Raw genomic sequence first — 140,312 nt, 5'->3', positions numbered from 1 at the left:
ATGTTACTTTACTGAAACATTATAATTTATATTAAATATAATCGCCTAATAATATTAAATTTTTCATCATAATACTTATTATTTTTGTTTCGTTATATTTATTCATTTACTCGAAATAGATGAAGCATATATTTATTTGTTAATTTTTATTACTTATAACAATGTATATCTTTATTTACTTTATATGTTTTCATTTAAATTAGAAAATACTCCCATAAGAAAAGTAACGTAATCATGCCAAAAAATTATTCATAGCAATGTTTTTATTTATTTATATTTTGACGAAAATAATACTAATTTATTAACCAGATGTAGCATAACATTTTAAATATAATTAGAATTATTATGATTAAAAGGCAGTTCAATTTTTGATAGAATATTTTTTATATATTCTTTTAGTATTTATAACTAATAGATGCAAAATGTATTATAATTTTTCATTTTCTGAAAAATCTATGTAGAATCTCGCCACTTGACTTTCGACTTATAAGTAAGTAATGTTCATTAGTATACTTAATAAGAAGATTATCACGCATAGGAAGAAAACAAAACATGAAAGCTGGGAATAGATAATGGAGATAATAAGTAGTAAAAGGAAAATTCAGTAAAATAATTACAAGCGAAGTAAGTTTCCACGTGTTACCACTGGTGGGAGTATGTACAAAGAATGAAGAAAACATGAAAGTGAAGGAATATGAAAGAAAAAGCGCGAGTTAAGCGGTAGGCGCTAAGGGTGTGGAGGCCATACAGCGTGGCAAGGGTGAGGTGGGACGATTTGACGACTCGAGCTTGTGTAAATGTTCATGCCCAATGCTCGGTATGATGCCCAGGCCGTACGCGTTGTCGAGTCATTATTGAATAACAATGGCCAATTACAAGCAATATATTAATTCTTGCAACGCACTCGTGCGATAGGGTCGAGATCAGGCTCGGCCGTTTGGTCGTTCAGTTAGCGTAGCGATAAAAAGACGACAGTAGGTCGGTACCGACGGCGACACTCACGAACGGAGAAGAGAACAACCGCGATAGCAGTTACTCGAGCTGCTCCAACTACTTGGGGCGTTCATCTACAACACAATCGCACACTCACGCTAAGTGATATCCCCTTATCGCTTGTGCAATTCGCACTTTTACGTTTCTTCGTCACTTTTTCGCTTTCTTTAATCTACTTATTCCACAAAATAAACTCGAAGACTAACAAAATCGAAAATAGCAAGCGGAGGCTCTCCTTTGTTATTTCCGTAAGTATGTCTGTTTTCCTGTTTTTCTCTCTTTTATCAATCCACGATTACACTGCCCGCTAAAACTATTCCATTCATATAATTTTTAAATTTTGTTAATCCTATTTACGAAAATCCTCTGCATTTATAATCAACTGCAACGAACTGTTTTGGCTTTATTTTTCATAACCGACGATCGCTTTGCAGTGGTAATCATACAGATCGTAAAAGTGTTACACTCGTCTTCATCGACACCACGCCGAACTTAGTATCCGAAAGCTATAAGTCGAGCTTCTTCTGAGTTTTCGTTAAATACCTGCTTCGGCTTCTTTTCAACTCTTCTCGGCAGGTGCTAAACATAAATGACATTGATTTTCCTCATTTAAAATCGGGGAGAGAAGCAATAATGTAAATAACAACTTGGCGTGATATTACGCCGATCAGGAGCAAAAATCCCGAGAATTAAAATTAATTCCAGCGATTTAATTGTCGGCTAATTTATATTTGCACCGGAAGTTTCACGTTGCAGCATGCATCAATTACCCTTCATCTTGTGCTTGATGATGATTTCGCTCGCCGCGGCCAATGGACCCACGGCCGCCAACAGGTGCGTTCAACCGTGTTTTCTTTATCTTTTCATTCTGACCACGTTTCCTATTTCCGAATAACGTTTATCTTAAAAATTCTGATTTTCATTTCGTTCATACGCTTCAATGATACTACGAATTAATTGCTTATCAAAATAACATTTATTATTTTCTATCTTCGTTCGCAATGTACGTGCACAGAACAAAGTTCAGTTTTCAAATTTTCCAATCGATTATCATATGCCTGAATGATTAATTGCATTCGCTCACATAATTCCAGATTCAATGTTTAGTCTTTTTTGTTTTTTTTTTTTATTTATATTGTACATTTTTATTTTTCTTCAAACATTTATATTATAAATGTGTAATTGAGAAATGCAAATATGAAAACAACGTAAAATTACGATACAAATTGATTTACAAGTAATAAAAGTATATTTGTTAATGATAATGCCAATGTTATGGCATTTATATTATAATGTAATTCAATCAATTTGTATGAGCTATTATAGGCTAATTTAAATATATATCAAAAATCATTCGGCAAATATTATATTATCGCATACTTTCTTTAATATCGATTTTATTTCCGTATTTTATGTGTTTTTAAGTATAATAAATAGAATTTCAATATAAAAGGAAATAAAAATTTAATAGTGTATAAATCAATAAAATAAATTATACAAGTTAATTTTTCTTTAAAAGACGCGTTAAAAATACATTCTGGATTTTAAAATATGAAATTAATTTACAGTTTAATTTGTAGCAAAACCGAACGTTAGATAAATATGTTAATAAATGTTTACATAACATTAACTATCTTCTTATATAAAGAAAGTAAAAAATAATAAGAAAAATAGATAATTCTTAATACAAATTTTTATATTTACTCACTGTTTAAATTTAACACATGATAATGTTGACAATTTTATTCAGACCAATATAAAGACGTTTTACAATATAAAAATGATTTTCATTTATATGGATAAATAAGCTTTATTTCCCGTGAAGATAAGTGTCATTGTTGTAAATATCCCTATTATTTTTCATACTCTAACGATCATAATATATCAATTAATTAAATAAATATAATAATTCTTAAAATATATTAAAATAATGGCAATTTTAGTTGTTCATTCTCCCTTTTAATTAAAAAATACCTAGATGAGAACTAATTAGCAACTAAGGAAAAAATAAATGTGTACAGAAATAGAGGCTACATTTTTACGGCACCGAAACGGCTAATCGCAGGAGAGACAGAAAAGGTATGTCTTTCTCTCCATAATTTGGAAGCACCAGTTCATATAAAAGTTGATTTATTGTCTTCGTCGAGTTTACCAAGTAGCGTCACGCCATCAACCAACGTCGAGGATGACATTCTCGGCAGCACCGAGACGACTCTTAAAACCGGTGTGTTCAAATACAAAAATATTACAGCCGCTTATCTCTTCCAAATATTCGAATATCTTGGCCCTATTTTACTAAATTTATCTGAATGCTGTCTATCTAGCTAAATTTTATACTTTTTTCATTTATTTAATTGTCTATTTAATTAACTATTATTAATAATTCTTTAAAAAATGTAGAAAGGCATGAAAATGTAAGAGAAAGGAGCAGGTAAACGAGATAACGAACGATAGAAATTGATGAAATAAATACAGTTCTTGCAAGAAATTTTATTTTATAGGCTAATAATTCTTATAACTTTTTAATAAATTATATAGTCAAATTAATCTATTAATTTCCAATAACCTGATGAATCTTTGTTAAAAAATTCCGTCAAATATTAAATAAGATTTTATTTAAGCTGCTACTATGAAGTATCTATTTTATTTGCTTATATTATACCATAATAGGATCGGTCCAGCAATCTTAAGTAATTGTAGTTTTATTATATTAAGACAATGAAATACGTTGGAAAAAGTAATCAACTTTATTGTTTTAAAATTGGTTTTATTGATACAGATTGCATTCATATTTAACATCAATAAGAATTTATTCTTCTAAATTAATAGAAGTATTTTATTTGGATTTCTATGTATTGTATAATATGAACAGAATATTTTGTTAAAATAACTTTTTTCAATATTCTAAATACACATGATTTATATTTATGTGGCATTGTGATTATTTAATAATTTCTCATAATTACTATGAAATATATACGTACATTTGTGTATATAAACACATATATCATTTATTGAAAATATAATTATCGTAAAATTAAAGTTCATTCATTTTTAAATTAGCAGATTAAAAAAAAATCGGTAATAATTTTTCTGTAAAAACTTTCGATTGGTTTATATATCGTAAAGTAAGAAAAAAAGGACCTTTGTATGATAGGTGCCTGCGCGCGCGTGTGTGTGAGTGCGTAAGTGCACAAGTGAGTGAGCGAGCGAGTGTAAATGGTAAATTGAAATTACTACGATTTCCGGCGGGGAATCAGTAACGGACTAATTGAAAGTTTCTGTGCTCTATCCTCGCAAGTACGTATACTGAACTATAATACATTGACGCCAATTGCTGCTTTAGCCATTTATTTTATATCGCTTCAAAAACTTTAACGAACAAGACTTACTGAAGTATATTATCGTTAAAATAAGTACTACAGAGAATTCTTTCTCTATTTATATGCACGCATACAAATACAGTAATGTATATATCCAGATGAAATTGTTATTACAAAAATGCAACAAACCAATGATCTATACCTACAATATTTTTTAAACTGTATAATATTTTATTACTTTTTCAATAACTAATACATTATGTATTTTTTTTTTTATTTCCAGCCCATGATTTGATTTACATGATTCTAAAACTATTTTGCTATATTATATATGTTATTACAAAATTTTTAAATATACGTTATTGCCACTAATGGTTTTTAATCCTTTAAAAGCCATTATAAACTTTTAATTACATTTTGCTTCATAAAAATACGATTATTTAATCAAAATAATTTCTTCTTTTCATTCAGAAAAAAAATATATATATATACATATATAATAATTTCAAATAATATAGATTATTATATTGAGTTTTTCAATGTTTATCATCATGATCATTATTATTATTGCTGCTACTATAAAGACTAAGATATTAATTTCATTATTATTATTATTATTATTATTATTATTATTATTATTATTATTATTATTATTATTTATACTAACGAAATATTTGTTGTCATTGTTTTATTATAACAAATATAGTTAATCAATTTTCATAATTATTAAATATATTGAAATTCTCATTAAAATTGTAGAAATGACAAATTCAAACTAATTATAGGAATTGAAACTTGTTTGGAATTACGAGTGACAAGTAGTACAAAATATCGCGTTGGAAGATTGAAATTGCGTATGAAATTTGATAAGCACTCGGATTATATTGTGGATACAGAAAAAAAAGTTTTCATCGAATATGATGCCTTGATCACTTTCGTAGAAACAGATAAGGCCATTTATAAACCTGGCCAAGATGTCAATATTAGGGTGTTAACGCTTAAGCACGATCTGAGGCCTTGGATAAAGCCGGTTAGTGAAATTTTACATTTCGGTACACTTCTTTATAAACAATAAAGGTAATATGTCCTTAAATAAAACAAAATATTCTTCTTATTGAATAAATGTAAATATATATTTTAATGGTTTATGATTTTACTTATTATTACTACTGTATATCCTTGTTATTGTTCTTGCTAATATAATAATTTCTTTAATTATATTATAATTATAATTTTAATGTCGATTTTAATATTGATGTCGGTGATGGTATTGCTTTCTAATAAAGCTACATGAATAAATTATATTTTTGATAATTAATTTAAATGTTTCTTTAAAATTCATAATTATTTTCAAGTAATGTTGACAATCGAAACTTATTTCGTTACGATTATTTATGAATATGAATATAATAAAGATTACGAATAAAAATTTATCCTTACAAAATATATTTTACAATACTATTTTTTCTATTAGATATCTAAAGTATGGATCGAAAATCCATCAGAAGTACGCATAGCTCAATGGACAAATGTATCTACAGAAAATGGAATGGCCCAACTTTCATTTCCCTTATCATCGGAACCAATCTCCGTACGCAAATTAGAAACAATAAAGATATTATTAACAAATCATTTCTTACTATATAGTGAAATGCTCATAATGATATATATATATATATATATATATATATATATATATATATATATATATATATATATATATTTATTATTTTTTTTTTTTTAAAGGGAATATGGAGAATTAAAGTCGAAAAAATGCGATCCCAATTAATTCATACTTCAACTTTTGAAGTAAGAAAATATGTTCTTCCACGATTTCAAGTAACGATTAATGCTCCGAATTATATTCTTGCAGATGCCAAAAATGCCACTTGGAAAGTTTGTGTCAGGTTTGTTTAGAATTAAATTATATCATATATTAGCAATTTGAAGAATGTCTATAAAATAATTCATTTCATTGACAAAAATAGTAGGTTCACGCATAATTATTAGTATAGTTATATCAATTAAGATTATCTTCCTTCGGATAATTAGTAATATTTACAAATATTTACAAGAATATAAATTTCATTGTGTGTTGTAGATACAGTTATGGCGAACCAGTGAAAGGAACACTTTTACTGAGCTTACGCCCACAAACATCGATATGGAAAAGAAAACAGACCATTGCCGAAATTAAGTTTGAAGAAAAGGTGAGATTAAGTAAAAATATAAGTAAATATACTTATTTAATGATACAATAATAATAACTGTTCCTCGCTTCGTTCATTAATAGTTTGATGCCTCATCAGACGGATGTATGAATTATACGGTAAGCGCTCAAGTTCTTGGACTACCGCACTGGAAGGTCGCACCTAATAATGTAATCTTGCTGGTTAATTTCACGGAAGCCAAAAGCGGAGTTGTTGAAACGGCTAGTAGTCGTACTCTTGTTATGCATCAGCCTCTTAAACTTGAGTTTGCCCCGCACACTCCGAAATATTTTAAACCTGGCCTCCCTTATCACGGCAAGGTAAATAAATTATGTGCAAACAAGTATTCATATTTAGACATTTAATGAAAATTTTTAATTTTCCAGTTACGAGTTTTACATCCTGATGCTTCGAATCCCGCGCCAAATGAAAAAATTCAATTGTGTTTAAGAATTCGTCGTAAGGATGAGTGGCAACGTTCAGTTGTTGAATGTCGTAATTACACCTCCTCGAACATTGATGGATATTTAGATTTTATTGTGCCACCGCAGCATAAAAATATTGTCCTTCTGAGTTTCGTAGCTACAGCGGTTGATTATCCCACCAAGTATTATTCACCTGATAAACGCTGGCGGGTAAAAACAAATAATTTTAATCATTAAAAAAATAATTATATAGAAGTAGGAGAAATAAGTAAGTTGTTGCAAATAAGGAAAAAATAATAGAAAGGAGAAAAGCAAAAATATAAATTCAAATGTTTAAAGGTATTTCTGGATCAGCCATCGGCCTATATAGACGTAGAGCCATGGTACTCACCATCCTCGAGCTATTTGTCAGTAACACGGACCTATCAGCCGATTGTTTGTGGAGAAAAATACTCCTTTAATGTCATGTACACTAATGGTAATATGAATTCCGAAGATACAGATCCCATAACTTTTCACTATTCCATAAACTCCAAGGGTGATCTCTTGGTTTTTGGTCATATCAAGTACAAGCCACACAAAGACACGATTCTCGATTATTCTGAATTTCGTAATCTTCTTGGTGCAACCAATCAGTCGAATGTCGGCAGTATGAATCCTACGGTACACAGGTATAAATGTTAATTTATAATCTGTAAATACGTAAAATTTACTTTTTTTTGTTTAGATGAAAAACTATCAAACGCAAACTATTCGTTTTTAAAAGAAGTACAAGCCTTAACTTATTGTTTTTATTTGTTTAATTAAACCTTGAATTATTATTAACCATATTTATTTAATGCTTGAATATTGAAATTTTAATTTTCTTTAATTTTCAAACATAATACTTGATTTTATATATAGTGTATACAAATTAGACACTCGAATTAGCGTATAGAAACTATGTCAGAAAGATTAAAGACTTCTACTAAATTATTAATCTACTAAAATATTAATCAAATTTTTCATAAAAATGTTTATTAATTTATAGTACAAATTATGAGATTTCACTTAATATTTTTTTACTCATATCGACCAGTTTCCTACATTCATTAGGAAGCACAGAACTTCTTTTATTTGATTACTTCTTAGTAGTGTAATAATTTTCAAAAAAAATGTATACATAAAATATACTAAATTATGTTGCAATTCATAGCAACGTATAATTAAAAATATATTTTCAATATTTCAATAAAGACGAGGCTTGATTCAATATCGTGAAATTTTACATGTTTGTATGTAAAATTTTACTCAACTAATAAAGTATAGTTTAATTAATCCTTGTGGCTAATAAATCGTCTTTTGATAAAAATTAATCATTAATTAATTTCATTTAACATCTCACAAATTAATACAAGTATATCAAGTTATTTCTTTATAAATTAAACAATTAAATTTTTCATGATAAGAAAATATTAAAAAAATATATATAAAATTAAAAAAAAAACAGATAAAAGTTAAATCTTATTATTATAGGCTATTCAAAAAATGAATAATCAAAATTCAATAATTATAAATTCATATGAAAATAAGAAATTAAATTGACGTAGTACTAATAGCTTGAGCTTGAAATTGCATTATCAAGTCTTAATATAGGAACTATTAAAGATGGAAATAAAAAATATTTAGTGAGGCTTCTCTTCAAATGATATTGGATCACTTTTGAGGTGGATTGGGATGATCGCAGGTTTCCCTTGAGTGTAAAGATAACGGCAAGTATGGCTCCCATCTCGGAACTCTTGCTTTACTACGTACGTCTGGACGGCGAGGTAGTGACTGCGAGTCAGGGTATCCAAATTGGCCAGTGTTTTGAGAACAAAGTGAGGATGGCGTGGAACATGGACAGTCAAAGTCCCGGTTCGCTAGCTCATTTGCAGTTAGAAGCAGCCCCCCGATCTCTTTGTGGTCTCTCCGCTGTGGATAAGTCCACGAAATTCCTCGGGACAGGCCAAGCCGCTCTCTCGGAGTCCAATAAACTCAATCCCGAGAACGCTTTCGCTAGGCTCGTACCTTTTCACCTACCACCCGAGGCTCTCCCCGTTCAGAGTACCTGGACTCATTGCGATAGTTAGTTTTATTATTATTTTGTTCTGCTTATTATTAGTTACGGAGTTATTTTTAAAAAGTTGCTTTAAGAAACCAATATTTTCAAAGAATTTCAAAGTCCGGAGGAGGGTATCGAGAGAATCGAGGAACCTGAGGAAGAGATGGATCATTTACCAGGACCCGAGGCTTCTGCGATGCGCAACAAACGTCACTCAGTTACCTATAATGCTTGTGCCAATTACGTTGATGCTATCCAAGCTTTCGATGTAGGTTGATTGGGACTGAAAAAGATCAAATTCGAAATTACCGACACTAACTTATATCGATCTTTTATTGTTTTCAGGACTTTGGTACTATTGTAATGAGTGATCTGACACTGGAGTCTCGTCCATGTCCACCTTGGCGCTCGAGCTTCGGTCGACATTCTCTGAGTCCGATCTCCCAGGAGGACATCGATGAGCCAGGTAAGAGATAGAAGCTTCACTGTTTCACCGGCCATACTCGTTACTTTCATCACTCTCATGAGCACCCACTTCTTCTCGCAGACAGAATGCTCAAGGCCGTGAAGGCCATGCCCTTAGCTTTCCAGTTCACCGCACCTGGAGGTACCGTTGCTGAGAGCTCCGCAATCGGTCAGGACGTGAGCTACATAGATCCAGCCATGCTTGAACTACAAACTACTAACGTCGTTAGGTCTTATTTTCCGGAGACGTGGATATGGGAGCTCGTATCAATCGGGTAGGTTTCGCTACCTTCCCTCATTTCGCTTCTCTTGCAAACGTGTGACTTTTGGCGACTAACATTGGATATTCCTAGACAGAGAGGACGGCAGAGCTAACCTCGAGCGCCAACTACCACACGCAGTGACAGAGTGGGTGACCGGAGCCGTTTGTCTCTCAACTGGGCACGGACTTGGTATTGCACCTCCGGCCAAACTTACAGCCTTTCAACCATTTTTTCTTGATTTTGGCTTGCCCCTGAGTATCAAGCGCGGCGAGCAACTGCATCTCAAAGTTTTACTCTTCAGCTACGTGGATCATAGCTTGCCAGTATTATTGCGACTGCAAGCGCCGGATGGCCTCGAGCTTGATCTCGATCGCTCGCCAGAAATTCAACTTTGTCTCGGGCCTAAGGATAGTGCTGTGCATGAATATCCGTTACTGCCGAGGCGTCTCGGCCAGCTGAACATCAGTGTTATTGCAGAACTTAACCCGGGCGCGGAAGACTGCGGTCCTCAAACGCTTCTCTACACAAGGCAAGTTTAAATTCATAAATATTTTTAAACTCTGCCTCATCCAATTAAAAGAAAAATCTTTCATTCCCTTATCTCCGGACACAGGGACGAAGTTTTAAAGCCAATACTGGTAAAGGCTGAGGGCTTTCCGATCGAGATTAGCAGGTCGGCCTTCTTATGCCCGATGGACTTTGGTGAGGACTCCTCCCTGGTCTGGGAGCTCGAATTACCGAACGCTGAGTCTGAAGAAGAACAGCTCGTTGAAGGCAGTATCAGGGCACATGTGTCCCTCATCGGTGATGTTCTGGGTCCAGCGATCGACAATTTGGACCGGCTCGTTCGATTGCCAATGGGCTGTGGTGAACAAAATATGATACTCTTCGTACCCAACATCCATGCAATTGCTTACCTTGATGCAATCAATCGCCACACTGCCTCTGAGATGAGAACAAGGGCTCTTAAAAATATGCAGAAAGGTTGATACTACTAACTTTGCTCTCTCTCTCTCTCTCTCTCTCTCTTATCTTTATCCTTGCTTTTCTCATTTTTCCTCTTTGTTAAAGAAGAGATAAATTATATAATTTTAATGAATAAATATATAATAAATTATATAAAATTAATTGCAATAATACAGTTAAAAAATGATGTTGCACTAATGCGTAAATAACTTATTTACAAGATGAATGATCTAAACAAAATGTTTGTAAAATAAAACGCTTTCAATTAAAAAATTATTTAATTAAATAAAATGTTGATAAATATTTTACTATGTACTTACTGTAGATGTGATCAAATTTTTAAATAAAAATATTTTACATTTGTACACATATCATGTACATAAGTACATTATGGAAGTTAAATTTTGCACATTTTGTAGATTATAGGATTTTTTTTATAATACTTTTATTATTTTAAAATAAAATTATTTTATTACTAATACGCACGTATACAATATATTCATATCCACTTGAAAAATAAATGTATATTCATATAAAATTAAAAAATTCTTATACTTATTATTAATTCAAAGTTTAAAAAGAAACGTCTTAACGAGTACATTAGATGTTTTCAATTTCAAAAATTATTGTTGAATATTGATTATTGAATAATAACATTGGAATATGTAATGTAATAAAATAATGAAGGGAAAAGTATATTTAAGAAAAATAATAGATTAGGGAAATCAATGAGCTGAAAAGTTTTATGAGGGAATGCGCACAGGCTACGAAAGAGAACTGAACTATCGACATCCAGACGGCTCGTACTCGGCTTTCGGAGTGGCAGACGAGACCGGAAGTGGTTCCATGTGGCTCACTGCCTTTGTCGTGAAATCTTTCGCTCAAGCTCGGTCGATGATCCAAATCGATGAACGCGACCTGAAACTTTCGGTGAAGTGGATTGTGCGGCGGCAATTGGAAAATGGCTGCTTTCCCGTAATCGGACAGGTTTTCCACAAGGACATGAAGGTAGGAGTAACTTCAACATCGACCGAATAAATCTGAGTTTAACTCTTTATACAGGGCGGCTTACGCGAGGAAGATGGCTCATCCTCAGCGTTAACAGCCTATGTACTCGTGGCCCTCCTAGAATCCGGTGTTCCATTAAGCGCCGCCCTTGTCAACAACGCTCTCTACTGTCTAGAGAAAGCCAGCGCCTCGGATCAGCTGGCCGATAGTCCCTATGCAGGCGCCCTTACGACTTACGCTCTTGCGCTTCTCGAGCACCCGCGAGCCAACGAAAGTTTACGCAGTCTTTTGAACCGCGCCTCGCGTCTCAATGTAAGTCTTCAAAACTTGGGATCTTCGCGGGATATTTTATTAATGGATTATAATTGTCGAAAGGATGCGATCTGGTGGGAAGATCGCAGTAGGCCAGATTCACTTGCCCTCAATATTGAGACGACGGCCTATGCGGTGTTGTCGCTGGTGAAGCTCGGTGGTGAAGCAAACATAATGGAAGCCCTCCGAGCCGTCCGCTGGATGTCCAAGAAGCGCAATGCCCAAGGCGGTTTCAGTTCGACCCAAGATACAGTCGTCGGATTAGAAGCACTGGCCAAGTACGCACTCGCAGTTGTCAATGCAACGACAACAAATCTCTTTGTTCTCGTGACAGCGACGGACTTTGATCGCGTGCTCAACATTGGCGAAGATAATCGCACCTTGCTGAGTCGCTTTGAGCTTCCAAGTTTGCCTACCACCCTCGAGCTCTTTGCTGGTGGCGTAGGCTGCCTTTTGGTGCAGGTGACTCTCTTCGACCCTGAACTTCAATAGTACCCTTGCCCACCCAATCCTAAACTTAATCCAAATAATGCCCTTAAACTAACGCTTGACTGGCTAATTGTACGCAGAGCAACCTTAGGTACAATAAAGTAAAGGCCTCGGGATCGGAGGCATTCGACCTCTTAACGAGTTCGGAGAGCATTTCGACACAAGAGCTGGAAACACTTAATGATACCTGTTCAGTACAGCGATTGAATATCTGTGCTCGTTACAAACTGGCAGACGAAGAGAGCAACATGGCCGTGCTGGAAATCGGCATGATCAGCGGTTTCGTTCCAGATCGAATATCTTTGCACAACTTGTTGTATGAACCCTCGACCGGTGAGCCACGATCTTTAGAATTTGTTTTTTTTTTTTTTTCATTCTCTAATCAAATGAGAGTGACTTGTCAAAGTCCGGAAATCCTCTTTCATATTCACGGAATGCTCAGCAGGCTTTCTTTCATGCTCTTACGAATCAAATATGCACTTTCATTTGAATTAGACTTTATTAGTTGTTTCTCCTTCCCATTTTCTATCTCCCTGCTTAATTCTACTCTAATGCTTAACAGTATTTCAAAATATTTTTGAAATATGTTTCAATATAATCATATTATTTATTTTTCGACGAATTATTTTAATGGTCTATGCAAAATCAAACCTAATACAATATAAAATAAGGCTACATTTAATTGTATTTCTATATTTGTATTACTGCAAATATAAAGAAAATATATATTTCATACATTTTTTTTTTGTAGTCCAGAAAACAATAAAATGCATCATTTATATAGATTTTCTTCTACATTAATCATTTTTCGTTTTACATATTTACATTAATGTGTAATTGAAATTTAGGTGTGAAACGATTTGAAGAAAATGATGACACGGTAGCCATTTATTTTGACAAACTTACCACGCAAAAGACATGTATTTCTTTCCAGGCAAATCGTGAAAATATCGTTGATAACATCGAACCTGGATATATTAAACTTTATGATTATTATCAACAAGAACTTACAGTTTCCACGGTATGTAATTAACATTTTTATTAAAATTATTATTTATGAATTGTAACGCGATCAGTTATATTTTTATATTTATAGAAGTAAGGCAGAATAGAATCTATTTTTATAATTATATTTTATTGGCAGAGTTATACATTCATGAACGTATGTGATTATAAGAACGAAAAATCTGATATTAATGGATTGTTGACAAAAAAAATGCAACAGAAAGACAATCGTCAGCCGAACGATCGGATATCTATTGATGAAAACCCACCACAAATTGAGAATATAACAAGAGAAAAAAAAATTGATTCCTCCATTTTTAAACAACTGTCAATAAATATTACTGTAGAACCTACCATTATAGATTGTAAGTCTCTTTTCTTTTACTCAATAATTCAATTTAATGACCTAATTGTCAACTGGATCATTGAATAGAAGATCAAAATATTATAATAATTGTAATAATGATATTAGAATAATTCAAATAATTAGAATAATAATATCCGGACAATTGCGAACAAATTTTTTTGTTATTTTCAAATTAATAGATTATAAAAAAAAAATTTTGTTAAATTATTTATTTTTATTTTTTCATTTTAATTATGTAAATGATGTTACTTAATATATTATCTCTTGTAGTAGTTTTATACTAAATATACTAAATATCTCATAATAATTACATATGTATATAGTTTAAACTTTTGAAATTTATATAATAATTTTATAAAGAATATATTTTTGATTATTTTTAATCCAGATAGAAAATAATTACCAAAATTTTCGTTTAATACATACAAAGTGTTATCATTCACAATTTAATAATAATTATGAAAACACCGGTAGCTTTTAAACAACAGATAAGTTAGATTCAATAGTTAATGAAATATATTATCATATTAATAAAAATGTGATATAAATTTTACAACAAAACATACGAAAAAATTATAATATATTTTAAAAATCTACACTTAATATAATACATTTCTTTAAGAATTAAACAACCATTAATAATCAAAATATGTATATTTTTAAATAAACTTGTTACTTTTTAATTTTGATAATTTTTATTCTAAAGATAATTAAAAATTCAGTAAATGAAATATATATACATATGTGTGTGTGTGTGTGTGTGTGTGTGTGTATGTGTGTGTGCGTGCGTGCGTGCATAAATTGATATACGCAACCAATTTTTGCACTATTATAAAATTGACGTCTTTCTGAAGTAAAGAAAAATTGTTCAAAAATTAAAAAGTTACAAAAATATATTTACTTAATTGCAATTGTCCTAGATATAGAGGAAAGTAGCGGCGAATCGGAAAGTAAACTTATCTTGCCCGAAACGATTTTACCAAATTTTGATGTGCTTGAATCAACATTTGTGAACATCGACCACGAACTTGAAACTCCAAATGGAATCGAAGGTCCTGTTCCAGCCTACATCGATATATCTTCTCCGACAACTGAAATAAATGACAAATCCCTATCACATATCATATCAAGTATTAATAATTTTTCAATAACACAGGTACATCTTTCAGTTATTGCAGTAGATACGTATTTTTGTATCTTATTGATTGAAATTTTTATTTTTTCAAGCTTGTTTGATTATATTGCAGTTACATACGATCTTATCAAAGCGATTATAAAAATTGAATTGTCAAATTTATAGCACCGTTGAATAACATCACTGTGCAAATGATGTTTTAACTGATTTAAAATTGATTTTATCTTTTCCTTATCTTCCTTTAAAATACTTTAAAATATCTCGTCAAAAAGATTACGAAGCCATTTGTAGACAGCATCAGTACTATCGTAGAACTTCAATAATTCATTATGCCCGTCTAATTAATGCGCATTTCTTTTTTTTTGTTCTTTGTTTTTTGTTTTTTGTTTTGTTTATATATAAATATATATATATATATATATATATATTGTTGTATAGCTATTATATTTATAATATAACAAAGACAATGAGTAAAATAAAAAGTGTTCTATATGTTTATATTGTGTAGGATGTACCGGATGAAGCAAAGAGTCAGTCGAGGTGCCCAAGATGCAAGGAAGAACTGCCATTCGACATTAAAGAGCTCTTCTGCTCTTCGAAAAGTGCTGTCAAGGCAGTTATTAGGCAGTCGCGAAAGGCTCGCTTAATTTTAGATTTAAGCTCATCTAATGAGGCAAGAAGACTTCGCTCTACAATTGAACTGAACATCAGACCCGAATGCTCGTGTGTACTGCTCGACAGACGTAAGTTATAAAAGCCGTCTACAGTTAAATATCAATTTATAATAATATTCATTTACAAAAATAAAATGAGCACAGAAAATTTATTGAAAGCGTTTTTTTTTTTGCAGCGGGAATTATGGTCTTATTGCTGAGCTCCGACGAGAATCGCGATTTCTCGAAAACAGTCTATAAGGCTAAAGCATATCTGGACAACAGTAACTCCTTGTTTTTGCTTATGCCTGTTGTTGGAACCCCACGTGAGATTAAGGAAGCTCGACTCTCATGTCCAATAACATTAAAGACGTAAAAATTATCTAAGAAAGAGACTGGCACTATAGTAACATTTATATCGTTAATTGATTATCAACCCGAATTATGGAGCACAATCATTTGTAACCACCATTTTTATTTATACACTTTTAAACTGTTAATTTTTCTACATCTCTATCATCAACTTCTAAAGAGCAATCAACTGACAAGTATCTGCTAATGCCGAATAGCATATAGTAAATAATTCATAAACCTATGAACATTTTATATTCTTATTGTGTATATTAATTATTTTAACAATTAAACTTAATGATTATATGACTGCTGTTTATTGGGTTGATATTTTAGCAGACAAAATAAGTAATGCAATTTTTTGTAACAATGTTATTAACAAATGAAAAAATTAAAAATAATAAAAAAACATATAATCACAATAAAATCTGATCTGAATGTGAAAAACAAAAACAAAAATTTACTCAGATATTTTTTTATTTCTTATTTGTTAACCTTGCATATTTTTTTTTTTTTTTTGCCGATATACAAGTAATTAATATTACAAATTAACAACATTCTTTAGACAGTAGCTACATTAAATATAGTTTATTTTCTTACAGCAGATTCACGCGTCAAGCGTCGCGATGGCACTCCATCGTCCAGCGAATCAGCGATTACTTCTAAAACATTTTTCTTTATTTTAATAGCAGCAGTTATCATTAACATACTTTATATTTTAATTTATTTATTATTTATCATTTAATTATTTTTATTTATCCTATTTAATTGGCAGTTTTAATTAAATTTCAATCGCCGATCCGCAAGACGCTGTACGGCCTTTTAATAATCTCTTTTGCACTTTATTATAAACCTGCTCATATAATTCGAACATCGTAATTACGAACTGCTAATCAGAATAATCGCAACAGGAAGAAACTGGCACGTCCCAAACATTTAAGGGAGTGCACTTGAAAAAATATAAAATAGGAGCTGCTATTGTAGCGATTAATATTTTCTTGGTAATATTTTTGAAATTTTATGAGTATTGAAAAAACAATTGCACAGTGACTATTGAATTTATTTGTGATATTTATTGTTTCAACGGGGAAACATTATGCGTGTAACTTGTTGACTGCATTTTGATATTTACAATAGTTCTTTTAAATTAGCAACTAATTATTTAAACAATCATTTCATTTTATATCTTCTACGTATATTTTGTTTTACTTCTAAATATAAAATTAATCTTAAAACACGAGTTGTGTCTAATAAAATATTTGTATATTTTTCACAAAATCTTTTATATTAAGCCACTGATTCGATATTTATCAATAAACATAATTTCAAAAATTTGATGAAAATAATTACAATTATTTATATGTGTATATACGAATTCACGCGAAAAAATTGGAATTTCTAGTAGAAATTAATTTTAGGAGGCATCATTTTGATAACTCACTGAAATTATACAAAAATAAGGGATATTCGCAAAATATTTATGAGCCTATACATGTGTCAAATATGTCCCTGTTTCTACGTATTTTTTTTTTCTTTCTTTAGCTTCGGTGCGCTGATAATACATAACGACAAAATAGAAATTTTCGTACATTTTCAGATGTATTCCAGTGCAACTGATCAGACCATAATATCAAAATCTATATATTATAATATAATATATTTAAACAATGTAATGGACTAAATGAACTAAAATTATAATATCGTAATTTATGGTAAGAAGTTAAAGTGGTCTAGATTCCCGGAGATGGCCTTGTCTTAGAGTTCACTAATCTTGTACTTTCTACCACAATGTGTTATGAACTTGCGCACACTCTACTTTCGTCGCTCCCGTCATTAATCCTCCCTAAGCATGCCTGCTCCCGTATTGAAGACAACATGTCCATGTAAGGGACACTGTTCGAGGAAAGGATGTTTCGGGTATTACTCGTGACCAAAAAAACAAAAGCATGTCACCGAGCTGACTTTAGCTTATAATTTAGCCGAACACGATTTAATAGGAGTAAATCCTACAATGTTGATAATAATTATACTCGATTCAATTTGTACTTTGCATAATACTTAAATTTGATATGCTCATCAGTTCAATATCATATCCTGCTTTAGAATTTTCAAATACATATGAAATAATTATTTTTCTTATAATTCAAAACCCATCTTTGCGTTTATATAAAATCTATAAACTAAAAATTATTTGGTTAATATCACGCCCCCATGCACGAAATATATTATCGCACGAGGTGACCCTGGCTAAAATCCTTACATCCTTCGAACAGTATTATTTCGTAATTTCGCATTACTCAAAGGATAATGTATACCAGGGATACACAAATAAAAAAAAAATGTAAATAATCGTAAGATTAATACTGGGACGCTTAAGCATTCGAGTCTACAATTTAGAGAAGAAAAAATTCATTTTACTCGCTAAAATCGTTGATTCGTACGCACTCAGTCTTTCGTTTCAAATATATTGATTGAAAAAGAAAAACATGAATGTTTTAGAAATATTAATAATAAAAATGAATATTAAGAAAGTAAAAAATGAAGGTACGTGTAAATCCTGTTATAAACAGGTTAGCGATCGAGGAATGCTCCGTTGTTATAATTCAACTAGACGCATATTCCCCTCGCATAGATATGGACGTTTTTATCTCTCTTGTAGAGTAGATATTTAATTTCAAAATATTATTTTATTGAAGTAGATCGAACGCAGTATTAATTATTTGCAGAAAAAATGATAATGCCTTTTCAATATATTTTGCATAAATTCTTTATGTCATAGTTGTCAATGTTTACTCAAAGCAATAATAATATATTTATTAAATCATAACTTTTTGACCTAATCTTAATATCATAATACATGTAAAATTTCATTGGAAAATACAAAAATTAAAAAGTATTTATTTTTATTATTTTACTTTATTTTATTGGATCACTTTAATACCTCATACTATATAATAGAATCAAAAATAAATCATCAACTCCTGTTATTTATAAATAGTTCTTATTATATAAAAATTAAATATCCATATAAAATTTTTAATAATTAAAAAACTGTGCATTTGTCGAGATTTTTCTAGTCAGGAAAAAATACAATTTTGTAGAAGCGAGGCATTATCATTGTGCTTATAAGCTGAATTGATCATAATGATCGCATCAAACAATTTGTTTAATATGAACCGTCATCGGCATTTATTAGTAGATCTTAGGCGCCGATCTGTCATTGATTGGACCGGCGGTTTTGCGCAGCGAAGTACCCCTACGAATTTGATCCATAAGAGAATCTCTCACTTGTAATGGATCTAAAATAGGTACTCGATTAGCCATAATACGTCTAACACTAGCCGATCTAATGCTTGCGCCACCTTGACTAATAACACGTTGCTGCTGAGCTAATCTAGCATTAAGAGTTTCAAGAAACTCATTGGATGTCTTGGAATTTCGATTATGTTGTTGTTGTTGTTGTTGTTGTTGTTGTTGTTGTTGTTGCTGTTGTTGCTGCTGCTGCTGATGATGATGATGTTGTTGTTGCTGATGTTGCTGGTGTTGGTGTTGATGATGGTATTGTTGCTGCTGTGGCTGATGGTCTATAAAGTTTTTCCTTATTGGTTTAGGGCTGTTACCCGCTGAAGCTCCCATACTAACATTACAGCTTGAAGAGCCCAATGTTACACTATTAGTAAGTTTGGCACTAAGTACTGCCATGAAACTCTGAGCAACTCCGCCTGGTCCTTGACTTCCATAACCATCAATTGTTCCAATATTCGAGTGCCGATCTTGAGATCCACTACTACCGCCATTGCCACCACTATTTCATTTAATAATTTTTAAATATAATATATGAGATACTCATATTTTTATGATTTTAATAACCTTTATATATTTTAAAACACTAATGATCTAGCCCAAGTTATTTCTTATTAATATTTCTTGTGAAAAATTTAAGAATTTATAAATTAATAATATATTTAAAAAATATGATTTGACAAAATTATTTAAAAAAATACCTGATAGCCATACTAGCGCGCTCCATTGCACAACAAGCTATTTGCATAACTGTCGAAGCAGCGCTACTGCTAGGTCGAGTTAAACTTTTCTCATCACCCGAAGTCGACGTCCGAGCATGTGCTTGGCCCTGGGCTTGGGCTTGGGCTTGCGCTTGTGCTTGAGCTTGTGCCGCAATTTTACGTCTTAAGAGCGACGGACTAGCTGGTGTATGCCGTAATTCTGTTAAGGTTCTTACTGTTTCCGAAACGGACATCGATCTAAAGAAAAAAATATAGAAAGTAACGAAAACTTATCACAAAGTTACGTTACTATCAGCACTTCGAATAAAATTTATTTTATGTTTTTTTGCTTTAATACAAGCTATATATCTTGATGTTATAATAATATTGATGTCGTAAAAAAAAATAACTGAATCCTAATACTCTTTTTCCATGATGCAATTCTCGAAAATATCTGTTTTATGCATTATAAAAACATTGTATTTTAAAAATAATAATGATATGGCTATGGCTAATGTTTCTTTAACAAATATTGTCAATTTATATTTATATAGAGACAGAAACTTTTTTATAACAATAATATTGCTTATATTAATATTAACATTGATATTTATTTAAATTTTAAAAAAGTATTTTAATTGTAAAAAACGAAATTCAAAATGAATATTATCTGTATATTGATGTTATTAAAATAAAATTATAAATTCTTAAATAACAGTGTAATAAAAAATACATTATTTTACAATATACCGTCGTTGAGTAGCAGGGCTGCCAGCAGCACTTGGTGGAGACGATCCTTCTAATAAGAAAGCTGGAGGAGGCGGAAGATTTTCTAAATCTTCATTTTGGCTGCCTCCACGCTCATCATAATTTTCAGTAATGATTGCCGAAGCTCGACGTGTAGGCGGCATTGGCTTATTAGTTTGAAGCAACGAACCTCTACGTTGTACAATAGAATTTGCACTAACTCGCTCACTGATACATTCTGTATTTGATTCTGTTACAGCACTCTTATTCTTTATTGTTTCTGAAGTCTATCAATAATAACATTAACATCGTTATAAATTAGTTTATCGTTATAATTATAATACTTTTAATAAACAAAAAATTCGACCTTCCATTAATGATCACTAAAAAATGTACACTCGAAGTATTCTATACCTTTGGCTCTAAAGTTTTTTCAATCGTTGCAGCAATGCTGGTCGTTGCTGGCAGTGGAGGTGGTGGAGGAAGCATCTCTTGAGCTCGACTAGCCGCTAAACTTGCTAATTCATGCATATTCACATACATTGGTTGTTGAAATAATAACGGCTGTTGCGATACCAAATCTATAACACATTTGTTAAATAATAAATCTGTTTTTATTAAATATTTAAAAAATTAAAATTGCAACAATTTAGTTCTATCAACATTATGTAACTTAATAATTTTATTATACAAAAGGCCGTCGATATATTTATTTTAAGGGCATTTTCGGCAAACTTATCAAAATTCTTTTACTAATATTATATACAAAGCAATACGATATAATATATACGCACGAGCACACACGCGCGCACTCACGCACACACACGCGCTCACGCACAGAGAGACACACGCATATATTTGTAAATAAAAAATATACTTGAAATAAAAGGTATGATTCTCTTTGTAATAAGTTAAAAAAATATAATTAAGTGACTTAAACATATTTTGTGCTTAAAATAGTTATATATATAATACATGTTCAACAAGGTGTATACTCATAATAAAATATAGTAATGGAAATGTAGATTAAATAATAAAATATTCAAATTATAAAAAATAAAAGTAATTAATTTTAAAAATTTTAATAACTACAATACCATAAGCATAATGAATATTACATAAAGATAAAAATGTAAACATTAACTTTTTAAGAGTGAAAATTGTATGAGAAATAAAGTAAAACGTGCAATTTTAGAAAATGCTGTAACCTTTTTAAATTAACTAAATACATTTGATACTCGTACTGTATAAACCAAATCTATAAGTCAAAATATTTTATTTTTCAATAACAGTAAAAATGATTCTTCGAGTGTACAATATTCTCGTCGAGTGTACAACTTATAAAAAAACTTTTAATTTATAATTTTTATATATTTTAATTTTGTATTAAAAAATAATTTAATAAAAAACAGAATTTTTTACCCTTACTAAGATGAGCAGGTATAGGTATTTTAATTTTTCCTTTGGGACTGTCTGGGCCATATTGTTGATTGGAAGTTTCTGCCGAATCAATTCTAGTTGGAACCAAAGGTCTTTCTAAACTAGAACACCTATTTGGAATAGGTGGTCTTTCACGACCTATACTTCCACTGCTGTTTTTTCTTTGTTGCGATCTCGTTACATTTTTTTGATTATTAACAACAGAAATAGAAACTGGAGAAGCAGGTTGACTATGAGAAGAGCTACTTTGATCTGGTGCTTGAAATGTATAAACCGTAAGGGCTGGTCTTTGATGTCCTTTCTCATAAGCTAATAAATAAAATATGTCATTTTAAAAAGCTATTGATTTTCAGAAAGATTAAAAGTTAAATAGATAAATTTGAACTCGTGATATATTAAATATATATATATATATATATTTATATACCTGAAGAAATCGTATGAGGTCTTTCGTTTGTGGAACATTGATCCTTTGAATCAAACTGAGTATTTGCAGTTTCTTGCTGAAGATCAGGACAAGTCAATGTAGTATCTGACTTTGGATTTCGCTCATTCTGCAATAATGTACAGGATACCTAAAAACAATAACCAACTATGAAATAGAGTTAAATATGTCAACTCGGCAAATGTTTTATTAAAAATATTTCCTTAATAATTTTATTTAAAGAAAATATATTAGATGTCTAATAATAATTTACTGGGCTTGGTTGAATTCATGTGCATAAAAATCAATTATCTACACTGCCAATGTATCATTACTATAATGAAAAATGATTACATTAAAAACAGATATTGTTAAATTGTAAATAAAAATTGAGGAAGAATTATTTTACTTGGATAGTAAAAATGAAGATTTTTAAAAACGCTAGGGATAATGTGCATGCAAATAAGAAATGAAAATAAAAGAGTAATGCTACATTGTACCTGTTTACGGTGCATAGGTTGAGAATAGAGGGTTTCCTGAAGAGAAGTGAATCCAGAATCGCGAGAGCCACTGTTGATTGAACGACGGTAACGCAGAGTCACCATACCGTTGAAAGGCTACAAAGAGTAGATACAACATTGACCACTACATTAAAAATGATGCTAAGCAGTTGTGTTGTGCACCACCACCTGTTTCAATTGATCTGTTTTTAGTCCATCTTTCCAACTATCACTGCTGAGACGATGAACAAACGGCTATGAAAAAATGGAGCAACTACCAAAGCCGTATATCAACATGCTTTACATCATGTCCAACTAACATCTAACAACAACAACTAACGTACCTCATGTCCCCAGAAAACTATTGCAGTAACTTATATAATTGCGTGTTAAATATCGATCATTATAAATGGAAGATATTATGCTCAATAATAAGTCACGACAATCATTAACTGGTAGTGCGATCATTTTAAGCTTTTATAAATTATAGTTTATTACAAGCCTTACCTGATGTGAAATTGATCGATGCCAAGCTGAGGATGGATGTCCGGCTGAAGGACTCGGGTGACTTTTACATGAGCCACTGCTGCTGCTTGTCAATGAACTAATTGAGCACACAGAACTTTTCCGAGATCCAAGAGACAGTGATGGACTTGAGGGTGGAGAAGCCAAAGACCAATGAGCAGGATCACGACTTTTCACATCCATTATCACCTGCTCTGAAGCTGGTGGTAGGTAATGAGGTGATGCTGCATGCTTTTGCAATTGCTCTGCAACCTCTTCTAGATGGGTAAGTTCCATTAGCATTGCAATTTCTTCATCCTAATGAAAAGTTTTGTACAAATAATACAAAATATAAAATTATGTTTTTGTAATTTGAATTAATTTAGAAGAAACTTTCTTATTCTATTAAAACAATTTATTATTTTAAAATAGATTATTTTATAAAACTATTTTTATAAAATAAGTAGTTTTATCATATTGAATTTATACCATTTTATCAGTGAAAAACACTTACAAGTACAGGCTTTAGAAATCTGGCAAATTGACAAAACCTCCCTCTCTCTTCTAGCAAAGCTGCTCTAACTGCTTTCCTTTCTGTTTCTTCCAATGTTTGGCGTTTCTCTTGAACAACAGCAGCAGATGACTCAAGCAGTTTTCCTAATTCAACGTCACTGGTAAGATTAGATGAGCTACCTTGAATGATACCATGTGGCAATGTGCCATAAATCTGCTGTTGTTGTAAACATTTGCGAGCTTTCTTTTTCTGTAATCTCAATGTATCACTGGATTTTTTTTTCAACTCTGTCCTAGCTTTTTTGTATTCTAAAAATAATATTCATTTTAATCATAAATATTTTTAAAATGCACATTATTATTAATAAAAATTATTATAATTAGTAGAACCTTTAGCATGCTCTTTGTCAAGGTACACCAACGACTTCTTCCAGTCTTCTAATTTTTCTTGAAGAGGTAATACTAAACAGTCCATTATAGCACTAAAGATCATATATAAAAAATTTTTATAAATATTTATTATATTGAAACAGTACATTGTTATTATATTTTTAAATATTTATTTAAAATTACCTAGTAAATGATTTAACTCTTGTTTCAACAGCTTTATGTCGAAGACAAATTCTTGTAAGGGCTGTTCCAATTTCTCTAGTTGCTCCTAAAAACAGCCATTGTATTAAAATCTCGATACATCTTTGTTTAAACGAACTTTAATAACGATATGAAAAATAATAAAGACAACCTTATATATTATATGATTAAATTCTATGAACGAGCTTAGCATAGATTATTATTATAAGCTACAAAATTTAATCTTTAATTAAATGAATTTATTTAGTAAAGAAAACGCTTAAGATACACGATTGATCCTTAGGTAAATTTATATATGTATATATTCAAAACAATAATTATTTCATGAAATACTGTATAATAGTTTATAAAATAAAGCTAAAAATTTAAGTGAATCAACTACTAAATTAAATAATAGATTAATCTATATTCTATACGATTGTAAATATTTTTAATAATTTACAATCGATGCATAAACATTGATTAATAAACAAAAGTATAAATTACTCAATAATCCATTTTGTTCAATTATAATAATCAATTATAGGTAGGATTTTTCTTTTTTTTAATGATTTTTAAAATGATATATATTGAATATTTCAAAAAGAGAGTGTATTATAAACTAGATTTTTATTTGTTCTGTATTAAAAAAAGACAACCTCTTGCATTCGTCGCAGCATCTGCAATTCTCTGAAAAGCTTCAAGGTATGTGGAAATGGCCAAAATTGCAGCTCTAAATAAAAAAAATTTTTTAATTACAAAAGTAACTAAATAAACAAATAAGATATCAGAAGTTAACTAACTTTAAACAAGTATGTAATTTTGTTGCCTTCGAAATGAGGTCCTCCCATAAAGGTGCTCCATTCTGTAATACAACAATGTACCGGGTGATTTAATGGATTTTTAATAAAGGTGAAAAAGGCAAACGAAAGATAATCGAAGGCCATATCATCGTGATTAAACAGATAAGAATAGGACTAAAATAAGAGAACGATGAAGGGACAATTGAATGAAAGATAAAGAAGGTACAAGAACGAAAGGGAGTTGTGAAGCGCGCGCTCTACGGAAAAAGTTGTGCCAATTGTCTAAAATTACAACTTGTAAATGAAAAAAGAAAATAGGTAGTTGCGGAACGCATGTCAAAGAACAAAGAGAATAAAATATAGCAAATCAAAAAGTGAAACGAGAGATTGTTGAAAGCAATGAGACGAAACAAAAGAAGGAAACAAAAATTAAATGGAGGGAGGGGAGGGGGATGAGGATGAGAAGAAAATTCACCTTCATGTCCTGGATAATCTGCTGAAAGAGACAGCCCAGGGCACTACAGTCCCTTTCGACGCTCGCGTCCATGTTTGACTCGTTCCTACGGAACGTCTCGGGTTGTTAGAATGGAAGTACGTTGCGACTTCCAGCGAATGCCGACAGCAACGACGAAACGTTCTCCCGTCGTATCCCGTCAACCTAACGTTCAAACGGACAAGCGTACAAGCTAACTTAATGGATACAGATGTTAGGGAGGGGGATGGAAGAGGATAGCGCTTCCTTCCGCAGCTCCGGATTCCTATTTCAGGCGCTCCTTCCCGCTCTCTTTTTTCTCTTTTTTCCCACGTCGCATAAAGCGCGTGTCGGTACTATGTAATATCGGCGTAGCACAATCTTCGGCAGCAGCCGTGACTCCAAGCCAACCTTCCCCACGCGTCCCTCTCCCTCTCACTCACTCACTCACTCACTCTCCCTCTCTCGCTTTCGTGTAGACCATATAGCGAGCGAAGCTGCGGTGCAGTCGGCTCTTAGCCGATTTAACGCGACCCTACGCGACTATACGCGAACTTACATTTATATGCGTATAAACACTAACTCGTTCTGTCCCTCTCGCTCAGCCACCGAAGGGCGGCTCGTACCAGCTATACACGCGGAGTGGAGTTTCCAATCTCGCCAGTTTCGCCTTCGTTCGAGGAGAGTATGTATTGAATCGCGGCGGCGCATAATATAAACTTTTGTTCCTTTCCGTTCCTATTCCGGCCTACCGAGACCAAAAATGCATCATCGAGGCACTGGCTTTCTTTCGCACTCGGATTTTTACGGCTACACCCTACGATACGTGACTAAGGACAATGGACCTGTCACACCACTGGACTCCACGACAGCTCCATGAAATACTAGCAACGACCGACTAGCATGATACATTGCTATTGGTATAATTAAAAATTCGAATACCGAATAGCTGTAATCGATGAAACGCTCTAGCTGTGCTCCCCTTTGCCACAATACCCACCCTCAGGCACATGCTCCATTGCTCCTTTCATCTTTTAGCAGCCGCACTTGACATGTCGACAAGTCGTGCTTAAGTTCGAGTACGCAGACACAATTTTCTACGCTATCCTCCATTGACTTCGATTATCGTTACTCTATTATTGTCACATGCCTATAAATATTTATTTTTCTGTTTCGCTACATATAATATGAATTTCACGATAAAACTCCATATATTAGACGCCACATAAAGCTTAAGAAGCTGGAGCCATTCTACTTATGGCCGATGTTACTATAATTTACTTTTTATAATTACCAATTTTCATTTTTTCAATTTCTTCAATCAAAATTTCCATTTTTACTTCCATATACTTTTTATAATTGTTGGGATCTTCTTAATATATTTAATATGTTTCATTATAAAAAGACTTGAAAAAACTGTATTTTGCTGTTTTACGCGTAATACATCGATTAACTTTAAAGTTTCTTGAGGTTCTTTAAATTTGTAACTTCATTCAGTCAATCAACAAAATTAAATAATAAAATTACAAAAAAAAATTATAACATTTTGCTAACAAAATCAAAATAATAACACATAAGAAAAAGTGATTCCTGTACAAATATATTAAATGATACAGGACATTAATGAACAAAAAACATCTATGTTTACTACCGCAAACATAAACACATAAATAATAAAATAAACTACATAGTCGTATCAATATTTGAAATTAATAATTGTTTATAATGATCGTATAATAATTTTTTCCCTAATTTAATTTTGTTTTTTTATATTATATTATATATATATATATATATATATATATATATATATATATATATACAATCTTTCATATCATTCTTGTCGTAAGTACAGTTTTTTAGTATGCATTTAAATATAATTTTGTATATAAAGTATATAAAACAATCGCATGTTTTATACTAATCGAACTTTTCTTTCAGTTCTGAATTTATATCTTCATAAACATAAACTTTCTTTTTTATGAAAATGTAATCTAACGTGTACACATCTTCAAAATCTTGAAAGATGAAATTTTGTTTGTAATTATCTTTTAGAACTGTTCATTCACAAGATAATAAATCTATTAAGTAATTCTATTTTTATAATTAAATATGATAATTATTTACTATTATTATAGTAACAAAATTGATTGTCAAGAATAAACAGTTTTAATTACTATACATTTTTCTAATATTGTTAATGCGTTTTAAAATTTTACTCTTGATATTTTTATTTAAAAAAAAAACCTTAAAATATCAAACAGTATATGATAATTCACCATAAAATGTTTTACAACATCATATCTTATTGCAAATTTAAAAAAAAGGAATTAAATCTTAATGTTGTAAAATAATTCAAAGATCAACATATTAAATATAAATCTATCGATATAAATGTGCACACTGATAAGCAGCTTACTATGATAAATATTTATAATACTTTGAAATATATTTGAAATATTCATGCTTTGTTCTAAAAAAACTTAATACTTTTTCAATATATTTATATACTTGATAATGCAAGCATGTTTTAACCTATAATTTTAAAATACATATCATGAATGAAATTTATACATTACTTACTATAGATAATTTGTTCAATATTGGAAAATTTGTATTTATAATAAATTATTTTAATTAAAGGCGGCTAAATATTTTATTTTTAAATTGCGACTATCATAATAAAATATTTGAAAAGAAATAGTTTAATAAAAAAAATAAGTAACATAAAATCGTGTTTTATTATGTAGCTTATTTATATTTACAAGGAAATTAATATTACTTCGTAATCTATAACAAAATCTAGGTTGAATTTTTGTATTAAATCTCCTCAGTATTTCTGGCTATTTCTATACATATTCGAATTTTACATTTTTTTTTTTTTAATTTTGCTATTCATTTCTATTTCAGATTTTAAGTATCAATTCATATTATTCGTATCACCAGCTGAGTATTTTAAAAAACCGTAACTACATGTCTACTTAGAATATAAATAATAGCGAATTATATTAAAACAATGTCGAACGACTAACCGGTTCATATTATAAGTATAACAACTCAGCTATAGGTAATTAAGTAACCTTAAAAATAACCTGAATTAGTCAATATATTAATCAGACTACGCACAAATAAATAACGTAATATTCAACTTTTTTTTTAGAAGAAACACTTTCCCTCGGTCGCAGTCTTCAATTTCAAAAATTAAAAAATGAAGTGATGTAATAATCACCACTAGGTGGCTACGTATGATACTTATGATATCTTATGTTCGCACTCTGTTTATACCATGATTCTATGGACTCTATTCATTCGTATCTCATAGTTTACATCTTATAATTGAGCATCATAGTTCATGCTTAACTTGTATGCGCGTTTTTTTGTTAAATATTAACTAACGAAGAACGACAGCGAGGAATAGAATTAAGAAAATTTTGTTTGAACGAAAGAAGCTAATGAAATTAACCATCCATATTAAGAATATTTAATTGAATTAAAATAAAAGCGTAAATTCATAGATGATGAATAACGGAGAATTAATGGCGGAATCCTTGTGTAAGGAGTCCAAAATACCAAACAATAATGTGAATGCCGTAACTGACCAAGAACGTGAATTGGCTCGGGAGGCACAAGTTGAATATTTAAAAGCTGACTTTTCTACTTGCTCCAACTTGCTTGGAAAACTCGAACTTCTGAGACCCCAAGATTTAAAAATAACACACAACAAAATCATTGTTGACTACTACAAGAGCAATGATTATAGGAGAACAGAGATTTTGAAAAAAAGTTTAAAAGCAATATATATTCAAACGCCAGCGCCGTCAGCGATAACAACAGCAATGCTGACGATAACCGCAACAACGACGTTGACGACAACGACGACGACGGCGATGGCAACGGCAACGGCAACGGCGACGGCGACGGCGACGGCGACGGCGACGGCGACGACAGCGACTGCGACGACAACGACGACTACGGCGACGGCGACGGCGACGACGACGATGACGACGGCGACGACGACGACGACAACGACGACGACGACAGCGATGACGACGACGGCAACGACGACGACGACAGCAGCGGCGGCGGCGGCTTCGACATTTACACCGACATCAACCAACGCTACAGCTTTGGCAACAGTAACAATTGTATCGCAGACACAAGAAGCCGACGATATTGAGAAGAGTGTCTTAAGGTATAATCAAGCAGTGATCCTTTATCACTCAAGACAATATCTGGCTGCTTTGGAAATTATAAATAGTTTATTTGCATTAATTGAACCAATGGGTATGGCTTAATTATACTTAAATTATTTATAATAATGTTTGTCATACAAAAGTATCTAAGAATTTTTTTAATTTAAGCCATATATTTAAAATTTTTATTTGTTTATAACCTGTTATTATTTCTAAAAGTAAAATTGTATTTATTGATTTTATTTTAAAAAAAATATAATTGATGCTATTTAAAAAAAAAAAAAAATTTTATAAAACAATTTTCATTATCTAATATTTATTTTTATAATAATTTTATCATTCCACTTAACAAATAGAAGTATTTCTTATTCTAAAATATATATTATAGCTGACTATATAGTATTGTCAATATTTGTTAACAACATTTACCTTTAATGCTTAAAGATTAGCATTATTGTATGACGGACTAATTATCCTTTATAAAACATTAATAAAAATTATAAATATTACAGAGGAAAGTTTTGTTCATAAAATTTGTCTCCTACTCATTGAACTGCATTTGATATTAGAAAAGCCAGACACTGCTTTAACATTAGTGAATTATATAGAAGGTCAGTTCACATCAACTGCTGAGTCTTCAAAATCTGCATTAGGTGAACAAAATCAAAATCAAAAACATGATGGTATAATCAAATCTAGTGCGAGAACAACTGCGATAGAAAAAGAGCCAAAAAAAGATAGTATTGATGTAGCTACAGATGCTTTCAGAATAAAACTTCTAAAGTATAAATTAAGAATTTATCTTAGAACTCTTCAATTGAAACTTTGTAAAAGAGAATGGAAAACATTGGTATCTTTAGGAATGCCTACTGTAAGTATTTTTGAAGAAAAATTTAATGAACTTAACTAATTAACAATTTAATTTTAGAACCTTTCAACAATTTTTTTAAAAGCAAATCTTGAATATTTAAGAAAAAATTTTAAAAAAGCTTTAAAACTTCTTAATACTATCAATAAAGAAACATGTCCAGATTTCAAGTTAGTATAAGCATTGAAAATTAGAAAATATTAATTGACTTCAATAACAAGATCTTTTTTTTTTTTATTTAGAACATGCGGAGAGTGCATTGCTGTCTTGTATTATAATAACATTGCGAGCCTTCATTTTGCACTAGGAAAACCAAATCTAGCATGTTTTTATTTAAAATCTGCATTGGAAGAAAATAAAAAAGTTGTTGATAGCATTAGAACAGAAAGTACTAACAATTTAATAGCTGATTTATCACGATCACCACCACCGCTACATGCTCTTGAAAAAAATAAACATTACGAATTAATGTATAGTTTAGGTGTCAGTTTTCTCTACACAGGGCAAGCAACAAAGGCTTTTGATTATTTTATCGAAGCTGCACAACAATTACATAATAATCCAAGACTTTGGTTAAGAATGGCAGAGTGTTGTATAATTTGTCATAAACCCGTGAGTATACATTTAATTTAATGAAAACTTTATTTTTTTTTTTTTAAATTTGAACTTTTTATAGTCGAACAAAGTTGATTTTGATATTTGTGGAAGGCGTAAAGATATAGTAGAAAAGATTATAGGAGAAAACAATGGTAGTAGTATTAGCAAAAAATTTATCTTGGCAGCTACTCTATCGAAAAATTGTAAATATAATTCTGAAGGGATATCATATGCAATTCCTCAACCAACATTAGAGTATGGAATGCTGTGCCTTAAAAATGCTTTTTTTTTATTACCAACGACAAATTGTGAAGAAATGAACTTACCTATAAATAATTTACCAACTGAAGAAGGAGTAAAGAAAACAATAATTGGACATCAACAACAAACAAGTTTACTTGGGTCACTTACCCCTTCGAGTCACAAATTAGGTAATAATAATTTTTATGGTTTTAAAGTGATTAGATTAAATTTTATATATCATATATCCCCAGCAAATATTAAAGTATAGAAACATTTTAGGAATTATTTAATATATGTAATTATTAAAGAAATCTTTACTATAGCAAAATAAAATGCAAAGTTTATTTTGATGATTCTGTGCAATTGTTCTTTCTATTATAAAAATAAAATTTGTAAAAATGATAACATGATTTAATGTTGACTAATCAATTTAATTTTCCTTTTCAATTATATTTTGAAATATTTGAATATTTTAAAAAGAACAATAATAGATGATATTATAATAAATTAAATTGACACATACTTATATATATATTACTGCACTATGTTTTTATCAATAAAATTTATTACTGAATTTCTATTATAAATGATATTACATTATGTAAGAAAGAGTAGTAAATTTTAACATCTCTATTAATTTTATCTATTACAACAATAGGAAATAATACTAATGCAACTGGACATGTTAACTCAACTCAAAACTCAACTCGAACAATACCATCACAGTCAACTATTGTTGAAAATTTAAATTTAAAAATAAGTATTTTAACTGCCAGTGCTTATATATCATTGTGCTTGGGTGATTATTTATTAGCATTAGAATATGCTAAATCTCTACTTAGTATCAAAAAATTACCAGGAGCACATTTATTACTTGGCAATCTATATGCAGCTGAGAGTCTTATTTTTTTAGATAGAATTTACGAAGCCTTAGAACATTTAAAACCTGAAAATCTTCAAGATATTAATACTTATATACCCATAGGAGAGGTCGTTGGTGATAAAGAAAAAATAATTGAAGAAATCATTGAACAAAAACCAAGTAGAAGTAACTATACATAAGTTTGAAACTATTCATTCATGTAATTTTGCAAATGCAAGTTAATTTAAAGTTTTTATCTTTAGTATCATGGTACCCACTAAATATAGCTACTGCAAAATCAATTCTTCGATATAATTTAGCAGTTGCTTATGCTATTCGTGGCGAACTTGATAAATCTGGAGAAATATTAAAACAGGTATTTCATTAAAATTAATTAATTTATTGGTATATTTTTATTGTATGATTTAAAATATTTCAAAACAATAAGTTATCACTAATTTTAGGTTTGGACATCTAAAGGCCCTGACTGTGATGTACCAATACATATTATCATGTTGGCTCTTTATATAGAATTGCAATTAGGTAATGTTACGTTGGTATTTTATTTAATCCTAAATTACTTATATTATCTTAATGAAATCAATTTTTACACTGTATTTTTAGGTCATGTTGATATTGCACGTTCTTTAATAAAACAACATTACTATCCAGTACAGCAATAATAACATTGGATAAAATTATTTATTGTTGAATATATTGTTAATATAAATTTGTAAAAATAACTGTGTACATATTACATTTATTACATCATTCAATAACACAATTATGCTGTGTGATAAAAACTTATACTTTTAGAAGTTATTTTTTATTAAATATACAATTGTGTACAAAGACATGGAACAAATGTAACAAAATTAACAAGTCGTGTTTATTTATTCCCAACAATCGGAATGTCTTCCTTCATTTCCAGGGTTCTTTTTTCAAGGAAATTTTAAATATGTAAAGATAACTTGTTCGAGCTAGTCAACTATCAGTCTAACTATTTTAAATTTATGATATTAATCTGTAAGCAATTATTCCAACAACTGCAACAATAGTTCCACCAAGCAAACTCCAAGTGAGTTTGGTAGGTGCTTTTTTATAATCAGGTGTGTTCTTGACATCATTATTTCTTTTATCTGGTACAGTTCCTAACATTTTACGATATAGATTTTTTTCGTGTCGTGCATCCTTAGCACTTTTTTTCTTTAAAATTAATAATTTTTGTTGTATGGCTTTATTTTCTGGTTCAATTTTTAAAGCTTGCGTTAGCACTGTGCAAGCTTTGGTATTTTCTCCTTTGTAATGAAGAATTGTTCCTAAAAAATTAAATAAAATGCATTACAATATTATCATTTTTAATAAATTTTAAATTACCTTTTCGAAATAAGGCTTTAACATTTTGTGGTTGGCATCTTAGAACATTTTCTACACTAGTTAAGGCAGCATCATAAGCTTCACATTTCAATTGTGCGGCAGCTAAATTATTGTGTACTTTTAAAGCATCTTCAAGAATTTCTTGCAGCTCATTATCACTTACATGCTCTAGCATTTTCTCTGGTTTTTTGTCATCGAGAACATCACCTTCCCTAAACGGTGTTAAGTATTCTAATGCTTTACGATAACAATGGATTGCTAATGTACACTCATCACGTGCAAACCACCAATTTCCTCTCTCGCGTTTTTTATTACTAAAAAGAGAGTATTTTTATGCAATATTATACAACACTTATTGCTTGTATTATTTTTATAAATACACAAAATCTTCAAATTTTTTTATATATTTAGACATATTTATAAGTAAAAGTACAATTTTTATATTATATACCCTATTCTTCGTTTTTCTGTATATGGTAACTCATCAATATCGGGTTCCATCTTTATATCTTTAAGTATAACATTATACGTAAGTTTAGAATTTGGTGGTATTTCTGGTAATGGTAAATTTCTCCCTAACGCGCCATATGCAAATCTTGGACATATTTCAAGTTCGGCTTCTTCTTCCAAATCCATTAGTGTAATACCTAAATCCAATCCCTGGTAAACATAAATTTTTTCACAAAATTACTAATTCCATTATTATTGTTATTGATTATCTTTTAAGAGTATAATGCAATATAATATTATATAAATTTTACATCAATTTTTGAATATTCTAATTATTAATTACCTGAATAACTTCCATATCTCCTAATTGAATTGTGATTTCTTCCTCATTTTCAATAATAGTTCCGTCTTCTAATTTTCCAATAAATTTTACACTACATAAATCTGATCGATTTGGTCTAGAATTTTGTTTACCAGCTTTTAATACTTTTTTTTTTAATTGTCCATTACCAACGATATCCATCCATTCGTTCACTGGATGGTCATTTAAACTTGCTTTGGTCAACGGATCATTGGGATCAATGTCAAAGTTTAATTCCTTTTGAATAAAATCAGATTGCGTAGAATTTGAATCAGGCGTAGTTTTAATAGTATCCACTGAACTTGCATCTGTCTCCATTATTAAATTAATTCTTTTTTATGCAACTGCGTAACTGTAGATTAATTAAAAACATGTCAATTCATTGAAACATTCAGATGATGTACAAAAGATATCATTTATTTCCATAAATACAACTAAATAAGATATTAATTACTTACCTGTTTCTTTAATTTTTTAAATTAAGAAAAATACATTAATAATGTGAGCCTTTGGTTAGTTTCATATACAAAATTGTTTGCTACTTAAACTCTGCTTGTAAATTTACAAACTATTGCCAAACTTCAACTGCTTTTGTATTTGTATATATTTATTGCTAACCTTACTATATAGTATTTGTACATGTGGTCACATTTGTTTTTTCTAAAATGTACGCACACAGTTATATGATGAATATGCTCCAAAAGTGAATTTAGTATTAATACGAATATTGAATATAAAAATAAATATAGGGCTTGATAAAATAATTTTAAATATTTCGATTTTACGCTTAACTTATATCAATGTGACGATTAGATGTTATCGTACACATTACACATTTGCATTAAAATTGGAATTTCGACAAATGTATGTTGAATGCCTGGATATGTATTTGATATTATATAAACAGCTGATTATTCTACCTTATAGACTAAATAATTTCAGATAAATTCAATAACTTTTTTTATTTTCATAACTATCGCGAATTAGAGTTTAAACGAAAACAATATTTAAAAAATCCATAAAACTCACGTTATTATAATCGAATATTATAATTGCATTATATAAATAAACACGTATGAATGAGCGCATACTCACATTATGCACAAGCAATGATCATCTATGAGTAGAGTGAATGTTTATTTTGTATAGTAAGATATGTAGATTATATGCTAAGTCATTGTCGAGTATGTAAAAATTAAAGCTTTATATAAGAAATGAAAAATCTTTATTTACAATGGAACTCAAATGAATTACATGAATGAGAAATAGCGAACAATTTGGTTAAAATGATCATCCACTATTAATTTATTATTTATCATTTATTCCTTTATTTGATTTATTTCAATTATTATATACTATATCCATGAGTCTATCGAATTAGTACTTAATGTTTAAACATTTTATAAGTGATTAATAATGAAATAATTTTATATATAGTTTTATAAACAATGAAAAATAAGGATTATCGATAAAAAATTCTTTAACCAAGCAACGTATAAAATAAATTATGCGAATATGTTATTGCAATTGAAACGGTTGAGTGTAAAACAAGTATTCATACAATTATAATGTAAGGAAATTAGAGAATTCAAATCAGTATGCAGTATATACTCTTCAAATTTATAATATTTAAAATTTATTTTAATTAATAAAAAGAGTGTGTCACGATTAAGGATATTTGTGCCTCAATTTTTAAACACATCCAGAAAAATGTTGCTTTTAAAGACCATATGCTTACAAGAATTGTTTATTGTTTATTCTTTGAAATTAAGAGTTTTGTCTAAACAGCCTATGCAAGAGGAAGCATTGGCTTCAAAGAGGTGTTGTATATAATTTATTATACGAAAAATCCAAAATGGACCAATCACGTGTTCCAGCGTACATTTCAAGGGGCGACGTGTCTGCGCAATCGCGCATACATAAACACATGTGATACCGCGCTATAGGTGCACTTGACCACCGACTTCCGAGAGAAAGTGGTTTTACTACTGGTGCTGTGTGCCTACGTTTGAGGTGTCTTCTTTCTGAGTACTGAGGAATCTCGCGTTTCCGAAGGCCAGGACATCATGAAAAGTTTAGCTCTGCTATTTTGTCTTGCGTTGACGGCTGTTTGCGCAGAATCTGAATCAGAAGAAACCGGCAAAAAAGGACCCAAAGTTACTCATAAAGTAGGTATTTATTTTATCTTTTAAAATGGAGTTGTTTCCATTTTAAAACTTATGTTACTTTATCATATAATCTTTGCATCATCAACTATATTACTAAAATATCAATTAATATTCAGGATTTTAAAACACATAGTTTTTTAACTAAATTAAATTTAATGTTTCTAAATTTATGTTTTTCAATTTAATCAAATTTCAAGTCTTCCATTAAAAGTTTAACATTTGAAAATGTGGCATTTGTGCAACTTCCATGAATATCTCTGCGCCAGTAGTTTAACATATTGAATGGCTTTTAACATTAACGACTGCACGGACTATACAAACATACACAGGAATGTAATTACCGATCGTGTGCTGTTAACCTTGAGATTCGTTTTGTAGGTATGGTTCGATATAGAGAGCGGAGGTGAAAAAATCGGTAAAATTGAAATTGGTCTTTTTGGCAAAACTGTCCCAAAGACCGTTCAGAATTTTATTGAATTGTCAACAAGATCACCCGGCGAAGGTTACAAAGGCAGTAAATTCCATAGAGTTATTCAAGACTTCATGATCCAAGGCGGTGATTTCACCAAAGGCGATGGAACTGGAGGTTCGTAGCATGTTTCTAAATTTTATTTAATAAAAATTAAAATATTTCGTAATTTTATAAATACATATAGTTCAATATTAAAACATTTATGAGATGTAACAAAAATTTTTTTATTTAATTCTGATAACAATTGTTAGAAAAAAGTTAAAAGATAACTAGTTGAGTATAAAATTCAAATCAGTTCCTAATTATTATAAATCTAATTCTTGTAAATTATTTAGACAATAGCTAACTTTATGGATAATTTTTTGAAAATTGCTTAAAATTATGTATATCTTTAATGTTTTAGATTTTTATAGATTTTAATACTTAATATATATTTGTGAATAATATAAATGTAAAGAGTTTTTAAAAAACAAGAAAATACAAATTTTCAGATAAATATATTTGTTTTAAAGCATAGTTGATATGATGAAGTTATACCTTTCAATTTAAATTACACTTTTAAAATATTTGATTTACAAATTTACAAAGTATATAAAGCAGCTACTCTTGTTAATTAATTGATTTATTTATTATTTATATTATATAATAATTGCATTATTTTAGGAAAAAGCATATATGGCATTCACTTTAATGACGAGAACTTCAAATTGAAGCATTACGGAGCTGGTTGGTTATCGATGGCTAATGCTGGTGAAAACACCAATGGTTCACAGTTTTTTATAACTATAAAACAAACTCCTTGGCTTGATGGTAAACATGTTGTATTTGGAAAAGTAATTAAAGGAATGGTAAGTATTCATAAATTTATTTTTTAAATATTATATTCTTTATAAAGAATACTATTAATATAAATAATTGGATGTAATTATAGGGTGTAATTAAGAAAATTGAAAAAACAAAGACAGATAATAGAGACAGGCCAGTGAAGGATATTGTTATTGCAGATTGTGGAGTAGAGATTGTTAGTGAGCCATTTAGTGTCACTAAAGATGATGCTCTTGAATGAAGGAGACAACTGTCTATTTTCTTAAATAGTGTTAATTTTTCCATGACTACGCACAAGATAATGCATTTTGTAAAAAAAAGAATGAATTCTAAATGGAATAAAAAAATTTATTTAGTAAATGAAATATTGAATTTTTGTATTTCATACCAATTCCAAATAATAATTTTTTTTATACTTTAAATTCAAAATATAAATAATTTAATGAAATTAAGTTACATATATTGTATTTTAAAGGAAATGTAATTTTAACATTCAAATATTTTATATTTTACATCTAATCGAGTCAAAGTGCTTTTTTGCGTATAATTTAGCATAGATAATTTTCGCATGCTTGACGAAATTATGAACAAGTCATATATATATATATATATATATATATATATATATACCAACGCACACCACACGCATGTATATATGTAACTTGTAAAGGGCTTCGGGATTGTTGCATTTGTATTAGTAATGCCTTATTTTAAATCTAACCTTCAAATAAAAAGTTTTAACAAAAACATCTGCTTGAATCAATTAAAATATGATTAATTCTTTTAATTAAATTTATTCTTGATTTTATAATATATGAAAATATAAGGGTAAAAATTCTTATTTTAAATCAATCTAAGATGCAATTATATTTTCTTGAAAAACCAGTTTATTATGGCAGTTTGTTGTCTGTTTCATCGTTAATTTTTCTTTTATATATAACGAGTGCTGTACATTATTTTACACATCAAAATGAAAATACTTGCGATATGACTTACATGTTTGAATATCCTCAATATGTGGTTAGTGCTTTATAAAAATTATTTCATGTTATATAGTTTTAATATTATTTATTAAAATACATGATTATTATTGTTTTTCATCTTTATGCTATTAGAGGATAGGACTAAATAGCAAAAACAATGATTTATCTGACGACTATTTATATCCAAGATTTCAACTATTTGCGTATGGTGAAGGATTTGTTACGGAACGTCTAAGAAGAATGCATTTTTCTGGTATACCAGTGCTTTTTATTCCTGGAAATGCTGGCTCCCATGAACAAGGTTTTTATAAATACAGTAGATTTACAAAAAAAATTTGGATGTTCATATAATAAGATTATAATTTTAGTTCGTTCTCTTGCATCGGTTAGTTTAAGAAAAAGTTTAAAAAGTCGTACACCATTTCATTTTGATTACTTTTCAATATCATTTGGTAAAGATTACTCAGCATTTTATGGAGGAATATTACAGGAAGAAACTAATTATGTAGCTAAGTGTATACAAAGAATAATTTCTTTATATAAGGGCAAAGTAAAAAATATTATCTTGATTGGACATTCAATGGTTTGTAAAAATCATGTTTAAATTGAAACTTAAAATTATTTAAATTTTTTTTAGAGATTAATATAAATTTGTATATATCTTATATATTCCTATTTTTAAATTAAAAAAATTCCTTTTATCAAATGTGTTAAAAATTATAATTTCTAATAATGACTAGTAAAAACATAAAATATAATTGAAATATAAATGTTATAGGGTGGAATCATTGCTAAAGGATCTCTATTACTAGTACCTGAAATTAATAACAGCTTCGCCACTATTTTAATTACATTAGCAACACCCCATACACCATCCATTTATCCAGACTTTACTTTTTTAAATTATTATAAAAAATTAAGTGATTCTATGATGTATTTAAAACAAAATGAAACAACTGTAATTTCTATTGGCGGAGGTCCAAGAGATATTCTAGTTCCTTCTTTTCAAACATATGATGAATATGCAGATTTAAATGTTCTTACAACAAGTATCCCAGGTGTTTGGAGATCAACGGATCATTTATGTATACTATGGTGTAAACAATTAATATTGAATATTGTAAGATCACTATTTGATTGCGTTGATGTCTCTAAAAGACCAGCGACTATTTTTAAAAATCATGATCGTAAGATTAAAGCATTCAAATGGCACTTTTATCAAGTATGTTAATACTTCAAAATAAATAAAATTTTTTTATTAAAACTAATTGTAGAATTTTACAGCGTAGTAGTTTTGAAAAACATCTACCGCATAATGATTTTCAAGAAAAAATCATATTTTCTGATCAAGAAAGTGAATGGATTGAAGATATACGTAGACAATATGTTTGGAATAGTAAAAATTATACTTCAATTAAATCTAAAAAATTTAATAATACAGTTTATCTTATGATTAGACTTAGTAAGTCAATTGATACTTTATCGGTAAATGCTATACATTTAAAAACTAAAGACTGGATCTTTGCCTGCTCTGCATCGAATATTCAAGGTCATTCAAGAGTATGGTGAGAAAATTAAAGAAAAATAAAATTCTATATTAATAACTTAATTTTATAACAAACAGCAAATTAAATTCATTTTAGTTCATGGGGTTGGAATTTATCTAATCGTACTAGAATAATTCCTGGATTAACTAAAAAATCTAGAAAATATACAATAGATTTAAATTTAAATGAAATTCAAACTCTTGGAGTTTCTCATATAATTATAAAAGTACCGACTAAAACTTCCTACAGATATGATAACGATTTTGATGAAAATAATGATGACAATAACCAAATTATTCAAGTAGATGCATATTTACGATCAACAAGATACAAGCAAATTAGTAATATGAAACCTTGGTCTTCGGACCTTGGAAATCTGCGTTATCACATTGTGCTAGATGGCATAACAGACGTCGTATCAGTCGACATAAAAGTTTTGAATTGCACTTATGATACTCATTCACATCATCTCTTGGTCGAGCTATTGGAGCCGTGGGCACCAGGATCAGAGCAATTTCATTTTTTTACCAAAAAGTAATTATAAAGTTAAATTTATATAAATTATTTATTTATATATTAATTTTTGTATTAATTTACAGTGAAAATTCAAAAGTAATAAAATTGCAAATGTTACATTCTCAACAATTGCACAAAATGAAATCTCAAAATGCTGAATTAAGACTATATTTAAATCCTGTATGTACGTATAATATTTATGTACAAAGAGGAGATTTAATTGAAAGAATCAGTTATTTAGTAAGGGACCGTTGGACTTTTATCTACCCAATAACAATAGGCTTACTTTTACTATGTATAAGCCAAAGAATAGAATCTCAAAATGCAAATAATTCAGGTGTTACCGCAATAATACTCGTTACTGGGATTCTTTGCTTACGTTTAAATATAATTATCGAATGTTGCGTTTGTATAGTGATACTTCATATGATGGCTATTGGAGTTTGTTGTGCTGTAGTATTTTTTGGATCAGTAGCTCATAATATTGCCGTTAGGTAATAATTTATTTAAAAATATATAAAAAAAAAACATAATTCAAATTGAAAATCATATTAAATATCAATTTCATAAATAATATTCAATTGATATACTTATTTCTATTAAAAGTAATTCTGATATATTTCTATTAATATTCTATTAAATTGAAAAAATATTTCGTTAATATATTTATTGCAATATCTTTGAAATATTTATCGAATTTTACAAATAAATAAATAAATAAAATATTATTGGAAATAAAGTAAATTTGATCCAATTTGTAATTAATTTTGCTTAGATTTTAAATTAAATAGTGAACTAAAGATTAATTAATGATACCAATGCTTATTTTATATAGATTTCTAGCAAGAGCTATAGCTTTTTCAACAACTTGGTCAGACTGGTTACTAGGAGGTTTAATAAATCAATTACCAATTGTAGCAGCAGGTATTCTGCTTTCTATAATACCAGCTACTTGTGGAGCTTTAGCTATGCTACTTTCCATTTTTTTAAACTTTTTAAGGCTAACACGTATATATGAGGATTGCTTGGAAGAATTGTTGTTAGCGTCAATGAGGCGTTTAAATTTACTAAAAAAACAGGATAAAAACAATGGCAGATCGAGTGATTTAACAAGACAAAATATATTTAATCAAGTATTATTATTTATATTTTTGTGCGTTGCTTCCCTACCCGCTGTACCATCAGTACTTGTATGGGCAAAATATTTTAGGTATCTTTAATACATATATTTATTTGATTAATACTCCTGTATATATTGAATTCTAATTTTTGGATCAGTTTCAGTAATAGATTATTAACAGAAGATCAAATATTTTTATACAGTTGGATTGTTATGGTTGCGTGTGGAACATCAGGATTGGTACGAATACCAACAGAATTTACCGATACTTATAAAACTAAAATTTTGATAACCCTGTTACGTTGCTTAGGCTGGATAGCATTTATAATACCTACAATATCTAATGCAGCTCGTTATTACTGGTTTTTTCCACCTTGTCTTGCAATTATAATTGTATTAATTTCCTTAAATTCATTGAATATTTAATTTTTATTGTATAATTCTTTTACTTTAAATTGCTCAAACAAAATGCTTACAAATTGACTGTGATTAGCAATAACATTAATAATATACATATTTTAATACTAATTTATATTATTTAAAATATTGTTAAGTACATATATTATGTTTTGATTATATATAACAATACTGCCGTACTTTTAATATGTTATGTAAATAATAGGTACATCGGTATATTTAAAAACAATTAAAATATATAAAAAAAAATTAGTGTCAATAGTTACATACTAATTTTTACTTTTATGTAAGAAAAATTTTAATTTTAGATTTATGATATAATTGATATTGCAGTGTAAAAAATATAATAATAGTGCTAATAATAAAGTATTAATGAAATGTATATGATCTCAACTAGTAAAACTATATCAAATGAATTCACAAATATTCACTACCATTTTCTCGACATTAAGTTATTTGCATGTATTCGTTTCTAAAACAAATGGTACATATTGCGAGATGATGAAGAGCAAGCAATGAGAGAAACAGAAGACCTAAGAGGGATATGGCAACTAAATGTGCATAAGCAATATATAAATACAACTATACTGACAATGTTTAATTCGGTTTCGCGATGTGCTTATCATTATTGCAAACCGATTATTATTACCTATTTTATCACATGAGAGCCAAGCCATCTTATATATGAAAAACTTGTTTATATCGTGATTTTTGGAATTATCAACTAAATCTTATATGGTTCTATTTGGATATTTAATGTACAATTTATTTATATAATTATTTCAAACATTTGAGAAACAAGACAAATTAAGATTATAACAGAAATATATGAATTTAATATATATGTATAAACATACGGTCATTTTTTACTGAAAATCATGTTACGATATTTATTACCAAATAAATAAATATTCTTTACTCATTAATCACTTTAATAATGGTATAAAAAATCATAAAATAATGTATTTTTCATCATATATAATAAAACATATAAGTAATTTTCAACAAGACATTAATATAGTCGACCAAAAATTATAATTAATATTTCAAATTCTGTTTTTAATAAAATAATTCAAATTAACAAATAATTGATTGTATTTATTAAAAAAAATAGTATCACAAATATTGAGCAAATAAAACTTTGATTATCAGATTATTTGGCTATACTTTGGAAATTCCAAATTTTTTTATCGTATTTATTTAGTCCTTGAAAGATATATTTTCACGTACCAATATTAATTATTATAACAATATTCAATTATTAAATTAATGTTTTAGTTTTTTATTTAGCTTCAGTTAATTTTAAACATTTTTCTAAATTATATAAAGTTCTTATATTCTATTACGGTTCAATATTAATTGATAAAAAATACGTAATATTTTATACATAAAATAAACAAAATATAAAAACAATTAAAAAAATCGATTTTACTTTAATTTACGATTACAAAGAAAATGTTTATTAAAAAACGTCATCAAAGTCAACAACAATGTTCTTAATTATTAATAAAATTGTCTATACATCTATCGACGTATAATTATATCATAAAGTATGATCAACTTGACTTGCTTCTTACAAAAAAAAAAGGATTATTAAGGATTCTTATTACATCTGTATTAGTATTATCATATTACTTGCCTACAATCTTCAAAATAAATACATCTTTGAAGTGCAAAGTATATGAAATAATATTACTTCTAGGATTAAGTCAATCGATTATATTGTACTTGCTCAATTAAGACCATATAAGACAATAAAGTGAGAAAGAAAAAAATTATACTCGTTAGATTGCAATAAAATCAATAATTTGTATTGATTACTAATTATACTAATAAAAATTTTAATAAACCTATAGAAATGTTTGCTTAAAGAAGAAATTCCCAGGTAAAGTATTGATATAATTATTTTATTATTCTAATATTAAATACGCACTTTTTAAAGCGCGTAATAATTTTGTAAAGTAATCGATATCACCACTATCAAACGAATGAATTAATTAAAAATAAATTTCTTATTATATCTTATACGTATGGATTCGGGCGGAAACTTTACAACACTTTAAAATTTTTACAAATGTAATTTTCATATTTAAAAGGTATAAACAAAAATATGTTCTAAGCGTAATTTTTCCTTTACATTATTATGGTACAATGTATAATCAACACTAAGGGCAAAAAATAAGCCTATTACGTAATTACAGTTTATTAAAATAAAGATTTTGTTGTTCCTTGCTTATTACCTAGTAATCAAGAGCCCATTCGTTTTCTTGCAAAAAAACATCTACCACTTCTTTCATTGCCAGATTTGGTATAAGTTGGTCTTGTGTCAAACGAACGCGTGTGACTGGATCAAAGTGACCTACTCTCTGAAGATGTTCTTCAATATCTTTCCTTTCATAAGTTATACCACTTGGTGTTATCACAGGTTCTTGAAGTATTTCAAAACTGATTTTACCGCACAGATAATCGGGTACTTCTCGTTTCTATAATTCAAACAATAACTAAATTATTTAAAATTTGTCTGCGTAATAATTTGGATTTAGTTATTAAACAATTTAATATTTATTCAAGGTATTACTTATATTTTATATATACTTATATTTTACATGTATTTTATTATATCTTCATTTATTGCTTTAATAGAAAAAATAATTACTTGAAAGAATATTCATGTTTGTAAATGTGCTACGTACGTACATTTACTTAATATAAATTATATGTACTGTCTGTAAATTAAACGTAGTGTTTAATATTTCTCCATACAATATTATTAAAATTAATAATATTTAATAGATTAATTTTTGCAATATCATCAAATAGTACTGATACAAATATTTTTCTTATCAATTTTTATCATACATAAAAAGTTAATATTTAAATGAAATTAATATATAAAGAAAGATATACAATGTATCTATATATTCAAGATTTTAAGTTATAAGAATTAGTTGGTGAAATTTATAATATTTGTACATAATTTACCCTTCGATTATCATCAACTTTGGCAAATAACTCATTTAGTCGACTAATAGATGTATCTCTTCTTTCTTCGATCTCTAATCTAATTGATGCCAATTTAGACTCACTCATAGAATCTTCATCCCTGTATTCATTGTTTTCATCTTCTCCTTGACATTGCTTTTCTTCAAGCTGTGATAAGCTTTTTTCTGCATCTAGAACAATCAGTCGGTTTAAGTATGATTGAAGTTCAATTTCTTGATTAATTCTCTGTTCTTCTTTTATTTGAAAGCGTTTTTTTCGAGCTTGTCGGAGAACACTTGTTATATCATCTCCATAATTTAATTTCTGTTCCTTGGCTAGATCCACAGCTAAACACAGTAATTTTTTTAAAATAAAATTTTTCCTTTTTATTTGTCAAAAGAAATATCAAGTACATTACATAAAATTATATGATAATTATTTTAAGATTTGGCTTTGTATACTTTTTTAAATTATTAATTATATTTTGTTTTTAATAAATAATATTTGAAAGCTAATAAGTTAATATTTACAATATCACAAGATTTTGTACCTCTTTGAAAATGCTTAATGGCTTCGTCAAAAAGTTCTAAACCTTGTAAAGCTAAACCGAGGAAAAAATGACCTTTTATGAAACATGGATCAAGATCTAAAGCACGCCGACAATCTTGACAAGAAGACTCCCAGCGTTTCAATTTCAAATACACTAATGCTCGATTTGTAAAGTAAGGTGCTTGATTTGGATTTTTAATCTAGAAGTTTTACATATATAAATAATTATATGTATAAAAATATTTATTACTTTATTATCGAGTATACTACTTACAATAGCTTTTGTGTAACAATTAGCAGCATCCTCATACTTATGTAGACTAAATAGACGATTTCCTTGCTCCTTTAACTCCTTATCCGTAAGATTAGCAGTAGAATACATTTTACTCATTTTTATAATAAGGGTGCATTAATGATAGTTTATATTCCAATGAAATCGTATTGTGCACGTGTATATATATATATATATATATATTTTTTTTCTTCAATACACGATCTTATTTATAATTGTTTAAGTATGAAACATACTTTTCCTATTGTTATAAATAAAAATAAAGACGTAAAAATGTATTCTGAAATTACTTGTTTGCCCTGTAACATGACCAATTTACTGAATTCTCAGTTTTATAAAAATTCGATGAGCATTTGTGCTTTTATGTGCTTTTTTCATTACTCTCAATTTGTTACGAACTTACGATTTAAAAGTCAATTGTCATTATAAACTACACCTTTTCCTTTTTGGTTATACATAATTGATAAATAATACTTAGGTCTTTAAAACTAGTTTCAGATTAGTGATCAGATATCAAATATAAATAGTAATAAAGTATTTTTTCATAACCATGAATTTAATCATTGATAAAATGTTTTTGTCTGGACTAAGATGGACAATCATACAGTGGCGCCTCACGTTCGTAGGTTCTCTCTCGCTCCCAAGCATGTATTTAACAAATATCTATAGCAAAGATTCATGAAAATATTATTTTATTCTGATAATTTAACCATCGATGTATTATAACAAAATTATATTTAATTTTTAATTATTATATATCGCTAACAGCTGCTGTACACAATTATGAACTAACGATGACAAATTTTTAATACCAAATATTGTTTCTATATCCTACTGACCTTAATTTATGAAATAATCTTATAAATAAAATATTATCACAAATCATTATTTAATTAGATAAAAATTTCTTATATTTAATTTAATTATTAATTTTATATATTATTTTATTAGTTTTAAATAATACTCTTGGGGTAAGTAAACAATTTCATAATTGATAGGGATTCATTCTAATAATAATAATAATAATAATAATAATTTTATGACAAAATAAAAATGTTATAAAAATTTTTAAATAGATTTAATGTAAATTGTGCCGAAAGAAAATTGATCTATTATGCATGCAAATGCGTTTCGAATTAGTATAATAGACCATAATCGTAACAAATTAACATACTGGCAATTGATAATGTAAAGTGGTTGAATATTATTATTATGTAGTTACAAAATGTAAAGTATTTTAAAAATACAAATAAACTACTATAATTTTATTTTTACTACTTAGAACGGTTTTTTTTATAATGACTATTTTACTTTAATTAAGAATTCATATTAAAAATGTAAATATAAATCCTACGTTATTGAAGTACAATTTATTGATCTAAACCAACTGATAATACCAAAAGAAGTGTCAAAAACAACTGAAATCTGAACAATCTCTAGTCTCTGACAAGATTAAGAACAGTTTGGTTTGATACCACTAATCCTTGTATACTGGCCAATAAAGATATAAGCTAATTCGTATGATTTAAGCAATTTTTTCAATATTACTAAACATTTTTCTTAAATAAATGCATTTAATTTTATCTGAATTTATTAAAATCGATATTTACTAAATCATTTAAGTATATTATAATTATCATTATCTAAGCGTCAGTCAAAATTAAATGAAAACATTCTTTACCATTTATTTACATAATTTAAAAATACACATTCTTTAACACATTGTTATAATATTTTATATACTGATGATATTATATACACATTTTTTATTGCAATTTTTTGTTCAAATATTATTAAATAATTCGAATAGAAATTTTCATAACTCGTAAAAATTTTGTATTAAATTCATTATTTCAAATCAACATTAAATAATAGTTTAAGTTTAATTTTATAAGTATTATAAGTCAATTTATACAAATTTAACTATAATTAATATAATGTAAAGTAAAACAACAAATAATTAATATAATTTAGAATTTAAGTAATTAATTAATTGATTTAGTCGCAGCCAAAAGTGATAGCTTATAAAATATTATAAATATAATGATATTAAACCATAATTATTTGAAATTATATGTATTCCTAGTATCAAACAACTTTTATATGTAAAAATTATGAAAAAACCTATCAAAATTTATACTAGTTCAGTATTAAATATGTCAGCCAAAAGTTTGAAATTTATATATTTCAAATCCTCCAGGCACTAATATTGTACATTTTGTACTTCTTTCGACTATTACATCACAGAATAAAATTGGTCTAAAATATTTAATATATTTAAAATATTTATATTTTTAAGAGTCGTTTGTATCGGAAATACTAAAAATACAAAGAGGCTTTTTAGTAAGTGGATGTATAGCCTTTGTAACGGTCAAACCCATACGATGATTAATATATTCCATAATTTTACTTGCTAATAAACGATTGTTTGAATGAACGTGGGGATGAGTGATAAATTCTTCTAACTGAAAATTAATATCTTTGGTTAATATTAATATGCCATACAATTATTGTAAATTATAAAAGAATGAAAATCATTAAAACTAACTTTCATCCATTGGCATTCACTAATTTCTCTATGACATTTAACAATATTAAATGTTTGTGGTACTAAGCAACAAATGGTATAAATATCAGAGCAACCAAAAGTAGAATAATGAGTATGTCTAATAGCCAATAGACATTTAAATTTAGCTATAACTCCTGTTTCTTCGACTACTTCTCGTTCTGCAGCATGAGCTATATCTTCTTCCAATTCTATATATCCTCCTGGCAGTTTCCAGTTTGAAGTAGAAATACCATGTTTATCTTTGACAACAAGAATTTCTTTAGTTTTATCATTTAAGACAACTGCACCCACACCAATATTTGTGTGGGCATAAGGTGGCACATTAGACATTTCAATGTTTGATAGCCATCGATAAAGCATCGCTCGATCTTCTTTGGCATGATGAAATTTAAAGCCTCGTTTAATTAGTTCCGGTATCCAATAACTCTGAGATAGATCAACTTGAAACCATACGGTTCTTCGTTTATCTTTTATCCATTGATCGAGCGAGACTAAGAATAAAAAATAAACAATGAGTTTGAAAAGAATTGTCAGCGATCCAAGATAATACCATTGGGAATACTATAAAAGTAAAGAATTAGCATTAGTGTGACCTTCAAGTCGTTTTGAAAATATCTCAGCTTCGCACGGTTCGAGCTTAGAATCAACGGTTATTCCATCATAACGATCCGATTGTCCGCGAAATTTATACAGCGGTTGGGTCATAGTCGTAAAAAGCAATTTAACTACTTGCATATTTAGACGATCAGTTGTTTTGGTAAATTTAGTAAACATTAATCCTCGGTCTTGTAATTCGATATAACGTTATATAGGCATACAGACTCAATAAAAAAATGTAATGTGTTATATGCCATCCACACCCTACGTAAACACAAATATGTCAAGAAACAGGCAAATTTGTTATATTCTCAATAGTCATAGCTAGATTCATTGGTTCTTGCTTTCTGATAGCTTTGACAAACGAAAGTCATTGGTGCAAATGATGAATTTATGCAACCCTTATATAAGTATTTACACGAGTGAACAGAAGATACACCTAATTGTCGCTTTATACATCCAATCTATTTTAATTCGTTTGCTTAAAGCGCGAAACGCAGATTTTTTGAACTAGCAAAAAACTAAGAAACTGCTACATAGTTCGAAACAAACAAAAAATATTACCCTAAAAATTATTCTTAAGAAAAACTTGAGTTCGAAAGATCTGTAAATTTTATTTTCTTAAAGTAAAACTAATAATAATGTATTACCAAGGATATCGTTGTTATCCAGATTAATACATTTATTGGTATTGGTTTAAGTTTATAGTAAACATACAATGAATTAATGGTCCCAACGTAGTCCCACACTATTGCGCTGCAAAACATGAATATATATATATATATATATATATATTGTCTTGACTGTGGAATTTCTACGGTAAAATAGTAACTAATTAGTTGTACTAACTAAATGCACAATAATACATATTTGTTTAAATTCTGAAATTCAACAAGATTTAAGTTGTTGAGAATTTATCGAAGTAAATATTCTATCTCATAAGTTAGGATATTGCGAATCATTTCTCATAAGATAATAACAACTTACTTAAAGTAAATTAAATAAGTAATAATAATAAATTATTCTCTTATTTATTAATTTTATAGCATTTTTACTCTTACAGATGGTGTTTTCTTTTACAATCAAGTTCACAAATATATTTATCAAATACATTGCATAATATTACGTTGCGCTTAATAAAGATGTACCGACCATATTTATGTATTTAAATAAATCGAATGCATTACAATGTTATAAATGAAATTTTTATTATTGACTTAATAACGTACTTTTTTTATGATATACTTAATTAAGCATGTTTTTATTTAATTGCATATATTCAATTATGTAGTACGGACTTTTCTACGATCCGTCAAATAAATAAAATTGATGGAAAGTGAAATTAGTTTTTTTTTTTTTTTCAAGAATTGCTACACTATTATTCTATACTAATACTTCAATTTTGTGATTTTATGAAAGAGCATTATTTACAATGTCACTTATAATAGCACAATTTATTCTCGTTAGATAAAACCGTTAAACTGATGATAAACTTTATGAAGTACTATTAAGAAAAGTAAACTAAATTTTATAGTATAAGTAAATATAATAATATATATGCAAATAATAGTAATAATAAAATAAGCAAAGACTGTTTATTATTTTAATGAAGTTAACAAAAAGCTTTTATAATAAATATAAAACGCTGATGTATTGTCGATACTTGTACTTTGTAATCACCATCAAATATGGCTTAAAAATGAATCAGTGTTTCGCTTATTTTCCGTAATTATAATGTACAACTTATATAATATGTGAAATTCTTAACATTACAATATTATAATCGTCACAAAAACTTTTCAATATTGAGATTATTTATTATTTATTTTGTACACTCTAAGATATATTCTAACATAATAAATGACACATTACATGGGCTAGCCTTTTAAGCGAAAATAATTCTAAAATTACTGATTGTGTTATAGTATTAAAATTGTATTTTCTTAAATATATAATTACTGCCCATTTCTTGTAGGAATATAATGAATGTAAAAATATAAATAGTCACAAAAAAAATTATGTTAATGAAGATTCTAGTGTATTAAGTACAAAATTACATACGAAAGATGTATATTATAGTTATTTACAAATACTCCAATGTTTACTAAATTAAAAATTTTACGGTACTCTAAACAGTTACATATCATATTTGACGAGCCTCACTATGTTAATTAACAATTTCTTCTTTTACGTAATAAAAGAATTTGAAATTCATGAAGTTATGAAAAATATCAAAATTTTAGAGAAGAGGGTTTTTCTTATAATATAGCATGGGTCATAATAAAACAAATTTTAATTTTAAATATAACAAGAGCAAATAATGTTTGTTTTTGCAAATGAATTGAAAATAGATAGTAGTGCGTTAAATTGTAAAATAATTATTTGTTTCTGTCTATTTGGAGAATTATATTAAATTAAAAATTTTCTTATAACGATCATCAATTTTTCGAATAGAAAAAAAAATCGTATACTTCTCTATAATCGGATTAATAATGAATTATATTTTCCAAAAGTATGAGAATTAAAAAAAATTTTAGTTGTTTATTATGCTTGCCTAATAAATAACATGTAATGTAAATCATAAAATAATCTTTTCAGTTTTTAACATATGCACAATAATACAACAGATATCAATATAATCGAGGTATTATTCAAACTTGCATTATATTACTTAAATACGAGTTACACAGTAGTGGAGGACAATTTGTTTACAGTAACATACTTTAGATATTTCTATTCACTTGTACTTTAATTAAATGCATATTCATATAATTAACTTAATATAATTATGGACGTGTATAATATATATAATATAGTATAATATAGTAGTAGTAATATAGTATAGCACAATATAGTATAATGTAATATAGTATAATATAATATAGCACGTGCGTGCGCATATTTTAATAAGTAATTGCAATTGTAATTTTATCGAAATACATAATGATAATAAAAATATGTATTAATTCTAGTATGTTCAATGATTCAACGATATATATATATATATATATTAATTGCTTAAATTTATAAATAAATAAAATAAAATAAATTATGAAAATCTCCATTTTTTTTAAAAATAATTTTTATATTGCCAAAAATAAATAAAATATACAACGCAAAATTTACGTGCAATATGAAACAATGAATTAATAAATTCTATTTACGTTATAAATATATTCTACAAATCATATATTAATAAATAAATATTTATTATTTTTTGAAAATTTGTTATAATTAATAATATTTCATTCGTACATATAATTTTCATATAACCAAATTACATTGTGATTATAATGTGAATAAATAAATACTGTAAGCATACTTTCAGCATTCCAAGTATCTGTAATTTTATCCGCGAATCATAATCATCATTTAATATTATACAATGTATTGTAAATACATTGTAGTATAAAATATATATAATGTAGGTTACGATAGAAGGAAATATTTGATGCATAATTAAAATGTTGTGCTTAAAACGATCATTAAAAAATAAAACTTTATTAACGAGTATGGAAAGTTTTAAAATATAGCTATGATAATATAAAGTTTGAAACAAATGACAAGGAAAGCTTAAAAACATCTTTCAGATAAATCTTTTATTACAAAAACCAAACAAAAACATTTCATGGTCAGTTATGTGAAAAGGTGGAGCATTAGAATTGATTAATAAACAGGCTGGGTAACTTGAAGTAGAAAATTAAAGTGATCCATGGCAAAATGTGAAAGGCAGTCTTAAACGGTGACAGACTGCGCTCACTTATAACAAATAGTGTGCCTACCAGAATTCATTCTCAATTTCAAATCAACACTGGTAATCGCAAATCAACGCACTCTTTTGAACTACACTGAGCTCAGTTGAATCATACTTTCGTCTTAATACGATTCTTTATGTAAAGTATTCATGTCAAATACATGTTAATAATCCCAACCGCCAATAATAGAAAAATACGATTATGATAAAACAATTCGTAAATTTAGGTAACACGTACTATATATTCGTATGTATGTAGTGTATGTACGTCTTAATTAGGCTGCGTACGTTTAGTGTATGCACGAGCACGCGGGAAAAAGAGAAATGTACAGAATATTACAATAATTACAATAAACTTCTAATTCGAAGGTGTGATATCAGTGACAACATTCATCGGCTTCTCAAAACTAATTGTCCATGGAAGTTGAAAGAATTTTGGAGCGTGTTGGCTCTAAAAAAGAAGTAGTCATTGATAAAAATTTTGTGAGTTTTTCATTTAATGCTCATTTAAAAATTATTTGTTTAAAAACCTTTCCAAGACCTTATTTTACTATATTTATAATAAATTATGTATCTTTTATTTTCACTATACTTATAGTAATATAAATATATTTTATACCGTAAGAACATAGATAAATCATATACCTAAACGCTTGAAATATTTAATTGTAAACCATTATTCTTTTTAGTTTTACTGTGGACGAATGAAAGAAAACGATCTAATATGTCTCAGTTTATTAGTATCAAGAGAACATTGTTTATTTACGAAACTGCTAGATGGTTTATATGTAACAGATTTAGGGGTGAGTAATTTTTCTATATTTTATATATTTCAGTTCATAAAATATAGACATTTATATATAAGTTAATCTAACATGATAAATAAAAATTTTTATATTTATAGAGTTCCAATGGCGTTTATATAAATGGAGTTCAAATAAGACCAAAAAAACAAATTCTCTTAAAAGAGAAAGATTATATTGGTATTGGCTGTGCTGAAATGATAAATTTAAATGAATCCATGTTTGTATATAAAGTTAAAAGTAGGGTAAGAAATTGATTTAAATATTTATTGTCAATATTAATTATTTATATTATTTTATTTATACTTATTTATTATAATTTAGAAGGTCAGTGACAAGAATCTTAAAAATATTGATTCTGTTGATTTAAAAGAAAGTAATCTAGAAGAATGCTCAAGGCTTGTTCTAAAAGAACAATCTAGATCACGCAAATCAGATAGCGTAGAAATATTAACTAAAGTACCCAAGGCAACCATAGAACATAAACTAATAATTTCCAATTACAATCATAATTTATATAATAATACAGATGAAAATGATATCAACATAGTTGAATCCAGTAATATGAAAAATTCATTAGGACAAATGGATGAACATCCTCTTGTACAAAAGAAAAATGTCAATACTATGAATTTATATAAAAAAGATGATATATCAAAAGAAGCATCTGAATGCTTGAATGCTCTTGATTACATAAATACAAATGTTGAAAAGTTGCATTTTGATAGAGTTCCACAAGTATTACTGTCTAAAGGCATCGATGTAAAAGAAATACAAAGATCTAATGCTTACAAAAATAACAATGAAAATATGGAATTAGATTTAGTACCAAAAGTATATAGTCTTACACATAAAGCCAGTGAAAAGCATTTGAATGATAATATAATACTAGAAAATATTTTTTTTGATAATGTAAATATTAAGCAAGAGTCACACAGTTATATCAATCCTAATAATTCAGTTTCTATAAAGCAGGAACCTGATTTAGATTGTTTTTCACAAATCGATCTAGTGGAAATAAACGATGACGAAGATAGTATATTTCCATTTTCACAATTATTTGATAAATCCGTCGTTAAAGAAGAACTTGAAGAGCAAGATAAGTTTTTACAACAATCATCATTATTTCTAGATGACGATGACGAAAACGTTATAACAATTTTGGATAGCGATGATGAAAATGCTTGTGATATAAATAAATTAACTGACTTAGGGTTAAAAATAAAAAATGAACCAGAATTTGAGTTTCCAGATATGACAGTGCCTACAAGTTTTGCATCAAATAATGTTATGAATATTTCTCCCGATAATATAGATGCGCTTAGTGATAATATATTGAAATCTAATATAAAGCTAAATGATAATATTGCAAATAACAAAATGACTAATGCACTATTAAAAGAACAAGAAGAATCTACACCACATCAAAAAGTATTACCTGAAATATTAATTTGCAAGAATGCAAAAATTCCAAATAAAACTAAAAACAAAGGGCTTGAAATTATTGAACCACATTTTATGAAACCTAAGTTAAAGGTTGTGAAAAAAGATAAAAATAAATCAAAAAATAAAGAAAAATCTGAAAGCAAACATGATAAAATAAAGAAACATTCTTCTGATTCATCAAGCTCTTTTATAGAAAAAAGTGTAAATAAAGAATTATCAAAGGATAAAATATACGAGAAAGATACAATTCATTCGTCAACAAATAGTTCTGCTAAGATTAGTCGTAGTAATAAAGATAAAAAGCATATAATAACGAAATGTAAGAGCACTTTGGCAGCAAATTCCAAAAAGTACAAATATCCAAATAAAAGAAAAAAACATAATGAAAGTTTTAATAAAAGTGATTCCAGCTCAGTTGAAAATGTATCGATGTATTCTGAACCACAAAAAGAAATTAGATCTGAACGTAAGACCACGATAGTAAAAGTGAAAATTTCAACAAAAACACGTGGGGATATGTTATATGATTCTATGCAATCATTAAAGCCACGTATAAAGAGTAAAAAATTAAGTTCTACTAAAAGAGAAACATCAAATTCTTCCAATAAAGCATCTAAATTATCTTCATTTGTTATTCCGCGACGTCAGGTACCACCATCCTCTATATCAACTAGTGATTCTGTCCTCGGTGTCAATGAATCAAGTAATCCGCAATCAAAATCTTGTAATAAGCAAACTATTTCAATATTATCAAATACAACAAACTTAATCAATGTTTCATCGACTGTATCTAATCTTAACAACAATAGATCGCCATCCAAAGAACAAATTACGGAAGATAAAAATATGCATTCAAAATTACAATCACTAAAATCTTTATTAACAATACCTTCTTTACATAATAGAACTCAAAAAAAAGTTTCATTCAAAGAAAACATTTCTTCTATTCGAGAATTTGGAATTGAAGAAGGCAACCGATTAAGAAATATTAAAGAGGGATTGTCCATTAGAAGTACAAAAAAAGATTTTTTGGAATACAAAATAATGGAACTAAAAATTGAAGACTTTTTAGCTCGTGTATTTGATTGGGAACCTATATGGCTTGAACAGCAGCAAACAGTAAAAGCTTTACCACCAATTGTAAAGAAAGAAGATATGCATGAATTGCCAAATCATTATAAATCTTTTGAAGAGTATTACAAAAAAATGGAGGTGTTATTATTATTGGAAACATGGCAGCAATTACTCAAAGAATATGAATGTACAGGTAACAGGTAAGCATACAGGCTATATTATTTAAACTAGAATTTTAATACACTTAAATGCATGTATTATAAATATAAAAGTTTTTTATTTTATTTTATTTTTTTTTAATGTAATATGCAGTAAATGTGTATAATTTTATTAATTAAAATTGTTTACGTATTATCTAAACTTTTATGTCTTATATATATATAGTTTTAATTGCAAGGAAGTCATAACTTATTAAATTTATATATTATATTATTTGCAGTCTTTAATAAAATGACAAAATTATTAATAAAATCTCATATTATATAACAATATTCTATTAAATTTAATACAAACACTTGAGAATGAAATGAGTATAAGAGACATAGAACGATATTAATAATTGATTAAATTAATATTTACTATTTCTATCATCAATATTCTCAAAAAACGAAATATTATATGAAACTGTTTCAAAGTTCTGTTGTCTAGTAAATTTAGAAATATATAATAATTTGAAAAATGTAAAAATCTAAAAATAATTAAAAATAAACTTTTTAATACCTAAAATGTATACTAATATTAGTAGTTTTTTATTTAAATTTTTTAAATCACATTAACATATATTTTATATTTCTATACAGTAAATATTTAATACATAACATATAAACTTCAGCATTTCAAATTATTAACATATAATATATGGAAAGTAAAATCAGAAAATATAACTAAAATAATTTTTGTAAATTTCACAAATTTGAGAGTTTTTAAAAATAATATAATTGATGTTTAAGGTACAACTCATCCATTGTTTTACCATGTAAACTTGTAAGACATTCTGTAAGACAGATGCAAACACCCAATGGCTTTGGATATTCGACGCTGCTTATAAACACAATTGTTTCAAAAAATCAATTGCGATTACAAAATCATCCAGTTTATGGTGATATGATAATTTTGGAATATGTAATCAAAGAAGGTGTTGTCCAAAAAATGCGAAGAATATTTGCTTATGTGGTACAGGTTCAACAGCAAAATTCTTTGAAATTTTTAAAATCGAACGAACAACTTTGTAAGCAATTTTTTAATCATTTAAACATGATTATTATTTTTCTATTATTTTTTTGTTATATTCATATGATTAATATAATAAAATATATCTTCTAATTATTACTGTTGCTGTAATCAAGGTAAATATGTCACCAATCCTGATGCTCTTTTATCATACACTGTACAAACGAGAAAAATTGATGAACATACAGTACAATTTGATCAAATTGCCAGATTGCGAAGTATTATGTACATGAGATCTCATTTGCGATTAATTCAAAGCTTGCAATATCTACCTCATTCTTTACTTCGAGATTCGATTTTAAAAGTTGATATTAAGGAATTTCAACTTGAGCCAGTAACAAAACAGCAGATTTATGACTATCAACTTGTAACAAAAGTACGTGAAAATTATTATAAATGTATACAATATATTTTTATTTATTAATAATAACCATAACTTTAGGAAAAACTTAACGAAAAACAAGTAGAAGCAGTTATTAAATTTACAAATGCTTCTATAAAATTAGAATCAAAAATTGGCCTCCTTAATGGACCACCAGGTATGTATAGTATAAATGAACTTAAATATTTAAGTACAATAAAAAAATTAATATACAATATATCAATATTTTTATGTTCCATATAGGGACTGGAAAATCAAAGGTCATTGCAAATTTAGTTACTCAAATACTTTATGGAGATGGTAGATATGTTGGAGGACGACCTTTCAGAATTTTAGTTTGTGCCCCATCTAATGCTGCTGTTGATGAGGTTGTATTACGTCTTCTTGAAATACGAGGAGCAATTAAAGGTTTGATTTAATTGTAATTGATTGTTACATATTATAATAAAAATAATTAAATAAATGGTCTATAATATTAATAGAGCATAGATTTAAAATGGTAAGAATTGGACGAATTGAGTCAATGCATGAAGAAGTTAAAAAAATATCTGTAACCGAATTGGCAAAACGAGAAGCTCAAAAAATATATTTTAATCAACGACCCAAAGGTTCAGAGAATGTTGAGAATAAGGCAATACTTTAATTTGTTTTTGTTTGAAAATGATTAAAATTTGTTAAATAATTATCAATGTATTTTTTTAATGTAGTATATTATTTCTAATTTTAGAAGTATAAATTAAAAACTGATATTAATGCACTTGAGTTACTTCTGGCTAAGAATCCTGACAATCAAATGTATAAAAAAGATCTCAAAGATTATCGTGCTAAATACAAAAATTTAACTAATATAAGTCCAGTAAGTTTATAAGACATGCATAATTTTACAAATATATATTAATAATTCATATCACATTTATTATATGTCTATATAGGAAGCAGAAGCTGCAGAATTATCTAAATTACAGAATTCTGCAAAAATTTTAATTTTACAAAAAGCAAACGTTATTGCATGTACATTGTCATCTTGTTATACTAGTCAAATGGAATCTATTTTTAGGTGAGCCAATGAATTTGATTATATTTTTTAATTTTGTATATAAAGTAATAAACAATGTTTATTTTCAGAGGATATTCCAATAAAATCACAATCTGCATTGTAGATGAAGCTACACAGTGTTGTGAAGCTGAAACATTGATACCATTAATGTTGGGTGTGAAAAATCTTATTTTAGTTGGTGATCCTAACCAATTGTCAGCTACTATTATGTCCACTGTAAATTAAATTTTAAATCCATTTAATTATTATATATATATGAAAATCACTATACTTTAATTTATTTCAAATAGGAAGCAAAAAAACTTGGATTAGACAAATCTTTATTTACAAGGATAAAAATGAATTTAGAATCTCAATATCAAGATGTTACTGAAAATTGTAATGATCCTATAATAATGTTAAATGTACAATATCGCATGGTCAACGATATATCTTATTGGCCAAATCATTATTTCTATGGAGGAAAATTAATGAATGCTGTAAATAATAAACAAAATTTCCCTTTTCAACCATATCGGGTTCTAAATCTTGATGCTGTACAAGATGACATAAAATTTTATAACACAAGCGAGGCTGTATTTGTTGGTAACTTAATAAATTGTTTAATGACGTATGCTAAATTGAGCTCTTGGGATAAAAAAATTACCATAGGAGTAATTACACCATATCAAAATCAAAAATCACTGATTTTATCGACAATAAAAGAATAGTAAGTTATTTTAAAAGGAAAAATCCTCTTTAATGCTTATTTGTTATTACTTTCATTTTTAGCACGAGAAATATATCTGCTAATATAAAAAATAAGTTTATAACAGAAGTTAACACTATTGATAGTTTTCAAGGTCAAGAAAGAGATATTATTATTATGTCATGTGTAAGAAGTAGTGGAATAGGATTTCTATCAGATCAACAAAGATTATGTGTTGCATTGACACGAGCAAAATATACTTTAATTATATGTGGTAACTTCACCACATTTCAGGTAATTTGCTACCGTTGTATACAAAAATACCATTTTATATTTGTATTTGCTATTTCAAGCTTTGATAAAATATGTTTAGTATTTTTATTGCACAAAATATATTTTTAATTTGAATATTTAATGTTCAATCAATCGTGACTTTCTGATCTTATATTTTAACTATTACACTTTTTTTATTGATAATTTCTTTTTTGACAAGAAATCGTAAATAAATAATTTGATAATGATTAATTTGATAATGATATGAATAAGTTTTTGAATTTTTATCATAAAAATTTTGTATCATTTTTTATTTGTTTTAGAGAGATAATGCGTGGAACAATTTATTACAAGATGCATGTTCACGAGAGGTTGTAGCATATTTAAATACAAATGCCAAACCACATGATATTAAATATCACGTTATAAAGTTAGATTAGAAATCAAAATTGTGTTTTCAGAGTATTGGAATGAAAGTCTGTAAGCTTATATTATTGTTTTTTATATTTTGTTTTTACATTATGTTGTATTATTATTACATATATATATATATATACACACACGCACACGCGCGCGCGCGCACACACACACAGACACACACACACATATATATATATATATATATATATATATATGTATATGTATATATCATTAAATTATAAAATTATGGATTAATTGACTTATAGATATTTTTTTATATTTATAAATACATTGTTTAAAATTTCTATTTTATTTTCATTTCATGATTTTAAACTTCCAAATAATGAAATGATTAGGTAAATCTCTAAGCCTTGTAATATAATTAGAGTATTTATATATTTTTAAATCATTGATTTAGAAAAGATTTCTTTTATTAACAAAATGGTACATTTTTTTTATCGTTATATTATTACATATTGTTCGGTCACTTTAGTTTTGAGAATAAAAATGCAAATTATCTTATAAGATTTTTTTGTTGATATACAAATTAAATAAGTAAAAATACTTTTATTGTTTGAAATTCTATTTTACTTTATTATAAACGATCTATAGCGTATGTACAAATAAATTTAAATAGTAAAGTGACATTCATTTTTAAAAGCATTCTCAACTATATCATTTAGTTGTCATTCATAATTCACAATCATTAAACATGGAAATTTATAGTTTTCGAAGAAATTATAATGAATGTATAGATAATTGATAAAGTTACAAAAAGGCTCACAAGAGTAACATTGCCTTTATAAAGCGAACCAGTGGACGACCTAATTATGGGCGGCATCCTTTCCGTTGTCGAATACCCTTAAAGACAAAAAAATATTGAACGTCATTTTAGATGTTTATAACATCTTTAAAAAAAAAATGATAGAATTATAGTATTGCGTCACCTTTAACAATGCCTCTAATTCTTGTCGACATTGGCATTCGTGTTGTTATCGTCTTTATTGGCGTCGTTATTTTCATAATAGGAATATGCGGACTCGTATTGGTCGGTATTGTTGGGGCAGGACTAGATGAATTCCCGTAACATTGACCTGCATTATTTAAAGGTAATAATTTTTAAGAGATTTGATTATCAAAACTATTTAAAATATTTTTTTTACTCAGTTTCATTCGACGTGCTGTCGTATGTTTTATAAAGTCAACGTAGTGTTTCGGATTCCGTTCATTTAAAAACTTAATTAATAATCAGTTTTGTACTAATGTTATCAAGTATCACAAATCTACGATTATTGTACATACTAAATACTCATCGCCAACAATTGAACGAAATTTAATTATAATTAAATAGAAAACGATGAGAAGCAATTAATTGATAGTAAATTAGTGCTGAGAACTATTTGAATATACAACAATGCTCTCTCGAACTAGACTAGTAGTACTAGAAATACCTTTTCTGTATAATCGCATGCCTTCAGTTTTAGGATCTATATTTCGTATACAATAGTCGCCGGCTTCTTTGATGTAAATCTCTTCATCGTTTATTATGATTCCAACGAAGCATTCGTTCGTACCGGTATCATTTCTCATGGTATAAGTGTACGTAACTCCTTTCTCTTCCCACTGTCCCAAGCATAAGTAGGTTCGTTCTGTTTGAATATTTCAATATGTGTGAACATAATCAAAGACAACTAAATGAAGAATACAATGTGAGAGAAATCAAAGGAATGACGTACCTTCGTATAGCTCTCCGGAGTCACAATCATATACTTTGTAATACATGACCTGACGGTTATTACAATTGCTACTTAGCTCAGCACACATCCCCGGAAAATCTGTATTCTGGCCCGTGTACTGACCCGTTATTGGACATGGAGATTCTATCGTGCGCTCGAGTCGCGCAAGAGTCCACCAAACCGCACTCGACCTGTCCAGTAAAACACTCGTGTCGTTGCAGAGAAATGATTGATACACTGGACTAGACATTGTACCTGGAGTTACGAAATCATATAAGTATTATTCGTCGTTATTAATTTTAGTATAAATTATATAGTTCTAAAGCTTTCCCATTCAAAACATACTATGTTTTATGTGAATAATTAATTAAAACTCACAAAATTATTTGTTGAGGAAAATACTTTTGTATTATATTTCACTTGCTTAATAATATCATAAAAGATTGTTATCAAATATACTAGAAATTTTTAATCGAGAGAAAAATAACCGTCCATCCTGATATCTCTTGTGTACGCGTAAAAAGAAGATTAGCATTTTTCTAATTAAAAATTTTTATACTAAAATTGTTTTTATCATATCAATAATCATGTATTATAATTATAAAATTTAAACTGACCTGTTATGAATTCCAAAACATTTTCACTACGTTGCTTCATTATTAAGCAAACATAAGCTTCCTGTTCGCTAAAATAAAATTGATATTTTATATAAAATACTTTGTATAAAATACTATATTATTATATTTATTCCATATTTATCTACGAAATTGTACTCACCACTGATCTCTAGAAAATACGATGTAACGTCCGATTTCTTCATTGGAATCTACAGTTACAAACGTAAAACTCTTGTACCCGTTCAAATCATTGAATGTCATTGTTCCATTAACTATTAGAGTTTCTTCCCATTCCCCTTGAGCCCACGAAGGAAATCTAATATTTCAACAAGAAAATTTATTATGATTAATTCTGAGATGATATATATATATATATATATATATATATATATATATATATATATATATTTATATTATAAACATTTATAATATGTAATTATTAATAATCACTACTCACGTTGCTAAATTTTTTATAACATAGTTTGGCATATTTCTCTGAGTCGTTGTTTTACTAAGTACAAGGCTTTCATAACCATTTGTAGAATTATGAAGATTTTGAGTGCAACTTGAGTCGCTGCTAAGTGTTAAATATGTTTTTGCTGTTTTACTATCAACGTGGTATATCTGCAATATTAAGACTTTATTAAATTAATGTTATAAATAAAATTAAAAATGTATGATTTCATTGAATAAATACATTTGATATTTCAAAAAAATGTGTGAAACTTGTTTCCTTTTTAAAATTAAATGAAATTTTAATTACAATTATTAATTTAAATTATTCGTTTTATTTATTTTTAAATAAATAAATTATATACTAATAATGATATTAATAATAATATTAATAATAATTGAAAAATGAAAACATTATATAGCGGCATAAATTTACATTCTTAAATGAAATAATGTACTTTATTCTTAGAACAATACTATGCATTCAATAATAAAAATAGATAAGACAGAAAAAATAAATAGGTAAATTTTGTCTAAATTTCTTTATTCATAATAATAATTATTATTATTATTTTATTTGCAGAGTGCAGTGACATACCCCACAGCGATAACGAGGTCGTCTACGCCTAGCGGGACCAGAAAATTCTGCACTACCCCTACTATCCAAAAGTGCTACGTACATAGGATTATCACTGTTTGTTCTTGAATTCGATATTGGCCATGTACCAAGACACTCGAAAGTTACGTCTTGAATTATATTTCGAAAGTAAATGAAAGTATGCAATATTAATGGAAAATACTTATTTGACGTAAGAAAATATTGAGTTAATAGATTACCGTGATCGTCGAAAGAGCATCGCTTGAATTGTAAATGCAAAAGTGAACCAACTGGACAATTATCCAAAACACTCGTCTCTTATTTCGGCATTATTATTTTCCAAGACATCAAAATCATAATTCACACTGTACTTGAAGCGATATTTTCCTGCGAACGGGCAGTACTCATTTCTTATTTTTTCGCCTCCAACTTCACTAATACCTGCGCACAAATGAAATATGTAATTCCTTCAATGAGATCGAAGAAAATATTTTCATGTATGATGATAGAAATTGTTAGTTTTTTATCATTATAATCTATTTCTTATTTAATTTCGATAAAATGGGTTTTATTCACTTATATTTACTCACGATATAAGATTGCGGTGGAGTTGAGTTGATTGCATGATTCGATCGCGACAGTTTCATTCGTATAGCACCTGTTAAGATCTTTTAAGTAAACCTCGATGATATTACGTGATCGCCGAATTAGTTGGAAACACCTTATGCACTCACCATATCCACCGCGCCTGTATATAAATTTATATAAACATCAATTTATTATGAATTACCATACATTTATCTTAAAGACAATTGTGGTATTGCATATAAATATTTGGTTTAAGTAATATTATTATTGAAAAGTGTATCAAATATCTTACTTTAAGATTAATTTTAAATAACCTTAAAATTATTTAATACAAAGTTTTACCGAACTTTTTATTTGTACAAAATATTATACGTATATATTTATATGATAAACTTAATGTAAATAATTAAAATCTTTAAAAATGTATTATATAAATAAGTTCATTAATTAATTTAATTGTTTATTTAAGAACAGTTTGTTATTAATTTGTGGCCAAATTGAGTTATTGAAATAATTTATAACTTTAAGAATAAAAATAAATACATTGTTCGCTTAATTTGAGATCCATAGTGTGATGCGATAGTTAAAAACAAAATATTTTTTGTCAATAATAACAGTGAAAAGTAAGATTAGCCTCAATTTTATATTTGATACGAATAATATGACAGACTGTCAATTAATAATTAATTTGAAATTATAATCAATTCCGTAAATACGAGAATTAACATTATTTTGTATTTATTTTTTTTTCTCAAATAAAATAAGAATAAGACGAAAATAAAATATGATATTGGATGTACGTAATTGTGGAAATGTATAGTTAAAAATAAAATGACTTAAAAATATTAAGTTGAAAAATTCAATATAAAATATGCTCAACTTCAATATATACATACAATGGATCAAAAGTGAAAAGACCTAATGAAGTTAAAATAAAAATGTTAAATTTTTTTTAATCCATCTAAATCTGTCACCATTTAATGAAAATATTTACATTTTAATGTCAACCTTGAATATGTGTCATTAAACTAAAATAAATTATTTTTTATATTAACACGTGATTTAATAAATTAAAATAATATTAATAATTCTATTTGAGACAAGCGAAGATTCACTATACATATTAACTGTATAGAAGATAATGAACGAAATTAAAATGGCAAAGGCGGTAATTGCTAATGAATTACAAAGAAAAATACATTTAATTATATAAAAATGTTCTAGAGTTTATATTTTATAAATACTGTATTCAGAATTCTTTCTTCGTTCAGATTTGTACAAATACTTGCATGCGTATACGAGAGAACGTTATTGTATGTGTGTATTAATAAATCGTTTGATGCAACATATTAAATGTTGTAAAAAAAATTGTGCTGTATGTACAAAAGAAAAAGGAACACGGAGATTTCTAATAAATAAGTTGATAATTTTTAAAGAATGTTTGTGATGCACCGTTAAAATAAATATTTGTATTTGGTGTGTAATTAATTGGTGTAAAAAAAAGTATACCTGTCCCTAAGTAACACCTTATTGTCGATTTTTCTATGACAATATCCCCAGACAGGGATAGCATCAAATGTAATGTTGAGTATGGAGTATTGGACTATGGGCTCGCCATCGTCGAAGGTGTTAATATTGCCCCTGGTGTTGCCAATGCTATTGCCGCTGCTCACCTGCATCACGAACTCCCCTTGGTACTCGGCAGAAAAGTAACAGCCAGCTCTGAATTCCGAGAATTCTTGATTTTGTAACTCCTCGGTCGCAATAGTCGATAAACCTAAAAACAAATAAGTTGCATTTACAGATATTTATACTGTTGAGCATCTTCATATTGGTTAAGAAGAAACACGAAATCTCTCAAATAATGCCAACTGACATTCTTATTAAATTCTTTCGTTTTATTTTCATTAAGTAGAGAGACTTAGATGGCTCTTAATTTTTCTATCCTTGAATTTGAATGTTCTACAAGTTTTAAAGGATTTGTGATTTATGGGGAGAAATTAATGGCGCGAAAAGGTTCGTTCTCAAATTCAGCGCTAATTTTATGTTGAAGGATATAATATTTAATTTGAATTAAGATATTTTATCGACCTTTATATTTTTACAATAATATAATATGAAATTGTTAAAAATTATTTTAATTTTTATGTCTTAGGAATTTATAAAGATCTATTACACTGTTGGCTTATAAAAGAAAAAGGAATATGTTGGTAATAAATTACAACTTATGAATATGAATAAAAAAAATTTGTTCATATCCATAAATCCATTTGTTTGTGTGTGTGTGCAATTTACAAGTAAAGAAAAAAAATTAAACTGTAAGTCTCAGTTAAACTTCGGTAGGAACGGTAAGCAACTATAATTATAACATTTTTACGGAGTTTATTTAACAGTGATTAGTGGTTTAATTCAATAAATTTATATTTATTCATTAAAAAGTCTTTTGTAGATGACAAGTGCGGAGAAATGGTCTCGCAAGAAACTTGTGGTAACCCGATCTAATGATAAAACGAAGCAAGCTGTAAATTGTAATAAGGGAGAGACAAAAGCAGGAGGAAATACCGCTATTCCAGTCAAGTTCAAGAAACGAAGGATAGCAGTGTCGTATCCACGAACCAATAACTAAATCTTTGAGCATTGTCTCACGGTCTTAATCGAGGAGGGAGGGTGGCAACGCCGATGAATGGGATAGTGGAATACGAGAGTGGTAGGGAGTAAATTTTTCCTCGCGACCTTTTCGCGAATAGCGCGTGAGTGTGCCCTACTACTTCGCGATGCAAACACGCGGATAGTTCTCCGACGTAAAGCGAGTTTCGAAACGTTTAAGAGTTAAGGCGAGACGCGAGGAGCATCGCCCTGAGGAAAGAGAGAAGGTGCGGTGTCCCCTCCAGTACAAAAGTCTTTCCAAGCACCTTTACGGGCGCGTCCCCTCACATAACATGACTCTCTCTCTCTCTCTCTCTCTCTCTCTCTCTCTCTCTCTCTCTCTACGTAGTTCTAACACTCCCAGCTCGGATGCTTTCGGCTCTCACTAAAAAGAACTCTGCCTGCTCTCAAAACAGTTCCAATGCGAGCGGAAATGCACCTCCTCGCGTCGTTAATTGGAAAGCTGAATTTTACAAAGCTTGCGGATCGTGGTAGCATCTTATCTTAAGGTACCTAGCATCACTCTTCGGAGCGTAATCGAAGCTCCCGTGTTTTCTTTGCGTAAGCGTCCTCTCTGATTTCTTGCGCTCTTTGAAAATGCGGACTTCTAGGATTACTGGATTTTAGCTCCAAAGGAAGAACGAAAGTCTTGAAGTGGCAACGCTCATTGTTGCGGTTTTCAAAATTTTGAGGCACTTAAACATTTTTGGTGAAAAAGAACATAAGGCAATAGATAGCTGGTCAGTATGAAACTTATTATCAATTTTATCGTAGAACTTGCCTCGCGTTCAAATTCATGTTATCGAGCGAGAAAAAAAGGAAGAAGAAGCGAAATCTAGACAGGAAAAGAGACGGTAGATTGGGGGGGGGGGGGGGGAGAGAAAAGGAAATCATGAGCAAGAGCACCAGAGATTCTCGACGGAGCTGAAAGGTAAATACAAAAAAAAAGGTAGTCTTTACACAAAGGGAAAGGAAACCGGATAATAATGACGATGCTTCTGCGGTCGCCTTCTTGCAAAGCGTATACCTATATATACAAGATGAAACCAACACGAACGAAGTTCGGTAAGAGAAAGAGATACGATGGTCCCAAAAATTACTGATCTAATCATGAGGAACGAAGTGGCCGCCACAATTTCCGCTGTTTTGTTCGGCCACCTGTCGTGCCACCACCCCCTTTATAAACCTTGAATTCCAATTTACTTGCCTTGGCCGCCGACTATTTTGTTTCTCCTTTATTTTCCCATTTCATTGATCTCCTTCATTCACCAATGTCTTTTCTCTCTCATTCCGTTATCGATACTTTATATTGATCACCATAGACCATAGCTTGATAATATCTTGATAACTACTTCGTATACTTAATCACAATTCTATTTCAATAATTATCTATTACGTACAAAGTTTACTAATTGTTAATGCAATTAATATCCTGTGTAAGATTGCCACACTTATGAGTATTATATATATTTTCATAATTTTTGTAATTTCAAATTTTTTTTCCTCTATAGAATGAGTATGTCAAATACAATCGAAATAAATACTTTAAGCCGTTAAGAATCGAGACTGTCATAAAGAATAAAAACATTGACAAATTTTCTTTAAATAATCACTTGCGTTTTCTTTTCGCAAGCTCTTCAGATATTCAGATGATACCTAAACTTTTTTATTATAGCAAAGTCAAATATTGACAAACATAAGAGTCTCTCCTTGCCTATAAAACTTTAGTAAATTTTAGTATTATCTTATAATATAAACACACGCTATATAATTTCATAGGGGTTTACATTTTAATTAACAATAAATAACAATAAATATAAGAAACTTATTGCATATTAAAAATGAGGCAAAAAAAAAATACATACATAAATAAAATGCCTCTTCTATTGTTTTTATCTCTTAAAAAAGTATCCGAATGTAATAATAGCTTAATAGAATCAGCATGCACTCTATTGGTCAATGAGATGCACTTGATAGCTGTAATGCCATTCATTTACCTTGCATATGCGAGAGTATTGTTGTTTACAAGATACCGCGGTACTCGCAAAGGACGTTTACATTTTAATTGAAAAACTAGCATTTGCCGATAGAAACAGGCGTGTACGTTCATTACGAGGGATGTCATTCCAACGTGCACTCGACGGTTCGAAAGGAACGGTTCCGCGTGAACGCGGTATCATAAGTACTGGGAACGATATGATTATAAGGGAATCGAAAAGCTAAGAAGGAGTACGACTACGTACATTCGCGCAGGTTAGATGCGAGAGATCGTGCCTTAAGTAAAAAATAAAAAGCGGGAATGAGATGCATGGCGGCTTGCCTGCCAACTCCAAGAAGCGTCGGCCCTCTTCCAAAAAACGATCTAAATTTATCCCACGGATACAGCCGTCCGACTCTGGTTCCACTACCGAAAGTATCACCCAAGATCGAGTCAGGCTACAGGCCGGACTTCCACTTTTCGCTCTTCTCAAATGGCAAGCCTCGCTTTTTATAGAAATATGACAGACTCCTATATCTTTTCGAACTTTTCCATTTATTCCTTCGTTACTACAGCCTACTTAACGCGCGCAAGTTCAGTCTTCGTACCACCTATTACGCACATTACTTTGGCATTCTCAAAAATCTTCCCTCCTCTAATCAAATTCCTATTTATAGGCCGCTCCTTTGATTGTTTATATTATTTTTAACGGGCACTTATCTGTCATGTTTTATTTATGTTAAGGCCAGGGTTAAAATATTTTTAAATACTTTTTCCCAATAGTATACGGCGAATCATTTTTCAAAATGAAGTATGCGAGCTACATATTCACCACATTATGATAGAATATACTTTTAAACGAGAGCTAGAATTCTTAATTTGTACCGATCGTTCTTTTTTTTTTTATTGTATTTTATTTTAATTTTTTTTTAATTTTTTAATTTACTTTTTATTATTATTATTATAATTCTTATTATTATTTTACTAATGTGAAAAAAGAATATTCGTTAAAAAAATAATGCAAGCTGACGTTCAACTCAGTTGACGAATATATTATGTTAATAACAAAAAATATTTTGCTAAAATTCGCACGATAATTCGAACTCGTTTATAAGCTTAGAAATAATAAATTGTTTGTCAATACCAATATAAAAAAGTGGTGAAAACAGACAAAAAGGTGCTCGATCGTTGATTGTTTCTTTCGCGAAAAATAAGAGACACAAGAAAGTCCGGATAGGTGAGAAGCGATCGGTACTATGTGCCATTTGTCGCTAATCGGCACTATCTATTATACAATTAACACAATTATCACACTATCTATTGATACAAAGTTGCTCCTTAAGAAATTGTGCTCTTCACTATAGCAGCTTAACTTTGCCTGCTGCTGCTGCTGCTGCTGCTGCTGCTGCTGCTGCTGCTGCTGGAACTTTTGCCATTTTCTCAATTACTTTTATCGACTTTTAATATTCTCAAGATTTCAATCGACTTGGCTCAGATCTGCTTACAGATAATACGACACTGGTTAATCATAAAATGGTTTGTCTTAGCCAAATTGAGGCAACTATTAATAATACAGTCCTTAAGTGTATCGCGTGCGGACTTATTATTTATTCATATTTATTAATGCCTTGTGGAATAAAAATTACTCCCGTATAGATGAAATTTGGTAACAATTAATTACCAAGAAATCTATCGCTTCGCTTATTAAATTATCATTTGGTTCAATAATAATCCAATAAGAACCAAGTGAAAAAAATCTTAATGAAACTTGTCATGAAGTCAAACGACAAATGATAATCTTATAATTTTAGAGTGTAAATCAACTGCAACATTATATCAAGCAACTCCTAGTATATAATGGCAGATAATTTACATTAAACAAACGTTATGCCAGCAAATCATTCATGAGATTTATCACATTTTAATCAAGTTAGAGAGTATTTTATATAGAGAGATAAATTTTTACTCATATACTCATTTTGCATTGAATTTATGAGTAGACTAAAAGATTGTTATATGCTTACCGATGCATGAATTTTTTTTCTTTTTTCTTTTTCTTTTTTTTTTTTTTCTTATAGGCTTGTCGTGAACACCATTAAAGATGACTTATGACTCAATTGCAGTGCTAACAATAGGATATATTTGATTGGTCTATCTTATCTGTGTGTAAAGTATTTACTTTCTTATTCTTTGAAAATCTGTGAAAGATAAAGTGAAAAGTATTAGAATTCCATTATAAAATTTACGCCGTCGTTAGTTAATCGAAAATCCTTGATACTGTATGGTAACAAAACAAAAAAAAACAAAAAAAAAAATATCGATGGAGCACTTAGCAGAGACTCCTGTTCCACTATACGTCTACTTTTAATCAAGAACAAAAATCAATCGGTCGGTTAGTCGGTGAGATTGTTTATTTGTTCAAAAAGTCCCCTCTATCGGATAACTCATGCGGCAGCGCGAGAAAGGTTGGTAAAAGCAGCATCTAGCAAAAGAGTGGCGACTCGAGGAAACTCGGATTAGCGTCTTTGTTCCTGGGGTCCTTGGACAGAGATCACCTGGACTCGCGAAGCAAGCGAAGAGCAGGGGACAATGAGAGGGAGTCCTTTTCCAAAAAAAAAAAAAAAAAAAGACAGGGAAGGGTTCCCGAAAAGCATGGAGTTCGTGTGTTCGCATAATCACAGGGGCCATTTATCCGGTGCAGCGACAGGCGCAGAAGAGACGCAATTTCTCGAGGTATCCGTTCGTGCCAGGTTTCGTCGTGCGTGTCAACGGACGTGTGGGCAGCTGCGATTCGGCCAAAATCATCAGGCTCGTTAACGAGCCGCAGCTGCAAGTTCAAGCGACCCGACCGTTTTCCCGAGAAAGGGCTCCGAAACGGCAAATATACTATATTAATAGCCTCGTTGGAAGATCGGCGAAAGCTCGCTACTACTTTTGTTAACGAATAAATTATCAGCCGCACGAGCGCTCCTACACCGACGTGCTCGTACCTAACGCTCGGCAATTACTGTCCGGATATTGAAAGGACGCGCTCTCGTACTGCTAGAGTCGGATGACCGCTTTCAAGGCCCCGCGACACGCTTCTGCACACCGCCTCCTCTTGCTTCCACTCGACTTCTTTACCTCATAGAGCCATTCTTCTCGTTCTATTTTTTGCTCGGTTAATTAGCGTCTTTGCAACCTCGGAGTGTAATTTTGAAAAAAAAAAAAAAAAAAAAAAAAAAAAACCACAATTGAGCACTGAGACTTTCACTAACAGCAGAACGCGCAAAATCCACTCGATTACGGAAGCTTTATCACGCAAGTTAAAAAAAGGAAAAAGTCGGTTATTTAATGGTGGATTAATGGTGAAAACGAGAATGGTTCCTACGTAAGAGGACACTGACTCAACAAAATTTGCCTACGAAGAAAAAAATAAAATTAGAAGAAATAATACACGACATTGCTCGATTGCTTTACAATAGCTCTCGTCGGGTCAGTATACCATTCCTACAATCACACCTGTACTTTTATGTACCTCCGTATGATACTCACCGCAGCGTGGACTATCATTTTCCCCCTATCCTTGCACTATTCCCAATAGAAGTAGGGAAATTAAAGAATCGCAATTGGTTGTGCTAGAGTCGACATTAAAAAGCATTGATTGCTTATCCTAATTTGACAATGACATTTTTATTTCCTACGGATCACGTACATGCGATATTATATGCATGTAGCAAAAATATGTTGTCCTCGACAAACCCCCGTTTTTCTTCTCAAAAATTCTTCTTTTGACAAAACCTTCAAACTTTATTTACATTAAAATTAATCAGCTATCTGATTTTTGGAAATACTACGATGCATTTTTTGTCATTAGAATTGTAACTAATAGGAGGCTAAATAACAATAGATTATATTATTTTCATAGCTTAATTTACATCTAGAAAATGCGTTGTTTTATTTTCTTTTATTTATTCGTTAAAAATATATATTCAGTCTCTGACTCACTTCTGAAGAATATATCACAAAGCAATTAGACTTGATTCGTTGTAGTATTTCTCCATTAAAAATAAAACATATGTTTAAAAGAATTAAATGTTAAAAATATATAAATCAAAAGAAGATTCGAATTATAATATATAATAAACTCCAGATATAATACAAATGCTTTTTTTTAATTCTCAAAAGAAGAAAAGTTTGTTATACATGCCTTCGTTTATATATATATATATATATATATATATATACATATATATATATATATATATATATATATATACATATATATATATATATATAACTATGCGAATCCAAATTTATAATTGATGTACAGAAAAAAATTATACAAGTTGATTGTGAAATACAATAAATAATATTCATAACCCTAATATAGAGAGTGAAAAAATTTCGTTTTATTGTTTTCTCATGGTGCAAATTCTCATTTGACGTTTCGACTCGAGACATGAAAGAATGGAAATAATAGGATTTACATAATGCGTAGGTATATTTTATCTCTTTTGAATATACATGCAAATATAATGGTTATTTCTTATATTGTATATAGTTTTGGACGTAGAATTTTTATACGAGCATATTTTTAATATTCACGCGCGAGTCTATGCACGTAATAATTACGCAGGTACGTACGTTGATCGTCAAAGAGAAATCATGAACAAGAAAAGACAAACGACAGAATAGAGTTCTGCGACAAATTGCCTTCCTAGCACAGAGAAGAAATCGGAAAACGAAGCCAGGGACGCATATTCCAAAACGATTATTAAATTCTTTTCCTTTTCTCCCTACGGCCTCCATGCGTATACTTCGTCTCTCTCTCTCTCTCTCTCTCTCTCTCTCTCTCTGCTAAGCCTCCCACATTTGCTGTTTCATTCAATATTTAGTCGTTTTCTTGTTTCGTTCTCTTCCTTCCTCTTCGCACCATTCAATAACATCGGCCAAAACTGAAGCGTCGATTGTTTGCAGAGATGTGCCACACAAGCATTCCAACAATAAAATGAAAGAGAATTTGGATAAGGCAATAAACGAATATCTGTTTAGTCCGATATTTAGCTATTTGTATATATCTGCATATGGTTATGTATATATATATATATATATATATATATATATATATATATTTATTTATTTGTGCCTTTTGTCTGTCATCTTACGAACACTTGACTTGTATGGACACATTTACCTTACGTTCGATGCGCTTTTTCTATCAACGAGGAAAAAACATGTTGATTTAATACCTTTAATGAAATTCAATCGACTAAAGCATCGTCAATTTTTTTTTATTATCTCAAGAGCTGTATCACGAGTTCGGAGAGCACATTTTGAGCTGTAAACATCGAGGCAACTCTTTATTTAAAAATGAATATGTTTGTAGGCTGAGTAACTCAAGCGCGATTATTATAAGACTGTAGTTTTTACAGATTTATTAATAATCGTATAAATTTTTTACGAAGAATGAGAAATGGGAGTGCGAGCGGTGTGTGCAATGCACAGCTCGGGAATTCCCCCTGAGAGATGAGTGGCAGTAGTAAACGGGAGGAGTAAGAGGGATCGAGAGTCGATTAAGAAAAAAGAAATAAGAAATTATTAGGGTGAGCCAGATGAGATAAGATACGAGCTTCTCGCTCTCTTTACGATACTGTTTTCCGCAGGTTGCACTCGACGGTCCAACTTTCTCGCTTCGAGTTCATAGCAGTCTTGAGGTCCAAGCACAGCGGCGAATCGTGAATGAAAAATTAGAAATTGCTGGGACTAAAAAAGCAAGACACATTTACTTAAGCTTATCGTTACGTGATTGAAATCTCATTCGCTGGCGTTCGCCAGGGTTGGCTGGTGAGTGGAGCCGAAACGTGTATCACTAGACGGAGACGGAAAAGCATTAAGCCTAGATGTTTCGTCGCTAAAGTATAATAGATTATCCGAAAATGTGGTCTCGTGCAAGAATTTCGGACGTGCGGAAGAAAGGATATCGCTGAAAACACGTGGTCCATTGAGTAGAGATACAAGGAACTCAGGTACGAGTGAAGTCGTACAGTTGAAAGCACACGTCTGACCAGTCATGAATGAAGCGGCGAACGGGAGGAATGCGGAAAAGCCGGTAGGAGAAGAAAAGCAAAATATGCTGCTCGACGGAGCGAACACTGGCGGCCCGAGTTTGTGAATCGGTGGCCGTCCCGTTAAATTTATGGAACTGGAATTTACAAGCGGCTCGTAATAGTCGAGCCCTTTGAATAGGCAGTTTTCGTCAACAATGGCCCTGAAATTGGATGCCTTTTCGGCTTGAATCTTTAAGCCGATTTCAGTTGGGAACTTTCCTTTTTTCTTTTTTTTTCTTTTTTTTTCCAGATAACGACCTTGACCGCGCTTCTTCGGACAACTTTACCTATGCAATTAAAGTACTCGGAAGGGAGGTCGACAGGTCTCTTCTTGAGTTATGCACGAACGTCGCCGCCAACTTGGAAAAATCTGATTTCCGCGCACGCACCATCGTACACTCAAGAAATGAGGGAAGCACGAATGGATGTAGAGACTCGGGCTCACCTTGCGCGATCTCGAGGCCCACCAGATGCACCAATAGAAGTAGCAATAAAGGCAGCGGCATGGCGCGGTCGCTCCTCTTAGATCCTCGGTTCGAAGCAAACAGCTTCCCTCAGTTGCGCACTTGAAAGTCCATCGCGGGCTTCGGACGGCTCGTCCTCGGGGCTGCCGCCGCAACGAGGGCGGGTTAGCCGGTTGGAAAAGATGAACTCGTCTGATAATGTAGCAAAGTAACCGACTAGAAATTTACTGGAGCACGCACTCGTTGTCCCGTCCACACGGCTTCGCGCTCGCGCTAACTCTAAAGCACTCCCGGACTGCCGAGTGAGTCGGAGCCTCGGTGGTGGCCCCGCTCTACCCCCACTTCGGGGCCGCTCGGTCATTCTGCACTTTTTTCCTGCCCCTACCGTCGGACTTTTATCCGTGCGCTACTTCCCGTACTTTTACTTTTCTCTCGTTTCCTTTATCTCTATCTCGCCTCCTAATCGCGACTCAATAATGCCTCTTCTTTGTGTCTGCGTGACATTCGTCACTGGTGACGTTTCAATCACCAAATACCCCAGCGTTTTACGCAAATAAGCACTTTCTTTTATAAGAGCTGCCATTCCACTCTGCTCATCACTTCTAATTTAATATCAAAAAGTGAGCAGCTTCTCTTACCTTAATCCAACCTTCTCTTCGAGAAGACGCATCCTTCAACCGCGACTCTCAAGAATGACATAACCATGGATAAGAAATCGCTATGAAATGCATCGATTAATTTTTCTCTAGAAGGTAAATATTACGCCCTATATATTTTTATAAATTATGTTTTTTATAAATAACAAAAAAGTGCCCAAGTCATATTACAAGATTTTTGGCTATGCTCTTGAAATTTTAGATGTGGATGAAAGATAAAGATGCATGGTTTGCTCGAAAAGCACATTGCATTTATGAATGGCAGCCAGCAATTATTAATATAATCCTTACAATCCCAATGTTTTATAATAAATTCTAATTAACAACAAATTCATATCAATTCATTATTTTAATTAATATACTTTATCCTTGACCCTGTATAGTAACAAGTATATACATAGGTACGCATAAATTACTACTTACGAAATACTTTCTATTTCAATTAAAATTTATTGTATCGCATATTTATTTAATTTATCCTCTCATTAAAAAAAGCATTGCAATTCTAAAAAATTGTTAAATTTAATTAAATTCCATTATATTAAATTTCATACATTATTATATGTATGAAAAAAAAATTCATCTTTATTAGCCAATCAAACGGACGCAATCTTAAATATAAAAAAAATTATATATATATATATATATATATATTTTTTTTTTTTTATTATATTGACAATAGAAATTTAATTATGCTAAATTTTAGAAATGCATAATTCGTAAAAAGAAAATAAGACTATTTTATATTATAACATAGATAAAACGATATGTAAAATTTAAGAAATAAATTAGATAATTCAAGCGTCAAATAATAAAAGATGCTTGTAAGGATCGTACATAATGATTAATTAGATATAAAGATTAATTAGTTATAAGTGTTAAATATTTTTATTGATTATACAACAGCAAAAACGGCATTGGAAATGAAAAGGAAATTGTACGACAAAGCGGCGTGTTTGAACTTCAATCGAAATTAAAAAACCAACAAATAATAAAAATAAAAAAAAAACAAGCAAAAATGTTGGATCAAAGTTCGTTAAAATTCGTATTTGTGAACAGCTGCATCGGAGTCACGAGTGCAAGACTTCTACGGCCTCCGTCTTCCCTCCCATCAATTTTCGATCGTCGTGTTCTTCGTCGTTTAATTATTTACATTCGAAAATTTTTCATTTCGTTTCTTTAATCCTCATAGACTAGTGAATTCTTTATCGACGGTTTTGCTCGTAGAATATTTCGTTGACCGCGAATGGGAAAGAGGAAGGAGGAAAAGTTATAAATGAATGAAAGGCATTAAAGCAGTGTTTAAATGGTCTTAGATATCAATAGGACTATTTGGCTTTCGCTCGCTCATTGGCATATTTACTTAAGACGGTTTATCTTGGATTTGTTGATACGCCGATTCATTGTCTTTCGGCATACGAGACTCTGTGTAATCACAGATTCACGCGATTCAGGCTCAGGCTCGTCGCAATTAAAATTACTTGAAATGAAATAGAAAAGCAAGTACGCCGTAACAAAAATAGCTCGCTGCATAAGGATTGTGCATTGATTAAAGGATACTGATGGCTTACTCGCCAATGGACAAATGGTGAGACAAACTGACGAAGATAAGAATTGATATAAAAGTAGCGAAAGCACCCATAAAAATTGCTTCTTTAGTGCTCGATGTTCGTCTCGAATGACTGCTTCAACTCCTCTGGATACCCGCTTTAGCCCTCTCCCCTTCCCTCTAACGCCAGAACACCAATGACTCGTATGTCCACGCAACACGAACCCGTTAGCGCACGCTTCCCTTTCTTTCTCGCTCCACGTGCCAGACACTTGCTCTCTCCTCGCACATCTTATTGAGTTTCAATTTTGCTCTTTCTTCACTTCGTAATCGGCACTCTCCTGACTTTTCTTGCCGATGCTGCGTCACCATCGAATAACATCTTTTTTTAGAATAAAAGATAATGCTCGCCTGGCATTGAAATTCTGAATTATCACACATACACCTTTGCAGTCTTTTATTATTCTAATTATCCATGATTTGGAATTTCTATTTTCATTGTCATCATCAATTTAACTTCTACTTTCACATTTCCCGAAACTCCGTGGGTATTTCACAAATAAAATACGCATGAATAAAATTCGTTCTACCAACATGAAAAGAGGACCAAACTCAGGCAGGTCTTTGAGAGACGCCGGGGTCAACAGAATGACAATTTCTCAGGAGTGGCAGGGGTTCGAGTCGCTTGGGAGGTGATGTGACAACAAGGAACGAACCCATGAGAACGTCGTATCTTTTTGACTATATGTGTACAACTCTTTTCCGCTTTCATCTACAGGTTCATTCCATATTTCTATATTTTATAATTGTCTCTGCTTTACCTCCTCTTCGCCCCCTCTCCCTCTCACTCACACTCTCATTTTTTGCTGCCTAGAAATTTTACGTCATGATAAGGATTCTGTAACTTTATTCAGAGGCTTTAGAGCACTTTCATTTTTAAGGTGGTGTTCCATTCATTCATCAAAATTTTCATTTTTCTCAGACCTGCTCAAATTTTCTCAAAATTCAACCTCGACACTACATCTATGAGCCTCTAGCGCGTACAATGTTTCATATATAAAAGAATCTCCATATTCTTTTATTCACTATCATTTCCTTTCTTTATCTACATATATTTACTTGTAGACTAAAAATTTAAGTCGCGGCATATTAGTAACAAATAAAACAACAGTACCACTAAATATCGAACAAAAATATCGTTGAAGCTTTAATCACAATTATATAGTGAGTTGTGTTTGAACTGCATAACCAAAGAATTAATTAAATTTCCAAGATACTTAAAATATTCAAATTAATAAATAACATAAAGTGTAGGAAATACGTCAATTTACTATTATTATGGTTTGTATAGAGTGTGATTAATTAATTCACGGAGCACAAAAGGAACTAGGACAAGATTGTAGTTCATTGTAGTAAAAATGGATAATTGTTTGAAAAAGTATTACTGCAAGGAATTAGGATGCTCGACGAACAGAAAATTGAAACCGGAAGAACGATGAAGGAATTGAAAGAAAGGCCCCATTCAAGTAAGGAGATCCGAATCTGTAACCCCATCTAGGCCCCTGTAATAATACCAAACCGTCGGTGTCTGTACCTACCCGTCCCCGCCAAAAACCAGCGCAGTATAATCAATATACACGACATACAGAGTATAATACTGACTACAGAGTGTGCATAGTACAGGGACGAGAACCATTTGACCTCTAGAATATCAAAATGTGTTTAAAATGTACATTGAAAGAAGATATAATGGTAAATAAAAAAAAAAGCTACACGCACTCATTATTGACTCTGCTCACTCATCATATCTCGGAGGACTATCGTGCATTCGACCCTGGTGCTCTAAAGAGTGAAGAAAAGTTGAGAGAAGTAGGTGCGTGGAGTAACCTAACCATGGGAAAGCAGTGAATGGGAGTCGATGGTCCGGCTGGAGGGGGAAAAGCGAATCGTGCGCCACATGAATGAACGACCTCGATGTGTGTGCGCGCGCACCTCGCATTCCATTCTTCTTTTTCGTTTCCGCTCCCTCCCAACTTGCGTCGATCGTGCGAGTCGAGACCTGCAATTCACTAACTCCAAATCCCACCGTCCACGTGCCCACTATCCCATGGACTTATGCGACGTGTGCGAACACCAACGCCGGTTCTTTTTTTTTTTTTTTTTTTTTTTTTTTTTTTTTTTGTAGAAAGGACGAATTTCTACCTGCGTGGGCGTTTAATGGACAGAATGGATTATGCTTCGAATCTGACCGCCTAACTGGTTGAAAGCTTATGAAAGGCATAAAGAGGAATATAAATTGGAACGATCTTGCCGATGTCGAAAAATTTACCAAAATCCTACAGAAATCGCTTGCTTCTTTAATTTCAACTTGTATATCTATTTCTTGTAAATTATAATTTACTATAATATATCTCTCCATACATACTTTATCTGTTTTATGCATACCAGACCGGTAGACCAATATTTTCGTTATGTTATCATTACGAACGACATTTTTATTCGAAGAATACCCCACACGTACAATGTATGTGTCCTTTCATTATACTATTCGTTTTATCTTCCAATTATATTTATTCTTATACTTTACAATTGTTAGGATAAAATTAAGATTTTTTAAAAATATTCATATAATAATGCCTTTTAAACAATACTCTAAATATTATTTGATATAAATTTACTTTATAAATCCGAATAAACTCATAAAAATATACAATTTTTTTCATATTTAAATTTATATTATTAATGTATTAATACAATATAATATACAGTATAATTAATACATACATTCATACAGATTTATATTAAGTGAGGAATTATGGATGAATTAATTAACAATATAAATGTCTAGTTTGTACTTTATTTTCTAGAAACGAGGATTATAGACTATAAACAATAGACTATAAACTAATATAATTTTAATATTATTTGAATATTATTGAAATCGTTAACAAATTAAACTGTTATGTCAATGAGATTTGTCCATAACGCGCATCATGTATTGAATTCAGAATTTGTCACTTTAATACGTTGGCGCTATAAATGTTCCCAGCGAACAATCTTTAATAAGACAATTAAAAAAAAATAATAAAATAAAAACCGTTATAATTAATAATGTACATTATCATTAAATATTACCACAGGTTTGCAAGTTTTGTGATCCAGACAAACATCATAGCAACATTTATCCATGTGATAACACTCGTTATCAGTGTCGCATCGCGTGGGTGGCTGTTCCCAATCACTTGCTCGCGAACAAAATGGTCTGATTTCCGGACAAACGACCTCCTGTTCGTGGATGTGATTCGGAAGACCATAATTATGCAACGACCACCTGAGCGGCAAAGTTCGTTGAAAAATGGACCAAGGGTTGGGAAAAAACCAAAAATAATCGTAGATATTGAATAACTCTTCCATCACCGACGACAATATCTCGTTATCCTTCTTGCCATTTGAACAGCAATAATACGTCTTACCGTCCTGGCACCAATACTTGCAACCATTTCTTGGCTTAGCCTCGACCGATCTTCCAGTAAGATTCAATGTGATAACAATCACAATGACGATAACCTAATATATAAGTTTTGATTTTTATTTTAAATTTATTTATCATCTTAATCTAGATACAATGAGAGAGATGGGGAGAGAGACAGAGGGAGAGAGAGAGAGAGAGAGAGAGAGAGAGTAAGACAATTAAAATGATAAGGCCTTGAAATATATGTCAACAAATTTATATTTCTATAAATTGTAAATACTTTTTGTACCATACATTAATTAAAATTTCGATTATTATTTATTCAATTAAATAATAGATAATGTGCAGTATTATATATTGTATTATAATGTAATAATAAATTATATATAAAAAATACAATTCGATTTGGTTAGAAATATAATGTGATAATAGATGATATGTTTATTTGACAAAATAAAATAGAATTAAAGGAGATTTTTTGGCAATATTTAACGAACCAATCATCCATTGACTAAATGTATCGGTGAATATAACGAATACTTATTTATCCACTTGTGAATTAAAAATTGTAAATATAATAGCTGTAAATACAGCTGAACAACAACTAAATACCGTACATTAATGATAATAAAATTTCCTAACCAGGATATACGTGCGGACGAAATACATTTGGTTGTAACAGTGGCGGCGAGCCCAACGGACGTAAGTACAACTGAAACGAGTAAGCAACCTATGCGTTTACTTATAGGCGAGAATATCTCATTGCGCTAAAGCATTTCTTAATGAGATTCGTAATGAATGAGATTTCACCTCATTGATTTGCTTCCGCGTGAGTGATATATTTGCCATTCTATTACTTTTGTCTTCTAACTGAATTATCTGTACGAGGAAACATCGCCGTCCCGTTGATAGATCACAGATCTATCACAGAATTATGAGGTAGCGCAATCATCTTTAAAAGAAATTTTGCTTTTCATGTGAAACTAGATCACCAAACGTATCTCTGCTCATCTATTTACAACCAACGTGTCACCTATTTATTTTTTTCCAAGTCTTACTTCTCTCCACAGAAGAGAAACGAACTTGTCTTGCCTTTTTGCTCATTCTCTGGAAATGTTTGATACTTAAATTAGTTTTACCTACTTTTTAATGGCTTTAAGCTGACCACTCTCAAAATTAAACGAATCGAATTATATCGAAGTCTGTTAATTGAATATTATTTCATTTTATTCAGGAACAGTTTACTTAAATCGATACACGATTCCATTCGGCATTGTTAATATTTGAAAAATATTATTATTAAATTTCAAATATGAATTCTGGTGATATTCGCTTCTTTCTCTTTTAAGTAACATTCCAGTCTCAATGAAAGCTTAGCGGGCTAGGGTTTTATTGTCCATTTCACGCATAAATGCATCGTCATAAAAAAGATAAAACATTGATATCAAGTGTTTGGAATATAAAGGTCCGTGCAGCTTGTACCAATATCATGTCCGGTCATCGTCAAAATTGTTAACCTACTTTTATAAATATCCAAGCAACCGTTTCGTTTTAAATATCACGAACAATTATATGGAATAATTTCGAGAAGCTCGTGGTCATTCGGGTCACATTACAGTTCAAATAAAATATCGTTAAACTGTAATAGGGTCAGTGCTCATACATAAAATAAACAAAAGTCGCGATCGTCATTAGGTTGTATTAGGATACAAAGTAGGCATCGGTGTCTTAAACGCAAGAGTCACGAGCACATTTGATCTATCAAACTCGCAAGTTGGTTATGTCCTAAGAAGCCGCTGTTCGGTTCACGGGTGCAGCACTGATTGGTAGCCCGGATGGCGTGCTCGTTTGCTGTCTGGCACGTCGGCGTTTGTTTAACAAAGGATTATTTGTGTTATCGAGCTGCTTCAGGTTCGCCGTATCATAATCAACGCGCATAGTAGCTAATGAGCGAGTCATCTCCTCCTGGACTTCAGGCCAGAGCTCTTCACCTTCACGAAGGACACGGCCCGTGTGCAACGGCGTTGCTGGCACCTCTGTGTGTTTCTGTGAACAATAAAGTTATTAAGTTGGAAACATTAATATTATAAAGTCCCACTTGCTCTCTAAACTAAGTTCGCATTTTAATCATACTACTAAAATGACTAGAAGTGTTAATTACAATTATTGATTGATTTATTTATTTACCCATATATCATTGATATGCATATTTGCACGGGTGTCCGCGAGTACAATTAATATATTTTATAATTTACCCCTGTTGATATTCATTTTATAAAAATAGCATTTATTAATAAAATAAGTTCTGCATAATGCGTACAAAGGCTATTAAATAAATAATTAATAACCAAGTTTAATACAAATTAATTTTCAGTCAATTAAATACAAAAAATGGAAAATATAAAATCAGAATTTATCACATTATTTTCTAAATTTTACTTTGAAACTTAAAACGTTGAAGTAATAAAAATATTAATAGTTTTCATGTTCTTAATGCTTTTATAAACGTATGCACAAATAAAATTTAATGATTAATATTGTTTTATAACAAATAAAATCGTGATAATTCTGTCGCTAATGTTTCTTGATTTCTACTTTTTTTTTTTTTTTTTTTTTGAAATATGAAAAAAGAAAAAGATTATCGATTTAGAGACTAGAAAATAAATAAATTAAACAATTTTAATACAATGCAATTGTAAATATGAGATTCTTAATAATAATAAATACATTAAAAAAAAAATTCGTATTTGCATTTTCTTTGTATTAAAACGATTATATAATTTGCTTTCATAACATATAAATCTATATACATGCACATGTAAGTAATGTCATAATCGTTCGAAAATACTTTGTGTAGAAATTCAACAATCATTAATTGTACATATTTTAAGCTAAACATAAATAATTAATACTTATGTTATCAATCACTTTTATTTATGAAAGATTTAGTTAAAATTCTCAAGTACCTAAATTGATTGTGTTAAAAAACGTAATGAATAACGATAAAAAAAAATTATTAATATATTATTAACGTATAAAAGTTATATATAATTTATTTAAAACATAAAACTATTTTTGTGTTGAACTGTTGAAATAGGAAATTGAAATTTTTATGTATGTTTCAGAATATCTAGTAGTTATGTTTTAAATCCATGGATTCTCTCACATCAAGTTGAACAAAACAATTGTTGGACATGTTGTTAAGTTTTATTTTACACCAATTTTACATATATAACATTATTTTAAAAAAATACAAATACTAAAAATCTCTTTTATGATTTAATATTTTTACTGATTTTACTGATACTTTACTGATTTGAATTATGTATATACGTATTACACAATTACACGAAAAAGTCTATTTCAATTTAATAGGAATGCTTAAATACTACTATACTCGGAAGTATAGTAAATATTTTTAAATATTTGTGTAATTTGGTAAAATTTGTAGTAGAAATTCTTACAAAGAAATTTACTACGAGTTATTTATATATTAATTATTTCAAACAAAAGTACGTTAAATTAAGTAAAAATTGTAAAATTAATATTACATTTAGATGAAATGATTTGATTATTTTTATTTTATAATCAATATTAATTATGCTTTATTAATGTTCAGAAACTTATGAAAAAAGAATTGAAATGAATATTACTTTCCAAACTGACTTATATATATATATATATATATATATATATATATATATTTATTTTTTTATTATGTTATAGCATTTAACATAGAATTGAGTTTTGAAATAATATATAAATTAAGATTTCATTTCATTTTTTAAATAAGCATGCAACATATTTTAAATCCTTGAATTTGTACTGAATTTACAATTCAATTTCATTATTACGTTTCAATAATGAAATAAAAACTAAGTGATAAAAATCCTCTTTATAACATGCTAAATAAATTCAAATCTTTATTAATAAGCTCAATATATAAAAGGTTTATATAGGTCTTAATATATACTTTTATCCCATTTTTATAACATAAAACATTTTATTTGCTTTCTATATATCATGAATCTTAAAAATAATAATAATTTATAAATGTTCTGATTATATACCAAATGTACTAACATACGATAATAATTAATATGAATAATCATTATCGTAATAGTGGAAAATATGTAAAAAAAAAAAAAAAAAAAATATTATGATTTTAGATCATACATTAAATGTGAATATGTGACAAAAAAATCTGTACTTACAAAAATCGTAGTATAAGCATTTCTTTATATCATGAAATATTTTATCTTTTTATTCTAAACCGATAATAAAGTAAATAATGTTGCTTGACATTAAAATTTGAACAAATAATTCTAATACCTTAAAACGTTAATGTTGGTAAAGTGATAGCCTATTGAAACCCTAGTGAAAATGATAATGAAATGAATTCAATTTTTGCTACGGACGAAACTTACAGCAATCCATTTATTTTTCATAACTCCATCGATTTGCAATCTTTCAAGGGGGTCAGTACATAGCATGCCCTTAATGAGGTCTCGTGCTTCTGCACTTACGTTGGACCATTCAGGCGCTGGAAAATCGTATTGACCCAATCTAATTCGTTTTTTCATACCTGGCGATATTGCAAGGCCGTGATTGCTATAGAAAGGAGGGAAGCCGCATAATCTATTGACATTAAATTAAATACTTATTATCTATATAATTGAAGACGAATTAGCATTTTAGAGAAACTTAAAACTCACAATATATACATAATTACCCCTAGTGACCAAATGTCGCAGCTTTTATCGTATTTTTCAGGCCCCAGAACTTCAGGTGCTGTAAATTGATATTCAAATTACATAGATTCATAAATGTCGAAATAATAAAAACATTAATAACCAATAGGTCTGTTTTTAATTATTTAACAAATACATTTTATAAAAATTGTCCGTTATACATATATTTATCAATTATTAAAATAATTACTCACCGACATAATAAGGTGTATAACAAGGGGTCTGAAGAGTGTCTTTCATATGCGTCTCTTTGGCAAAGCCGAAATCTGTTAATTTTAAAATACCTACAGTACCTAAAAAGAAGCAAAATAAATCATTATAAAAAATAAAGTGCATATATTATATTATTAAATTAATATTAAAAATAGATAGTATATAATTTAAAAAATGCTATTTGCTTTTCCTTTTATTAGAATTTTTTATAAATTATCATTCTAATATCTTCGAAGATATTTTATGTAAATTATCAAACAATATTAATAATTCGTAAATGATATGATTAAAAGTTATCCAAACGTGAACTCATTTCTTAAAGTAATATTCTACTTTAAACATTGAAAATCTTTTTTTAGCACTGACAAAAGAAATTATCCATTTGTTTTTAAATTAAAACATTCAATATTTAACAGATTATTCTACTAAATTAACGTATTAAAATCGTTAATTCTATGGATAAAGATTTTACGATTGAAAAAAAAAAATTATTCATATTCTATCCAGTAATCTTATTGATAGTAAATATAACTGTTTATGTAATGATTTTTTTATAATAATAATAATTAAAATAAAAAAAGGAAAAACTAATTGTGTATTTCACTAATGATTAGCTATCTATATATTGTATTATTTTTATATTTTAAATTTATTAATAAGTTATTAAAACAAGTTATGAAAAATGTATTTTATCATTTTCAAGTAGAATTGCAACAATGTAATGGTTATTAATTCGGCTGACGCAATAATTGTGCCGGTTTAGTATCAACTATTATATTATATTGTTGAACAATAAAAAAAAACAAAAATTATATTCAATGTATAATTAATCATTTAAGTACCTGGTTTTGTATACAGCAAATTTTCTGGTTTTAAATCTCTATGCGCAATATTGCATTCGTGCAAGTGTTTTACAGCAATGCAAATTTCATACATAATTTGAGCTGCTTCTATAAAAGGTAATAAAGTATTAACAAAATCCAAAGATGGAAAATTATTATATAAATTCATTTGAATTTACTATTATTATTACATAATTTTGTATAAAATAGTAAAATAAAATATTCATATCACTCTAAATTAAGGAAATCAATATATTTTATAGCATATATGTATATAAAGATATATGTATGTACGTTAATGTTACGTATATTAGACAGATTAGGAAGTAAGTAAGAAATGTATTGTAAAAGATAATTTATCTAAAATTTAAACAATAGATTCTTCAGTACTCATAAAGATTATTCTCGGATATAAAAAGGTAATTGTTTTAGAGTTACCTCTTTCGGTAAAAGCACCATCTTGCCTTTCTTGTATTCTTTGAAAAAGTTCTCCCCCCTCCATGCTGTGATAATAAGTGATATTAATAAATTACTCGAGAAAGATCGTATAACAATTGATGTTTAAAGACAAAAACTAGATCATACAAATTATTTTATATTAATTAGAAACAAAATTTTGCAGAGGTATTTGAACAATAGTGCGTCAGAACTATAGAAGGAATAAAACATACTAACAATTGACAAAACCTACCATTCCATAACGACAAGTAGACATTTATTTCCAGCGTAAGTATTTTCATAGACATCTTTTACTTGGACAATGTGTTTGCATTTCGACCCTCTCCAGTGCAGCTCCACTTCTCGTCTTGCTTTTAGGCAGTCATGTAAAACCTAAGAAGCAATTACAAAGCATACATTCCCAATTGCAAATATAACTTCATCTTAGCCAAATATAGCTAGATTATTCGTTTCATTACTTTTTATTATAATATCTCAACTATGTCAGTCGTTGCTCTTAAGATACCTTAATTACTCATGTTCACAAATAATGCTTTTTAATACAACATATAAATTTAAGTAAAATGGTTAAGCGAGACTGTTCATAAAAAAAAAAAAAAGAATTAAAATATTAAAATGATAAAAAATTATTTTATTTATGAAAATGATTTTTCATATAAAAAATCATGTTTGTTAAAACACTGTCTGTTTTGAATAGCATTTTATCTAAATTTTTCAATAAGCTTATACTTCTCCATATAAACTCATAAAAAATTATCAGTAACCTTAATGATAAATATAAACAGATTTTATTATTAATATATGTATAATTTTATTATTAATATGTGTATATTTCGTATATATTGTAACAATAAGAAAGTTAAAAAAAAAAATATTTGAACAGAATTTATAAAGAATGCAAATACGTAAATTAAAGCGTAGAACAAAATTTGAATAAATTACTAAAAACAAAATCAAAGTTATAATAATAAATAACATTTTAAAAGAACATCATTACAAAGACTGTTTATGAATCTGCGAAATGAATTATTATAAAAAATAAAAAAAAAAATAATAAAAAAACTCAAAATTGAATTTATTGCTCATTAAATTTATATTCAAGTAAATTTCTAGTTAAATTTAAAGTGAATAATTTAATAAAATTTATATTTGGAATCTATTTTTATGCATATTAGCATCAAGATTTTGAATAATAATGTTCTTGTATCATTATAAAAATGTTTTATATAATGCATTGGAAAAACGGCTTCAATTTTAATTAATGAATTTGATAAGTTATTTTTTAAATGTTATATAACGAGTATATGGTGATTCAATTTTTTTAAAACATATTATTAAGAATTTATTATGAATTCAGTTTTTATGAGAATATATATCTCTATAAATTTTCTATAAATTTAAAATAACTAATAAATAACTAACTTCAAATTTAAATAATTGTTAGTTATATATTAGTAAATCTTCAAATAATGTTTTAATATTATTCTCATGTTGCAATTATAAAGTCTTAATAATTATTCATAGTAATTTAATACTATGGGATATTTTCTTCAAAAATTAATTCCATGATTCTGAAATAATTTATCATACCTTTGAAATTACAAATAAAAATAAATTACCAATTAATAATACTTTTATATAATGAAGATTGAGTTCATAAAATAAAAAATTACCGCATTTTTTCAATTATGAATAAAGATATTTTTGGTAAAACTTAATAATAAAACATAATTTACAATAAATATTTGTTAAATTATAAACTTTATATTTCAGGCTGTTATAGGAAATAATATAGTTGGTCAATTACAACAAACATTTAAATTGAAAATATTTATAATTTTTTCAGTAATTCGAATAATTTGATTCTTAATCGACCTTATCTTTCATATTAAGCGGATCGAGGTATCTAAAAACATAAGAGCAACACTGAAATAAAATCCGATCAATTATTATTTTATCTCATTATAAATTATTTTATCTTAGTATGGAAAAAAATATTTAAAAATAAGTTCTATGACGAAAAAATAAATATTTGTAATGTAAGAGAAAGTATTAAATTTGCTGAAGGGAGAGTAAACACTATCAGAATGGCAATATTTAAATAGTGCGCGATTGTGGTGGAAATGTTTCTCCTTGCACATGATTGAAGATTGTATCACTTCTTATGTTTTTATTATAATAAGGTGACTGGAAAAAAAAAATGAAGAAGCTTACACCTTTATCAGTTGGCCTGCTTCTATAAATACAGAATAATAGGCTCATTGATGTTCGACCGAGAGACTCTGAATGTTAGTTTAAAGTTAATTGGTTTTGCTTAGCATTTCATAATGCCAAAAAAAAAAAAAGATAATAACGAAAGCTGGAGAAAGGAAGAAAAACGGACGAATAGAATGAAAGAGAAAAGACTAAAAAATGCACAAGACAAAAGAATACAACATTCTTCTACACCCATGTGCTAGTAAGTCATTAGAAAGCGGCTTTTTTCCTTTATTACACTACTAAATTTCTTGCTAATTATACCCGCTGCCTTATTACCATTTCCTGTAGCTTCTTCAGATATCTGCCGAAATCAAATATCAGTTAACTTTGTACTTCGGCTTTTGCCATTTAACTCTAGACTTTCTTCCCGATTTTCCATTCATTTGGGTCGTACCTTTGCATTTTGTTACTGTTTTAAATCGTAATGCCTTTTCTCTATTCTCATATTACTTTTATTTGCTTATCGAAAGCCGAGGTATCTTTTATTCGATATATTCAGATTAAAAAGGAAAAACAAGCAATTATTTTAATAGCAGCTCCAAAAAAATACAGTATCTCAAAATGTACAAAACGATAATGTTAGTATTTAATCCGTATTCAATACATATATTGATAAGTATATATGATTTTTTTCTTGATAAACTTAACGTTTACTATATAAGCTAATAAAGCTAATGGACTTATCATAAGTTTAATAAATAATTGAACTCGAAGTACTTGAAATTATATAAATTTTCAATTATTCTTCATTATCGAATTTTTCATTAGCAACAAACGGCAGCAAGCGCAAAAAAGTGCTTTCATTAAGTAATTTTAGACCTTGCTTTTAACGGTAAGCACTTTCAAAAGCATTTTGATGAAAATCTGATCGTTACATTTTTAACGTTTCTTATTTTGAATTTCGAGCTCAATGATGATAAAGATAGTTGTACATGTAATTCCGTCATTCCCCATCAATCATAAAGCTCACGACTGTGAATCAGATCTGACGCAAATAAATGACCTTTTTACTATATCCAAGGACGTATATTTGAATGTTATTTTCTTGGTTAAGCAGCTGAGTATTAATTCTAAAGAACGTTGGTGCATCATAAAAAAATGAAGAGATGCTTACTACAATTTCTTCCTACCAATCTAACAAGTGGACAAGCGTGAAGTCTTTTTATCTAATCAGATCGTCTTATCGACGCCTGTAAACATTAACATTTATAAATAAAGGGCTACTACCAGCCAGCTAGGGACGGTAAATCAAAGATTTATAAATCGTACCTTGAGGGCGTACTTGTGCCTGTTTTTGCGATCGCAGCACTGAACGACCTTGCCATTGATACCAAGTCCGAGCACGTGATTGCTGATCTCATAGTCATCTGTGATAGGACTCGTCTTTGGCTGACACTCATTCCAGGCGGTGGGCGGTTCCATCCTCGAGAATGCGAACGGCACTCACCCAAGCAATTACTTCCTCTTTCTCTTATTTGATTTGTCCCTGCACCTCTCTGTGAATTGAGCCAACATGATACTTTTTAGTGCCTTGTATTCTGCCGAATGAATCACAAGCATTTGTCTGTCGTTCGGCAGCCGCACGTGACCCGAGAACCGAAAACTACCTATGACCGGCCACCCACAGTGCCACCAAATCAGCACTCGAAATACCGTTAGTAAACATTTACGCAAACAACATCGTATAATCCGAATTCGAATCGCTCTATCATCTGCATCAACAAATTTCCGAGAATACGGAACAGGATACTAATTAATCTACTGCATAGTCACGACATCTGTACGCTTTCTTCGTCATGCAGAAGACTTCCGATAGCTGGATAACTGAACGTGACTCGTTTCCTGCCTCGATTATTTCTTATTTGTACGTAACTTGAATGGGCCTCGGTGTAACTCGTATAATTAGCCGCGACAAGTCATTCGACTTGAATTTTACGCGCCCTGTCTGAGTAGTGATGTGAGGCGGGGAGGGGAGAAAGGTGAAGCGGAGGAGGTACCAGCAGCGGAATATAGCGTTGAAAGAGAAGCGGGGAATACGTACTTAGCCTTCAACATATCTCCGTTTTTTCATATTTTACACCTAGTATTTTTTGAAGGCTGCTGCGTAAAATCAGAAATACACGCTTTTCGAAAGATCTAATTATAATAGAATTAGAATAGATGTATTTGTTTCGAGTGTGACCAACATTTTGACCAAAAAGCCAAGAGGCCCGATGCGTAATTACAGACTCGTTTATTTTCGGTAATTTATATATTATTTATAAATATCAATTACGTATTTCAACAGCAAAATTACATTTAAAGTTACTTCAGGATTCCATTGATACTCGTAAAATGCTATGTATTCGATCACGAAAAAGTGTAAGGTCATTGAACTTTATTGACAAAAATGATATTTTTTATATCAAGTGAAAATGAAAATTTGTTATAAATACAATTAAATTTTAAATTAAATCACGAATAAAATTATATTTTATATTCTTTTTTGTATTTACATATACGTTTGTGTGTACACATGCCATTATAGTATCATTATAGTAACAACTATAATTAATATATATATATATATATATATATATATATATATATATATATATATATATTTAGAAATATCTTTATCTATAGTTCAAAAAAATATGTAAAAAAAAATTAAATTATGTTAAAACTGTGATCGTCGGCTACACATGTAATGAGTGAATAAAAAGTTCCAATTAAAGTAATTATAAATAAATATTTTATTATAAATTTTAATATATAATAAGTATAATAAGCAAAGCAAAGAACAATTTGTTACGTTTTAATGCTATTCTTTTTTTTTTATAATACGTAAAAAGCATTATTTTGAAATGTTTGATAAGTTGCCAAAAATGTCTAGATTTCATATATACAATTTAATGCATTTAATTTAAAAAATATAAAATCAACATTTTAATTCAGTATATTAAAAACTAGAATTATATAATAAAATTATATTTTTGCAAGTATAATAATTTACTGATATTTTACAATACTAGAGAATGAAAAATGCGCCATAAATTTTTATTTTATTACATTATAATTATCTTCGATTAAAGTGGGTAAATAATCTCTTAATTATGGCAATGAGCGTTAGAAGAGTACTTACTAAAGTATAAGATACTTTTAAAGAGCTCGGAGTAAGGTGTCCAAGTAAATGCGGTTTAAATAATATGAACAATTAAAAATGGAAAATATAATTAATGATATGATAGCACCTATGGAGAGCGAATACCAAAAGGAAAAGGGGAAAAAAGAAAGATATAGCTCAAAGGGTTGTCGATGTTACAACACACTATACTTACATGGCAATCAGCTCAATCTGGACGTTAAGAGCGTTCAGAAGGCGGACGTGCAAATACTGAAACTTCTTGTTACAAGAAAATCGGCACGCGATAATCCAATTATAAAAGAAGAGTTAGGATATATCAGTGTAGCATATATATATATATATATATATATGTATATGCGGCGACAGAGTGCAATTCGACACAAGTAGCCACAATACACTAAACTCAATCGCTACTAGCCGTCTGCTGTTCCTTAAAGTCCAAACTCCACTCGTCTCTGACGTCTCAGTGCCCAAACTCGTGCCGCCGACGTTAAGATGTCAGCGTCTCTTTCTCTCTCTCTCTCTCTCTCTCTCTCTCTCTCTATGTATGTGCACTCGCGCATGTGCATACACTTCTGCCGCGCATCCGGGCATGCACACATACATACTATATACTCTCGTGCATCTATCTCTTCCTTTATCATGACATCGTTTTGCTTGCGGACTAATAATTGCTTCAACAATTTTACTCTAGTTTTGCTTGTCTTTTTCGGTAATTTTTAAAAATATCTTCTTCTATCTAATATATATATATATATATATATATATATTAGATAGAAGTTCCAGTAATATATTCCGTTATTTTACTTTCTTATTTTAAACATTGTCAATCTTATATAAGAATCAATAGTTTTTAATGAAAATTATATATCTTTGCAATATAACTCGGATTCATTATTTATAAATTTTGAACCCTGTGCGCATCTACGTGCATAAATAAATAAAAAGTATTTATGTTAGATTGTCTCATTCGATCTGCATCTTTTATAGTAATTCAATTTATGTTAAGGTTGTAATAAAAACATACATAATAAAAACTTTTGTAAAATACAATATTTCATTTAAAAAATTTGAAATCATTTTCATAGCGCTGCAACCTTCAATAGCGACTTATGGAATTGTTACAGCTGACCGAGCTGATTTTATGATAGTCAAAGCGTCATGATATAGCATGAGAAATGACACGATTGTATCCATATATGATTTTTAATTTGAAACACACATAAAAATTAATTTTTATTTAATTTAATAAGAGCGAGCATTATAGGAATTACATTATGCTAAAGCCAAAAGCTCTAACACAAGTTTTAAGTCAAGCGAATACCGGAGGAGTAGAAAATACTTTGTAAGTATTTAACTCATACGTATAACCTTAAATTAATACAATTTTTTTTTTTTTTTATTTTTATTTTTATTAATATTAATTTATATAACAATATTAATTCTAGTTTACTATTTATAACTTTTTACTCGGAATAAAATATTTTACTAAATTCGTGTTAGTACTAATTAATATAAAATATTTTTTATCGTATGTTATAGACTACTCAATAGAGATGGCGGATTGTTGGCATACAGTGGTTATGGAGATAAAGATGCAAGAGTAACTGCAGCTATTACTAGCAATATTTGGTCAGCTTATGAAAAGAATGGTCGTAACGCTTTCAAAGAAGATGAGCTTAAGTTTGTTTTAATGGAATGTGCGGTATGTTTTTTGTAGTTGACCCCACTATTACTTTGAGTTGAGTTTTAATAATTTTTATAAAAAATTTTATAATAATATTTGAATGTTCAAGTACAAGTAAATCATAAATAATTTAGATTTAATAAGTATTCACAATTATTTTTAAAGTTGAACTGTTCTTAAAATTACACTAAAAGTCCATTGAAATAGAAAAATTTTATTAAAAATATTGACACTTAGCTTAATAAATAATTTACTCTAAAAATATTTATACATTTACCTACAGACCATGTATTTTATTGAATTATACATTTTTCAATGATTACATAATATTAATAATGGTATCTCATTGTCTTGTCATAATCTTATTTTCCCTAATATTTAAAATATGTATTATAAAATAAAAACTTTGTTTTAAATAAATTATTTTTAAAACTACCTACTAAAATTGTCTGCATTTTCTTATTAGCATTTTATTCCTAAATTTAATATAGGGTGTTAAAAAATATAGAAAATATTTGAAATTCTTTAAATTCAGATTGATTATTAAAAATGAGTAAAGGAACTGATATTAATTAAAATTATATGATGTATGTATAATATATTTAATACATCATCGATCATTTTAGGAAGGGAAAGTAGTTATTACCGAAGTAGCTAATTTATTGCTCTGTCTATATGCTAAAGAAAATGTTGGCTTTGGACTATTACGAGAGAAAGCACAGGCATTGGCCAAATACCTGGATCATCCACTGAAAACAATAGCAAGTATGCCTTAAGAAGAAAATTTTATGTGTAATATATTATTTAATGATTATATATCTAATGAAATAATGCTTATTTTAATACTCAAAATAATTGAGAGCTGTTTCATACTTTAGGTTTCGATATTCTTAAATAAAGCTTAAATTTGAATGCAAGGTTTGTTTATTTTGTAACACAAGTTAAAACCGATACAAACAGTGCATGCTTTTATATACTTATGTTTTCGCACTTGTGTCTCTTTGCAATCGAGTTTTTAACGCGTGCATGTATTTCAAAATAATGTAATCATAAAATTTATAATTTTTTATATATTTTTATATTCGACTATGATTTTTCTTGTTTCGTCACTCATTAATGTAATAGCTGACCTCATGACAATTTTACTAATTTACTATGTACAACTTAAGCATCCCAAATGATTTTATTTATTTGGAATTATAATACAAAAGTATCGATGAGTTTCAAATACTGCAAAACTCCAATCCATATTTTTTCCATTGGCATTTTCCAAGTTATCGATCAAATTAGTGGAGATACTGAAACTCCTTCATTCATTTATTTATGTATATTTAGTTTTCTCGAGGCGTAGCTATTACATTGCTATATACATATACATATATATATATATATATATATATAGTCCAGAGCGAATTTTTCTACATTTATTAAAATTGCATCGTAATTATCTATAATCTAAATTTACAATAAACTGTACTCTTTTTACACAAATTGCAATAGGAGCGTACAATACATTTTTTGTTACTTCTTATTATTAATTTAATTCCACCAGTGAGTGTAAAGAGAATACAGTGATTTTATCACAAAATTTAAATACCACTTGTGTAATGATATTATGCATAAGCAGAAATTATTCAGTACATAAAGTTTAAAATGTGAAATCTGTATTTTTATTATTCGCTGTAATCAATGCCGCATTAACGAATAAATCTAAAATTGTAAGGTTATATGCCAAAGTCAAGGATGGCACATTTTCTCTCTCGCTGTTATAACGTACAAAATTTGTAGACTTCACTTTAAATTGACCAAATGATCAATATTATGAATATACATATTTAGCTTACTTTTTCATATAGTTCATAAATATATCTACACATATATGAGTATGTAGGATTAATGTTTAGTATTGCACTTCTCTTTCTGTCTCCTAAATACCTACAGATCGGTAACAATCAGATTTTCATCTAGGGTTTAGCATTTTGCGTTAAAAAAAAACTATATTTTATATTTAAAATGCATGTACACATACTTTAGTTCTCTTTGCAAACCTTTTTATTTCTTTTGTTATTAATTTGTTCGCTGCATACTTTTTATAACCCACACTTGTCGATACGTTAATTTCAAATAAATTTGAATAGAAATCGTATTATAAATATCTGTTTAAAATATGTTTTTATAGTGGCAGTGCAGAAGTTCAATTACAATATTTTTAGATGCAAATGCATTAGAGAAAAGAGATGAGACTGTATCTTAAAGGAATTGATTGCAATTTTATTACTGTTTCCATTTGTTCCATGTATAAAAAACGTACATTATCAGAATGCCTCGATCCTTATTTCAAAATAGGTACGAGTCATTTTTATTTAATAAAATTGATAGGAAAGTTAGCCATTTATGCAAATGACGTATTTTAAATGGTACAAGAACCAATGAGAGCGCATTTGGTCATGTCCATAAAACCATTAAACTATGCCCATAATTATAAAGTATATTGTTTTAATTTCTCCTATCATTATCTCTAAAATGGTCTTATTTATCATGCTTATTAATATGATAAAAAATTTAGAAAATCAAAAATTAAATACTGTACCAAAAATTTTTCTTATTTTCTGCATTATACACAAATATACGAATCCATCATTGGCATGGATAGTCAGTTCGTGCTTTCTCTCTCTCTCAACGAAGTCAAAAAGTAATAAATCGAAATATGCGCGCGTGTTAAATGTCATTATTTTGTGAACTTATTGTACGGTGCATTGTGTTGGAGCACTCGAAAGTAAATAATAAAAAAAATATAATCACTATTTTTTCACAACTCGCTTGCTTTGATTATTTCACGAATTTAGTCTTCTACCTTGCGTCATTGCAAAGATAAAAGAACGAGGGGCTGTCAGGATACTGGAAAGTCTAGTAGTCGAAGAAGTACGTGCATACTTTCCTCGCAGGACGACACAACTCAACTGACTACTCATTGTGGTCCGCAATCCAGGCTGATGGTATCCTTATCCAAGACATGTTGATTCTTGAGTTTCTCACAATGTATTTCAGAAATGGCCATAATTTCGATAGACAGCCGACGATAGGGACTCGGATAGAATTCGAATATTACATTCGTGAGCCTTTTTGCTGCAGTACCTAAAATAGACAAGACATCCAAGCCATACTTTAATATAAATCCCATTTCAGCACCCACATTTTTATAAACAGATATATATATATATATATATATATATATATATAAATGATATTTACTTATTATACATCAATCTCTAGGACTAAAATTGCATTTATTAACTCATAGCAATAACTTATCTCCCTTTATGGATAAAGAAAATAGTTCGAATAAAATTTTTTGTTTCTTCTCCTTATTATTACTTATCACGCAGTTATTGTGTTGTACAATTAATTCCTAAAATAAATATTTATGACTATTTCTTCTAAATATTTTATTCCACTTGTTTTAATATATAGAGAATTAAAACTACATCAAATTTACAAATTAACGCGTAATTCAAATTTAAGTATATACATACATTAAATTGCACACGATATTTGGATATTATAAAAAGCGTAAAAATAATAATTTACTTTAAAAAGATAAAACAGTATAATTTCTAAAGTAATAGAATTTTTTGTAACATATTTATTATTTTTACATTAATACATTTGTATTATGTATTTGTCTGAATGAAATATATTATCTTAATAATCTATGAAGACTGACATTAAAGAAGTAAAGAGTATCTGTAATAAATTATTGTAACAAATGATAAATTGGTAACAATGAAAAAACTGGAACAAGCTACTCTGTGCACACAAGCTATGAAAAAGCAAAAAATATTCGATACCCTTAATGAAACTGCAAAATTATTATGTTTATAATAATAAGGTCAATGTTAATGTAGGTCTGCCTTCAAATGTCCAATGACTCAAAAAGCAGCAAGGTCCTGGTACTTACATTGGCTTAGCCCATGCACACCCGTTCGCTTCCTCTGCAAGTAGTATCACTTTCAGAAAACCAGCCAAATTAGCACGCATGGCATTCAGTTGACTCACAAAATGTGGGTCACACTACACACTGGTCTGCATGCACTTTAAGTGTCATGCGGAACACAGAACAAAAAAAAATCACTATACCGATAGATGGAACAGATCTTTATTCCAATTCTTTTTTTCTTGAATGCATGCTTGCGTTACAATAATGTAATCTGCGCGAGTTAAACGTACATAGGAGCTTATAAAATACCATTATAAAAAGACATGCTCATGCAGAAATATGGACCCTCAATAATTATATCAATAACTAATGAAAACATTTTTTAATATATGCACACACTTATATATATATATATATATATATATGTGTGTGTTTGTGTACATATACATATGCATATGCATGCGTGTATATGCGCGCTTGCTTAATGTGACTAAAATATTACAAAATAAAATATAACTGTACATGTATTTATTTCAAGTGAAATAAAAATACATGGGCATAAACAAAAATATCTTGTTTCAAGTAATATTTGTATAATAATCAAATTCAATATCTACACGTATTATTTATCATTAATATTTTCGTCAGAAATCAATACATTAGCAACAAAGTAATAAAGTAAATAAATGTTTTAAAATAGGCCTATCATAGGCTATCTATGTTCACTAAATCTGTTCTTACATTTCATTTACAAAGCATCCATTTCATTAACTAACATTATGTAAATATAATGCCAGTATTTGAATAAATAAAATGATAATAGTCTTAATAAATATATTAAAACTATAAGCATTATTAACTTCTACCAGTATAAATTGGTACATTTTGACTAAATATTAAATTTGAGACTTAATCACGACTAGATGTATGATTCTGCCTGGATTGTGAATGCGCAATATTTGAGCGGGATAGTAGCGGTACCTTGACACGATCTGTGGATTCCTGCTCTTTACTGGTTAATTGTGTAGGTCCATATTCTCGACTGACTACACACAAAAATTCAGCATGATCATCATTTCCATAGTTATATTGCGAGCCAATATTGATTAACTGTAATGAAAAAGAGAAATTTCCTTTAAATTTTATTCATGTAATAAAATCATTTGTATAATAACAAATATTTGATAGGAAAAGATAAATTTTCACAAGTTATTTGAATTTGTCTTTGCTTTGTAATTAAGGGAATAAAATAAAAAATGAGTAATTTATAATGCTTAGGGTTTTTATATTTTTAATTCTAATTGTATATTTTCATTATACCATTTTTAATTATACATATTTTAATTATATCAATTACCTGTTCAAATTTCCATCCATCCGACATTGTAGAAACCATTTGTGTAAGTTCATCTTCGTGGCACTGAATCACTCTGTAAACATGCTTTTTAGAATCACGAGTAGGTCTTGTATCTCTAAGAATAATTCTTTCCTTAATTAACCTAATGAGTTCTGTGATATTATAAAATTCTGCCTCTTCGAGAACACCCTCTTCAGCCAAATCCTTATTAATAACAAGTTTTCCGTGACGAAGATAGTTAAGAATGGGACTGAAGTACGTCGGATCTCTGTCAATAAGGTACGCTCCAGTTTCATCCTACAATCAAGACCAAAAAAAAAAAAAAATGGGGCAAAGGTTATAGGTAAATCTACAGTTCACTGCTCCTTTAGCTTTCACACAGAAAACGCACATGTACGCTCGCTGTATGTGCTCATGTACTACACAAGTTTAGATAATTTCGCACTAAGTAATAAATAATGAAACTAAATGATAAAACAATCATAGCATAACAGTGTAAAAGCGGCGAAAGTACATTTTCATGACTGAACTAACCCTGTCGGATATGAGGTCGGAGTCCTCTTGACATAGACGACAAAGAAAGGAATTTGGATCTCTCGTGAGGGTCGTTTTGGCCGTGAGAAAATATGTACCACCAACGTTCAGCCTTACCCACTGATTATTGCAACGCTGTGGTAAATGATTATTCTTTGTTACTTGATGCGAATTCGTATCACAGTACTCGGCCATGTTTGCTTTGCTGTCGCATACACGATAAAGCAAAGCAAACCTGCGAAGTACGCTCTATTTGTACCGTGCAATTCAACAAATAATCAGAGCGACTATGCTCCGATTACTGAGTAGAAAGAGACACGCGCCCTCACACGCAATGCTCGCCGACGCTTATACGTCGAACTTAAAAGCGTGAACCAAATTCATGACATTAATCCGCTCATTATGACGATTTTGACGGTTTAGTGACATGTGTACTAAACGCTGTAATAGAAAAATGATACAAATAGCAGCGATATTTATCGCTGAATTTATCGAGAAAGGCATTGTATGATAAAGGGAATTATAAAACTTTAGAGCACACATAGACAATACATTTAAATTGCAAATATCGTCAAAAGAATAAAAAAAAAAAAAAATCTAATGTCAACATTGTCTTCTTATTAAATAGGTCCATTTAAAATTGCTTAAGTTTTTATATAATAACTTTCGTTAAATCTCCTAAGAGTAAAGCGTGCACAACAATAACCAGACCAAGTAATCTTTGTTGGCTTATCAATTATTCGTTTGAACATCATTTCTGACAATCGAGACTATTTATTCAGTAGAAGTTTCACTGAAAATTATTTATGACTGTTGTAAAATGCAATTATGTTATGTTGCATTAAATAATAATGTTATCAGATAATTCAAATATCATCTAAATAAATATAAAATGTGTTTTAAAAAACAATTTGACGTGATATTTATAAATGGTTTTAAAGGGTATGATTTTGTAGGGTATTTTGTTTCTTAAAATTGTTGATCTTACAAAAAAAAGAGAGATGTTTAGAACGCTTTTAAAGCTTGTTGCGCTATTATTACATTAGGCATAGGCTTTTAATTGTGACATAATCGAATATGGTACACGATACACATATTTACGGTTTTTTCCTTTTTCTTTTTTTTTTTTTAAATAAACTAATAAAAAAAATAATAAAATACATTATTTCCCAGTCATAAGGTAGTCAGAAGTCAACAGTAGTACCACACGTAAGCATTAGGCGAAATTCAGGCTACTCTACAATCTCTTATTTATTGTCGCTCTTTAGGTTTTGTTCTATTTGTTCCCTCTTTTAAGTCGCGTTAAATATAAAATTTGTGCGCGCACGCGCTTGCATTTATGTGCATTAATCGTGGATGTCACATTGGTTGGAATTCGGATTTCGGAAGAAGTTCGCGAGCTATCGGTTTACCGATTTCCGTGTAAGTGCGATTAACGCGATACTGTACTATTATTTTACGCGAACGCTATCATCAACAGCGAGTCCCAAAACGACTCATCTCGACTTTATTAATTTCTTAAACGTTAGCAGGCACCAAGGCAAGAGAATGATAAAGGGATCTGTTAGGCAATTAAATGCATTGTAGTAGGAACGCTCCTTAAAAAAACGTACGCACTGTAGTATATGCATGAGTATATCGTTCACCAACGCCAGTTGCTAATCTAATAGCCCAGTCGAGAGTCTCGAAAAGTCGAGGTGCACAGTTGCACCAACCAGTTTCAGTACGGTTCGCAGATATATTCGGTCAAGCAACGACGAAATGGTCTCCCCCCAATCACTGGGCAAGTGAGCGAGCGCAGAATCGTTCGTATCTTTTGTCCAGTTGGCTCGTAGGCGGCGCTCGTTGGAAGATAGGCGCGAGAGAAGCAGTTCCGAGTGCAAGAATAAGGACGGGCAACCCAAGCAGTCATGGGAACTGGGAAACGTGGCTTGGCCAAATAGGACATCGCCGTCGTCACCGTCGACGATTGAGCCAACCAGGCCGTAAGCGCGCGCACGAAACAGCCATCGTAAGAAGGAGAAAGAGAGAAAAGCAATAAGAGAACGAGCGAGAGAGAACGTAGTGGATCGGGTAGAAGGAACGAAAGAGAAAGAGAGAAAGACGCGAGTAGGAGAAGGTGAGGGTGGTCGTAGCAGCAACCGCTGCAGCTGCTCTCTCTTGTAATGTCCGGCGGCCTGCTGCTGCTGCTGCTGAAGGTGGTGGTTCGGAGGGACTACCCCGGCTGCCCATAAAACGTATACACCCAGGACGTAGGATGCCGGTCAAAGTGGACGTGGTGCCGCCGCCACCGGCCAATTCCAAGCAGCCGGGCGTCACCAAATCGTTACTTTATAACGGCTCGCGCTTCCAAGGTTCCCAGAAGTCCAAGGGTAATAGCTATGATGTTGAGGTCGTGCTACAGGTGAGCGAACGTGGCCTTTTAGCTTAACAATTTGCCGCCTAATTTTACACAATCATTCCCTTGTCAATTGCATGCTAAATTATTTTTACCTGCGTTCTGTTTATTAACATTAATTTTTCATTATAAGAGTATTGAGTATCTGTCCGTACAATGACTGACTATCATCACATTTTGACATTTATTTGATATATTGTATATTTTAATGTCTCAAAAATTGTATTAACTAATGCTTCATAGATAGGAATATGCTAATTGAGATGCTAATTGAAATTAATTTTTGTATGCTTTGTTATTTATTAACTTTAAGTTTGCTTTAAAATATTAGCATATATCTTTAATTTATTTTAATTTATTTATTATTTATTTATTTAAATATATGACTCAATATGATTACTATTGAATTTTGCATTCCTTTAGCATGTAGATGAAGAGAATAGTTACCTATGTGGTTATTTGAAAATTAAAGGATTAACCGAGGAATTTCCAACATTGACAACATTTTTTGATGGTGAAATTATTTCTAAAAAATATCCATTTCTTACTCGCAAATGGGATGCAGATGAAGATGTTGATAAGAAACACTGGGTTTGTATATATTAATGTTATTGCGAAAAGTCCAATTTGTACAATTATGTATTAATTTATTCTCCCATTATTTAGAGTAAATTTGAGTCTTTTTGTCAATATGTCAAGACTTTTAATTCTGATACTTTTGATTACGAAGCACTGAAAGGAACTGATTATGTTTTTATGAGATGGAAAGAACACTTTTTAGTGCCTGATCATACGATCAAAGATATCAATGGTGCCTCTTTTGCAGGCTTCTATTATATTTGTTTTCAAAAATCAGCTGCTTCCATCGAAGGTTATTACTATCATCGTAGTTCCGAATGGTAAAAATTATATACAATAGAATAGTTTCATGAACAGTACAGAATAAAATTCATATTAATAGAATTTTAACAATTTAAGACTTAAAAATTTATAATTGTTAAGTTATTTACTCATGAAATAATACCAAATAATATAAAATGCAATAATTAATTATTGACTTTAAAAACTCTTAGTTTGTAATAATTTTTATTAATTAAATATAAATATTTTTGAAGATTAAGTCTTTTTAAATTTAGAAATGGTAAACTAATCGCTAATTATTTATGATACAGTAAAGAGCTAAATTTGTATAGATAAGTAAGTGTAATTAGATAATTGTATTACAATTTTATATAATATTTTTTACATTCATCTTTTACTGCTATACTACAATTACAAAGATTATGATTCGTGAATTATAAGTACATTTACATATATTGTTTATTTTCATTAATTTGTTTTTGTGAATATAAAACATTAGTAATGACTACATAAGAATCAAAATCAGGCTTTCCATTAAAATACCATTTGATATTAGTGCTCTACAATTAAAATTTGTGAGTAATTTATATAAAAATATTTCAAATTCAAGAGGTAATATTTAAAAATTATATTTAAAACATTACTGATAGATTCAGATAATCTTAAATATAATTAAGATATACAATACAAAAGAATAGTTTGCAATTTAAGTTTATGTCAAATAGAACAAATTGATAAAAATTAATTGTCGAAAAGTATTTAATATTTTTGTTATGCAAAAATTAAACGTTTACGAAACATTCTATTTCAATTTTTAATTAGTTTTGTTTATAAAATATTTATCATATAAATTACAATAAATATTATCTGTATGACTATAACGAACGATAAAAAAATTAATAAATGGGAGTGTAAAAAAGATATTTTCATTAAAAAATATTTATTAATACTGATTTCAAGGGATTTAATAAGTAATATTTTATATTCTACATTTTCTTAATTCTTTTGTAAAATAAATTAATTTAAAATTTATATAATAAAATATATATAAATATCTTTTTTACTTTCCAAATTCTAATGTCAATGATATTAAAACTATAATAATTATAATAATTGTTAAATGAACACTAAATCCAGTATATACAAAAAAATTTAATTGGAATAATCCTTTTTTTTATATATGTGCATTAAGATAAATTTTTAATGTATTTCTATGAAATGTGTTTCTAAGATGTTTTATTTAATTTATTCGTTTTAATTGCACGCTTTATATAAAAAATAGTTTTATATTATATGCTAATTAAATATAATACATATTAAAGTATTTGCTATAAGCTTTCTGCGTTCATTCCGAATCTGAACTGTTAATATTTAAAAATCTATTTTAATTAGTTTGAAAACATCGATTTTTTTTTTTTTCAGGTATCAATCTTTGAATCTGAGGCATGTACCAGAACATAGTATACAAATTTATGAATTTAGGTGAAAAAGGGAATGCACGCCGTTATCACTGTTCCGTGATCCATTCCTTAACTATTAGAATTTCGTGCGCGCTGAACTTTCGTGATGGTTCTTATAACAATTTTGCGTTATTTTATTATAATGTGCGTATCCGTTCTTGATGAGTGGACTAGTGCCTCGAACATTGGTAAATAATAGATAAGCTAATGTGCTTAATAGTCTGCATCCAGATTTTAGCAGCATTAGGAGTTCAGTTACAATCATTTTTTGCTTGTTCGCATGTGATATCCGGTATACTATTTTACAAATCATTGCAAAATTTCTAACATAATATGTTACTTGGACATATCAGAAAAGTGTATAACTTCAATACAATTAAGTATGCAAAATTGATCGTGATAATTATATACTTTCCGGAATTGCGATTAAGAAGTGAAAAAGAAAATATAAGATTACCTCGTACTAGTCAAGCAACAATTAAAAATCTATTGATTTAAGGTCTTGATTTTAACAGATAAAAACTTAAATATTTAAAAATTATATTTTTATTTAAATATTTTAAACATTTTTATCGAACGATTAAAATAAATGTTTTAAAATTAAGTGAAAATACTTAGATGTTACGTCTCCTAATCTGTTAAAATCGAGTAAGAGGATAACTCATGACTGTCGCATAAAACTGAAAGAAAATTTGTTTTTAATGTAAATGTTCACATTTAGGGTTTCAGATAAGCTATCCATTATATTATAAATTCTATACCAATTTGTTACTCATTGCTTCCAAATATCTTTAACGTGTAACATTTAAACATTGATCGAAGATTCATTGCTATCCATGTTTTAAATTATATACATCAAAAGAAACAAAAATAACCATTTAATAAATAAAAGGAAATCATATGTATAGATAATAATGTATAATTCAATGTACGGAAGAAAGAAAATGAATGAACGAACGCGTTTAAAAGTTAGCTTTGACGACGATGTAGACAGCGGCAATATGTTTTATTTGAAAAAAATTCTGTTCGACCGTCCCTGTATTTGTATTGTCCGTAGTTTCACTATCGTCTGTATATTGAGAATGGCAGTAGTAAAAGCAACGATTTCGATAAAATACGTTCGCGCGTATAGATTTATAATTTATTAATTGTAAAAAGTATGTAATTGGGCTGTGTGTTATAACGAGAATTTATCGAATAATAATGCGGCCTGTCACTTCGTCTTTTTTAAATTTATATTCCTTTCGCGACAAGACATTTGTGACACCATGCAGAAAGAGTTCATCGCTGCTTTTTTATAGTAAACTTTTGTTTTGTTTTTTGTTTTTTTGTTTATTTTTTATTTTTTATTTTTTTTTTATTTTTTTTTTTTAATTACTTTTATTGCATGTCTCACTTTTTTATATATATTATATTGATAAATATACGTACATGCATGGATATGTGTATATATATATACTTAGGTATGTATACATATGAGTGAACGAGCCGAGTGTATGCGTGAGTGCGTGTATGGGTTTGTGTTGAAATGCTATAGAATACGTATGCCAACGAAAGTACTTTTGTAAATCTTTCACTTTATTTTTGCATAAGCTTGAATGAATTGAATGCATGTATTTGATATTTTGACAATCCTACGTTGTACATATAATAAAGAAAATTCGCATTAATATATGCAAATGAAAATAATAATGAGAAGAAAGGATGATGAATTCAATTATAATTGAACTGTGTGTAATGATGCTCACTCAAAATATGTTACTTGCATTGTATACCAACATTGTGAACAACTTTTGCCAATGTTTAAACACAAAGTGTAAACATTTTATTAATGACAACGACGATGCTCATTTTCGTGATTTTATTTAATCAAGTTTTTTCATTTCTCATTATTTATTATTGAGAATAGTGCATGGAAAGGTGAAGGAATTTCAATGAATAATGATATATTCGTTGCGATTTGGAAATAAAAACAAATTGTACGTGTAATAAAGACTAGTGTTGTATTATGAAACAAAAACGTAGCTTTATATTATTTAAACGAACAAATAGAGAAAGACAAAAATGATAACTTCAGTTGTAGGTTTGTTACGTGGTTTCTCTTCGCCTGAAGTTACGAATTACCTGGACTTCTGACGAATCATCCAAAAAAGCTGAGCGCACAGACTTTCTCAACTGTCTCTTCCGAGACTTATTTTTCAAATTGTTTGAAAGGCGTTTGCGCTTAATCTTTGTATTACTAGAACTGACCGATTTCTGCTTATCGATGGATAATGAAGTCTATATAAATAGAAATCGAATATGTATATATATTAAAATCATTTATAATCAAAGTTGAGACTTAAATTATACTCTTACTTTAGCAGTGTTTTACTTTACTAATTATTAATCATTGTTTTTCCTTGATTATGTTAATTGTTTCAATTTTCATTAAAATATGTAAAGCTCAATCTTTTTGAATTTAAAATTTTCTAACGCTAACATTCACTCGAGCTATTTATTTTTGCCAATTTACATTGAGATCAAGTTATTTTTTTATTATTAATTTACTTTCTTCCCTAGACCACTCATGGGCGTATTATTTTCAATTTGCAAGTTACAAGTAGAAAAGAGCGAAACTCCAAATATTAATTACCTCTCCCAATATTATGTCCGATTTCGTGCAGATCTTGTATAAATAAAGAAAATCCTCGTAGAAGCAATTTTTACTAAGAGTAGAGTTGAAGTGAAGGAATTGGGAATCAAATTCAATTTTAGCCTTTATAAGGTCGGTGAAAGACTGTTGGATGAATCCAATATCGTCTAAAGAAGCACTGCCTGCTTCATCGATTATACTTATCGACGGCACGACTTTAGATGCTTTAGTTGAGTTACCTCGGAGACTTACTGCCGATAGTTGCGATGAGCGTTTTGTAGTTGCCGATTTCGGGTTATTACCGAACTTCACATTTTCAATATTTTCAGAGGACGTGCCGTTGTTGCAGAACATCAGTTTCTCTAATTTAAATGTTGCAATATTTTAGACAATTGTATTTATATTTTTATATGCCTTTTTCGACATTAACAGCAATCATGTTAAGTTAATAATGTATACATTCTATCTTAAAATTTAGGCGTGATTAAGGAAAAATATTTTTACGATTTTCATAAATATTTCGCGTGTAGCTCTTTGCATATTAAATAAGTAATTTAGTCTACATTAATTTTTTCAACGTAAACATTAGTCATCCGAGAACAGCTATTTTATGTGATTTTTTTTTACCTTCATTTCTTTTTAAGAAAGTTCAAATTTTATGTGTATAATGTTATATCTGCTGGCGGCAAAATTTCTTGCGTTTCTTTACTACGATATAATTACACCATTGGTGAGATTTTGAAAAATATTCTTATTCTTACCGTTAAATTTATTCAAATGTTGATAAAATATTGAACTAGATTTCATGATATTTTGAAAAATTTCGTCCAAATCTTTATTGATAAAATAAATTCTTGCGAAAAGGGATCTTTGCCAAAATTTGACTGGCTTTGTAGGTACTTTTGGCGACGATTTAAATTTTTCCAATGTCATCCATTGCATTTGTGAAACTTCGGTTCTTCGATCGATTGAAAAATCCTCCAATCGTTGTCTAACGTTATTGATCAACCTCATTATTTCTGCCAATTTTTTTGACAACGATAATTGCTTGGAATTTGATGTTTTTGCAATTTGAACCACATCGTTCATTGTCTCATTTACTTCCTTCCTTATAACCGTCTCTACAGGCAACGACGATTCATGCGTTGTTAAATCCATTTTAATTTTTTCATTTATGTAAATTTTCTTTCGATAAAAATTTAAAACTTGTATCAAAAAAAAAAAATCTGTTAAGAACGATTACTGATATTGATTAGTTTTACTCTCAAAATAAAAGACTAATCAATTTAAAAAAATGAACAAATTCTTTATACTGTGTTTAATCTACACATTCACATCAAACTGACAATAAAGTCAATTGCAATAAATATATGTAAAGGATCGAATGAAAAATTTTCTAAATCTTTTAATGTAATAGAGCTTTGAACTTTATTAATACAGATTAACAAATTAGTATAATTATTTTTCGCTAAAGGCGATGAATAAAATATACAAATGCAAACAATATACATACACGTGCGCGCGCACACGCACGCACACGCACTCACGCACATATACACACATACGCACACGCAAGTGGACCTTCACAAATTTATTTGAATTATCACCAATATAATAATTACAAAATTACATCCTTATAATATAAATATAAGTATTTGCTACTGTATAGGCACAAATTGTATTATTGTATGTACATGTAACTGTCCCTACTTTTAAACTTTTCCACACTGCATCATGTAACAAACCATTTTCATTTTAATTATTTATTAATATAAATATTATTTTCAACAAACACCAACAAAAATCTGTCCATATAATTGAAGATTTACTTATCGCAGCCCTATCCATTGTTTTAAAAACGAGATAATATTCATACTGACAGTTATAAACATAAACAATTTCTTTTCTTTGTTCATTTCATTTTTTAGTGCACTATTATTCGCAATATGCACTAATCATCTACATTACAAAAGTCTGTTTCAGAAAATACTGACATTAATTTGTAATATATTTAATACATTTACATGCGTGTGTTTTCTGTTTTTTTTTTTACTTTTATTTATACTTTTAATAGAAATAATAATAATCACGAAATTGTACACTTGGTGAGCGTGTAATCACGCATGCATATTGTCGACGGTTTATTAATACAAAGAGACTAATCATGTCCTTGTAGTTTAACTAATAACAGGTACTGTTGTTATTGTCACCCTCTCATTTGACCTTCTGGTTCCATCTTGCAACAGTCTTGCATGGTAAGTATATAAGGCACTACGCTGGCTACGCTTACTCTGCCAATAAGACCTGCAAAAAAAAGATCTTCTAATACTCGAGGATTTATTGAACGAAGTGGTGCTAGTCGTAAAAGCAGTCTCGGTAGCCTTTCTGAGCCCACTCTCTGCTGTAGTTCAGTCCAAGCTGTTTCTTGTAATACTTGAACACGTTTACGCCAAAGTCCAGCAAGAACATTATCTGAAAGGGTATTTATATTTTATTTGATCTACAAATGTTTTCATTGTATATTGAGAAGAACAAATCAATAATATACTACTCAATTCCTACAAATTAGTAGATTCTTATATATATATATATATATATATATATACAAAATTTAATCACTGAAGCAGTGATAAAATTTTATACTTTTCAATGAAATATGTAAATGCAGTGAGAAATAATTTTTATTTACCTGCGCTAAAAAGTGTTAAAGCTTTAAGATAAGCGTACTCCACAGAATCCACCTGCAATCTATGAAGTGAGCTGACACAATCTTGCAAGCGACAAATATGCTCTGTCACAGACTTAATTTTGTTTGCGGTCATTTTCTCCTGTGCAATACTGGCTTGAAGATGATTTATAATCCATGTGAGAATACTAGGAAGGGAACTGTGCTAATCCAAGAGTAAATAATTGACCCCAGGAACTGCGCACTAGTGATGTCTGTATTTCTGAGCTGTAGGAAATATTGTAGTTAAAAATTTATTGATTATGGTATTAATTTCAAATTTTTAAAAGAAACTAACGGAAGGGTTTGAAAAGCTGGTATGCCTCTAGCCCAGTGCACCGATAAGAATAATAATCTTGCAGCACTTTCACAGATGTAATGTATTGATAAATATGCAGGAGCTGGACTAGGAGCCCTTAACTCAAAATGCATGTGTCTTTCAAACAATAATTGGCCACAATTCCATTCTTCATCAGGTTCACCATCAGTATTTCCATTAATATTCTACAAAGTATTATTTATTGAAGACAATATAAAGTAATACTGAATGAAATTTTATAATGATATATATATATATATATAAATTAATTAAAAAGTAATTTTTTATTCAGATAATAATAAATATATCTGTTTAAATTTAATTAATCTATAAAATAAACTGTATTATATCAGAACATTAACAGCTTTTAATAAATGATAATTTCAAAATAAATTAAATTTTCATTAAATTTTCATTAAATTTATTTTATGTTTAAATGTTGAAAATTAATTGAATTCTTATTATTTCGCAGAAAACTTATTTTCTATAAATTAGAAATATAAAAACACTTAAATTAGACTTAAACATAAATTGCATTCACAGATAACTAAATTACTTACATCTCCAGCCATAAGTTTAGCCATATTATCCAAGGCATGAGAAATAAGAAGACGTTCTCGTGCTAATGTTAAAGCATCGCTGAGATCGCTATCACTACTTTGATGATCCTCCATACTGGGACTCTCAGGCTGATGATGCTGGTGTTGTTCCCAAGCACTGGGTACTGTTGTCTCAATAATAGTAGCAGCTTGTGGTTCAGGTTTAATGCGTGTTCCACGATTTCCACCTTTTCCACCAGTACCAGCCTCATTGTTACCCAAAACAGGTTTTCTTTCATGTTGAACAGCTGTAACAACGATTGCGAATCGACATTCATGTGCTTATTTATAAAAAAAATTATTATCATTTAATTGTAAATATTTTAGTGTTAATTATTAATACTCAATTAAGTAACTTACAATCACTCCGCATGCCCATTGCTAAGCACTTCTGAAGCCTACAGTATTGACAGCGGTTTCTATGATGTTTTGTAACTTCACAGCTCTTACTCCCTCTACACTGGTAACCAAGTTGCTTACGAATACTTCGTTTGAAAAAACCCTTACAACCTTCACAACTAATAGCACCATAATGCCTTCCACTTGCTCTGTCACCACACACAACACAAAGTTCTAAAGATAGACCCAAGCCTAAACAAGATGTTCGTCCATCTCTGGATATTTTCATCTGGTATAAAAGTAAATAATAAATATAAATTCAAATTTCTCAATGTTAAATACTTGAATATATAATATTAAAATATAAAATATCAATTTACTTCCATGTCAACACCAGTATTGCCTCTCATATGTTCAATTCCAGTGTGAAGATGATGGTGGATCATTCCAGCAGCAGCAGCTGCAGCCGCTGCTGTATAATGTTCAACACCACCTAATTCTCTTTTCAATTTGTGATCTGACATATCTTGTATATTTTCCATGTTACTATTTTGTAAATCTAATCCAATATGATGCCTCCTTAGAGATCGATAATCTCTTACTCCAATATTATGTAGATCTGTTTTATTTTCATTTAATTTTTCTTCGCTGCATGTTATTAATTTATTGTTAAGAATAGGTTTGGACTCCCTCTGCGTAGTAAAAATATGGATCATAATTTAATACGCGCCCGCGAGTATAATAATATTTATTTACATTTTTTAAATAAATGAGCTTAATGAAGGAAAAACGAAGTAATTAATATTACAAAGATTTTCTCATGTAATAATGATGAATGATGAAAAAATTATAGAACGTTAAAGAGAAATAAAATGTATTTTAAAAGTGCAAGTGAAAATATAAAGTCGAAAAAGAAAATTATTTTAATATTATGTCAGGAGTGATGTGTGACCGAATTTATTTTTATCGATATGAAAAAAGAATGTTGGGTTACGTAAAGAGATTATTTTTTTTAGCGAGATAATATCTACAGAGTCTAATGGTAAATGACGTGGGGGAGTAGAATAATCAGATCGGAAAAGTAATGGTATTGTCAGTAGAATCACCTCGGTATCAGCAGCGTCCGTCTCGGGTTCAGCATCTTCGTCCTCTTCCTCTTCCTCGTCATTTTCTTCCTCCTCCTCGGGCTCCTCCTCCTCTTCGTCGTCAGTGTTGTCGTCGTGGGTCACGAGCTGCGGTTGCTGCTGTTGTAACAGTAATAGTTGCTGCTGTTGTTGTTGTTGTTGTTGTTGTTGCTGCTGCTGCTGATGCCGCCGATTATTTTCCCTAGAAGCGGGTACGTTACGATTGTGCGTAGCTGCCGTTGGACGGAAATTCACTTCCACTTGCTTCTCGGACTGCTCGACATTTTCGTACTCGGCATCTCTGTCCATTTCTCTCCCTCTAAAAATAAAAAAGTCCAATCACCTCTCGTTTTATAAAGGAAGCTAAAAATACAAGGGAACTGTAAATGATGCGGCACGAGTGTAATAAGAGCCGCTTTCTTTACCAGCGACACTCCAAGAGTGCGAGGACAGAGTGAAAAAATACAGAGAAGGAAAGAAAAGAGGAGCGCAGTTGCAGCGGCAGCAGTAGCAGCAACAGCAGCACCTGTAACACCTGTGTCCTGTACACGTAGTCCGTTCGTCGAACTTTACTGTGCGCTCTAACCTCAATACGGTGGGCTTCGACCGCTCGCTCCCGGCTTGCAACCAACTAATTGAGTCGCCACAGCAGCATTGCACTAGTACTCACAGGTGTACAGACTAAGGTCGTATCTACACTGTAACACAGCATTGCGATCGAGTGTTCATCCAAACGATACATGTCCGTGAACGAGCCAGCAGACAGACAGAAAGAGAGAGAGAGAGAGAGAGAGAGAGAGAGAGAGAGAGAGAGAGAGTGTATGAGTGGAGGGAGGAGATGTCGTTTGATTAGACTGAGGCAAAACATCATCACGAGTCATTATTATGATAATTATTATCCAGTTGCAGCTAATACGCGTGCCCCTTAATGTATTTATAGCTAGACTCTTTGCGAGCGGTCAACCGTAATTACGTATAGACATTATTGGCTCGATACTCTCTTTAAGATAAACTTGTTATTTTGCTTTCTTTTTGTTAATTAAGGACTTCTCCACACCCCGCAATTCATTTGCAATAATAAGTACGGCTCGGTTGCCGTTGCAGAAAACCGTCTATAAGGTAAGGTGGGAGGGGGAAAATTTTATTCAATTGATGAGAATCATTAAGCCGTTATAGGGGATTGATTCGGCAGTCGCTAAGAGCGAATTCCTAGAGATGAAGATGAAGATTTAGATGTGAATACGGATATGGATATGAAGAGAAACGAGCAGGAGAATTCTGCGAATGCAATAAGCGCAAAGTTAAGTGAAAATCAACATCGATTTGCCGGAATAGTGTAACGGGAAAGGAAAGGAGAAAAGGACGAAGGAAAATGAAGCACGGAAAAGCTAAATATCCTTCAAGGAAGTGAAAAACTGCGAAGCGTGAACTTGACCGAGCGTGCGAGAAAGACACAATGAAATAATGAGGAAATAAGAGGTAACGATGAAAGAGGCAGAAGAGGAGAGCAGATCGGTCTCGTAAAAATGTGCATTGCTGAGGAGCTGGGCCGTGACGACTAGAGAGCGATCGCTATCGAATCGCTGGTCGTTAAAGCCAATGCCAGCATTGGTTGCCCGCCACGGGGATGATGCCCGAGAAATGCGCGGGGATGGCCATACTCATGCTGAAATTTATTAGAGGGTGGGGGATATGACGGTGATGGAGGGGGAGGCGCGCCGGTGGCACTTGGCAGGTAGCCAGCGGAAGAGTAGGGCGGAAGCGACTCTGCTACTTGTTCTCCTGCGCTCCTGTACCGCCGCACTGCTACTCCACCCAGGTGCATTCTTCGCTGGCTCTCCATAGAAAGAGAGGCTGACCTTTTGGAATTTTAAAGGCTGCGGCCGCCTTTCTCTCTCCTTCTCTCGATCTTTCCCTGCTCCCCTCATGTTGCTTCTGCCTGATTTTTAATTTATAAGCGCTACTCAATTGTTTCCTTTGATGCTTTTTACATGAATTCTTTCTGATTTATCGCACTTAACAAGACTAGTTATTCATGCCGCTGCTCGTCTTTCCTTGATTTCTGCGGACCCTTTTTATTGCTTTTATAATTTTTGTATTCGTCTTTTCCCGTTCTCTACAACTTCTTACTCTCGTTTCTGAAAATAAAATGACTAGCCACAGCTCTGTTGCAAATATATAATAAAAGGCCCTCCCTTCTAACTTCCCGAGCAGCTATTTTTTAATTACGGTAAAATCATCATAGTCTTTACACTTTCAACGAGATTTTTACATAAATTACAATCAAATTAATATTGTCTGATTTTTGCGATAGAAAATTGCAATCTTTTAATTTTGATGCAATTTTGGAAAGGCTAACAGGCGGAAGCCGTACAACATTAAAAATATTATAATCAACATCTTGAGAGGAGCCAAAGAGATATGCAAGAAATACGAAAGGTTCTCTAAAAAGGCTTTTTTCTAATTTATCAATTGTTCTGCCTGAATTTTAAGAGCGCACCTGCTGTTACTGCCACCGCTACTGCTGCTTCCACCTCCGCCTTCGGCTCCGCCGTCTCCGTTGGATCGTCGCACGATAAGGTTCGAATTTTTCACGTTGGACATTTCGAGGACGAGGACGATCTCACGCGCGCTCAGGTTTCACGTACATCCACGACATAAAGCTGACGTACGACGCTCAGGACTTGTTGGGGTTATTGACAGAGCACAGCAAACTTACAAGACTACTGCGAGAAATTGGCATATTAGTATTGCACCGACGGATACCAAAAATAATAATTTATAGCTGGGATTAGGTTAGAATTTATTTAAAAAATTGATAATAATAATAACAATTACAGTAGTAATGACTATAGTAATAATAAGCGTGATTCGGTAAACAAAAAACAATGAGAGATTTTACGTCGTACGCATAAGTGCAAATAATAGGTTATTTAGATATAAGTAATAAATAAGAATACCTAGGATGTGGCAAGTGGCGTGGACGCAGCTAGATGACGGTCGCCTTCATTGTACGTGCGTGTAAGGCAGGTGCATTAAGGTCACTTAGGTGCTACACGCACCTATATACTCGAATGCGCCCACGTAGGTGCGAAGGCCAAAAGCCAAAATTGTAACTACAGGCGTTTGTTCAATATTAGCACCAGCATCGGTTCCAGAAGCAGCTCCGGCAGTGACGATGGTAGCAACGACGTTATGGGAAAACGGATGGCGCGCTGTTGCGTAAAGCGTACACTGCCAAGATAAGCGTGAGAGAGGATGGAAGACGGTGAGTGGTCGCGTTACGCGCACACGCGTACGGATGTGCGAGCGCGTCGGGGCGCGAGTCGCGACACTCGCGGCAGCGACGGCGACGAAGAGCAGCGAAGACGAGGAGGACGAGGACAGCGGCTGAAAGCGCCGAGCGCAAGGCGAAGGTGCCGCCAACAAGAGACGAAGGGCGGAGGGATCTGAAAAGCTCGGAGAGGGGGCCAGAGAGAAAGAAAGAAAGAGAGAGAGAGAGAGAGAGAGAGAGAGAGAGAGAGAGAGAGAGAGAGAGGCTGACGACACACTAGCTAAACGGGGCGTGCACGGTGCACCTAGAGTCAAGGTGTATGAACGCAAGCCTTCGGCTTCGGACTTGTCTAATCGCCTTTTCGAGATTAAACTCTTCTTTGCTGGAAAATTCGAGTCGTCAGTTCCCCTCACTTCCTCCCGCGAAGCCTCTTTCTGCCAGACTCTTCCTCACTCCTTCTGTCGTTGCCTTCTCTCATTGACTTTCAAACATTTTTCAACGGAAATCTCGATCTGTGTCTTTAATACAGCTACTCGTGTGGGCGCCTCTTGAGCCCCTCTGTCCTTTATCACTACCCAAGGTCTTCCGGCATGCAAGTGTTTGGTTTAAAGGGGATGGACGTGAGCGTCTGAATCTCTAAGATCGAAAACGTTTAATTTTTTTACTTTAAATATGTGACTCTCCATGTTCCAATATTTCCTTGTTTAATTTCTATCGTTCTTATTTAATTTGCAATTTCGTAAAATACATTGTAATGTTTATAGAGAGATGTATCTGTTATCAATAAACAAACAGCTGTGACGACTTAATTAGTTACACACATACACACAAATTATTGGATTTCAGATTGAATATTCAAAATAAACATAAAATTATTTTTATAATCTAATTATATTGCAAAATACTTGACAAAGTATCATTTAATATAACGTTGTTGTTATTTTATAAAAATATATTATTTTCACGAGATAAACGTAGCTTTAATATATTTACAATCTTTATAAATACTTTTATCAATGCCTTATCAAAAATAACTTGAATAATTGTCTATAGAAAGCAAAATTATCATGTCGTATTAACTTAAGTTATTTTTCGAACTTCAATTCATTCGTATACATTATGCAATAAGGTTTTTAATATTAATATGCATTTTAAAAAACCATAGGAAATATGAATTATATTTGGATTATATTATGGAACAATAAAAATTCATTGCTGGAAAATGTTTCGTGGAATAGAAAATGAATTCTTCGGTAACAATGTCAGGTCAATTTGTAATCTATTGTTATGTTTATTAAAATTATTTCTTGTAGTTTGTGTGCTTAAAATACAATTTTATAGATTTGATTTTTACAATTACAAATAGAAAAGAATAGAGTTATAAATAATGAACAATCATTAAATTCTCATTTTAATTAAGGTGAGGATGCCTACGAAGTACTTAATATATTATGATAATTTTATAACAATAGGCTAAACTACATCTTTACATTATATTAATTTTAGTTAAATTATACGGTACATGTATTATAATGTAAATTAAATTATGTACTTTCGCTTAAATTAAATTAAGTTTATAATTTAAAAAAGTTTTCTGTTTAAAATATGCAAAAATAAATTCATTATTTCATTGTTTATATATTATATTAATATTATATTTAAAACCGTTTATTCAAAACGACAATTATATATTTACAAATATGATTATTATTCAAGTTCAAATATTTTGTTATATCAAATTATTTTATCATATTTTATATTACTAATAAGTAATATTTCAATATGCTATTAGACCTTAAATTTCACATACAAAAAGTATACAAAAAATGTGACAAAATTTGTCGATAGATATTAATTTAAGGGCAATATGGAATATAAAAATTAATTTTAAGAAAACAATACGAATTACACATAAAATAGTGTACTATAGATTTGTATATAAATATCAGTAAGTACAAAATATAAAAGGCCAAATTACCATTTAAATGCATTAGTTAAATTGTTTTTAATTAAAATAATAATGATAATTTACATCCGAATTAAAAACAAATTACAGTTATTTATGCTTTTATAGTAAAATGAAAATTTAGATTGATTGAAATTTTGTTGATTAGAATTGCTCTCGGATTATATAATAACAACTTAATTATTTTTTTATTAAAGAAAAGGTAAAAGTTTTGTGTAGTAATATATAAATTTAATTGTATGATATTAGATGTAATTTTGTCATTAGAAGATTTTTCTTAACAACATTTTTGCTCAAAATAATATTCAAATTTGCCTTAATGCGAATATCAGGTAAATTTAAATTGGAAATATTATACAATCTCTAATGTTTTTAATATATACTTATTTGTCTATATATTTATCGACTATATATAATGAATATTTTATATTTACTTAGAATATAAAAATTGTATTCAATTGTTTGAACATAATTTATAATCTTGCAATTTTAAACTTTATAACGATTGCATATTACAAAATTAAAAATATTTTAAACCAATTTTTTCAATTATAGAATTTATTGAATTTTATTAATATATTTAGTAACGTATTACTATATAGTAATAAAATATTAATAAATTATGATTGATAAATTTCTTATATATAAAATTAAATTTGAGATTTGCATGGTTAAATATAGTTAAATTTTAGTTAAAATAATGCTTCCATTATTTAACACTAAATTAAATAAACTATTTCAAAATATTAATTTATAAATGTAATATGTAATTTAGTGATAATTTTACTTCAGAAGTAAAAATTTATGGGAAAGTGATACATTGATTTATTATCAATTATTTTTTTAGACTTTCAAATTGTGAATTCATTTTTCTGTTAAAATATGCCTTGGCATATGAAAAAAATTGAAATATTAATTATATTTGTAATAAAATATAATTAATCTGATGGTTTATCTGATAATTTTTGGTTTATCCGTTTTGATGTTTAGATAAGAATTAATATAATAATTTTAACTCTCTTATGTATTTAGAAAATAAAAATTTGTTCACTATAAAATATGTACATACTTTGAGTATAATACGATTTCAATTTTCTTAAGCAATTTATTAATTAAATTCGATTAAAAAATTAGTAACTTTGATCAATAACTTATGAAATCCGTATTTATCTATCAGTTAATACATAAATTGTATTAATGTTTTATACAATTTAATACAATATTAATTTTATACTTTTCTATATTTCAATCAGATTTAATGAACGGATTATAAAAACATTGAATATAAATGATCTTAATAATAATTGCACAACTTAAAGAATTTAAAGGTCAATTGTTATTTTTTTTTTTATTAAATTCACTGATTAAGTTATCATAAAAGATTAATTTCAAAGTCTGATGCTTGTTATAAGTACTTTTAAAAGAAATTAAAAATTGGAGATATTAAATTGTTTAAAAAAAAATTAAATTTTAGTTGTTAAAGTGTGTTTAATTTGTCGTTAATGTAATATGTTAATAAAATGTAATATATATTTTATTGTGATAGATTTTTGTATTCAAAAGTGCAGTTATTGTATAATAAAAGACTCTTTAAAAAATGAATACTTAAAAATATTTTAATTAATAATTTTGTGTGCTTATAACATATTGTTATTACAAGGCACAATAAAATTTTACAAACTCTTAAAATTTACTCGCAGTAATTATTTATTTAAATTTGATATAAGAAATTCTTTCAAATTAATTTTTCAAATGCTTAGAGTACGGTAACGCTAAATAATAATAATCAATCGTAGTATAATAATTTTTATCATCTACGTGTGATAATCTTTCAAAATCTTGATAAACTCTGAAATTTGCTATAAGAATTTAATTTTAGTATGTATCGGAGGAGCGTTTAAATTGTTTTATACATTGTATTATTTTAAAAGTAGTCTAAAACGAAAGAGGAAATTAATTTTTGTTATACCGTTATGTTGGAAATATTTTATAATATTGTATTGAGATTCAAAGCAATGTATTTTATATAGATAAAATGCGTATTGTAAATTGAACTTTCTTTTTATTTAATACATTTAAGCACATTGTTTAATGAATTAAAATAATAACCAATATCTACAAATGAATATACAAATACATAAATCGCAATGGGCATCGTATACGATTCTGCATAATAATGTTGAATTTTAACAAAATATAACGAAGTGCGGGTAAAATGTATACATTTGAGGTAGATTTGATCTTAGCTATGAGAAGAAAAAGAAAAAGATGTTTTTATAAAATTCCGATAAGAATATGATCTTGCGTGGGGATGAAGTAACAGATATTTTACCTGTTTTTGATCCCGCCGTTGACGTATCGTGTCAGGCTTACCCTCAATGTTTCGTGACTGATTTTAGTTTTGCAATTGCCACAAACCCCAAGAGTTCGTAACATTTAAGTACGGATCTTACCTTCGTCATTTGATTCTTTTCTTCACTTTAGAGCTAAGCGTATATACTATCTACATACAAACACGTGATTATTCTCCCTACCACAGATGCACGTGTGTTAGTTTATACATTAAATAGACACCCGCCTCATCTTATTTGAGCTTTACAAATTATTTATTTTGTCGAAGGCATTGATAATTCGTTCGTCTCGTTCTATGGCTTATTATCTCAGTTTATAAAGTTTTAATCTCAAATTGTTCTCCGATTGTTTTGCAACGCAACGGCGTCGAGCATCATTTTGCAAATCGTAAATTTATTATTTTCAATGGAAAATTATCATGCACTGACATTTATCTCATCAACTAAATATTGAGATTATTCAAAAATATATACACGATGACCGCAATATTGTTGATCTAGAAAAAACAAGAGCAATGCATACTTTTCAGTCAATAATCCTTCCTATAAACTGTTTTCTTACCTCAATATTTTTTCTTATTAATGTTTGTTTCTTACGACAAGCCGCAAGATATTTTTAAGATTTATAAAAATACATTCTACTGGAAATTTGTTAAAATTTAAAGATAGCGATTTTTTCATAATTTCCTGAATGATAATTTATTAATATTAACTTTGGATATTAAGGTCATGGAATCAATAATAGTAAGTACAAATATGATACATATAATTGAACAGTTAAAATGTTATGTTTAAAATGATAATAATTTTTGAGAAAATTTTTTCATATATCGTATTCTTTACAATTCATCAGTTTTAATATTACTAAAATTTCCAGAAAAATTTAACTAATTTCCAATGCAATTACATATATATATATATATATATATATATATATATATATAAAGTTGCAAAAAAGCAAATCAATTAATTTTAATTAAATTAAATTTAATAATATAGATGATACATTAGCTCAAACAAATTTAATTCTAAGATACGACATGTAAGTAAAAGTAATATTTAACAGCAGTCAAGTATTTTATATACATATCCAGTCAACGCCGTATATTGTATAGATAATAATACACTATGAAATACATCTTATTATTATTAAACATGTACAAATTAAGTATTAAATATGAAGCATTTAAAAAAGACTCTAATTTATTTATTTTTTAAAATAATGTAATTATTACATGTACATTAATAATTAAAATTATGAACACAGCCAATGCTCTATCTGTCATTCATTGCATTATAGGTATCTTTTTTTCCCTTTTTTTTTTCCAATAATTTAAAGATTTAAATTCTGTTGCAAAGGAGAGAGCAAGACTAAACAAAGGCACAGGGGTATCTTTTGAAAAAAATTCAATGTTATGAGAACAACATTGCATGTGCCTCTTGTTTAAGCATAAATTGTAGGTACAAAATAAACTAATTGAGCAAAGACAGAAAAAGAGACACATGAATTTGAGGGCTAATAGCAGAATAACTCTGAAATAGCTTTATGAAATGGTATATTCCTTTAAAGTAAAACATGATGGATTTCTATATAAGTATACTATTTTTCAGTAATCGCAAATGTGAGATCAACACATGGTGTTACTTTTACAGCTTTTATGCCTGTAAAAGATAAAGAATTCATTGCCTAGTTTATTATTATCAAGCAATAATGATATAATATTATAAAGCATCGATATGCTAATTGTTCTCTTCTCTGTTATCACTGACCAAAAACTTCTTGACTTGCAAATACAATGTACAAAAATCCGTCCTCGTCTTTTTCTCGTTGATAAAGTTGTGCCATGGTGGTACTACCGCTTGCCATACTCCTTTGGTTGACTAATAAGAAGAATGCTTGGGTCGGATGGAGTTGTAGTCGTCTCCTGTACAGAAAAAGGAACGAAAAAACATGTAATTATCGGATAAGGGAATTTAGTTAAAAATTTATTATCAAAATGAGATTATTTACCTGATAATTTTAACTAATTCAGCAACCGATAAGTGATCTGGCACTAAAAACTTTGTCTTATCAAGCAGGGGTAGTTGCTTTTCAGCATAATATCTTTCTACTATAATTGGCACCTTGTTTGGATGTTTTGCTTTGATGAATTTTACATCAGCGACTCTTTGATCTCAAGAAGAAAAAAAAAAGTAAGTGAAAAGAGCGAAATTTAAAGTGCGAAGCTGATAACGTTAACTGTAATTTTGTCGAATGACAAGTAAGTGCTCAGTTTTCCTTACCGAACGATCTCTTTTCCTTGAAGTATTTCGGCGTCGGATTCATGGTTGTGCCTTCGGTTCAATGCTGCGGTTGCACAAAAATGGATCCGAGCCCCGTCTTTAAAGAAATTTCGAGTTCGGACTCGTGACTTATTTGATTTTTCAATTTTCTATCTCACAGCCACATTACACTTTCTCAACGTTTCCAAATTTCGTTCGCATAAATATGTCGCGCTCTCGCTTTATGTGCTAAACTCGATTTTACGTTTCGGTTGAGCCACAGCAACTATGCACTTTGCTAGCGTTAGACACTGATTGTTAAACAATTGCAAGTAAATTAATAGGAGAAAAATAAAATCACTTCATAGTTCTCGCTTCTCGGTTGGCCCACTCATCGAACACTCTTTGATATAACGCAATATTGTTTGTGAGTTCACCGATGACAAATGGCAATAAAAGATACACACCGATACGCGTGACAATGCATCGCTTGTGTATGCCTAATGTCTATACACTAGGCTGTAGAAAGTTAGTGCGTCTGCGCAGATTCGTGCGCAACATTACTGCGTTCCTATTTCTAACATTATAATAGACAAGGCATTTGTATGCCTTGTATGCATATGCAATAGACATGGCAAATGTGCATTTGAACGCACATTACCGTTTACATGCATTTTGTATATTTTTATTAGATGCTATCGCGCCTTTTATCATTATAATTATCACTATCATTATCATTATCATTATTATTATTATTATTATTATTATTATTATTATTATTATTATTTTAGTTTTCTAAAGCAGTTTACGCATGATTTTCAATATGATTGTAAATAGCAGAACTGAAACGTATAAATGGTGAAGTTGGGTAAAACTGTATTAAAGTTTTCATAACTAATACTTGGATTTGCGTGCTTGGTAATTCCTTATCGCTGATATCCCTGTTAATCTGTCTGGTTTATTGCTTTTTGACGAGAATCTAGGTTGAAAGAAGCAGAATGGGACACAATTCACTCTTGGGGAAGCTACGGAGCTAAAATAAATTATTGGAAATAACAGGGGCGTTTTTATGGTACATTTATTGCGCACCTGAGAATGAGAAAAATCGGTGATATTTGCCATGGAGAGTCTCTCGAGAGTTAGAGCAGAAGGTGTAAAGAAGTGAGAAGTCGGTCGACCTACTTAGCAAATATTGAGAGACGATGTCGGCTAGAATCAATGAGCAACCGCTATAAATAAGAGAGAAAGTCGGGTAGTTGGGAGCGAAACTCAGGTTCCTCGGGACTCTCGTTTCGTCGTGTTAAGAAGATAATCCAGCGAACGCCCAGAAGAGGGGCAGCGGCCGAGAATCGATAGCTGCGTTACGAACCAATGTTTACCTCTGCTTTGGTGAAACGCGATGCGGAATTGGGCCGAAAGCGCCTAGGGTTACTTTAGTCGTCAAGCATCAGAGCGACCAATGGGTGCTGCCCTCTAGGCCGCGGTGACAGTCGCGTGCGCCCCTATGGCTCGCGATCCTCCGTTGTCTCTACGTTCTGCTGGCACGTACACGGACACGGGCACGGGCACGATGGCAAACGTAGCCACACACGAGATTGGCAAATAGGGAGAGAAAGAGAGAGAGAGAGAGAGAGAGAGAGAGAGAGAGTGAGTGAGAAAGTGATCGACCGAGAACCGTTTCGCTGAGGGGCTAGAGACTGATCCCCACCCTTCGCTAGTTCCCGCCCGTTTCCCTCTCGCCCCTCGCTGAATAGTCGTCAGCCCCCGTAAGCGGCCGCGGCGTTTCGCGTTGTGCCAAGTGCGCTGTGCGTGTCGTTCGGAAAGAAGGAAATAGGTTTTCAAGCTTATGTGCGAAAGATACATAGTTGTTCAAGTTGCAGTCGTTGTCGGTTCTAAGGTGTTGAGTCGTATAAAAGTTTTCATTTTTTATGAAGAATCGGGGTGCTTCTCCGAGATAGAATGGCCTATCATTACCGTTGCGTCAATACGATTGCGAGGGCACCTAAACTTGAGTGACCGTGGCTCAAGTGCGCGGTCTCGTTGTGTTTGGTCGCACGGCTCCATGACAGTCGCGAGCCCCTGCTAGTAGCGCGGAGCCGAGTGTTAAAGAGGAAGCGTCAAGACAAAGAGAACGGGCGTCGAAAGAAGTGCGCCTCTCGAGGTAAGCCAGGTAAGGCGAGGCCTGTCACGGGCGGATGACCGAGCCGCGCCGCGATTTCTCGCCCCAGGACGTTGCAGGCTGCAGACCGGTGAAAGCGGTGGCAGTAGTGGCGGTGGCGGTGGCGGTGGCGGTGGCGGTGGCGGTGACGGTGACAGTGACGGCGGCGGTGACGGTGGCAGTGGCGGTGTCGGTGGCGGTGGTGGTGGCAGTGGCAACGACGACGGCATCGATAGTAGCAGCAGCAGCAGCAGCAGCAGCTACGGATACGTCTACGGCTACGGCTACGGCTACGGCTACGGCTACTCGTGGCCGTAACGAGAGTGCGATCAACGGGGTGCGCGGATTCGTTCCGCGTTCTTAAGCTGCGTACGCGAAAGAACGAGAGGGAGCGTGAGTGTAACCAGAAGAACAGGGCAGAAGGCAAGTGTAAAAGACAGAGAGAGAGAGAGAGAGAGAGAGAGAGAGAGAGAGAGAGAAAGAGAGAAAGAGAGAAAGAGAGAAAGAGAGAGAGAAGCGAGTCGACAGAGAGCGAGAAACAGAAACTAGGAGCGTGCGACTGAGAATCGCTATCCATGGCCGAATGAGGCTAGCTCCCCGGGAGGCGATGTATCGGACGGCCTTCGAAGTAGCAGTGACCGCCCTCTACTAGAGCGCCGGAAGATGCCCTTGTCACGGCCGCCCCCGCTCCCGGGGGGTATCGCTTCGCTCGACTTTTTGCAGACCTATTTAAATGGAGACGGTGAGCACTTGCCGCCCCTGAAGACCGGCTGCGCGGCTCTGAAACAGGCGGAGCCATTGGGAGGCCGTATCGCTACTCTTGAGGAGCCGCGTCATCTGCCAGGACTTGGTTCAACGGCTTCAACCGCTTCGACGGCTTCCGTTGTCTCGGTAGCTTCGGTCGCTTCCCTGGCCTCGAGTTCAAATAGCCAGTCGAGCTCGCCCCTGGTGGCGGCCAAAGGCGGCGCTCCGGAACAAGCACGTCAGCCCCAGGCGGGTGGTAACGCGGTCCAGCCCGCGAGCCAGCCAGCGACCCAGCCTTTAGTCAAGCCCAAGATAATTACCGTCACGCCGAGCATCGCGATGAAGTTCTATATGGACAAACTCACGCCCTACGAGCACTTCGAGATCTTCAACTATCCACAGATTTATTTCATCGGAGCGAACGCTAAGAAGCGGCCGGGAATCATCGGAATGAAAAATAATAGCGATTACGATAACGATAAGGGCTCTTACATTCATGTAATCTACGACCACGTGGCCTACAGATACGAGGTGATCAAGGTCATTGGGAAGGGGAGTTTTGGCCAGGTGGTCAAGGCCTATGACCACAAGAACCACGAGCATGTCGCTCTGAAAATGGTTCGGAACGAGGACCGCTTCCACCGACAGGCCCTGGAGGAGGTTCGAATTTTGACGAAACTGCGGGAACAGGACAAGGACAATACCATGAACGTTATCCACATGTTCGATTCATTCAGCTTCCGCAGCCACATGTGCATCACGTTCGAACTTCTGAGTATGAACCTCTACGAGCTCATTAAGAAAAATAAGTTCCAGGGCTTTAGCCTACAATTGGTGAGGAAATTTTCGCACTCACTACTCCAGTGCTTAGAGGCCCTTCAAAAGAATAAGATCATTCACTGCGATATGAAGCCGGAAAACGTACTGCTGAAGCAGCAGGGTCGCAGCGGCATCAAGGTTCTTTATTACCGTTTAATATATCAATCTATTGTATGCTTAACACTCGCTTTCGCTCTACAATTTTTGTATCCTTTGCCCTTCGTTCTACCTTTTCTTGACGTTTTTCTTCTTTCTCTTGTATTATATCCGTATCTTTTCTCTTCTCTGCTTTCCTCTGCTCCCCTCTGTTATTCTCTGTTCTCTTCTGCTCTCCTCTGCTCTCCTCTATTCTTATCTGTTCTCCTTTGCTCTCCTCTCCTCTCCTCTCTGTTTAACGTCTTAAAACTTTTCTTCTCATCTTTTGTACCTGTTCAAATTTCTTCTAGCTCTTCAGGTTATGTTCCTACTTTTCATTGGAACTTGAAATGCCGCCTCATCCTTTTATTTCCTTGTATTTCCTCATCTTTTTTTCTACCTTTCAATAATTCATAAATCAATCCTTGCATTCAATCTTATAAGAACTTTCAAGATTATTGTACTATAACTATTTCATAATGTATGAGTAAATGTCAAAATGCATCTATAACGTATTTTAATTAAAGTAAAATACTTAAAGACTTAAATTCAGAAAAAATTGCAGAGAATAACGCGAAATGAAATGCTTGGAAGGTTTCGGTAAAACTTTGATGGGCCTTTGAGAGCGTAAATATGCTGGTTGGTCGTAGTCACGGCATGGTCTCTCCAAGTAGGACAACAGCCGTCAGATAAGAAGGTGGTCGACGAAGAAAGTGGGGTGGGTAGGTAGCTTTAATTCGGTAGTAGCCCTGCGTAGGCAGAAGCAAATAAATTGTACACGTTCAATCTCTACAAGTTGTATCGCGATGCTTTTTATCAACTTTGAGACATTTTTTCGCTTTAAAGATAAAGAAGTTGCGAAAGTTTAATGGCAAATCGATTAGTCGCATACGTTTTATTTTCCGCGGTGTTGCTATCTTTCGCGAGTGCCAATGACATCGTCGACACCGTCGTTGGGAAATTTCCGGTTCGATATTGGCCTGCGTATCTTGACTGCTAATGGACATCTCGATTTTAGTTATTTTGTGTATCCCTTGCTTTAGGAAATTCTGCATAAGATTGAATCATAAGAAAATATCGCTCCATAATTTTTCATCCAACTTTCCTTAAAATAATTTCATTAGCCTTATGAGATCCACCAGAGTCAGTACGTGTTTTTCCAATTTTGTCGAAACTATCAAAAGCCTAAGATTTACGACTTATTCGAGTCGGACCTGTGTTGGTATAGTGTTAGTTCAATTATATACATTCATGTATATTGTTAGTTAGAGCCATTATTAAAGTTATTCTTAATGTATAAACATTTTTATGTTCTATCAATATTATTTCTTTTTAATTCAATTTAAAATTATAAATATAAGAAAAATTATGAAATTTAGTGACGTTCGGATTTCATTACAGATTTTGTAGTATTTCACTTTGCATTTATGCCTACTTAATCTTTATTCAATTATCTATATTTTTTCATAATTTTTTAATGGTTAAGTGCACTGTCAGGGCATGGAATTAATTTTTTTAATAGTATCGTACATTTATAATGTGCACAAGAATCATCCTCAGATTACATATTTACATGCTCAATCTTGTAGTTGAATAATGAAAGTAAACAAATATTTTCTTTTGTAATTTGAGACATGTACGTATAATAAGAATATTATTCTTAAGAAAGCGTGTACTTTTTTAATTCAATTTTAAAGCATTTTTAATATTTAGAATTATTTTTTAAAATGTATATAATCTATTCTAAATATACATTACATATGGAATTAAAATAAAAATTTAAAGTAAATGCTAAATCTGTTTTAAACAAAAAATATAAAATCGCACAAGAGGGATATTAAATTAGTATCTTTTATATTAAATAAATAACTTTGCTTTATCTATCGTAATGAAACTTATGTACCACTTTTATGTTCTTGCTATAAATTATATTTTTAATTATTGTTATTTGTAAATTATACAATATTATTATTGTCAATAAAAGATAATTAAATAAAAGATATTAAAAATAATTATTACATTATTTATACACATTTGTAAACATTGATTAATGACATTTTAATAAGATAAATTATAAAAAATTTTTGGTACAATCAGTATAATTTTGAGTATCTATTTGTTCTTTATTTTTATTTATAATTTAGAGGAAACTTTTCACTATGTTACACATATTGTTTTTATTTGTATTATATATATAATTTCCATTAAAAAGTTTCAACATGAAAATTTTTCAAAATATAAGTGTGTGGAAATATATTATGTAAATTATAAAGAAATTAATTTACTTGGTACATCTGCATTATAATGTTTATAAAAATATATCATTTCGCAGAAACTTTCGTATGTAATAGAGTCTTAACAATATTTTAAAAATATTTAATAATTATCCTTAAAATCTATTTTTGATCATCTTTAATTTAGTATACAAATGATGTAGGAAAAATATAATTGAATGTTTTAGTATTTATTTATTAATTAAATTACACCGTTTACATAAATTAATGTCTATTTATTATTTGTCAGGCTGACAACTGAAGTTTTTTTTTAATCAAGACATAATTTTAGTAATTAATTTCGATAAAACCATTTGATTTTCCCTAATGCCAGATTAATCATAAATATAAAAAATTTAAATGAAAATTATAAAAATAAAAAATATTATTTTAAAATATAAGAAATAGATATAAATATAATTTTAATAGAAATAAATAATCTTAAATGGTCACTTTATGAGAGAAAAAATCATTTAATCAATCCGTATCAAATATTATATAAAAGAAAATTACAACAGAATACAAAATGATTATCAAAAATTAAACTGCCAATAAAAGTATTTATTCCAATGAGTTTAATTTTATTATACATAATTGTGAACGTGTATTGAAGTGTATTTGAAATTATTGTTTTATGACTTTTTAATGTATATCAAAATTTTATATTGTAATTTTTAATATTTCATTTATTACTTTATTTTTAAATGTTTCTACACCTCTTTTATTTTGTGAAATGTTCAGATATTTTATAAATATATAATAAACGATCGAACTACCTATTTCAAAATATTTTAACGTAAATTTTTTAAATAATATACTTAACATTATTTTTAGTTAACAATTAGTCCAAAAATTGAAAACATAATCCCCTCCCCCCAACTATAAAATTTTTCTTATTAAAAAATTTAGACTATTTAAAACAAAAATTTTTAGGTTTCGACAGTCAATAGATTTATTATTTATATTTATTATTTAATATTTATTATTTATTTAAAACCATAAATAATATCAATTCTTGAATTTTTCACAATTATAAGCATAATGTATTGGAATATTTTTTGTAGTTATACTATTTCTTTTAGTATATATTTGTTTATTTAGTAATATTTAACAGTGTAAAAAGATAAGAACCTTAGCTTTTACATTTATTAGCAATACAAATACATTTATTGATTAATATAATCCGCTCGAAATATTGTTTAATTTTCAAATAGTTTTGATCTATATTTTCCTTTATGTCTATCATAATATTGAAAACTTAATTTATTTGTTATAACACCGGAAAAAACACATAAGCGAAAGAATGAGGAAAGATTTATGAAAAGGAAATAAAAAAATTTAGGAGAATAGACAACGAAGGATTAAATTATGACAATGATTATAATGTTTGTTATATACCTCTAGTTCTTAATTTGTAAACTGTTACGGTTAAACGTAATATACAAATATATTCATTTGCTACGCAATATATATTCATGATTAAATTTATTTATAAAAATAGACTTTAGAGGGTTTTACAATTGTTTAAATTGAGAGATTCACAATTTTGTTAATAGTTCTTATATATGTAATATTGATAACCGACTTTTATTATACTTCGCTTCCATATAATTGGTCTGAAATTGTTTTTCTTTATGTGTTCGAACTATTTTATCATTACCTATTGTAAATTTATAATTTTATAATATTTAATAATTATAAATTTAATAATATTTAAATTTATATTTATATAAAATTTTATTGTATCTTATCATTTTCTACATTAAATATTATTTTTATATGTATTCTGGAAAATTAAACAATATTTATAGTTTCAAAAGAGATTTAACATTTTTGCAATAATTAACTGAAATAATATCTTATCAATATATTATATAAAATAATATTCATAAATCTATACATAAAATATTCAAAATTATTAGATTTACTTTCATTTTTTATTGGGATTGTTTTTTTTTTTACTAATATTGACATCTACGTTACTACTCCTCAACAAATGTAATTTGTCTGTAATTTTATGTTTAAAATAATTATTTTGAACATACAATACGATAAAGTAAAAAATTAATATTTATTATAAAAAAAAAAAAATTATTGACTCACTTTGAATAAACAATTTTCCTTTTAGTTTTAATACTTTTATTTTTATTCGAATGTAAAAAGGGAAATAAGTACAATAATTTGCTTAGCTATTCACTGGGTTTCAATGTTTCTTTATGTATATGCTACGTATGCAAACAATTTTATTATTATTATGCAAAATATTGTTTATTTCGAAGTAGACCGATTAAGGCCATAAATACCGTACTTTGTACTTCAATATTAATTTATTATATGATTACTAATAATGAATTAATATTTCATTAAAAAACAAATAATAAATAAAAATAAAAAAAAAAAATTAAAAAATTGCGATCTTAGAATTTTAGAATTTTATTATTGTTAATGATGCATATATAATATACATCTCATTTTAAGGAATATAAGAGATATAATATCGTAAAATCAAACTTTTTTTAACGACCATAGTTATAATTATATCTTGAAAACTCTTTAAAAATTCAAAAAGAAGAGTTTTATAAAAACAGAAATTAAGAGCAAGTAAATGAACATTTTTTACAATAATATAATATAATAATACAATAAAAAATTTATTAAATAAAAATCGTAATACTGCCAAATGGAATGGACAAACAAATATATATATTTGTTAATGGTACTATTAATGTCTCTGTGATGTACGTCTATTGATTATTTTATAAAATGCTGAAAGCCATTCATTGTAGAATAGGTACAATCGATATTTCAATACTTTGAATATTATATTTATCTAAAAAAACAATGCATGAAATAGTTTCAAAATTTGAATTAAACAATGGAATATAAAAATGAATATTATTAAATATTATAGCAAATTTAGTTTAAAAAAGGTAAAAATTGATGGGACTATCTTTTATTCTAAGTACACATCAACTTACAACATACTTAACCATACTTTGCAGAATTCTTTAGTAACGGGTGTACTTATTTAAATATTGTTATATAGTTATAAAATCAGATGAAAATAGGTTTGTTTGTTGTTCAATGCGGTAGTGTCTGTAGTTTAAAAATTATAATGTTCAAAATTATTTAAAAGCTTTTTGATGAAATAGTTCAAGAAAATAGCACTGGTATCGTTTACAGATGCAATTTTACATCTTTGAATGAAAAATAGAATTTAAATATCGTCTTTATAAGTGATTGATTCAAACAAATCGATTATACTAAGACAGAATGATAACGCTTCTTTTTGTCTTCTCACTGCTCTCTCTCTCTCTCTCATTCTCCCCCCCCCCCTCTCTCTATCTGTTATTCTCTCTGTTGCGATATCGCGATCTATCGACTTCGGTAGCGCTATTAATAGTGTGAAACCGAGCATTAAATTTCTATGTTCGTGTATCGTTTATAACGCAATGCAAATTTATATTAAATACCTTCTTCTTGACGTAATGTTAGAGAGCAATTAATGAAAAATCCTAGAGAGAGAGAGAGAGAGAGAGAGAGAGAGAGAGAGAGAGAGAGAGCAGATTTCTTGGTTTTGGAAGTTTTTTTTAAAAAGTATTAATATAATAAGTACAAGTTTCAATGAAATCTCATTATTAATATTAAATTATGCTATATACAAAATGTAAATTTGAATGAAGTTTTAATAAATATTTGTAATTGTAGTATTACGTTATAATATTTTTAATGAAGTTTTAAAAAATCTTTATAATTGTAATATTATATTATAATATTCTTAATAAAGTTTTAAAAAATATATAAAAATATAATATGTGATATGTTACTATGAAATTTTGTACGAAGGTTTTGATTTCTAAATTTTTAATAATAATTTTAAAAACATATTAAACTTAGTTCACAATTTATGCTCAAGTAATGCATCTTTTTTCATTTGATTAATTTTTATTTATATAATTTTTGGTGGTAGTAGTAAGGTTGTGTAAGCACAACATTTTTATGTGAAACGTATTTAAAATTGTAGTTTCTACATTTATTTATATCCTCAACACATTCTTTAGAATGTCTAAATAAGGGTTAGAAGTATTGGAAATATAAACAATTTTCCGAAGTTAAAACACATTTCTTCATATGTAGTGTACATTAAAATTTAAAATTTATAGCAGATAACCATACTTTTATTTAATTTTATTCAAAGGTTTGAAACACATTTAAAAGCCGGTTAAATAATATTTTTAAAAATGTGATACTTTCTAACAAGTTTTCAGAGTACTTTTTAATTAATGTAGTCAATACATTTACCTGTAGTAACATTTGCTTAATTTAACCATAACCGATTTACAGGCGTTTATTTAAAATAAAAAATTGTTTTCTTCACAAAATACGTGGAACTCCAACTGCATTACAAAATTTATTTCAACTGAGTGAGTGGTTTTTTTTGCTTTGGCAGCGTGCATGGGCTCAAAGAGGGTCATGGCGTGTGTCGATGAGTCAGAGACAGAAAACGGAAGTGAGAGGGGGGGGTGTCTGAGCGAATAAGCAATAATAACGCATAATACGTTGTCATTAACAGGTGATCGACTTTGGCTCGAGTTGTTACGCGAACCAGCGAGTCTATACGTATATTCAAAGCCGCTTCTATCGTGCTCCAGAAGTTATCCTTGGCGCAGGTTATGGGATGCCTATCGATATGTGGTCCCTCGGCTGCATTCTTGTGGAGCTTTTTACGGGTATTCCCTTGCTTCCTGGGGAAGATGAGCCTGACCAAATGGCTTGTATAATCGAACTCCTGGGTATGCCTCCTGTACGGCTCTTGGAGAAGGCCAAGCGTTCTCGGCAATTTATCAGTACTCAGGGCTATCCACGTTACAGTGGAATTACAGTTAAATCTGACGGCAGCATCGACTTTAACGGAGGCCTTTCCAAGCGAGGCAAGTTTCGAGGTCCACCCGGCTCTAAAGATATCAAGCGCGCACTCAAGGGTTGCGATGATCCGCTCTTTATCGACTTCATTGAGCGTTGCCTCGAATGGGACCCAGAACTCAGGATGACACCCACGCGAGCTCTCAAGCATTCCTGGTTGAAACGTAGATTACCGAGGCCACCAGATGCTAATCACGAAGGAAAAAGTTTATCGGCTAAAAGTCAGCAACAGCCACAGCAACCAGGAATACTTGATTTACCCAGTCAAGAGAGCCTCCAACAGAGTTTACCACCTCCAACTTCACTCCAGGTATACTTGCTGCTTACATCGCCAGAAATTCGTGGTGTAAAATGAGCGATAACTTTGCATAAATATTTGCAATTTTCATTCAATTCTCTATTGTTATTTATATATTTAATTAAACACACGCACGCACGCACACACGCATATAATGTATAAATGTACTTTAAATTTTACATTTTTCAATAGTATGTTCAATAATTTGCTCCTATATATTGCATGCAAATATCACAAATATTTTCGTTATGAATTCAGGAAAAATTTTACTGCTTAACTATTCTCAAGTTTTAAAATATTACAAGTATTATCATTTGAGTTTATAAATTTGATTATATTTCGGAGTTAAATATAATAAATAAAAATATTTATATACGCTTTTTACATATAATATTTAACGAATGTTTATTCTTAGATGTCGACCTAATTATTTTTATCTCTTTAATTTTTTTTTACTATAACGTCATTTATCTTTTGTTGAAATATTATAAAATACTAATTTTTAGTATACAAAACATACATGAAATAACATTTTTACACGATCAGAATTAAAATGAAATATAATTATTACTCATTTATCGTAATTAGGAATAAGGATTCGTATAAGTACATTTATAAACAAAAAATGTATATACTCTGTGTTAGGGTAGCGGAACAATGAGTCTGCGTGCGTGCCCGTCTGACAATAGTCAAGCTTCTAGTAAAGCAACAAGTTGTTGCAATCTCCAACATCAGCAGCTGCTGCAACAGCAGCAGCAACAAGAAGAGGAACGACAAAAGAGGGATGGTAGACAGCAAAGTGATAGACTGATCAGGCTGTTCGTGAACATGGAAACCAGTAACAATATCAATAACACTAGCAATGGTGCATTGAACAAAAATCGCCGTAAGCTATATACGGAGCTTTCAAGATTAAACTTTTCCGATACATGTGAACCTTCATTACCGGCTTATCCATATAAGGCTAATTCGCAGTGCCACTCGAAAGCTCTGTGGGACAGTTTAAGGTAAGCCTAACAGAAGCTTGGGTTCGGATTTTTTTATTCTTCTTTAGATTAGTACCTTCCCTACTTTTCTCCGTACATGCATTAGGTATAGCTATTTGTACTAAGATCTCCGGTTATCAAATGCGGGCCAAATAAATATCCAACTCGGTCACTTACGTAATAACCAAATAAATTATAACTTCATTTTGAGGCTTTTGTCGCTCTAATCTCAACCGAAAACCATATAATAATATCATCATTATCATTATTATCACTATCATCATTATTATTATCATTATTATCATTATTATTATCATTATAATAATAATAATAATTATTATTATTATTGTTGTTGGTGTTGTTGGTGTTGTTGTTGTTTATAAAAACAAAATGTAATTTGAGTCAAGATTCAGCAACAGATATCTGCAGGTTCTTTCAGCATTAATTTGCAACTACATTATTCGAAAATTCTTAATCCATTTTCTGCTTTTATCGTGCTGTTATGCATGACCAATTTCATGATAGAAGATGCAATAGCTTAGGTCGTGTCTGGTAAATATGAGACATACCTTTCCTCTGTTTACCAAATTGTTTTATGTAAACTACTACATTGATAAAACTAATAATTGTGATTATCAGCTTAATAGGCGTCAGTAATAGTGGCATTTATCAAACATTTCCATATTGCAAGTAACGCTATTTTATAGCAAACTGTTTATAGCGAACCAAACTGACCGTATGTCAGTAATCGTAGTTTTCACCTAGATAATCATTTTCGAGATTGTAACATGTCAACACATATAATTGATACCTATTTTCAATTAGTATTTTAGGACGGTTATTTTCTTTAGGACAATTGTTTTGTTTACACATTATCTTCTGCACCACATCAGCCTTATATAACATAATTGTCCATTGTCCAAATTGTCCAAAAATTTTAGTCGACATAAAGTACATAAAAAAAAACTTAGTTTTATTTAAGAAATATGAATATGAATGGAATTATGTTGAAATTGGTTATCAATTTATATAAATTAACGTAACGTACATCGTTAATAGTCTGAGCATCGATAATCTCGTAACACTATAATTGTATTTTAAATAACTACTTTAGAAACTTAATACTTAATAATGTTGGAAAATTAAAAAATAATATTAAATTAAATTTGTATTTACAAAGGAATTTTATAAAATTATAATTTGTACTTTTGTACTAATTGTTGAAAAAATTCAACAATAAATATTTTTATTGGGAAAATTTTTGTACTATTATAATTATTATTTTTAATAATTATGAAGTTTTATTAATAGTTGACAAAGAAAATTGTGTATCATAAAAAAGTATACAAGTCCGTTCAATGGTCAAACAAATTTAAGAAACATTTTGAAAACATATTATAATTTAATACTTCTACGAATATATTTTACGAATTTCAAATATAATTTGTTATTCATACAGCACTAAAGTACCACATGATCATTGAATTCTAGTTTTTTTAGTAGCAGATATAATATAATACCAAATGCCAATATTTACATGTATGGATGTATAATCATCAGCATGATAAAACGAGTTTTATAGGAATTTTTTTATATATTATTTCAAGCAAATCTATCAAGATATTCTATTTAAAATTTATATGAAAAAAGAGCTTCTAGAAATTTTGCTTTGGTTACATTTTTTTACTTTTTTTTAACAATTGCATTTTTTACTTTTATACATTTCCTTCAATATATTTGATAAAATATTATGTATTCGATTATTTTTAGTAATGCAATCAATTTGAATGTTTATGGATAATTGTAGAAGGCTGAATTTATGCATCAGACATTTTTTGTGCAAACTATATGTTATTTAATAGTATTATGTCTCGAATTTTTCCATTAGCAGTGTTATTTTATAATTAATATTGTTAACTTTTATGTCTGAAAATATTTAAACATAAATTTTTACCGATTAATTAATTATCCAATTATACAATTTGTATTGCATTAGATTTTTAAATTAATATTTTGCTTTTGACAATTGCTAGTATTTCATTTAATCACTTTTACTTATGCCTGCTTGAATGTATGTTTCGATTAACCTATACTTTTCTAAATACAAAATTTTATATTACATTTAATATCAGTGACTGCACAAGTATTAGGCAGCTTTCAAAAATATTTATATGAAAGTTCCTTATAAAATCTAGTCTTGTTAAATTCATGTGTGGTTATCATGATAATTCGTAAAATCTTTATTGTTGCTAAAATGCCCCCATTTTCTTTTATATCCCGTGGTTATTAGATTATAGTGTACGAGTGAATTTGATTGGACATTATTTTACTTGCTATTTTACGTTTGTATCTAGCATTGTACGTGTACGGCTTCAGAATCGCGTAATGTATTAGATTTCTAATGTATTAGAATCTTTAACTAACACCTTGAATGGTTGATGAGGTTCGAGATAATTTGAAATAACCTAAATTTTGTAGATGAATTTCTTTTAAAGTCGTCGTTTTTAACAATATTCTGTTGTATCGTTAATTTTTTTATTAAAGAATAATGTATCAATTTCTTTAACGTTCCTTAAGATTGATTATTACTCGCGATTTTTTTTTATCATTTTTTAATATTTTCTTATAGTTATTTGAACATTACTCTTATAAATTAAGTGCTTCTACATAATTTGTATAATCTAAATGTGCGATGATTTTAATTTCATAAGTATTGTGATACTTTATCGTTTTCTCGACAAATACTAATAGAATCTTGGAACTACCTGTGATTTGACTGTGGAATGGTGGCACAGACGAATTTTGTTTGTTATATCAATAAATATAGTACCAAAATGTCGATATACAAAATTTTTTATCAGCTAAAAGAAATGAATTTTTACATATTCATGGAAATATGGTTTACTGAGTAACTAATTTCAATCAAAATCAGAATCATATAAGTATTAGTTCTTTTAGATGGACCTTTAATGTTAATGTTATCAAATTTATTGTAGGATGTTTACTTTAATTTATTTTTATTGCTAAGAGGATTTGGCACATACAATTGACCTTAACATATTGCCAAAGATTGCTGTTTTTCTTTTGAATTTCCAAAGTGGATGAGTAAATTATTACTAATTGCTGATGAAGATGAATACAAATTCTTAGTCGAGAATAAGAGTACTATCATTATTATATTGAATATTATCCTTAAACGGTATGTGTTATTAACTTAGATACTGTTATAAAAGAATTATATTTTATATGTATGGTAAAATCTGGCTAGGTACACTTTTTAAAAATTACTATAATCACGTTTACACTAAATTAGATGAACATTTATAATAGGAAGTATCAGACGCAGTTATTTCTGTTGTTCTAAGCATTATTACAAGGTGCAGGTGCGGTAGATATAACATTTATTCTTCGTCATTTAGATTATGAATTTAAGAAATTAGCTTGAAGGTGATCTCAAATGATGAACGGATTCGAGATAATTGATATGTAAATGTAAATTGTTCCATAAGTTTAGTTTATTTTAATACTAATTATAGGGCTTCTAATTTCAGGATTTTATCTTTGTTGTCACAATAGACCACATTTGCGATCATTCAGGCAGAATCGTAAAAAGTGACAGGATTCTGTTTCCATTAAATTGAAGAATATGATCATAATTACAACATAATTAATTGTTCATATGTTACGTATATTTCTTCGAATCATTTAGGTAAAAGTAGACTTCTTCGTGTTCTTAGATTGGATGTTTAATTGAGTGAAAATTAGGGACTTCAGTATCGTTTTTACGACCGCTTCTTTGGACAATTTTATTTCACGAGTTAGTACTTTTCCATGATTTCATTAATGATTAAAAGAGATTTTAGTTTTATTTCACCTTGGGTTAAAAAATGATCGTATGCTATCACCACGAGTATACTTTGTTTTTCACTAGAACAGCTGTGATCTGTCTTTGTTGATTCAATAATGATACTTAATAAGATGGTTACAATGATTATCCGTTTAATTTATTTCAATTTTATTAATGCCATATATTCTGAAATTTGGATATTTTTCTTATAATTAAAAAAAAAAAGCTATATGTTATTTGGAGTCAACCATCTCAATAGTAAATGAGTATAGTTAGCCACTGCATTCATTGTGAGAGAATGATTTTTTGATGATTGGAGATTCTCTAGTCCGTATTTAGAAAAAAATTTTAGGAAATCGTCAAATTGTGTTGCTTTTACATATTTTAAGAAGATATTTTAGATAGGCATGATAGCGAAATATTCTTTCAATTAAATTTGTCATCGTAATTCAGTTAATTAATTGGAGTGGAATATATTATATTAGGTTTATAATTAATTTCGATTATTTGGGGATAAATAGTTAGTAAAGGAATCAAGATTTTATGTGATAACCGGATGATTAGCTATACTTTTAAGTGTCTTGTAAATCGTTGCGTGAAACACTTGAAGTTTCATTTATTTACCGATTGGATGCTAATCTACTGCCATTAGGTTTTGTCAATG

General features: G+C 29.9%; 19 protein-coding genes across 21 annotated transcripts; 9 read left to right on the top strand and 10 right to left on the bottom strand.

The window, feature by feature from the left end:
- Positions 1 to 1,663: 1,663 nt before the first annotated feature.
- On the top strand, positions 1,664 to 16,438 carry LOC105359562 (alpha-2-macroglobulin). Its single transcript, XM_011496177.1, has 24 exons — positions 1,664 to 1,827; positions 3,015 to 3,217; positions 5,102 to 5,346; positions 5,791 to 5,907; positions 6,063 to 6,223; positions 6,418 to 6,526; positions 6,610 to 6,846; positions 6,913 to 7,161; positions 7,291 to 7,622; positions 8,678 to 9,057; positions 9,145 to 9,302; positions 9,380 to 9,500; positions 9,582 to 9,774; positions 9,857 to 10,291; positions 10,376 to 10,746; positions 11,492 to 11,736; positions 11,791 to 12,048; positions 12,112 to 12,510; positions 12,618 to 12,870; positions 13,386 to 13,558; positions 13,682 to 13,907; positions 14,830 to 15,065; positions 15,553 to 15,787; positions 15,895 to 16,438. Exons 1-24 carry the CDS (start codon positions 1,751 to 1,753, stop codon positions 16,071 to 16,073), a joined length of 5,592 nt encoding a protein of 1,863 aa, XP_011494479.1. The 5' UTR covers positions 1,664 to 1,750; the 3' UTR covers positions 16,074 to 16,438.
- A 2,638-nt stretch (positions 16,439 to 19,076) lies between these two features.
- LOC105359418 (AF4/FMR2 family member 4) lies at positions 19,077 to 26,339 on the bottom strand. Its single transcript, XM_011496025.1, has 15 exons — positions 26,029 to 26,339; positions 25,554 to 25,615; positions 25,410 to 25,483; positions 24,754 to 24,838; positions 24,571 to 24,662; positions 24,182 to 24,489; positions 23,671 to 23,985; positions 23,164 to 23,280; positions 22,667 to 22,814; positions 22,222 to 22,548; positions 21,214 to 21,380; positions 20,803 to 21,086; positions 20,053 to 20,310; positions 19,631 to 19,853; positions 19,077 to 19,543 (listed from the first exon to the last, which is right to left on the bottom strand). Exons 1-15 carry the CDS (start codon positions 26,098 to 26,100, stop codon positions 19,241 to 19,243), a joined length of 2,835 nt encoding a protein of 944 aa, XP_011494327.1. The 5' UTR covers positions 26,101 to 26,339; the 3' UTR covers positions 19,077 to 19,240.
- A 2,960-nt stretch (positions 26,340 to 29,299) lies between these two features.
- Positions 29,300 to 33,495, top strand: Not10 (CCR4-NOT transcription complex subunit 10). Its single transcript, XM_011496024.1, has 10 exons — positions 29,300 to 29,821; positions 30,149 to 30,309; positions 30,731 to 31,089; positions 31,147 to 31,256; positions 31,329 to 31,698; positions 31,763 to 32,114; positions 32,585 to 32,974; positions 33,052 to 33,164; positions 33,253 to 33,331; positions 33,413 to 33,495. The coding sequence occupies exons 1-10, from the start codon at positions 29,541 to 29,543 to the stop codon at positions 33,469 to 33,471; spliced, it is 2,274 nt and encodes a 757-aa protein (XP_011494326.1). The 5' UTR covers positions 29,300 to 29,540; the 3' UTR covers positions 33,472 to 33,495.
- A 62-nt stretch (positions 33,496 to 33,557) lies between these two features.
- On the bottom strand, positions 33,558 to 35,294 carry LOC105359561 (peptidyl-prolyl cis-trans isomerase FKBP8). The gene is made up of 4 exons (XM_011496176.1): positions 34,959 to 35,294; positions 34,617 to 34,825; positions 34,166 to 34,479; positions 33,558 to 34,107 (listed from the first exon to the last, which is right to left on the bottom strand). The coding sequence occupies exons 1-4, from the start codon at positions 35,292 to 35,294 to the stop codon at positions 33,800 to 33,802; spliced, it is 1,167 nt and encodes a 388-aa protein (XP_011494478.1). The 3' UTR covers positions 33,558 to 33,799.
- A 1,610-nt stretch (positions 35,295 to 36,904) lies between these two features.
- Positions 36,905 to 38,806, top strand: Ppib (peptidylprolyl isomerase B (cyclophilin B)). Its single transcript, XM_011496022.1, has 4 exons — positions 36,905 to 37,144; positions 37,523 to 37,730; positions 38,280 to 38,464; positions 38,548 to 38,806. Exons 1-4 carry the CDS (start codon positions 37,043 to 37,045, stop codon positions 38,680 to 38,682), a joined length of 630 nt encoding a protein of 209 aa, XP_011494324.1. The 5' UTR covers positions 36,905 to 37,042; the 3' UTR covers positions 38,683 to 38,806.
- A 560-nt stretch (positions 38,807 to 39,366) lies between these two features.
- PGAP1 (GPI inositol-deacylase) lies at positions 39,367 to 40,733 on the top strand. The gene is made up of 5 exons (XM_011496021.1): positions 39,367 to 39,461; positions 39,557 to 39,725; positions 39,793 to 40,007; positions 40,203 to 40,646; positions 40,714 to 40,733. The coding sequence occupies exons 1-5, from the start codon at positions 39,429 to 39,431 to the stop codon at positions 40,714 to 40,716; spliced, it is 864 nt and encodes a 287-aa protein (XP_011494323.1). The 5' UTR covers positions 39,367 to 39,428; the 3' UTR covers positions 40,717 to 40,733.
- A 4,205-nt stretch (positions 40,734 to 44,938) lies between these two features.
- STUB1 (STIP1 homology and U-box containing protein 1) lies at positions 44,939 to 47,024 on the bottom strand. The gene is made up of 4 exons (XM_011496020.1): positions 46,830 to 47,024; positions 46,557 to 46,755; positions 46,007 to 46,353; positions 44,939 to 45,507 (listed from the first exon to the last, which is right to left on the bottom strand). Exons 1-4 carry the CDS (start codon positions 46,944 to 46,946, stop codon positions 45,265 to 45,267), a joined length of 906 nt encoding a protein of 301 aa, XP_011494322.1. The 5' UTR covers positions 46,947 to 47,024; the 3' UTR covers positions 44,939 to 45,264.
- Positions 47,025 to 49,001: 1,977 nt separating this feature from the next.
- LOC105359412 (nucleoside diphosphate-linked moiety X motif 6) lies at positions 49,002 to 50,400 on the bottom strand. Its single transcript, XM_011496019.1, has 3 exons — positions 50,010 to 50,400; positions 49,396 to 49,907; positions 49,002 to 49,312 (listed from the first exon to the last, which is right to left on the bottom strand). The coding sequence occupies exons 1-3, from the start codon at positions 50,188 to 50,190 to the stop codon at positions 49,142 to 49,144; spliced, it is 864 nt and encodes a 287-aa protein (XP_011494321.1). The 5' UTR covers positions 50,191 to 50,400; the 3' UTR covers positions 49,002 to 49,141.
- A 3,646-nt stretch (positions 50,401 to 54,046) lies between these two features.
- Positions 54,047 to 61,222, top strand: Setx (probable helicase senataxin). The gene is made up of 15 exons (XM_011496018.1): positions 54,047 to 54,250; positions 54,457 to 54,570; positions 54,672 to 54,815; positions 54,895 to 57,290; positions 58,041 to 58,318; positions 58,437 to 58,696; positions 58,763 to 58,859; positions 58,946 to 59,110; positions 59,185 to 59,333; positions 59,430 to 59,562; positions 59,642 to 59,759; positions 59,828 to 59,975; positions 60,050 to 60,468; positions 60,531 to 60,741; positions 61,044 to 61,222. Exons 1-15 carry the CDS (start codon positions 54,185 to 54,187, stop codon positions 61,158 to 61,160), a joined length of 4,815 nt encoding a protein of 1,604 aa, XP_011494320.1. The 5' UTR covers positions 54,047 to 54,184; the 3' UTR covers positions 61,161 to 61,222.
- Positions 61,223 to 61,752: 530 nt separating this feature from the next.
- Positions 61,753 to 76,614, bottom strand: LOC105359410 (uncharacterized). Its single transcript, XM_011496017.1, is given in 13 exon segments — positions 61,753 to 62,001; positions 62,088 to 62,234; positions 62,592 to 62,789; positions 62,877 to 63,131; positions 63,494 to 63,561; positions 63,654 to 63,809; positions 63,951 to 64,117; positions 64,545 to 64,693; positions 64,784 to 64,851; positions 64,853 to 64,985; positions 65,135 to 65,292; positions 66,642 to 66,909; positions 76,291 to 76,614. Coding segments are annotated over 13 exon segments (1,983 nt in total). The 5' UTR covers positions 76,352 to 76,614; the 3' UTR covers positions 61,753 to 61,846.
- Positions 76,615 to 83,709: 7,095 nt separating this feature from the next.
- On the bottom strand, positions 83,710 to 93,951 carry LOC105359409 (MAP kinase-activated protein kinase 2). Its single transcript, XM_011496015.1, has 9 exons — positions 93,831 to 93,951; positions 91,780 to 92,006; positions 88,484 to 88,623; positions 88,231 to 88,295; positions 87,793 to 87,900; positions 86,932 to 87,030; positions 86,702 to 86,777; positions 86,414 to 86,624; positions 83,710 to 84,032 (listed from the first exon to the last, which is right to left on the bottom strand). Exons 2-9 carry the CDS (start codon positions 91,930 to 91,932, stop codon positions 83,772 to 83,774), a joined length of 1,113 nt encoding a protein of 370 aa, XP_011494317.1. The 5' UTR covers positions 91,933 to 92,006; positions 93,831 to 93,951; the 3' UTR covers positions 83,710 to 83,771.
- An 850-nt stretch (positions 93,952 to 94,801) lies between these two features.
- On the top strand, positions 94,802 to 103,407 carry Lamtor2 (Late endosomal/lysosomal adaptor, MAPK and MTOR activator 2). 3 transcript variants are annotated; one of them, XM_011496011.1, is made up of 4 exons: positions 94,802 to 94,982; positions 95,180 to 95,342; positions 95,951 to 96,089; positions 102,977 to 103,407. In XM_011496011.1, the coding sequence occupies exons 1-4, from the start codon at positions 94,915 to 94,917 to the stop codon at positions 102,985 to 102,987; spliced, it is 381 nt and encodes a 126-aa protein (XP_011494313.1). In that variant the 5' UTR covers positions 94,802 to 94,914; the 3' UTR covers positions 102,988 to 103,407. The 3 variants fall into 3 exon arrangements, with proteins under 3 accessions (XP_011494313.1, XP_011494314.1, XP_011494312.1); XM_011496012.1 differs by lacking the exon at positions 102,977 to 103,407 and adding an exon at positions 100,185 to 100,258; XM_011496010.1 differs by lacking the exon at positions 102,977 to 103,407 and having other exon boundaries at positions 95,951 to 96,241.
- Positions 97,997 to 101,574, bottom strand: inc (BTB/POZ domain-containing protein inc). Its single transcript, XM_011496013.1, has 4 exons — positions 101,153 to 101,574; positions 100,619 to 100,915; positions 100,243 to 100,371; positions 97,997 to 98,459 (listed from the first exon to the last, which is right to left on the bottom strand). The coding sequence occupies exons 1-4, from the start codon at positions 101,345 to 101,347 to the stop codon at positions 98,430 to 98,432; spliced, it is 651 nt and encodes a 216-aa protein (XP_011494315.1). The 5' UTR covers positions 101,348 to 101,574; the 3' UTR covers positions 97,997 to 98,429.
- Positions 103,393 to 106,388, top strand: LOC105359408 (glucose-induced degradation protein 4 homolog). Its single transcript, XM_011496014.1, has 4 exons — positions 103,393 to 103,556; positions 103,974 to 104,141; positions 104,217 to 104,449; positions 105,834 to 106,388. Exons 1-4 carry the CDS (start codon positions 103,410 to 103,412, stop codon positions 105,895 to 105,897), a joined length of 612 nt encoding a protein of 203 aa, XP_011494316.1. The 5' UTR covers positions 103,393 to 103,409; the 3' UTR covers positions 105,898 to 106,388.
- Positions 106,389 to 107,860: 1,472 nt separating this feature from the next.
- Positions 107,861 to 109,760, bottom strand: LOC105359560 (uncharacterized). Its single transcript, XM_011496175.1, has 3 exons — positions 109,299 to 109,760; positions 108,507 to 108,866; positions 107,861 to 108,151 (listed from the first exon to the last, which is right to left on the bottom strand). The coding sequence occupies exons 1-3, from the start codon at positions 109,662 to 109,664 to the stop codon at positions 107,960 to 107,962; spliced, it is 918 nt and encodes a 305-aa protein (XP_011494477.1). The 5' UTR covers positions 109,665 to 109,760; the 3' UTR covers positions 107,861 to 107,959.
- Positions 109,761 to 110,134: 374 nt separating this feature from the next.
- On the bottom strand, positions 110,135 to 117,699 carry LOC105359404 (Hormone-receptor-like in 78). The gene is given in 10 exon segments (XM_011496009.1): positions 110,135 to 110,978; positions 111,196 to 111,392; positions 111,394 to 111,459; positions 111,530 to 111,735; positions 112,111 to 112,397; positions 112,510 to 112,777; positions 112,869 to 113,180; positions 113,595 to 113,931; positions 116,113 to 116,335; positions 116,573 to 117,699. Coding segments are annotated over 9 exon segments (2,043 nt in total). The 5' UTR covers positions 116,217 to 116,335; positions 116,573 to 117,699; the 3' UTR covers positions 110,135 to 110,712.
- A 4,821-nt stretch (positions 117,700 to 122,520) lies between these two features.
- Positions 122,521 to 123,982, bottom strand: LOC105359403 (microtubule-associated proteins 1A/1B light chain 3A). Its single transcript, XM_011496008.1, has 4 exons — positions 123,487 to 123,982; positions 123,215 to 123,377; positions 122,974 to 123,128; positions 122,521 to 122,865 (listed from the first exon to the last, which is right to left on the bottom strand). Exons 1-4 carry the CDS (start codon positions 123,527 to 123,529, stop codon positions 122,804 to 122,806), a joined length of 423 nt encoding a protein of 140 aa, XP_011494310.1. The 5' UTR covers positions 123,530 to 123,982; the 3' UTR covers positions 122,521 to 122,803.
- Positions 123,983 to 124,585: 603 nt separating this feature from the next.
- Positions 124,586 to 125,941, top strand: LOC105359559 (putative glycine-rich cell wall structural protein 1). The gene is made up of 2 exons (XM_011496174.1): positions 124,586 to 124,626; positions 125,704 to 125,941. The coding sequence occupies exons 1-2, from the start codon at positions 124,586 to 124,588 to the stop codon at positions 125,939 to 125,941; spliced, it is 279 nt and encodes a 92-aa protein (XP_011494476.1).
- A 213-nt stretch (positions 125,942 to 126,154) lies between these two features.
- On the top strand, positions 126,155 to 136,033 carry LOC105359402 (dual specificity tyrosine-phosphorylation-regulated kinase 2). The gene is made up of 3 exons (XM_011496007.1): positions 126,155 to 127,324; positions 134,168 to 134,827; positions 135,461 to 136,033. The coding sequence occupies exons 1-3, from the start codon at positions 126,287 to 126,289 to the stop codon at positions 135,824 to 135,826; spliced, it is 2,064 nt and encodes a 687-aa protein (XP_011494309.1). The 5' UTR covers positions 126,155 to 126,286; the 3' UTR covers positions 135,827 to 136,033.
- Positions 136,034 to 140,312: the final 4,279 nt, after the last annotated feature.

Source organism: Ceratosolen solmsi, unplaced genomic scaffold (assembly GCF_000503995.2).
Source record: "Ceratosolen solmsi marchali unplaced genomic scaffold, CerSol_1.0 scaffold11, whole genome shotgun sequence".
In the NCBI taxonomy this organism is placed as follows: domain Eukaryota; kingdom Metazoa; phylum Arthropoda; class Insecta; order Hymenoptera; family Agaonidae; genus Ceratosolen; species Ceratosolen solmsi.
This window is presented reverse-complemented; position numbering and strand designations above follow the sequence as displayed.

Coding starts and splice junctions, on each gene's coding strand:
- Lamtor2 (XM_011496011.1), top strand. CDS start 94,915: ATGCTAAAGCCAAAAGCTCTAACACAAGTTTTAAGTCAAGCGAATACC. Junction 94,983..95,179: donor GGAGGAGTAGAAAATACTTT/GTAAGTATTTAA, acceptor CGTATGTTATAG/ACTACTCAATAGAGATGGCG. Junction 95,343..95,950: donor TTGTTTTAATGGAATGTGCG/GTATGTTTTTTG, acceptor CGATCATTTTAG/GAAGGGAAAGTAGTTATTAC.
- LOC105359408 (XM_011496014.1), top strand. CDS start 103,410: ATGCCGGTCAAAGTGGACGTGGTGCCGCCGCCACCGGCCAATTCCAAG. Junction 103,557..103,973: donor ATGTTGAGGTCGTGCTACAG/GTGAGCGAACGT, acceptor GCATTCCTTTAG/CATGTAGATGAAGAGAATAG. Junction 104,142..104,216: donor ATGTTGATAAGAAACACTGG/GTTTGTATATAT, acceptor CCCATTATTTAG/AGTAAATTTGAGTCTTTTTG.
- LOC105359402 (XM_011496007.1), top strand. CDS start 126,287: ATGCCCTTGTCACGGCCGCCCCCGCTCCCGGGGGGTATCGCTTCGCTC. Junction 127,325..134,167: donor AGGGTCGCAGCGGCATCAAG/GTTCTTTATTAC, acceptor TGTCATTAACAG/GTGATCGACTTTGGCTCGAG. Junction 134,828..135,460: donor CACCTCCAACTTCACTCCAG/GTATACTTGCTG, acceptor ACTCTGTGTTAG/GGTAGCGGAACAATGAGTCT.
- LOC105359562 (XM_011496177.1), top strand. CDS start 1,751: ATGCATCAATTACCCTTCATCTTGTGCTTGATGATGATTTCGCTCGCC. Junction 9,501..9,581: donor GGAGGACATCGATGAGCCAG/GTAAGAGATAGA, acceptor TTCTTCTCGCAG/ACAGAATGCTCAAGGCCGTG. Junction 12,871..13,385: donor GTTGTATGAACCCTCGACCG/GTGAGCCACGAT, acceptor ATTGAAATTTAG/GTGTGAAACGATTTGAAGAA.
- LOC105359412 (XM_011496019.1), bottom strand. CDS start 50,190: ATGTTTACTAAATTTACCAAAACAACTGATCGTCTAAATATGCAAGTA. Junction 49,908..50,009: donor ATTTTCAAAACGACTTGAAG/GTCACACTAATG, acceptor TTTTATTCTTAG/TCTCGCTCGATCAATGGATA. Junction 49,313..49,395: donor GTGAATGCCAATGGATGAAA/GTTAGTTTTAAT, acceptor ATTAATTTTCAG/TTAGAAGAATTTATCACTCA.
- Setx (XM_011496018.1), top strand. CDS start 54,185: ATGGAAGTTGAAAGAATTTTGGAGCGTGTTGGCTCTAAAAAAGAAGTA. Junction 58,319..58,436: donor AAAATCGAACGAACAACTTT/GTAAGCAATTTT, acceptor GCTGTAATCAAG/GTAAATATGTCACCAATCCT. Junction 59,563..59,641: donor AACTAATATAAGTCCAGTAA/GTTTATAAGACA, acceptor TATAGGAAGCAG/AAGCTGCAGAATTATCTAAA.
- Not10 (XM_011496024.1), top strand. CDS start 29,541: ATGATGAATAACGGAGAATTAATGGCGGAATCCTTGTGTAAGGAGTCC. Junction 29,822..30,148: donor AAAAAAAGTTTAAAAGCAAT/ATATATTCAAAC, acceptor AACCAACGCTAC/AGCTTTGGCAACAGTAACAA. Junction 33,332..33,412: donor TTATATAGAATTGCAATTAG/GTAATGTTACGT, acceptor CTGTATTTTTAG/GTCATGTTGATATTGCACGT.
- LOC105359559 (XM_011496174.1), top strand. CDS start 124,586: ATGGAGAGTCTCTCGAGAGTTAGAGCAGAAGGTGTAAAGAA. Junction 124,627..125,703: donor AGAGCAGAAGGTGTAAAGAA/GTGAGAAGTCGG, acceptor AGGACGTTGCAG/GCTGCAGACCGGTGAAAGCG.
- LOC105359418 (XM_011496025.1), bottom strand. CDS start 26,100: ATGGACGCGAGCGTCGAAAGGGACTGTAGTGCCCTGGGCTGTCTCTTT. Junction 20,311..20,802: donor AGCCCTGCTACTCAACGACG/GTATATTGTAAA, acceptor TTTTTTCTTTAG/ATCGATGTCCGTTTCGGAAA. Junction 19,544..19,630: donor TAAGGAAAAACTTTATAGAC/CATCAGCCACAG, acceptor CAGCAGCAGCAG/CAACAACAGCAACAACAACA.
- LOC105359560 (XM_011496175.1), bottom strand. CDS start 109,664: ATGGATTTAACAACGCATGAATCGTCGTTGCCTGTAGAGACGGTTATA. Junction 108,867..109,298: donor ATATCATGAAATCTAGTTCA/ATATTTTATCAA, acceptor TTTAAATTAGAG/AAACTGATGTTCTGCAACAA. Junction 108,152..108,506: donor CGGACATAATATTGGGAGAG/GTAATTAATATT, acceptor CTATTTATATAG/ACTTCATTATCCATCGATAA.
- inc (XM_011496013.1), bottom strand. CDS start 101,347: ATGGCCGAGTACTGTGATACGAATTCGCATCAAGTAACAAAGAATAAT. Junction 100,916..101,152: donor CCGACCTCATATCCGACAGG/GTTAGTTCAGTC, acceptor TCTTGATTGTAG/GATGAAACTGGAGCGTACCT. Junction 98,460..100,242: donor AATCCACAGATCGTGTCAAG/GTACCGCTACTA, acceptor TGTCTATTTTAG/GTACTGCAGCAAAAAGGCTC.
- Ppib (XM_011496022.1), top strand. CDS start 37,043: ATGAAAAGTTTAGCTCTGCTATTTTGTCTTGCGTTGACGGCTGTTTGC. Junction 37,731..38,279: donor CAAAGGCGATGGAACTGGAG/GTTCGTAGCATG, acceptor GCATTATTTTAG/GAAAAAGCATATATGGCATT. Junction 38,465..38,547: donor GAAAAGTAATTAAAGGAATG/GTAAGTATTCAT, acceptor ATGTAATTATAG/GGTGTAATTAAGAAAATTGA.
- PGAP1 (XM_011496021.1), top strand. CDS start 39,429: ATGACTTACATGTTTGAATATCCTCAATATGTG. Junction 39,726..39,792: donor TGCTGGCTCCCATGAACAAG/GTTTTTATAAAT, acceptor TTATAATTTTAG/TTCGTTCTCTTGCATCGGTT. Junction 40,008..40,202: donor TCTTGATTGGACATTCAATG/GTTTGTAAAAAT, acceptor TAAATGTTATAG/GGTGGAATCATTGCTAAAGG.
- LOC105359403 (XM_011496008.1), bottom strand. CDS start 123,529: ATGAATCCGACGCCGAAATACTTCAAGGAAAAGAGATCGTTCG. Junction 123,378..123,486: donor CAAGGAAAAGAGATCGTTCG/GTAAGGAAAACT, acceptor TTTCTTCTTGAG/ATCAAAGAGTCGCTGATGTA. Junction 123,129..123,214: donor GAATTAGTTAAAATTATCAG/GTAAATAATCTC, acceptor TTTTCTGTACAG/GAGACGACTACAACTCCATC.
- LOC105359561 (XM_011496176.1), bottom strand. CDS start 35,294: ATGGAGACAGATGCAAGTTCAGTGGATACTATTAAAACTACGCCTGAT. Junction 34,826..34,958: donor GAGATATGGAAGTTATTCAG/GTAATTAATAAT, acceptor TATGTTTACCAG/GGATTGGATTTAGGTATTAC. Junction 34,480..34,616: donor ACAGAAAAACGAAGAATAGG/GTATATAATATA, acceptor CTCTCTTTTTAG/TAATAAAAAACGCGAGAGAG.
- LOC105359409 (XM_011496015.1), bottom strand. CDS start 91,932: ATGGAACCGCCCACCGCCTGGAATGAGTGTCAGCCAAAGACGAGTCCT. Junction 87,031..87,792: donor TTTGCTGTATACAAAACCAG/GTACTTAAATGA, acceptor GCTTCTTTTTAG/GTACTGTAGGTATTTTAAAA. Junction 86,625..86,701: donor GGGGTAATTATGTATATATT/GTGAGTTTTAAG, acceptor TAATGTCAATAG/ATTATGCGGCTTCCCTCCTT.
- STUB1 (XM_011496020.1), bottom strand. CDS start 46,946: ATGAGTAAAATGTATTCTACTGCTAATCTTACGGATAAGGAGTTAAAG. Junction 46,756..46,829: donor ATTGTTACACAAAAGCTATT/GTAAGTAGTATA, acceptor TAAAACTTCTAG/ATTAAAAATCCAAATCAAGC. Junction 46,354..46,556: donor CATTAAGCATTTTCAAAGAG/GTACAAAATCTT, acceptor TACTGTGTTTAG/CTGTGGATCTAGCCAAGGAA.